The sequence below is a fragment of the Notechis scutatus genome, chromosome Z, assembly GCF_049901735.1.
Source record: "Notechis scutatus isolate UNSWTSFEM ecotype Mainland chromosome Z, rNotScu1.2, whole genome shotgun sequence".
In the NCBI taxonomy this organism is placed as follows: domain Eukaryota; kingdom Metazoa; phylum Chordata; class Lepidosauria; order Squamata; family Elapidae; genus Notechis; species Notechis scutatus.
The window spans coordinates 130,401,637-130,545,815 of NC_142025.1; the positions used below are offsets into that span (position 1 = coordinate 130,401,637).

At 36.1% G+C, this 144,179-nt stretch overlaps 3 protein-coding genes and 2 pseudogenes across 3 annotated transcripts in view; 4 read left to right on the forward strand and 1 right to left on the reverse strand.

Moving 5' to 3' along the window:
- Positions 1 to 13,197: 13,197 nt before the first annotated feature.
- LOC148129279 (vomeronasal type-2 receptor 26-like) lies at positions 13,198 to 64,013 on the reverse strand. Its single transcript, XM_087947265.1, has 8 exons — positions 63,122 to 64,013; positions 62,655 to 62,752; positions 48,025 to 48,266; positions 46,839 to 47,016; positions 31,084 to 31,944; positions 21,183 to 21,410; positions 19,689 to 19,815; positions 13,198 to 14,099 (listed from the first exon to the last, which is right to left on the reverse strand). The coding sequence occupies exons 1-8, from the start codon at positions 64,011 to 64,013 to the stop codon at positions 13,198 to 13,200; spliced, it is 3,528 nt and encodes a 1,175-aa protein (XP_087803391.1).
- A 2,762-nt stretch (positions 64,014 to 66,775) lies between these two features.
- LOC148129280 (vomeronasal type-2 receptor 26-like) lies at positions 66,776 to 68,088 on the forward strand (annotated as a pseudogene).
- A 20,960-nt stretch (positions 68,089 to 89,048) lies between these two features.
- Positions 89,049 to 108,619, forward strand: LOC113427125 (vomeronasal type-2 receptor 26-like). Its single transcript, XM_087947156.1, has 4 exons — positions 89,049 to 89,234; positions 93,117 to 93,977; positions 106,427 to 106,553; positions 107,718 to 108,619. The coding sequence occupies exons 1-4, from the start codon at positions 89,064 to 89,066 to the stop codon at positions 108,617 to 108,619; spliced, it is 2,061 nt and encodes a 686-aa protein (XP_087803282.1). The 5' UTR covers positions 89,049 to 89,063.
- Positions 108,620 to 120,286: 11,667 nt separating this feature from the next.
- LOC113427127 (vomeronasal type-2 receptor 26-like) lies at positions 120,287 to 130,923 on the forward strand (annotated as a pseudogene).
- A 4,439-nt stretch (positions 130,924 to 135,362) lies between these two features.
- Positions 135,363 to 144,179, forward strand: part of LOC113427126 (vomeronasal type-2 receptor 26-like) — a 30,131-nt gene continuing 21,314 nt past the window's right edge. The window contains exons 1-2 of the mRNA XM_026689588.1: positions 135,363 to 135,533; positions 140,275 to 141,135. Of these exons, the coding sequence (XP_026545373.1) occupies positions 135,363 to 135,533; positions 140,275 to 141,135 (1,032 nt within the window). The remainder of the gene's footprint in view (positions 135,534 to 140,274; positions 141,136 to 144,179) is intronic.

Genomic DNA, 144,179 nt, shown 5'->3' on the forward strand with positions numbered 1-144,179 from the left:
AATAGCATGGTTCTTGATAAATAGTATGGAATATGTAGTTTATAAGTATGGCAGTTTGACTGTCTCCCACCCCCTAATTTTCATGCGGTGAAAATAAAAGTATTTTGAGTACTTTTTTTCCAAGTTCTTTTATTCCTCGTTCATTTGGACAGTAGGATATATTCCATAACTTAGTGTAGACACATTCACAACTATTAGGACACATTCACAACTATTAGAGGAAAATTGTCGGAAAACTGAAGTGGATATAAATAAAGAGATAACCATTTCATATATTCTGAGATAAATGCAGAGCCTACCTTTTTAAACATAGTGGGCCAGGTAATAATCTCTGCAGAAATCGACAATAGCTTGTTTGGGGGGGGGAAATGGATCTACTTTCCCAACTTTGACTCGATGGAAGGATTGGTTGGGGAAAGTGACCCAGTTGATTACATCAAAGCCAGTTGCTATTTTCCCATTTTGATCAAAGAAAATATTTTCTCCAGCACTGTTGTTAAATGAAACAGTTCTCAGGTGCTTATGAAGCTAAAGAAGATTAAATAAAAATGGTAAAAATATACAAAGTTAATCAAATACAGATTAATGCAAAGGTAGGTTGATGCCAGTTTGCACTGGTTCAGGAGAGCCGGTAGTTAAGGTTTTGTACAGTTCGGCAAACTGGTAAATTACACCACTGGCTGGTCCCACCCCCACTCATTTTTCGGGCTGTTTTCTGGGCTGCTTTCCAGGCCATTTTTCAGGTCATTTTCAGGACAGGTTTTTTGGCTGTTTTTCAGGTGTTTTGGGGTGTTTTTTTGGTCTGTTTTTCAGCTATTTCAGCCCAAAAATGGCCTGAAAATGCCCCCCAAAACAGGCAAAAGTAGGCCAAAAATGGGCAGAGCCAACCAGTGGAGGGATTAGCCCCAGCCGGCTGAATTCTACCTCTGCCTTTTGAGGTGGGTGGCCGAGAGGTGGGGCTGGGTGTGATGAGTAATGTCACCCACCCAGTCACATGACCAATTGGCCATGCCTATCCAGCCAGAGAACTGGTTGTTAAGTTATTTCAATCTCACCACTGGATTAATGATAGCTAAATGTTTCTTCAGAATTGCAAGAGATATTAATAATAATAAAAGGAAGGGAAAAGAGAGGAGCGGGACATTAACACTGGGAAAAGGGGAATCTTTCCAGTGTGTTTTAAATCAGGCTATATATTTAAGGATCAAGACAAAGTGGTTCATAACCACTTTAGCAAACAGTTAATTTTGAGTTGCCAAATGTTATTCATTATTCATTTTGAGTTTCCAAATAGAATCAAGACAATTCTCACTTTTATTGCATTCCATTTGTAATTTCTTCTCAAAGTCATCTTTCTCTTCCTTCCCACTGACTGCCTTTTCCTTTCTCCTCCTTTGTAGTCCATTCATAACAGTGGAATTATATTGTTCCTACTTAATATGGAATGGAAATTAATTCCCCTCTTACCTGCCATACATTCTTATTCAAAATTCTCACATTGGAATTTTTTCTGGTTAATATCCATTTGTGCTGGGAGGAAAGCATGGCTTGCAAAGCATGTGCCAGAGCATGGACAGCATTGTAGACACTGTAACTCTGACCAGTCATCCTGGTGTCAAATACTGATTGAAGAAGGGTCTCCAGTTGCTCTTCACCTGTGCATTCATTCATAGCATCCTCCTCTAACACGGCATTGGAGAAAGAACATTGAAATGTACTTTCCCAAAATATCCTTATCAAACTGTCTTCCTCGGTAAGAGTAACTTTTCTCATCTGAAGAAATCTCTTGAATTCTAAGAGATCTTTTGAAGAAACTTGAAAAGACAGAGAACCATGGATGAAATCCATACTCTGAAATCTTTGAAAATGGAGTGATGAGAACTCCATTTGGGCTAGCATTATTCAGATTTTGTCTTTTCTCTTCACTACATTGTATTCAAATTCTGAAATATAGGGCAACATTCTCAATACAGCTGTTTCCTGGTTTTCACAATAGATGATCACAACATTGGCCCTGTTCCTCATGATAACATTGTAAACTTTTATATAGTGTGTAAGTGTATCTACAACTTCATTGGAAACAGATCCTTTGGGTAACTCTTCCACGAAGTCAAAGCAAATACCTTCCTGAGAAAATAGAGCAAGTCTATTCTGTCAAAACCTATCTTGTTTATCAGTACTTTGGACAATCAGCCCAATCCATATCCACTGGAAATAGAGCAGCAGTTGGATTGTCCCCTTAATTTGAAGATCTTCATTTGGAAATGTCTCATGCAAGAAAGCATGACATCTATGACAACCCGCAACTCGGCTTTAACCCTCAACCACAACCCTACCTCAACCGATCCACCATCACCCAAGACTAGGCATGCACGCCCCTAACTACCTCAATTCCAACTACTACTGGCCTTAAATGCAAACTACTCAATGCAAGAAGCCTCGTGAATAAAATACCTGAATTTTTCCTCCTACTAAATATGGCTAAATTTGACATTATATTTGTCTGTGAAACATGGCTCAATGCATCTCTCCCTGACTCCATTACCACAGTAAGGGACTACCATGTTTACCGATCAGATCGTGAAATTCGTAGAGGAGGTGGTGTTGCTATCTTCTATAAAATGTCCTTACATCTAAAAAATATCCAAGTTACCCAGGAGCTTGCTCTTCCTGAGACCATCATCTGTGAACTATCCTTAAATATCACAATTCGACTCTTACTATGTTACAGAGCACCTGATTATGACATCGAACATGTAAACAAGCTAAATACATTACTAACATGGGCTGCATCCTGCCCATACCCTTTTATTTTCTTGGTGATTTCAATCTACCTCATATTGACTGGACCCTAAATGAATGTACAACTGAAATCATACACACAACCTTCTACAATGCTATTACAAATCTGGGACTGGAACAACTAGTAACCAACAACACTAGACTAAACAACTGCCTCAATCTCATCTTCTGCAATAGTTTGAATTTAATTTACGGAATACAAACTAAAGAACCCTTTTCCAGCAGTGACCACAATATGATTTACTTTTGTCTCAACATACGCCCACACAAAAATCACCACAATGATGTAATCCCCAATTGTAACTTCAAAAAAGGCAACTATGATCTTATAGACAACGATCTCTCATCCCTTGATTGGCAATCTCTATTCACTGGATGCAATACTGTTGAAGACTATTACAACATATTTTTACTTGAAGTCAAAAGAGTCATCAAACTATATGTACCAACAACAACTCCCAAAACAAAACAAAAAAAGCAGATTACCCATAACAATAAGGAAACTTCAATCCAAAAAGAGATCACTCTGGCGGAAAAACAAATCTGGTCACGTTGCCAATTTCAAAAGCCGATACAAAAATTTATGCCACCAGATAAAGACCGAATGCACCAATTATCACATTAAACAAGAAGAAAACCTTCTAAGCACCAATTCCACCCGTGCTTTTTACAATTTTATAAACAACAAACTAAAAGACTCAAGGTCCATCCCACCCTTGATAGGACCTGATGGTAAAGACTGCAACGACGACACCATTAAAGCCAACCTCTTTAACATATTCTTCGGCTCAGTATTTGTAAACAGCAATGGATCATGCCCAGTATTTCCTAGCCGTACCACAGATAACAACAATGATCTAATACATATCGATTTTACAGAAGACAATGTTGAAAAAGCACTACGCAATCTAAAACCATCTCTATCTATTGGACCGGATGGAATATGTGCCTACTTCTTAAAAAAGCTATCCACTGCCATAGCCAAACCTCTAAGCATAATCTTTGAAAAATCTTTCAGGACCAGCTCCTTGCCTAACCTATGGTCACAAGCCACAGTCATCCCCATCTTCAAAAAGGGAGACCCAAGCCTAGTTGAAAATTACAGACCAATCTCCTTATGCTGCGTCACCTGTAAAGTCATGGAATCAATTATTAACCAATCCATCATCCTCCACTTAGAGACAAACAACCTACTCTCCAATAAACAATTTGGTTTCAGAAAAAAACTATCCTGTAATCTGCAACTCTTACACTGCAAAAACATATGGACGACACAACTCGACCAGGGCAAAGCAATAGACGCAATCTACATAGACTTCTGTAAAGCCTTCGATTCAGTGGTACACGACAAACTACTCCTAAAAGTAAAATCCTATGGTATCTCTGGACAACTGAATAACTGGATAGAAGCATTCCTGGCAAACAGACAACAAATGGTCAAAATTGGGAGCGTCCTATCAAATTCTGTACCTGTCAATAGTGGTGTCCCCAAGGCAGTGTTCTAGGACCAACTCTCTTCATACTCTACATAAATGACCTCTGTGATCATATTAAGAGCAATTGTGTTCTTTTCGCTGATGATGTAAAGCTGTTCAATACCACAGACAATACTGCTACCCTACAAAAGATCTTGACTATGTATCAGAATGGTCAAACAAATGGCAACTTCAAATCTCAACAAATAAATGCTCTGTCTTACATATTGGCAAAAAAATCAGAAAATAAAATACAAGCTGAATAGTCAAGATCTTGTTGATGACCCAAGCTCTGTAAAGGACCTTGGAATACTCACCTCTAATGATCTAAGTGCTAGAGCCCACTGCAACTACATAGCCAAAAAGGTATTAAGAGTTGTTAACCTAATCCTACGTAGCTTTTCTCTGGTAATATCACACTACTAACCAGAGCATACAAAACATTTGCTAGACCAATACTCGAATACAGTTCATCAGTCTGGAACCCACATTACATATCTGATATTAGCACAATTGAGAAAGTCCAGAAATATTTCACAAGAAGAGTTCTCCACTCCTCTACTCGTTGTAGAATACCTTATGCCACCAGACTTGAAATTCTAGAACTAGAAAACCTGCAACTACTGCCGTCTTCGGTCTGATTTAAGCATGGTATATAAAATCATACATTTCAATGTCCTACCTGTCAATGAATACTTCAGCTTCAACCATAACAACACAAGAGCACACAATAGATACAAACTCAATGTTAACCGCACCAAACTTGATTGCAGGAAATATGACTTCAGCAATAGAGTGGTCAATGTCTGGAATACTCTACCCGACTCTGTAGTTTCTTCCCAAACCCCAAAAACTTTAACCTTAGACTGTCTACTATTGACCTCACCCCTTTCCTAAGAGGTCTGTAGGGGCGTGCATAAAGCGCACCAACGTGCCTACCGTCCCTGTCCTATTGTTTCTCTTATTCTTCTTTTATTTTTCTTATATGTACCCATTTCATGTATTCACAACTATGTATACACTTATACTTATTATCTTGTAAACAATTTGCAAATCAAATAAATAAATAAATAAAATAAATAAATATCTCTGGAGCAGAGCCATACGTGAGCTGAAAAAATTATATGTAAAATCCAATAGATATGATCAACAAATATCAGCAATTATTCAAAACACACTTAGCAGATGGATGTGGTATGGCAATCAATGAGAGAGAACTTATTAAGAGAAAAAAATAAAATAAAAGGCTGCTTTCTAAGAATAAAAAATAATTAGTTCAGAATCAGAATAAAAGAGTGACAGAAAAATAGAGTTGGAAGGGACCTTTGAGGTGTTCTAGTCCAAGCCCTTGATCAGGCAAGAGACCCTATCTGACAAGTGACTGCCAAGTCTCTTCTTAAAAATCTCAAAAAATGAAGAATCAACAAGTTCTGAAGGCAAGCCATTCTACTGATTAATTGCTCTCACTTTCAAGAAATTTCTCCTTAATTCTAGATTGTTTCTCTCCTTGCTTAATTTCTATCCATTGTTTCTTGTCCTGCCTTTTAGTGCCTTGTTAAAGAGGTTGATCCCCTTTTCTTTGTGACAACCCCTCAAATATTGAAACACTGCCATCATGTCACCCCTGGTCTTTCTTTTCACTAGAATAGAAATACCTAATTACTGCAACCATTCTTCATATATTATGTGAAGGGTCTTCAGGCCCTTTTCCATTTTTGTTGATGAAAATCAATTCCTATGATGTAATCATTGTACAAAAGTAAAAATTCTGATTTCTCCTTCTGCTCTGAAGAGGATATTAAAAATATTCTTTTCTTAAATTTCTATAGATAGAGTTCCATGTGATCTCTAAGAATCAACACCATCCCGATGATACAAAATAATCATAAAGCACACAGATACAAAAAAAAAACAACACCACCAAAACTTTTTAAACCTTTTGAAAATTGAGTAGCACATGTGTGGTACAGTGAATAATACCTATATCTATACCAACACCGATGAAATGTTGCAACAAATGCTTCTCAGTCATACATTTTCACCAGGAGTTTATTCTATGCAGTTCCAAAGTATAAATCAATTTACTAGAATTGGTCAGATTTTTTTTTAAAAAATGTTTCCCATAAGAATGTAAGATCTAATTAGAATTATTGCTTTGATAATTTTTATTTAATTTATTTGATTTGTGAATTGCTTGCAAGATAATAGGTATAAGTATAAACATGAGTAAGAATACAGGAAATAGGTGCAAATAAATGGGGACAATAGGACAGGGATGATAGGCATGATTGTGCACTTATGCATGCCATAGTTGATAGTCTGTTTCTTTTAAATTTGAAAATTTCTCAGAGAATTTTACATTGTTATTTGTTCACACTTCATGTAACACTTTTCTATATACAGGTCACAGATCTTTTTCTGTGCATCTTTCTTTTAGAAGTACATCTTACCTGTGGAATCTTGTATATACTCAGCATATTTGACATAGACTGACAAATGAAAGCATTAGGTCCAGCAAGAACAGCTAACACATTGTCCTTGAGATCACACTTGTAGTTTGGGATAAATTTTCCCTTTGAAGAGAGAAGTTCCATAGAAGCCAGATAGATCCATCTTGCCAAAAAATAGCTATTACAGTCATGTATGCCCAATGTGATGTTATGTAATATCCTGAGATTTTCATTGATTTCTTTGATGGCAAATTCCAAGGCCAGGATATGCTGAAAATTCTGAGGATGAATTCTGAAATGAGATTTGTTAATAAATTTTACTTTTGTTACAATACTTCTGATTCCAAATATGAGCTTTGTTATGTTCTGATTTATATTTTTAATCATATTCAGAAGAGCTGATTTTATTGCTGCACAGGAGGGAAAAATCTATAGAGTTTTAATGAAACTAAAGCATTCTCTGAATATCAGTCTATGTAAATCACTAATTTGAGAGCCTCATAGTTTCAGATTCACCATGCTCAAATTGAATTCCCTATCCTTGTTCACAATTTTAACATAACAATATTGGAGATGAAAAAATATGAATCAGATATACCTGCATTTCACATGGAGAGCTAAATTTTGATGCAAAAATACAGGAAAATAAAGTTTTTTAAACCTATAGATGGAATACTTTCCTTGGAAGAGAATACTGGATAGAAAAGTCAATTCCTTTCATAGTTATAATTTGCCATCACCTATATGGGGATATAGCGCAATGCAAAAAGTGATTTAAGTTTAGTAGAATAACTTATAATTTTTATCATCCACTCTTATCTTTTCCATTGTATCACAACCTAATCATTTTTATTCTATTAATACTAGGAATCCAATATTTAAACAATTACAATTCCAGGAAAAAATGGCAAGGAAATTCATAATTACCCTATGTAATATTTTTCTTCCTGTACTTTTAAAGTTATTATCTCTTACTGAAATGGTTTCAATCACATTAACAGAGGGATACAATCAAGATCAAGTGAGGTACTAATACCATTCTATAAAGCCTTTGTAAGGCCACACCTAGAATATTGCACCCAGCTTTGGTCACCACATTATAAAAAGATGTTGAGACCCTAGAAAAAATGCATAGAGAAGCAACCAGGATGATTAGGGGATTGGAGGCCAAAACATATGATGAATAGTTGCAGGAATTGGGCATGGCTAATCTAGTGAAGAGAAGGACCAGGGGAGACATGATAGCAATGTTCCAATATTTGAGGGGTGCCACAGAGAGGAAGGGGTCAAACTGTTTTCCAAAGCACCTGAAAGCCAGACAAAGAATAATGGATGGAAACTGGTCAAGGAGAGATTCAACCTGAAAATAAGGAGACATTTTCTGATAGTGAGAGCAATCAACCAATAGAACAGCTTGCCTTCGGAAGTTGTGGGGACTTCATCAATGGAAGCTTTCAAGAAAAGACTGGATTGACATATGTCAGAAATAGTGTAGGATCTCCTGCTTGGATGGGTGGGGGTTAGACCAGATGACCTACAAGGTCCCTTCCAACTCTGTAAACCCATTTGAGCCAACTCTGCTCTTTACTTTTATATATCAGATAACTGTGAAGGGAGATCCAGTTATCACTTATCTACATAATAAAAATAATTACATTAAATCATCAACTATTCCTTTAGAAGGCTTCTTTGTGAATGTTATCTTGCTGAAAAATAAATAAATCTGAGAAGTTATGCCACCAATAACTAAATTTTCTGAATGGTATTTCTTGTGAGTAAGGAGTGGGTCCCCTACAGTATATTTACCAATGAAAATATACCAGGTGATATGAGGCAATAACTTTAATAGGGTTTCAAGGAATAAAATTATTGTTCCGAACAAGCCTTTCTTTGGCTGCAACATACTCTGTAAAGAATAAAAGCAACAAGGATTTTATCTCTCCAGTCTCATCCTGCATAAAGAAAAGATAATATACAGTAGAATTTTAATTCATTGTTATGTTCTGTTTCTGGAATCTCATTAGGGATTTGGACTTAACAATTGAGAATTTGATAATGATAAGGCAAATCACTAAACTTGGTGCACCTTCAGCAGCATGTGCCTGTGGAATATGCCACATATTTAATTGATTTTTAAATGTAAAAATGGCTGCCTATTTTGCAGTGCCATGACAATTGAAGTCTGTAATTAAACTCAGAATTCTTTTTTTTAAACAAGTTTTATTCATTTTTCCACCTTTTAACATCTCATTTTAGAGAACAGCATGATTACAGGTTTCACATATACATACAAATATGACCATAGTTACATATTCAATTTTTGTATTCAATTTCTTATCTTAATGATGCTTTTATACATTTTCTATTTTATTCTATTATTCCCAATGCATATCTCATTTTAATTCACATATATTAGCTTCATAATTGTTATACTTTAATACTTTTAACTGTCACATATTTATAGTCCTCTTGAATTCTGATTAATAACACTCCTTCTATAAATTGGTTTCCCTCCTAAAATATCAGTTTAAGTGCTCCACCTCCAAGTTACATATTCATTATCTCCCTTTTTAAATCCCATTAAGTGTTTAACATTTTATTACCTAAATCATTAAAAAATAATATTCAAAATACATACAAAATATACTTATCCAAGTTAATTAGGTGCTTTCTCCTCCAGCTTCTACCTCTCCCTGTTCAAAGCTCCATGCTATCAAAAGCAATTCACAGCTTATTTGTTCCCCTTTCTGTTTGCTGCTGTAAATCCTTTCTTAAAGATTCTTTGAAATGTTAATCCTGAAGGTAGCTTCCATTTAATTATATCGTCCTGTTCCTCCTGCTGTTCACTTCTTTTTCTCTCTCCTGCCCAATCTTATTCCAGTCTCATCTTCCCTTTCAGGGTGGCCATTTTTGACCACCGCTTCAGGCATCTTCGGGAGGGAGTAATTGCCAAGCCGGGGAGGAGATTTGTGACTCCCCTCTACCCAGCTGACAGTCTCCCCTTCCTCCACCACCCCATGAGGTGGCTTCTGCCCCAGATCCAAAGGATTGGGGCTATCCAATGCCGAAGCACGAACCAAAGCCACACACGATCATGGTCAGTGGTCTGTCTTCAGGGAAGCTCAAAACAGGAAGTCTTAAACCCATAATTCTTGAGATTGGGGGGGAAACTTAGAAAAGTAAAAAGGTCAGCTCTTTCTCTATTTGCAAAGATGACATCTCAAAAAGGAGAATGAAGAAATACCAGAACAGTTCAAGTTTTCCAGTTGAAAGAATATCTAATTACAAATGGAAACGTACACAATGAAATATGAATCACACACTTCTTTCTTTCTTTTTAAACTATCCCATACCAGATGTGTTACTCAGTATGTAATTTGTAAGCAAAAGGTATATTGGTGATTGCATATGGATCTAAGTGCCAGGAAGGAATATTCTGAAAGAAATGGTGTTTGCAAGACACTATATGTGTAATTTCATCCTTATCTTAGGAGCCATTGAGAAAAAGTAGAGAGACTGTTTGGTGGTGGGGTTAAGACCTCAAGGTAGAATCCAGGAAATTGTGACTTCTAATTGCGCCTTGATCATAAAGCTAACTGGGTGACCTTGGGGCGGTCACTCTCTCAGCTCTAGGAAGCAGCCTATGGCAAACCACTTAAAAAATCTTGCCAAAAAAACTGCAGGAACTTTATACTTACTGAGATAAATATAATCTGAGGCAAGAACATTAATAAAGCTGTGAGGAACAGAATCATGTTGGAGAACAAACATTCTATTGGGTTAAGTGTACCATGTAAAAGAATCAGACTGAAAAAAACTTCAGAGTCTCCACTTGCATTGCAAGACAGAAAAAAGAGATAGTATTAATATCCTACAGTTTTATTTCATTGTTTTGTTCTGTTCCATATGTCTCCAGGGGGATTTGAAAGATGCTTATGGAGATTTCATAATGGCATGAAGATAATCATTATGTGCTTGGAAAAAGTGTTGCTATTATTTAGTTGAAGAATATTTGGAACATTTTCCAAAAACCAGCTGTGACTATTTTTGTAAAACTATGGAATTTTTTTAAAAAAATGATTATGTGCCATGATTATCATGTTTGACTCCTAATGACCACATCAATAGATCTTGTCCATGACAATCTATCTCAGATCTGTTTTTTACCAGTCTCCCAATGGAGCACTCATCACCACTGTATGTGTGTCCATCCATCTTAATGCTGATTGTCCTCTTATGTTTTCTTCAACCTTTTCCAGCATTAAACACTTGTCCAGAAAATTGTGTCTTTGCATAATTAATCCAAAGTATGATAGTTTGACTGTGGTCATTTGTGATTCGAGTGAGAATCACAGCATTATTGGGTCCCCCATCTTTTACTGAAAAGGAAAATTGGACCGAGTGAAAAAAATATCAAATATTCTGTAATTGTGTCCATTCTTGATTTTCTGCATCACTGGACCATCCATGAGCTAAAGATTAAATTTGCCATTATATGGTGCTAACCACATGTTATCTGCCAAGAAGCCTTGGCTAAACAGAGAGATGTGAGTTACTGAAAACAATGCCATTCTTATTGCCACAAAATATTCTGAGTAGTGACACATGGATTTTGTTCTGAAAACCAAGTGTTTCAACAAATAAGACATTTTATTGAGTGCATCTGGCACATAGGAGCCGAATAACAGAATTTGAAAATATTGTAAAGCAGAACTGTAGACATTATTTAGGCTTTATTTATGAATTGTACTCTAAAACAGAAGTGTATGTTTCATCCAATCTTACCAAAAGGGTAGGATAGCACTGATAATTGATCTGCAACAATTGGAGTATCAGTGAATGACTTAGCTGTGGAAAACTGTGGAAAAACTCAATGGTTTTGGAAGTCAAGAGGGAGGAAATGCTAGTTTTGATTTTATTTCCCATCCCGTTACTTTCTTCTTAAATAACATATGAACCAATGGAATTTACTGAAATGGTATATATTGTATACTCTCCATGATGAAGATTGATTATGATATACAGCATTATAAATTTGAGGATGAAATTTTGAGAATACGTTTCCATGCTACCAAAAGTAACCAGATAATTCTGTTATTTATTTATTATATTGATTCATATAGTAGCCCATCTCACAGTTTTGGTAAGCACAGGATTAAAATGCAGCAAATTAAAAATAAATAATAACAAACAACAATAACAGAATAAAGGTGTTAAAATAGAGTCACAAAGTGTAGATTTTGTAAGTGTAGTTTGGCAACCATAGAGTAATAATAAATAGTTTCTAATATTTAAACTATTATTTTATTTGTGTGTATGTGTGTGTGTGTGTGTGTGTGTGTGTGTGTATACAGGCAGAGAAAGACATACCTTTTATGGATACACACAAGTTGTATTTTTTTGTTTTCTGATATTGAATATATTGTAATCAATGTCAATTTAAACACAGCCCCTAAACCTACAACCATATAAATACCCTCTTCTTATTCCTCTTAGGCAGGGATGGTATTCTACTGGTTCAGACCAGTTCAGGTAAACCGGTAGTTTGGGTGACCAATTGGCCCCGCCCACCCACCATTGCTCTTTCCTATGCTTTATTTCCTTCTTTTGGAGCACAGCTGATTCATGCAGTAGAGCGGTTTTGCCATGCCTCAGCTGTTTTACTTACCAGGGCTGCAGTAGAAGGGAAGTATTATAGCTGAAAATGGGCTTTTTAAAATGGTGTGCATACACACAAAGTGTGTGTTTGTTGCTCAAACACACAAAGCACACTTGCACATGCAAAGCACGTAATCACTGAACCAATTGTTACACCGATTGAATTGCACCATTCCTCTTAGGTCTCTTTTAGTTCTTTACTTATTACCAAAAGTCTTTCTATGATCTATGTGAGTCATTTTTTACCTTTTCTCAAAGGTGCTTTTCAAAAGGCTTTCTTTTTCCCCCCCTTGAAAATGTTTCACTTGTCATCCAAGAAGCTTATTCAGTTCTCTCTGAATGGTGGAGAATGAAAAGATTTATTCAGATCTTTTGAAAAGCACATCTGGGACCTGGAGAAGTTGAGAATCTCCATAGACATTATCACCTTTTCCCTATTTTCTTCTGTTTAGAAATAGAACAAGTGGAACAAAAAGTCAAAAAGCAAGCTCAAATTTTATTTCTTCAATTTCTACTTCACTGTTTCCCTTTTCTTTTTCCTTCCCATTGTCTTGGCATACCTCATTTTCCAACAGTCTCTGTGACAGCCTTCAATAACTCTTATGTCACTCCCAATACACTTCTCTATTTGTTGAAAAAGCAGTCTAATCTGATATATGGGAACCATACCATAAGAACTCATTCCAAATGTCACATTTCAGACTTGTACACTTTTGGTATAAAGACAAAAAAGATCCTAATTTTTAATTAGTTCTGCAAGATTCACAGCACAAATTAGGTTTCTGTCACAATTTGGAAAAAGTATAGTACAGTTAGTTTTGCTTCTTTATCAGCTGCTCCTTTCTGTTCAAATCAGGCCTCAGAATAATAATGTAGCATTTAGGGGCAAAGATACAACCCAGTAAACCAGCTGCAGAAGCCAAAATGGAAAATATCTCTACTGCCACCATATATTTCCCCTTAGTGCTCAGATAGCTGGGAACAAAGGATATCCAGACACTACAAAAAACCAACATGCTGAAGGTGATAAATTTGGCTTCATTGAAACTATCAGGCAGCTTCCTAGCCAGGAAAGCCACCATGAAACTGATAACAGTCAAAAACCCCATAAAACCAAGGACCGTATAAAACATGATGGATGAACCTTCGTTACATTCCAGAACAATTTCTTCAGATATAGAGTATGTGTCTGAATCTGGGAATGGAGGAGAAATTGCTAGCCACACACTACAAATGGTGACTTGTACCAGGGAGCAAGACAAGACAATAGTGTAAGCTAGCCTTTTCCCCACCCATTTCCTCATTTTGGAGCCTGGCTTGGTAGCCATGAAAGCAAGAACAACAATGGTTGTTTTCCCCAATATACAAGAAATGGCTACAGAAAAGATAACACTAAAAACAGTTTGCCTCAAGAGACATTTCATCTGGTCTGGTTGCCCAATGAAGAGCAATGTGCAAAGGAAGGAGAGGATGAGAGCAATGAGGAGAATGTAGGTTAGGTTCCTGTTGTTGGCTTTGACAATGGGAGTGTCCTGATGTTTAATGAAGATACCCAGTACCATGGCTGAGAAGAAAGAAAAGAAGAAAGCAACAGTGGTCAAGATGATTCCCAAGATTTCTTCATATGACAAAAATGTGATATGTTTTGGAATGCAAGTATTTTGAGCTTTATTTGGGTATTGATCCTCTAAACACCAAAAACAGTCATCTGCATCTGAAAAAGAAATCATTTCAGTCATATTTAAAAAGTTTATAAATGTCAGACCCAGCCCAAGAATAACACAGAACTGCCAACTTCAGTTCTTTATTTGCTCATACCATATAGGCTTGCCAGACTAAACCAATGGATAGGTCCTGGAGATTCTAGGGAATGGCTATCCTAAATCTCTTCCTATTTCTTTGATCCAGCTCCAGAATGTGTTTTATATTGTCTCATTCCCCCCTCCCTGGTAAGGTGCTCCCTCCTTCTTTGGAAACTGCTACTTCATTACAGTCCATCACACCACCTCTCTCTCTGTAGGCACAATCCACCATAATAAATGATGAAACAAGCTTTCAAAATAAAGTCTGAATTCTTTTCATTTATATTTTGATGTGTTATGAATCATAAAGTCTATATGTTTACATACCTTTGTAGCAGTGGTAGGATTCAAATTTATTTTTACTATTGCTTCTGTGGGTTTGGCTTGGTGGGTGTGGCATGGCTTGGTGGGTGTGGCTTGGTGGGCATGGCAGGGGAAGGATACTGCAAAATCTTCATTCCTTCCACACTCCTGGGGGAAGTTACTGCAAAATCCCACTCCCTCCCCATCTCACTAACCTTCTTTCCAGCTCGATTCTCCTGTGCAGGACAACCAAAAAGACCCAGCCAATCATCTAGTTTTTTTTTGTTCTAGTTGTTTCCAGTTCTATGGGGCAGTGCTCATCTCCGCTACTAAGCCGAAGAGCCAGTGCTGTCCGAAGACGTCTCCATGGTCATGTGGCAGGCATGACCAAATGCCAAAGGCACACGGAACACTGTTACCTTCCCACCAAAGGTGGTCCCTATTTTTCTATTTTCATTTTTTTTATGTACTTTTGAATTGGTAGGTTGGCAGAAGCTGGGACAAGTAATGGGAGCTCACTCTGTTACATGGTGCTAGGGATTCAAACCGCCAAACTTCCAACCTTTCTAATCAAAAAGCTCAGAGTCTTAGCCACTGAGCCACCATGTCCCTTTTTTTCAAATAGTAGTCCCTGTCTATCTCAAATTATGACCAACTTGTTAAGTTTATAATTTGATTTCTGGAAAACTTACTAGGATTTTCCCTTTATGATATTTCTTACCTGCCTTGTTTGAGATCTTCCTTCTTGACACCGAAGGCAATCATAGCAGCAAAATGGTTTTCCTTCTATTTTGATCCTACTGTAACCTGAAACACAATGATAATTGCATGCAGAAATGGGTTGCACCTGTTGAAAATTAAGAATGGAATATTCAGAAACTATTCATTATTATTATTATTATTATTATTATTATTATTATTATTATTATTATTATTATTATTATTATTATTATTAAGAAATTCCTGCATTTCAGATACATGGATTCCATAATTTTTCTTATACATTTCAGATTTTTTCAATTTGAGTATGACATGAATATATTATCCACTTGGCAAATCCAAAGTTGTACAAATAAATTTTCTGTTCCGTGCCTTCTGAAATCAACATTCATCTTAATCTAAGAATGACATTCTATTTGAACCATTAATATTTGTAAAGACTGTTATGACTTTCACTAATATTTTGCATTAATTATGCATAATATTATGTTTTTCACAAGAGCAGCATGGTGGCTTAGTGGTGAAGACACTCGCTCCTACTCATAAGATTGTGAGACCAATCCTAGGTAGCAGCAGATATTTGTCACTTGGACACAAAAAAACATCTGAATGGTTTTAGAAAGCTCATCTGTCAGTAAATATCCAACTTCATCCAGTTGCCCTGACTGAACCCTGAATTTAGGGATTACAGCATCATAATAGGGAGTAATAGTACAATTTTCACTACGCTCCTTATTCTACAAATACAAGCAAACAGCCTGAAAACTTACCATGTGATGTGGACATGGGAACTTGTATTTATTTAATATTTATTAAGGATTTACATCCATAGACCAAAATAAAATTAAAAGCATGATATCTCAAAATGAAATTGCCTATTCAGTGGTAGAAACTGCAAATATCTGTATCACATTCAGTTTTGATGGTTTCTGTCTAGATTAGGACAGCACAAAATTTGGGTTCCTTCTAAGAGACTCTGCCTTCTCATTTAAGAGGCATTGCATCATTCCTGTTGTGACCAGTCTGAATTTAATGAATTGTTTGTTATTGAATGAAGATTAGAAGAGAGATTAACTTTATCCTATTATGGAGATATATATAGGGCATTTCAAAATATCTGTGCATTGTCTTAATTTTAGTATCAAAACATACCATACGTATGTATCAAAACATACCATAAATAACATTCCCTCTTAAATAGGGAATTTTATTGGATTTCTTGATCAACAGCATGGTTCTTGATCAATAGCATGGAACATATAATTTCTAAGTATGCCAATTTGGCTGTCTCCCCGCCCAATTTTCATGCAATAAAAATTAAAAGCATTTTGAGTACTTTTTTCAAGTTTTTTTACTCTTTGTTCATTTGGACAGTAGGATATATTCCATAACTTATGGATAGGACACATTCATAATGATTAGAACAAAATTATCTGAAAACTGAAGTGTGATATGAATAAGGAGATAACATTTCACCTATTCTGAGCCTACCTGCTTAAATATAGTGGGCCAGATAATAATCTCAGTAGAAATGGACAATAGCTTGTTTGGGGAGAAAATGGATCTACTTTCCCAACTTTGACTCGATGGAAGGATTGGTTGGGAAAGTAACCCAGTTGATCACATCAAAGCCAGTTGCTATTTTCCCATGTTGATCAAAGAAGATATTTTCTCCAGCACTGTTGTTAAATGAAACAGTCCTCAGGTACTTATGAAGCTAAAGAAAATTAAATTAGAAGTGGTAAGAATATATACAAATAATTTAATACAGGTTAATAATAGCTAAATGTTCCTTCAGAATTCCAAGGAATATTAATATTAACAAGCTAATGGAAGGAAGGAAGGAAGGAAGGAAGGAAGGAAGGAAGGAAGGAAGGAAGGAAGGAAGGAAGGAAGGAAGGAAGGAAGGAAGGAAGGAAGGGGGGAGGGAGGGATCGTGTTGAAGATAATAGTCCAGTTGCCTTTTTGAAAAAGCACTTTTGAGATATCAGGTAGAACATTTTTGATAGAGTAGAATAGAATAAGAATAGAATAGAATAGAATAGAATAGAATGAATAGAATAGAATAGAATAGAATAGAATAGAATAGAATAGAATAGAATAGAATAGAATAGAATAGAATACTTTATTTGGCCAAGTGTGATTGAACACACAAGGAATTTGTCTTGGTATAAATACTCTCAGTATACATAAAGAAAAGGTACATTTGTTAAGAATCAAGAATCATAACATACAACACTTAATGATAGTCATAGGGTACAATCAACAGTCAAATCATACTAGAAACAGTCAATATAAATCATAAGGATACAAGCAACAAAGTTACCGTCCTACAATCACAAGTGGGAGGGGATGGGTGATAAGGTGTGATGAATAATAGTAATAGTAGTGTACACTTTGTAAATAGTTGAACAGTGTTGAGGAATTATTTGTTTAGCAGAGTGATGGCTTTTGGGAAAAAAATGTTCTTGTGTCTAGTTGTTCGGTGTGCAGTGCTCTATAGCATCGTTTTGAGGGAAGGAGTTGAAACAGTATTTTCACAGCCCTCTTTTTGACACATGCAGTATACAGTTGAAGGCAGGTGGATAGTAATAGCTTTTTTCTGCAGTCCTAATTATCCTCAAAGCTGTATCTGTCTTGTTGGGTTGCAGAACCAAACCAGACAGTTATAGAGGTGCAGATGATAGACTCAATAATTCCTCTGTAGAACTGTATTAGCAGCTCCTTGGGCAGTTTGAGCTTTCTAAGTTGTAAAGAAAGAACATTCTTTGTTGTGCTTTTTGATGATGTTTTTGATGTTAGGTGTAGTAGAACCTAGAAATTTGAAGGTGTCTCTACTGTTGATACTGTGTTGTCTATTATTGTAAGAGATGGTAGTATGGGAGGGTTTCTTCTAAAGTCTACCACCATTTCTACGGTTTTCAGTGTTTTCAGTTCCAAATTGTTCTGTTACATCACGAGGCAAATTGTACAACCTCCTGTCTGTATGCAGATTCATCATTGTCTCGAATGAGACCCATCACTGTTGTGTCATCAACAAACTTCAGTATTTTAACAGATGGATCATTTGAGATGCAGTCATTGATATATAGGGAGAAGAGAAGTGGAGATAGCACACAGCCTTGGGGGCCCCTGTGCTAATTGTACAGGTATCAGATGTGATTCCGCCTAGCTTCATCTACTGCTTCCTGTCTGTTAGGAAGCTAATGATTGTCATGCGTTGAGCGACCGGTCTGTTGTTTTGATCTTCTGGTTGATTGCTGAATTCCTCTCAGAACGGGACCCTCGCAAGGGTGAGATACAGAGAAGCCCTCACAAGGGCGAAGTTTGGTAAAAGCAGGACCCTATCCAGGGTGAGTTTAAAAGTGATTGCAAAAGCTAAAAGAAAAAAGAACACAAAAAGTTTATAAATGTCAGACCCAGCCCAAGGCAGATAACACAGAACTGCCAACTTCAGTTCTTTATTTGCTCATACCATATAGGCTTGCCAGACTAAACCAATGGATAGGTCCTGGAGATTCTAGGGAATGGCTATCCTAAATCTCTTCCTATTTCTTTGATCCAGCTCCAGAATGTGTTTTATATTGTCTCATTCCCCCTCCCTGGTAAGGTGCTCCCTCCTTCTTTGGAAACTGCTATCATTACAGTCCATCACACCACCCTCTCTCTCTGTAGGCACAATCCACCATAATAAATGATGAAACAAGCTTTCAAAATAAAGTCTGAATTCTTTTCATTTATATTTTGATGTGTTATGAATCATAAAGTCTATATGTTTACATACCTTTGTAGCAGTGGTAGGATTCAAATTTATTTTTACTATTGCTTCTGTGGGTTTGGCTTGGTGGGTGTGGCATGGCTTGGTGGGTGTGGCTTGGTGGGCATGGCAGGGGAAGGATACTGCAAAATCTTCATTCCTTCCACACTCCTGGGGAAGTTACTGCAAAATCCCACTCCTCCCCATCTCACTAACCTTCTTTCCAGCTCGATTCTCCTGTGCAGGACAACCAAAAAGACCCAGCCAATCATCTAGTTTTTTTTTGTTCTAGTTGTTTCCAGTTCTATGGGGCAGTGCTCATCTCCGCTACTAAGCCGAAGAGCCAGTGCTGTCCGAAGACGCTCCATGGTCATGTGGCAGGCATGACCAAATGCCAAAGGCACACGGAACACTGTTACCTTCTCACCAAAGGTGGTCCCTATTTTTCTATTTTCATTTTTTTTATGTACTTTTGAATTGGTAGGTTGGCAGAAGCTGGGACAAGTAATGGGAGCTCACTCTGTTACATGGTGCTAGGGATTCAAACCGCCAAACTTCCAACCTTTCTAATCAAAAAGCTCAGAGTCTTAGCCACTGAGCCACCATGTCCCTTTTTTTCAAATAGTAGTCCCTGTCTATCTCAAATTATGACCAACTTGTTAAGTTTATAATTTGATTTCTGGAAAACTTACTAGGATTTTCCCTTTATGATATTTCTTACCTGCCTTGTTTGAGATCTTCCCTTCTTGACACCGAAGGCAATCATAGCAGCAAAATGGTTTTCCTTCTATTTTGATCCTACTGTAACCTGAAACACAATGATAATTGCATGCAGAAATGGGTTGCACCTGTTGAAAATTAAGAATGGAATATTCAGAAACTATTCATTATTATTATTATTATTATTATTATTATTATTATTATTATTATTATTATTATTATTATTATTATTATTAAGAAATTCCTGCATTTCAGATACATGGATTCCATAATTTTTCTTATACATTTCAGATTTTTTTCAATTTGAGTATGACATGAATATATTATCCACTTGGCAAATCCAAAGTTGTACAAATAAATTTTCTGTTCCGTGCCTTCTGAAATCAACATTCATCTTAATCTAAGAATGACATTCTATTTGAACCATTAATATTTGTAAAGACTGTTATGACTTTCACTAATATTTTGCATTAATTATGCATAATATTATGTTTTTCACAAGAGCAGCATGGTGGCTTAGTGGTGAAGACACTCGCCTCCTACTCATAAGATTGTGAGACCAATCCTAGGTAGCAGCAGATATTTGTCACTTCGGACACACAAAAAAACATCTGAATGGTTTTAGAAAGCTCATCTGTCAGTAAATATCCAACTTCATCCAGTTGCCCTGACTGAACCCTGAATTTAGGGATTACAGCATCATAATAGGGAGTAATAGTACAATTTTCACTACGTTCCTTATTCTACAAATACAAGCAAACAGCCTGAAAACTTACCATGTGATGTGGACATGGGAACTTGTATTTATTTAATATTTATTAAGGATTTACATCCATAGACCAAAATAAAATTAAAAGCATGATATCTCAAAATGAAATTGCCTATTCGTGGTAGAAACTGCAAATATCTGTATCACATTCAGTTTTGATGGTTTCTGTCTAGATTAGGACAGCACAAAATTTGGGTTCCTTCTAAGAGACTCTGCCTTCTCATTTAAGAGGCATTGCATCATTCCCTGTTGTGACCAGTCTGAATTTAATGAATTGTTTGTTATTGAATGAAGATTAGAAGAGAGATTAACTTTATCCTATTATGGAGATATATATAGGGCATTTCAAAATATCTGTGCATTGTCTTAATTTTAGTATCAAAACATACCATACGTATGTATCAAAACATACCATAAATAACATTCCCTCTTAAATAGGGAATTTTATTGGATTTCTTGATCAACAGCATGGTTCTTGATCAATAGCATGGAACATATAATTTCTAAGTATGCCAATTTGGCTGTCTCCCGCCCAATTTTCATGCAATAAAAATTAAAGCATTTTGAGTACTTTTTTCAAGTTTTTTTACTCTTTGTTCATTTGGACAGTAGGATATATTCCATAACTTATGGATAGGACACATTCATAATGATTAGAACAAAATTATCTGAAAACTGAAGTGTGATATGAATAAGGAGATAACATTTCACCTATTCTGAGCCTACCTGCTTAAATATAGTGGGCCAGATAATAATCTCAGTAGAAATGGACAATAGCTTGTTTGGGGGAGAAAATGGATCTACTTTCCCAACTTTGACTCGATGGAAGGATTGGTTGGGGAAAGTAACCCAGTTGATCACATCAAAGCCAGTTGCTATTTTCCCATGTTGATCAAAGAAGATATTTTCTCCAGCACTGTTGTTAAATGAAACAGTCCTCAGGTACTTATGAAGCTAAAGAAAATTAAATTAGAAGTGGTAAGAATATATACAAATAATTTAATACAGGTTAATAATAGCTAAATGTTCCTTCAGAATTCCAAGGAATATTAATATTAACAAGCTAATGGAAGGAAGGAAGGAAGGAAGGAAGGAAGGAAGGAAGGAAGGAAGGAAGGAAGGAAGGAAGGAAGGAAGGAAGGAAGGAAGGAAGGGGGAGGGAGGGATCGTGTTGAAGATAATAGTCCAGTTGCCTTTTGAAAAAGCACTTTTGAGATATCAGGTAGAACATTTTGATAGAGTAGAATAGAATAGAATAGAATAGAATAGAATAGAATAGAATAGAATAGAATAGAATAGAATAGAATAGAATAGAATAGAATAGAATAGAATAGAATAGAATAGAATAGAATACTTTATTGGCCAAGTGTGATTGAACACACAAGGAATTTGTCTTGGTATAAATACTCTCAGTATACATAAAGAAAAGGTACATTTGTTAAGAATCAAGAATCATAACATACAACACTTAATGATAGTCATAGGGTACAATCAACAGTCAAATCATACTAGGAAACAGTCAATATAAATCATAAGGATACAAGCAACAAAGTTACCGTCCTACAATCACAAGTGGGAGGGGATGGGTGATAAGGTGTGATGAGAATAATAGTAATAGTAGTGTACACTTTGTAAATAGTTGAACAGTGTTGAGGGAATTATTTGTTTAGCAGAGTGATGGCTTTTGGGGAAAAAATGTTCTTGTGTCTAGTTGTTCCGGTGTGCAGTGCTCTATAGCATCGTTTTGAGGGAAGGAGTTGAAACAGTATTTTCACAGCCCTCTTTTTGACACATGCAGTATACAGTTGAAGGCAGGTGGATAGTAATAGTTTTTTCTGCAGTCCTAATTATCCTCTGAAAGCTGTATCTGTCTTGTTGGGTTGCAGAACCAAACCAGACAGTTATAGAGGTGCAGATGATAGACTCAATAATTCCTCTGTAGAACTGTATTAGCAGCTCCTTGGGCAGTTTGAGCTTTCTAAGTTGGCGCAGAAAGAACATTCTTTGTTGTGCTTTTTTGATGATGTTTTTGATGTTAGGTGTAGTAGAACCTAGAAATTTGAAGGTCTCTACTGTTGATACTGTGTTGTCTATTATTGTAAGAGATGGTAGTATGGGAGGGTTTCTTCTAAAGTCTACCACCATTTCTACGGTTTTCAGTGTTTTCAGTTCCAAATTGTTCCGGTTACATCACGAGGCAAATTGTACAACCTCCTGTCTGTATGCAGATTCATCATTGTCTCGAATGAGACCCATCACTGTTGTGTCATCAGCAAACTTCAGTATTTTAACAGATGGATCATTTGAGATGCAGTCATTGATATATAGGGAGAAGAGAAGTGGAGATAGCACACAGCCTTGGGGGGCCCCTGTGCTAATTGTACAGGTATCAGATGTGATTCCGCCTAGCTTCATCTACTGCTTCCTGTCTGTTAGGAAGCTAATGATTGTCGCGTTGAGCGACCGGTCTGTTGTTTTGATCTTCTGGTTGATTGCTGAATTCCTCTCAGAACGGGACCCTCGCAAGGGTGAGATACAGAGAAGCCCTCACAAGGGCGAAGTTTGGCAAAAGCAGGACCCTATCCAGGGTGAGTTTAAAAGTGATTGCAAAAGCTAAAAGAAAAAGAACACAAGACGAAGATTTCTTTAGGTGAGACAGCGCATTGCTTGGGCAGATGGAATTGTCCCATTTGAGCCTGAGACAGATGGGATTGTTCAGGCTGCCAGCTTGCTCTATGCTGTGCTCTTTTATTGTGCTGAATCAAAGAGGGGGGTGAGGGGGGTTTACAGAAAGACAAAGAAGTTACAAACTTTATCTTTGAAAACAGGCAAGTAACGAACTTCTGACCGAATACACATCTTTTATCTGACACAGACCTCTGTGTTAATCTTATCAACTTAGCTTCTTCCTGTCAGTTATTTTCCTGTCAGTTTAGTGAACTTTGCTCTGAGAGGTATACGTGCTGAGCAAGATTTCTCTTATGGAAAAATACTGAGACAGAATAGCCACAATTCCTCCTTTTCTTTATTTTTTGTGCTCATGATTCTAGGTAAAGTCCTTTCTCCTCCCGAGTAGTCCCACAAGGTGGCAACAAACCCTTCGGTTTGTTGATGCCTTGCAGAACCAACTCATACGAGGAAAAGTCCTCATCCCCCAAATCATGGCTTGGCAGAGTTAACAAAACTTCTTTGGGAGAAAAGGATTTATTAGTGTCTATTTCTTCTTCTGACTCTTGGTCAGAGTACCATTCCAGCAAAGGTTTTTTGACAAGATCTTTTGATTCAATGATAGATGTGAGAAAGCTAACTGTTTTTTGAGTATTGTTAACTTCATTGTCAAGTGTATTCAAACGATCCCTCAGAAATGTAAGTAAACGTCCTATTACACATGGACCAATAGTACATGCAAGAAGCAATAGCACAAGAGGACCTATTAAGGCTGACAATAGTGTTGTTAACCAAGGAGAAAAATTAAACATGCCTTGATACCATGACTGACTTTGTTGTCTTTCATTCTCTCTATCCTTCAAACGTTTACGCAATTCAGCCATAGAATCTTTAACAATTCCTGAATGATCTGCATAAAAACAACATTCTTCTTTTATTGCTACACATAATCCCCCTTTGTTTAAAAATAACAAATCTAAACCTCTTCTGTTCTGAAGAGTCACTTCAGCTAGAGATGAGAGAGAATTTTGAAGAGCAGTAATTGAAGTCTCTATGCGTTTGAGATCTTCATCTATTTGTAAACTTAGAGTTGCTAACTGTTGATGACCAACAGCTAGAGCTGCTACACCTGTGGCTGCACCTGCTGCCCCAAGACCTAATAATACAGATAGTGTTACAGCTGTAATGATTTCTCTTTTCTGATGAAGGGGAAATTGTGGAGGTTCAAGTTCATTGATAAGTTCTGAACCTGGATAAAATGTGATCTTTGGAATTAATTTTACCTGAATACAAAAAGATCCCTGAGCAATAAGAACATCACCATGAACACATGCAGTTGTTCCTGTGGAGCAAGCCCATATAGAATTATTACCTGGGATGAAGAATTGTCCTTTGAGGCGAGCAGTGATATTGCCATTGGAGGTAGTGTATAGAGGACCATAGCCTCCAATGTTAAGGTTTGATCTTTCTTTTGGTAGATATACATTACAGTGATACCCTGATGAAACATTCTGACAATATTGAGAATAATTAGCAGGTATGTGTCCTAGGCAACATCCCCTACCTATTATGTCAGTGATAGTAATGGAGGAAGTGTTCCATCTGCATTGTGTGTCACTGGTGGAGTTTTTTATAGGTTCATTGGAAGCTACTGCATCATAGAATGGTGGCAAATCAGATAAGCAAAGCCAACATTGATCAGTTTTGGATGAATCATTAAGTGTAGTTGCTAGCAATGTGTAAGAAGAATTGACCAACTGTACTAATGGATTCACCTGAATATTGTGTTTTTGTAGAAAGGTTGATTTCAAATTAGGATTGGGACCAACATCATAATGAGACATTGATATAGAAAGACGAATTGTAAAAATATTCCCTTCATTTCCTTGACCATCCCACTGACGTCCTCCCCAAGTGAACCCAACCATCCATTGTTTTCTTGCAAGTGTCTTTCCTTGTGCAGTAAAAGTGATTCTGAGTGGATTTATTCTCTGTCCACAACAAGGCCATTGAGAGCAGGGAAGATGTGCTTGAGCACGGGTAATATGAATATAGTCATTTTTGGTAGGTGCTTCCCACCAGATATGACCTGTGGATACACAACTCCATTTTTACAATATCTGTCAACTACCCCACCGCAGGCAGAACGAGAAGTACCAGTACTATGAGCAGGACAAAAATATAATCTAAAGTTGTCAGCAGGTGCTGGAGAACAGGAGCCTTGCTTGTCCCATGTATCAGCTTGTAGTTTTTGTCTGCAAATTTTTCTACTCCTGTCCCCATTTCAGCAAAATCCATGAAAAGCTGAGGAAACCATGGCCATCGAGTATAATTAGTGGTGGTGTTTAAAATTTTTCCTTGAAAATCAAGGATAGTCCAGGTGTAAGTTTGAGGTTGATGTTCATTTGTAGAAGATGATTGTATACTTCGAGGAATGCGATGATAGCCAAATCTTGGAACAGCATGAGATGCAGACTGCTTAGAGATGGAGTGGTCAGCGATAAAGGCAGAATACCTAAGATGGCGAGCTCGAATGAGAGCTGTAGTCTTGCGATGAGTGTCATCATGGATGAGGTGACGTCTTCGCACGACAGGTGGTTTGTAGCGATCAGGAACCCAGGAAGATGAATGATGCAATATGCATTTGGTGACATCACAGGGTGGAAAGCAGCAACGAAGATGCCAGCGTAGTTTATCTCCAGGAAAAGTTGTCTCAGAATTAGCTTGAGATGGCAACGTAAGTAAAACAGAAGATAGTGGAGTAGATGCCACTGAAGAAGTGGAAAGCAATAGAACAGTGTGATTGAAATAAGTGTGATTGTGAAAAAATCCTAAGCAAGAATAAGAACCTATAGTAAGTTGAGTAACATGTATAGTTAAAAATATTAAACAAGGAGAATAGTAATAGTAAATAGTTATGTCAGAAGTAGGAGAAAGAAAACTACCGTTGTGTTGGAAAACATAATTACATGCAGAAAGAAGATTATCTTTAAAAATAAAGGTAACAGTGTCAGTAAGGAAAGCAAAAATAGCATCAGGAGATGCCTTAAATTGAGAAAAGACAGGAAGTATTGATATCAGAAGAAAGATTAGAGTTAGAGTCAGGTTTGCCATGGTAAGGTCTGACACAGCGAGCAGGAACCCAAAGCACTCGATCAGGAAGTTGAACAGCAGCGTAACCTTTTCCCCAGGTAATGAGCTGTGCAGGACCTTTCCACGCAGGATCTGGAAGCTGTCTGAAATAAACAAGAGGACGGGAAGAGGGAACTACTGGCTTAGTGAAGTGGCGAGAAGCCGCTGTGGAGGGAGGAGAGCCAGTAAGATTGAGAAAGTTAAGAGTGTACAGACAAACATTTAAGATATTTTGCAATGTCGGGAAGTTTGGGGGGCTTGAGCCTTTTTTCCCCAAGTGCCGATCAAGGGCTTGTTTCAAAGTTAAGTGTGTTCTCTCCACAATCGCTTGACCTTGGCTGTTGAAGGGTAAGCCAAACTTATGTGTGATGGCCCACTTATGACAAAACTCAGCAAAGGGAGAACTGACATAAGCAGGACCATTATCTGTTTTGAGAATTTTTGGACATCCCAACGTTACGAATGACCGAATACAGTGATTAATAACATTTTTTGTAGCCTCTCCTCTTTGCAATGTTGCTATAATAAACCCTGAATAAGTATCTACTGATACATGAATGTATTTCCAGGGAGCAAAGGGAGGATAATGAGTTACATCCATTTGCCATGTATCACAGGCTTGAGTACCCCTAGGATTAACACCTTCAGGGATACCTTTGGCCTGCAAGCTACATGTTGGACATTGTTGAATTATTGCTGTGGCTTCTTGATATGTAATTCCAAATTGTCTCACTAGGGCTTTCCTGTTTTGATGAAAATAATCATGACTCTCCCCAGGTGAAGGCTGTTGGAGAAGGGGAGAGGAGGCCATAATTTTACAAGCCTCATCTGCCATATGATTGCCTTCTGCTAAGAATCCAGGCAATTGCTGATGACTTCTGATATGGGCTACAAATAAAAGTTTTTCTCGTTTTTTTCAACAGTGTCTGAAGCTGTAAAAAAAGTTTCATTAGAGAGGGAGGTGTAACAGGAGAAATATATGCATCAAAAATATGAGCAACCATCTGAGTAACATACATGCTATCAGATATTACATTTAAAGATTGTTGTGAAAAAAGAGACAACGCCAATAAGAAAGCAGCTAATTCAGCTTGTTGTGCTGATGATTGTGAAGTAGTTAAGCGTTTATGCCATTGAGCATTTTCATACCATGTACATGCTCCAATATTTTTTGAACCATCAGTAAAGACAGTTAAGCCTTCCTTCAATGGCTGTTGGACAAAAGGTGATTGTAAAACAAAAGGAACTGTCCTCAACACCTGCAATCGTGAATCAGAAGGAAGGTGGCACGACACTTGGCCACACCAATCTTCCAACGCATCCTGCAGTGTTGTGGAAGTCTGAAAAAGAGGTTCCCATTGAGTGATCTTAAAAGGAATATACAATATAAAAATATCCATTCCCATTAGAGCTTTGGTTCTCTTACGCCCTTTTTCTATAAGAGAAGCCATTTGTGCTGCTCTAGTAAAAATAGATGTTTTGGGAGTGGTAGGTGTAACCATTCCAAGATATGAAGATTTTTTGTATTTGATATTTGAACAATTATTGCAGTCAGTAGTTGATGAGTGGAAAGAATAGCAAGAGAAGGTGGTTAAAGACAGGAAAGGTCGGGCCCAGTTTTATGGTACCCAGATATTGATGAAGTTGAACCAAAGTGGGTTGAGAAGACAGAAACAGAGAGTTTTACTCAGAAAAGCGATGGGCTAGTATTGCCCCTCCCTTTCTCTGATATTTTTTGGTGGAATCAATCTATGTTCTCTGAAAAGAGCAGCCCACTAGGGGTCGCCCTCTCATTTCTTTTTTCTTTGCTACTTTCTTGTTTACTTTCAAACAAACATCCAGAATTCCCTCATTGCATTCACAGACATACACATCCTTCTCAATTTGTCAAAGCCTCTTTCCTTCCTCCAAACAACACATCCACAAACCATCTCTCTCCTTCCTATTTCCATTTCCTTCCTTCATCTTTATCATCAAATCTACATGCAATAAACAATCTTAGCTTCCCACTCTTGTCTTCTCAAGTACATCAGAAATTGTGGAAAAGCAGAACAATAGAATAGCAAGACATTATTTACATAGTATTGACACATGGTAGAGTTTTAGCAAAAGATTCCATTAATCAATAATGAGTTTTGTGTTAAGTTGAGACATAAGATCACGGCCCCACAGGTTGAACAGACACAACAGAGAAGTTATAAAAGACAGTTAAATGATTTGTTCTAAGATGGAACACACTGAGAATAAGAATGAAAAATCTGTGGGGTCCTCGAAGAATTTTGTTAAAAGACAAAGAAGGTTGAGAAGGACCTTTCTCATGATGGGATAACCCCCTGCCCCCATCTGAATCTCATCCTGTGGAGTACGGGATTGCTCCCTGACAAAGAAGATGGTCCAGGGTAACAGCTTGAGGAAAGCCAGCTGTTGCAAAAGATTGAACTCCTAAGCAATAGTCATTGTGCCAAGCAGCAAGTTGAGAAGATGTCAGAGAAAAGAATCCTTTAATCAGTGCCTTCTGAAAGGTATTACAAACAGGCAAGGAGGCAGAAGAATCAGTGGAGTTGATAGGGTTAACATCAGGAATGTGAGGTGGGTTGTAGGGAGGAGGGGGAGGAGGGGAAGAAGTGTCAGGATATGGAGATAAGGAAGAATTTGTATCAAAATGAGCTGCAAGAGGCTTGGAAGTTTTTAAATTAGAAGAAGGGGAATCAGAGGAAACAGGAGAAAAAGAATTTTCAGGAAGACTAGAAGATGGATAAACAATTGTTATAGCAGCCATTATTGCTCTCCAAGAGATAAGTATATCCATGGGAGCTCTGGGAATTTCATGTAAATATTTTCCTAATTTTTCCCATTGAGAATGGCTAAGAGTTCCAGCAGATGGATAGGCTGGACAATGTGCCTCAATATAAATTATAAATTTATTTAAAGATTTCTTCGAAATTGGATACACAGTTGTACCATTAATTTTCTGAAAGTAATTAGCCTTCTTCACTAGACTATAAAGTTCGTCCCTGTGCCCTGACGAAACTTGAGAAAGTGAGGAGCCCATTACTTACGATTATGCCAGGTGCGTAGCAATGGGAGTGAAGGAGATGCACCTCTAGCCAGAAGTCACACCTTGGAACCAGAAAGTCGAAGAGATCCCGGACAAATCAAGGGATCCCAGACGAGCCCCCAGCTGTCATGTTGAGCGACCGGTCTGTTGTTTCGATCTTCTGGTTGATTGCTGAATTCCTCTCAGAACGGGACCCTCGCAAGGGTGAGATACAGAGAAGCCCTCGCAAGGGCGAAGTTTGGCAAAAGCAGGACCCTATCCAGGGTGAGTTTAAAAGTGATTGCAAAAGCTAAAAGAAAAAAGAACACAAGACGAAGATTTCTTTAGGTGAGACAGCGCATTGCTTGGGCAGATGGAATTGTCCCATTTGAGCCTGAGACAGATGGGATTGTTCAGGCTGCCAGCTTGCTCTACGCTGTGCTCTTTTATTGTGCTGAATCAAAGAGGGGGGTGAGGGGGGTTTACAGAAAGACAAAGAAGTTACAAACTTTATCTTTGAAAACAGGCAAGTAACGAACTTCTGACCGAATACACATCTTTTATCTGACACAGACCTCTGTGTTAATCTTATCAACTTAGCTTCTTCCTGTCAGTTATTTTCCTGTCAGTTTAGTGAACTTTGCTCTGAGAGGTATACGTGCTGAGCAAGATTTCTCTTATGGAAAAATACTGAGACAGAATAGCCACAAATGATCCACTTACAAGTGTGTTCAGGTACCGCTAGTTGGTTTACTTAGAAGAGTGTCTGGAAAGATAGTATTGAATGCTGAACTGAAGTTTACAAAGAGGACCCTTGTGTAGGTATTTGGAGATTCAAGGTGTTGTAAGATGTAATGCAGAGCCATGTTAACAGCATTTTGTGTCGATCTATTTTATTTATTTTATTTATTTATTTATTTATTTGATTTGCAAATTGTTTACAAGATAATAAGTATAAGTGTATACATAGTTGTGAATACATGAAATGGGTACATATAAGAATAATAAAAGAATAAGAGAAACAATAGGACAGGGACGGTAGGCACGATGGTGCGCTTATGCACGCCCCCTACAGACCTCTTAGGAAAGGGGTGAGGTCAATAGTAGACAGTCTAAGGTTAAAGTTTTTGGGGTTTGGGGAAGAGACTACAGAGTCGGGTAGAGTATTCCAGACATTGACCACTCTATTACTCAAGTCGTATTTCCTGCAATCAAGTTTGGTGCCGTTTACTTTGAGTTTGTATCTATTGTGTGCTCTTGTGTTGTTATGGTTGAAGCTGAAGTATTCATTGACAGGTAGGACATTGCAATGTATGATATATTTGCTCGGTATGCGAACTGTATGGTATGCAAACTGCATGGGATCTAACAGCGGATCCATGATGGTTTCAGGTGGGACAGTACAAGCCTTTCAAAGATTTTCATAACTATTGATGTTAGAGCAACTGGTCTGTAATCATTCAGTTCCTTGATGGAGGACTTCCTTAATCCTTATTGCAATTTTCTGATCATATTGAAAATAATGGTCAAGATTTTATTGAAGGGTTCCATCTGATGTCTCAAAGATGCTTTGTTTAAAAAAAAAACAAGTGCACTGTGTTTTTTTTTTCTTTGAGGAAGATGTCTTGCTGGTCATCCAAGAAACTTCTTTAGTTCTGAAATGAAACACCTTTTGAAAAAGAATCTTTGAGACAACTATGACCTGAATGACTGAGAATCTTCATATATATTCTATCTGATGATTCTGGTGATTCCTGCTTAATATGGAAAGAGAATTAATTCCCCTCTTACCTGCCACACATTTTTATTCAAAATTCTCACTTTGGAATTTTTTCTGGTTGACATCTGTTTGTGCTGGGGTGAAAGCATGGCTTGCAAAGCATGTGCCACAGCGTGGACAGCATTGTAGACACTATAACTCTGACCAGTCATCCTGGTGTCAAATACTGATTGAGGAAGGGTCTCCAGTTGCTCTTCACCTGTGCATTCATTCATAGCATCCTCCTCTAACATGGCATTGGAGAAAGAACATTGAAATGCACTTTCCCAAAATATCTTTATCAAACTGTCCTCCTCGGCAAGAGTAACCTTTCTTATCTGAAGAAATCTCTTGAATTCTAAGAGATCCTTTGAGGAAACTTCAAAAGACAGAGAACCATGAATGAAATCCATACTCTGATATCTTTGAAAGGGGGCAGATGAGAACTCCATTTGGGCAGGCATTATCCAAATTTTGTCTTTTCTCTTCACTACATTGTATTCAAATTCTGAAATATAGGGCAACATTCTCAATACAGTTATTTCCTGGTTTTCACAATAGATGATCACAACGTTGGCCCTGCTCCTCATGGTAACTGTGTAAACTTTTATATAGTGTGTAAGTGTACCTACAATTTCATTGGAAACAGATCCTCTGGGTAACTCTTCTACAAAATCAAAGCAAATACCTTCCTGAGAAAATAGAGCAAGCCTGTTTTGTTGAAATCTATCTCGCTTCTCAGTACTTTGGACAATCAGCCCAATCCATATCCACTGGAAATAGAGCAACAGTTGGATCATCCCCTTAATTTGAAGATCTTCGTTTGGAAATGTCTGATGCAAGAAAACAGCTTGTGTGCTGAAATCTATTGCTGGAGCAGAGCCATACGTGACCTGAAAAAATTACATGTGAAACCCAATAGTTATGATAATGAAATATCAGAAGTATTCAAAACACACTTAGCAGATAGATGTGGTATAGCAATTGGTGAGAGAGGTGTTACTAAGTGAAAAAAAAAGATAAGTGTAAAACAAAAGACTCTTGCTAAGGATTAGGACTTGTTTAGAATCAATTGCTATGAAGTAATAACTGTCCAAAAAAACAAATTGAGGGTTCTGATATCTCTGTGCTCTAAAAAGAATATTAATGAATAAGAGAGAATCAACACAACTTTATATATATATATATATATATATATATATATATATATATATATATATATATATATATATATATATATATATATATATATATATATATATATATATATATATATACATACACACACACACACACACACACACACACACAAATATATATATAGCATTCGGCTTTGTTCGGGTATTTTCCCACGTCATTGTAGTTGTTCTTTTAAAGTTGTAGCAACGTTTCAGCAGAATCTCATCTGCCATCATCAGGCTTCTGTATAGTGTTCGTCTGTGAGTCAGACTTTTACAGTGGTTTCAGATTTAAATTTGGGGCAGCCTATTGCTGTGCCAGAATGGTTTTTTCTTCATCCTGATTGGTTGGGAGTCTTGGTCTGTGTTTATTGGTCTCGGAGTTTGCTGTGTTCTGCTTGATTGGTGTCTCTAATATCTTCTGTCTGTTTTTTGGCTCTTTTTGTATCTTGATTGGCTGGCAGCATTGTGTTACTTTATTGGAGGTCTTTAGTGCAGCTTGGCTTCGGGTAAATGGACGGCTATCATTAGTTAGGAAGCTGGGTTTCATCTGGGTGCCTGGTTGGGGTGTGTTTGAGCTGGAGGTATCAGGGGGGATCTGTTTGTGCCCAGGTGTTTGCCTGGCTTGTGGTGTGGAGATTTTTTTGTTTGTGAGTGCAGGCTTCCAAATGATTGACAGCCTGGTGGAATCATCTCTTCTATTCATGCTTTCTTTCTATTTTTTTCTATTCATGTCTTTTTTCAATCTCTATGGCTTTTCTGATGATTCTGTGGCTAGGGTTTTCTATAGTGGCTAGAGTTTTGGTGCCATTGAAGTTGATGCTATGACCTGTGGCTTCCATGTGTTGGTCATAGCATCAACTCAATGGCACCAAAACCCTAGCCACTATAGAAAACCCCAGCCACAGAATCATCAGAGAAGCCATAGAGATTGAAAAAGACCAGAAAGCATGAATAGAAGAGATGATTCCACCAGGCTGTCAATCATTTGGAAGCCTGCACTCACAAACAAAAATCTCCACACCACAAGCCAGGCAAACACCTGGGCACAAACAGATCCCCCTGATACCTCCAGCTCAAACACACCCCAACCAGGCACCCAGATGAAACCCAGCTTCCTAACTAATGATAGCCGTCCATTTACCCGAAGCCAAGCTGCACTAAAGGCCTCCAATAAAGTAACACAATGCTGCCAGCCAATCAAGATACAAAAAGAGCCAAAAAACAGACAGAAGATATTAGAGACACCAATCAAGCAGAACACAGCAAACTCCGAGACCAATAAACACAGACCAAGACTCCCAACCAATCAGGATGAAGAAAAACCATTCTGGCACAGCAATAGGCTGCCCCAAATTTAAATCTGAAACCACTGTAAAAGTCTGACTCACAGACGAACACTATACAGAAGCCTGATGATGGCAGATGAGATTCTGCTGAAACGTTGCTACAACTTTAAAAAAACAACTACAATGATGTGGGAAAATACCCGAACAAAGCCGAATGCCATATATATATATTATTTGGGGTTATCACAAAACATAATACAAGTAAAATTTCTTTCTTTCTTTCTTTCTTTTTTTGAGAATAGCATGGTCCTGAGTTATCACTTCTCCATACAGACACAAATTCGATTTCATATTCATCTTTGTGTTCTATTCCATATCTTATTACTATTTTAAAATTTCTCAATAATTATTCCCTTCTCTTTGTCAACCTTACTTTTAATTATCTCATTCTTTCTAAATTCAATTATATATATATCTTTTTTCTAAGTTTCAATACCTTTCTAGTCATCATATTTATACTTTTGTCTGTCCTGTTTCAATTTCATATTTTCTTTTCTCATTGAACAAATTTTTTCCCTGTAGTTCCTAATTGGGGTATGACACCTTTGTATCTTTTAATTTTTATCCATTCAACTCTTATTTAAACTTCAATTTATGCCTTTACAATTATAACATTCAATATAAAACGTAACTTCCAGTCGAATTCTGCTTGATACATTCTTAAAATACGCATTAAGTTCTTAAAGGGAATATATATATATATATATATATATATATATATATATATATATATATATATATATATATATATATATATATATATATATATATATACAATAAATATAGGATATCATGCTTCTAGGAACAATTATAATATTTCCATAATTTTTTCATGTTTCTTTCAGATTCATCTTCATTTAAATTTTTATAACACATTTATAATAATTAAAATTTTCCCCTCCTTTCCTAATTTCATTCTCTCATTCTCTTTATTTCATTTATTTATTAAACATTCATTACATTACAATGAGTATTTTATCTATCATTTTAATCACACTTGTTTCATATTTTTCAAAGTTCATTTCTATTTCTAATATAACAATACTATCTTATGTACCCTTGCAGAATCCCTCTTTCAATTAAGTTTTCACCCATTATCCCTATATCTTCTAAATAGGCTTATTACCCTTAATCCTTGTATGTTTTCCATTTCTCTATGTCCTGTTTCTGTCCTTTATAATTTCTTTTCCTTTCCCTCTTCTCCCTCTTCTTCTCCCTTCCCTTTTGACCCTTTCTCTCTCTAATTCTGATTCTCTCTTCTGTAATCCTCTCTTCTGTTTCTTCTTAATGTTGTAATTACTTTGCAAACTATTCTTTTTTTGAGGTTTTTTTTTTCAGATCTTAATTTTTTCACTCTCTTTCCCCGCTTTTCCTTTCTTTTCCCCACATAGAAATACTTGGTCATTAAAGATGGCTTCTTCTAACAAAGTAACAGATCTAACTGTCTGAAGGGACACAATCTAATCTATAAACTCTGGGAAAATTGAGAACAGGTCCTAGCAGAGGAGACAGTTCCTTTTCTACTCGAAGGAGATCAGAACAATTGATTTAAAGAACATTAAAATATAAGTAAAAGAGGAAGTCTTTAAACGAGTGGGAACATTGCTTACTGGCAGCTGTTACTCAGCAAATCTTCATTTGCCATTTCTGGTGTGCTCGAAGTGGAAGCTTCCAAAGTGAAAAGCGGAAACAAAAACTCTTGTCTTTGGAATTTTCTTTTTTTCTTTTCCTCTACCCTTTCCTGTGTGTACATACTTACTAAAATAGCCTCTCTTCTTTCTTACTTGTTGATGGTATGCTATGTTGAAATATGCTTGCTTTTTTTTCCCTCTGATTTCCTCTTGATAAATATGTACATTTAGTAATGAAATATTAGAGTGTTAAAATATTGGATTAATTAATTTAGTTAAGTTATTATTAATAGAGATTGTTATAATTTGAATGGGAATATAGGGGAGACAGTAAGAATATTAAGCATTAGTTATTTAACAAGCTTAGAGCTCTCTAGACTAATATTATATTTCATTGTGTGGGTTTATCTGTGAATGTAATATATTTTGTAGTTAAGGTTAATTTATATTGAAGTCAAACTAGAGAAAATATATACACTTTACTAATTAGTTAAGAATATAGCTACTTAATAGATTGATAGATCTTGGTCAATTTTAGTTACAGAACTAAGAATACTGAATGCCAATTTGGAATAATATATTTAGTATTGTACAACAACAAAAACAAATTTTAAAGGAAATGACTACTACAACTACCACTGCTTTGAAATCTGGTAGGAAGGTTAATCCCACAATAATGACCACTTTGGCAACAACTTCACCCATGGCACAAAAACAATAGAGGAAACACTACCAACAGAGAAGTCAACTAGCATCTCGAATGCGAATATCCAAGCAATGTTCCTAACTTTACAGGACTCATTGACAAGATTGCAAGAAACAATGATTAAAAACCACAGTGAAACAAGGGCAGATATCAATGAATTGAAGGAAGAAATGGGAAACTAAAGACAGAAATGAAAGCGGACATTTCCAAAGTAGAGGATAAAGTGGGGGTGTTGCAGCAGGCCTTGGAGAAAAATGAAGTTATAATAAAAGAAGTAGAGAAAAGAACCGAACGAACAGAAAGGGAATTAGAAAGGGTGGATGAAGATCTCAAAAGCATCAGCAAAGAAATGGAGGACTCCCTTGTCCTCCTAGAAATGGACAAGGCAGCAACTTACCTAAGATTCCAAAATGTGGCAGAATCAAAAGAAGAAGACCTGGAATACTTGATGGCAGAAATACTGGCCGGTTTATTGAAGATGGATAAAGATGAAATTCAAAAAGAGTTTGATGAAGTCTACCGGGTCAATACAAACTATGCAAGACGCCACAAATGTTCCAGGGAAGTACATATACGATTCACTAGAAGATGTGTTCGAGACATGATATATAGAACCTCAAGAGATAAAACAATAACCTACAAAGAGAAAGAAATTGTGATTCTTAAACAGATACCGAGGAGAATAAGGGAACAAAGGCGTGACTATAAATTTCTGGCAGCATATTTAAATAAAAAAAGAATCACATTTAAATGGCTTATTCCAGAAGGAATGTTAGTGTCGTGGAAAGAGAGGAAAATCAAAATAGATACTATGGAAAAAGCCCAGGATTTTTACGAACGGATGGTGGGCCCACAGGAGCAAAGTAGTAGGGAGAAATTGGACACAAAGTTTCAAGAAGAATACAGTGGACATAAAAATAGAACTGGAACGGTAGGAAACCAAGAAAATACCTATCCACAACAAAAGACAGAAGGAACTACATCAATACAAGCGCAAGAAGAGAGAGGAATTGTTACACGACAAAGAGCAAAACAAAACTAAATAGATGGGAGAAGAAAAAAAATTACTATCAATAAACATAAATGGTTTAAATTCAACAATTAAGAGAAAAAGGATATTATCTAAATTAATTAAACATAATGCAGATATAACGTGCCTGCAAGAAACTCATATAAAGAAGAAGGATGAAAAATATTTAGAATGCCCAAATTAGGAAAGTTATTTACCACACCAGCAGATGAGGAGAAAAAGAAGGGAATCGCAGTATATGTGAAAGAAGATTTGAAATCTGAGCTAATATGGTCGGACTTAGAAGGAAGGACTCTGGGTTTGCAGATCTGGATTAATGATATTCCAATTCTTTTAGTAGTAATATATGCCCCAAACGGAGACCAAAAAGAGTTTTTTAAACACCTATATGGAAAATTGGTTGATTGCAAAAAAGAAATATTTGTATGGTAGGGGACTTCAACTCCATTGCTGATTTCCAAAATGATCACAGTAATGCCGGGAAGAATAAAAAGGGAAGAGAGAGCTCCCCAAGATTTGTAGGGAAATGATGAAAGAGCTAAACCTGACAGATATATGGAGAAGATTACATCCTGAAAAAAGACAATTTACATTTTATTCAAATCCCCACCAAACATGGACACGGATTGATATGGCATAGATGAGTGGGGAGATAGCAAACGAGACAAAAGAAGTGGAAATTTTGCCTAATGAATGGGCAGACCATAATCCAATACAGGTAATATGGAAGGGCAGGGCAAAACCAAAGAAAAGATGGACCCTAAACACTCAATTAATAAGAGAGAAAGAATACATTAATAAATTAAAGGAGGAATTGAATTTTTTTATTAAAGAAAATGATAATGGAGAAACCACGAAACAAAATTTCTGGGATACGATGAAGGCGGTTATAAGAGGCACAACAATCTCTTATAATGCCAAGAGAAACAAGGAAAAATATTCCCAACAAAACAAATTACAACAAAGAATTAAGGAGCTAGAAACCCTTCTACAAAATAACCCAAAAGAATCCAAACTTCAAAATCAGATAAGTATAGTCAAACACAAACTGAATTTAATTGATCAAGAGAAAATGACTATGAATTTGAACTTAACCAGACAAATCTATTTTGAACATGCCAACAAGCCAGGAAGATGGCTATCTTATAAATTGAAAAAAAAAGAAAGAGAAGAGATTGATATACCAGTTAATAGATAGCAAAGGAGATACATACCAGGAAATAGAACAGAAAAAAGAAATCATTCATAAATACTTTGAAGATTTATACAAAAGAGATGATGTCAGTGAAGATAGAATAAAGAATTATCTAGATGAAGTAAAGGATAAGGCAATTGGGGAAGAAATGGCTGAACTATTAAATAAAGACATTACTGAATCGGAATTGAAATCAGCAATAGAGAGCCAGAAAAATAATAAAACCCGGGCCCAGACGGGATCCAAGGGGAGCTGTACAAGGCAATAGCAGATCAAATCGGACCACTTATGGTGGAAGTTTTTAATGACGTTTTACTAGCAGCCAGGATGCCGGACTCATGGAGGGGGGCACTGATTTCGCTGATCCCGAAGGAGGATACAGATCCCAGATATATAAACAATTACAGGCCGATTTCACTCCTAAATACTGATTATAAAATATTCACTTCTATTATAGCAAACAGATTAAAAAGATTGCTAAACTTGTATATACATGAAGATCAAAACAGATTCCTTCCAACTAGGCAAATAAAGAATAATCTAAGAATAGTATTAGACGTACTAGAATTTTATGAAGCCCACCCAGAGAGACAAGTAGCACTCATGTTCCTAGATGCAGAAAAAGCTTTCGATAATTTGAATTGGCAATTTTTAATTCAAAAAATTTATAATTTGAATCTGGGTACCAAATTTGAAAATATTATAACAACTATATATGATACACAACAAGCTAATATAATAGTGAATGGGGAATGCACCTGCCCAATAAAGATAGAAAAAGGAGTGAGACAGGGTTGCCCACTCTCTCCCCTGCTCTTCATATTAGCATTAGAGACATTATTAACACGAATTAGGCGGAATTCAGATATAAAGGGATTAACAGTTAAGAAAGAGGAATATAAATTGCAAGCGTTTGCGGACGACATGATTTTCTTCCTTGAAGAACCAAAAGACAGGGGACCAAAATTGATGAGTGAATTAGAGAAATTTGGAGCAGTAGCGGGACTTAAAATAAACAAAAAAAAAAACCAAATTAATGACCAAAAACCTAACAGAAAAACAGAAAATAGAACTAGAAGAAATAATGCATATACAAGTGACAAAGAAAGTGAAATACTTAGGAATTTGGCTAACCCCACACTGTAAGACACTTAAAGAAAACAATTATGATAAACTGATACACCAGGTAAAGAAAGATTTAGAATCGTGGGGGAACTTCAAATTTCACTACTAGGCCGAATTGCTACTATTAAAATGAACATTCTCCCTAAATTCTTGTACCTATTCCAAACGATCCCAATTAAATTACATAAAAGTTTTTTGAAGAACTCAATAGAACAACCCTGAAATTTATTTGGCAAGGGAATAAACCCAGAATAAATGTAAAAGCAATGCAGGATATGAAGAGCAGGGGAGGGTTAGCATTTCCAAACTGGGAGTTATACCATATGGCCACCTCATTAGTTTGGTTGAAGGATTGGGTGAATTTAACCAATAAAAGAATACTATTTCTAGAAGGCCATGATTTACAAAGGGGGTGGCACGCCTTTCTATGGGACGTAGGGAAAACCAGTCAAAAATATTTCCATAGACATTTAATTAGAGACGCACTATTAACAATTTGGAGGAAAATAAGGAAAAAACATTATACAAAAGTACCAGTATGGATTTCAACAATGGAGGCAATGATTCACCCAAACAATTTGGAGCTTACCAAAATGATTAAATACAAAGACTTATTAGACCCACAAGGAAATTTGAAACCGAGGCTGGATCTTCAAGAGCAAGGACATAAAATTGATCAATGGGTTTACCTTCAGATTCAAAGCAGATATAAACAAGACAAAAAAGAATTCGAATTAATAACAAACTGCAACAGTTAGATAAAATTTTATTAGGATCAAATAAAAAAAACATAACAAAATTTTATAACTACTTATTAGAAACAGAACTAGAAGAAGAAATCGTAAAAGGAAATATGATTGCTTGGAGTAAGAACGTGGGCGCAGCATCACATTAGCGGAATGGGAGAAAGTTTGGGGCAGAAACAATAAGATTACCAAATCGGCAGCATACAAGGAAAATCTTTATAAAATGTTTTATAGATGGCATCTCCCCCTTCGAGGTTAGCGAAGATGCACCCAACATGAGTCCGCATTGCTGGAAGTGTAGGAAAAAGAAGGAACCTTTTTCCATATGTGGTGGTCTTGTGCAGAAACCCAAAAGTATTGGAAGAAAATCAAAACTTGGTTGGAAGAAATCACCAAAGAGCAGATCGAATACAAACCAGAGTCCTTCCTACTAGGGATTTTTGATAAGCAAATTTCCAAAAAAACCAAATACATAACAATACACATTTTAACAGCGGCCAGATTAGCCTTTCGCTCAACACTGGAAACAACATCAAATTCCATCAGAAGAAATGATTATTGAAAAATCTCAAAATGCGCAGAAATGGATAAATTGACTTTGGCGCTAAAAACAAAGACACTTCACTATACTATGATAGCTGGAATTGTTGGTATAATTGGATTGACCAAAGATAAATAATATATTATAAGGCATAAAAGAAAAGTATCAATACATAATAACGAGGTAACGATATAAGTTAAAAACAGGTGTGGTTATATGACACAAGTTAAGGTGATGAAAACAAAAGAAGATCTTGCAAACTGTTAAAATAAGAATACTTTTAATCCTGTAACCTCTTTCTTTCTTTCTTTTCTCAAAATTCTTTCCCTCTCTTCCTCTTCTTTCTTCTTTCTTTTTCTTTCTTTCTTTCTTTGCTTATTTGTGTATGTATTGTGACTGGTTTTAATTGTAAAAATTAATAAACTATATTTAAAAAAAAAAGATGGCTTCTTCTTTGTCCCGCCCTTCATGTTCTACAGGCATTTCTTGTTGTTTCTCATAGTTCAGGATCTCCATTTCTAAAAATTGAAATACGAAGCCAAAAGAACCTCTTCCTTCTTGTGCATCTTCTTTCTGTTTTTTTAAGTTCCATTCTCAATTCTTCCAAGAGTGATACCATTTTAAAAACTTTCAAACAACCACCCAATTAATTTTAATCCTTTAAATCCAATAGCCAAAAGTCCAAAAATCACCAAGTAATCCAAATAATCCAAAGCTGTTTCTTCTTGCTTCTTTTTTCCACTTTCTCTTCCTGGGGTTCTCTTATCTTGTTACAAAGTTTCAGTTAAAATGTATCTTTTAGGTATCTTGTTAAAGTTTCACTGTTAATTCCTTTCACTTCCAGGTGGTCTCCTCCATTTTTCCAGATCCCACCCTTTTGTTTTTTTCCTTTTTTTGAAAGTTTTTGAGAATCCAGAAATCTTTATTATCCCTTTGACATTTTATTTTCAGCTTAAATACCTGTTAATGTCAAAGTGGATTTTTGCCAATTTCTTGCTTAAATCTCTTAATTGTCAATATAGGGAAGAAAAGAAAAAAACCAAATCCTTTCCCTTCCCTCTCTCATTCACCGTTTCAAAGTCTTCTTTGGGTACAATGTTGTTCTTCATAATTCAAATTCCGGGGTATCTTGTATTGTTGTTTTTCCAGTTCGACCCGGTCAGCCAAAACTTTCTCTTCTTATCTTCCTCCTGCACATTCTTTTCCTGTTGAGTTCTTCTTTGAGGTGGCCATTTCTTACCACCAACCACCTTTGGGAAAGGGAGTAAGGCCAGCTGGGGAGGAGAGATGCGACTCTCCTCAACCCTGCTGGCAGTCTCCCCCCTCTTCACCACCTCTACGGGGTGGCTTAGCCCAAAAACCAGCCGGCTCAGGGTGCTCCAGCAGTGAGCACAGATCGAAACATCGCATGGTCACAGATTTTGGTCTGTCACTGAAGGAGCTCAAACCAGAATTCCAGAATCAACACCAACTTGATGGTTCAAAAATCAATAATCATGTTGGCTTCTGGTGGCATCCTCCTTGCTGATGGACCAGAGACCATGATTGGGCATGGCTTCGGTCCATGCTCAACCATTGGAAGGCCCCAATCATTTGCTTTTGGGGCCAGAACCACCCTGTCTGTGTGGTGAAGAAGGGGAATATCGCAAGCTGGGTCAAGGGGAGCCGCATCTCCCTGGGCTAGGCATTTTACTCCCCTCCAAAGACGGCTGTAGCGGTGGTCAGATATGGTCACCCTGAAGAGGAAGAGCTAACCAGGACAAAGATTGTGCAGGAGCAGTGAAGAAGAAAACAGCATGAAAATCGGGCTAATCAGGTGCAATATTTAAATACAAAAGTACTCCAGAATTAAAATTTTAAGAAATTTTTAAGAGAGATAATAAAACCAGTGACCAGAGAAAGTAAGAAAGAAATTTTGACAGCTGAAAATGGCTTTGAACTTTGAAAGGAGGAAACCAGAAGAAGATATCTGTTTAAATTGGATAAATATGATTTTGGCACTAAATAGGCATAATTAAAGCTGAAGTTGAACATGTCAAAAAAACCTGCACTAATTGATCTTTGGACTTATTGGGTTTTTGAATTTTAAAAGCCCTAAATAGAGAAGAAAAAATTGTGTGTGTGTGTGTGTGTGTGTGTGTGTGTGTAATTTGGATATAACAGAGAGTGCCACCTAGTGGTAAAAGAAAAATGTTGTGACTCTTAAAAAAACAAAACAAAAATGCTTGGCTCTTTTAAAAGTTGAATCTGATACAAAGCAAGTGAAACTTTGTTACAATAAAATAGAGATCCTGGAAAGTGGAAAGTGGAAATACTCAACATTAAAAAAAGAAGAAGAATCAGGAAGAAACTATTCTGGGATTGTTTGATGATTTTGGCAAAACATTGGGGAATGTTTTGAAAGCCAAACAAAGTAATAGGAAACAGCAGAAAAGGGAATTACAGAAGGAAGCTTTAAAGAGGGAGGGGGGTAAAAACTGGAGTAAGAAAAGGAGGGGAAAATGAAGGAAAAAAAGAAGCAATAAGAAAGAGAACCAGGAAATAAAGAAATATGGAAATCAAACAAAAATGAAAAGAAATTGTCTATTTAAAAGACAAGAGATAATGGTTAGATAAGATTTAAGAAAGGGGATTCTGCAAGGTGACGTATTGTAGTATAAATGTATTTGAAGTAATAAATTACTTAGAAAATAGGAAAATATAGATTTTTAAAATGAAAAGATTGGAACTGATACCTTCTTGTTATTAGAATACTTGTTCTTTGTTAAACTATATAAATGGAATAAATGTGAAAAAGAGAAACTATGATAAATTTATTAACTATATTTAATGAATTCAAGAATATAGTTGAAATTAATCATGAGGATATCTGTAATGAGATTAATATCAGTTTTTATGATTAATTGAATAGACTAATTTCCTTTTTGAAATTATAAATGATTTGATGTAATAGAAGGGGAAAGTGCCATGCGGAATCTGACTTAAAAGGTTTATGTGTTATGTAGTTGCTAGGAGATTATTATTATTTTGAAAACAATTTTATTGATTTTTTTAAAAACAAACAAAACAAACAAAACATAGAAACATCAGCTCTCTTCCATACATATATACAAACAGTGTGTTGGTTGGTTCATCAGTTTTGTGCATTCATTTTGTAGTCTCAATTGCGGTTACATTACATAATAACTCATATTATCAATCCAAACTTATATATCCTAGTATCGCTATTAGAAAATCATTTGACTATAATTTTATTCATTCATACTTTATGAGATAACTATAATTTAGGTAGTTTATTCTATAACAAATCATATAATCATACCAAATCTATCCTAGAAACACTTTATAGATATGATGTCAAATAAGAAAAGGAAAAAAAAGCAAAGATATTCCTTGTTATCTAACATTCTAAATATTATATTATTATATTTTATCATTCAGCCATTGATAGAAAAGGTCCCAAATTTTATAGAATTGTTTATCCTCTTGCTCTCTAATTTCAAATGTCAATCTACTCATCTCAGCACATTCCAATATTTTCTTAATAATTTCTTCCTGCAATGGTATTTTCTCATTTTTCCAATTTTTAGCAAATACAATCCTAGCCGCTGTTAATACATTTACAATCAGATATTTCAAGTCTTTACTGTATGTATCTGGTAAGATTCCCAATAAAAAAAATCCGGTTTCAAATCTATGTGTTTCTTTGTCATTTTTTCCAACCACATGCGGATTTTAGTCCAATATTTTCTAGCATCCTCACAAGTCCACCACATATGGTAGTATGAGCCAGGTATCTGATGACATTTCCAGCATTTTTCAGATTTATTCTTGAACATTTTTGCTATCCTTGTCGGGGGAAAGTGCCACCTATAAAACATCTTATACAGATTTTCTTTATAAGCTGTTGACATTGTCATTTTATAATTTTGCAACCATAGTTTTTGCCATTTCTCTAAATCAATCCCATATCCAAAATTCTTCCCCCAAACAATCATAGTTTCTTTAACTTGTCTATTGATTCCAGAAGGACTAATGTTTACGTGGCAAGAACAGAGACATAGAATTGATTCAATTGAGAAAGCAGAACTTTTCTACGCAGAATTTTTCGGAAGGAAAGAGGAAAAGGCAGAGAAAGAGGTCTCATTAATTGAGTTCCAAGAGAAACAAATGGGGACTGAAAAAGAAGAAGGCGCAGTAGGTGGACAGGTGGATATCAAAGAACAACGTGAACCAAGATCTACGAGAGCTGTCAAACCTAACTACAAAATATAATCATGGAAGAGAAAAAACTGATTACAATGAATATAAATGGACTTAATTCAGCTGTTAAAAGAAGGAAAATTTTCCATAAATTAGGGAAATTAAAGTTTGACATAATTTGTTTACAAGAAGTACATATTAAAAAACAACATGAACAATTGTTAGTACAGCCAAAATTAGGGAAAATATTTACTTCTTTGACTCAATGAGGAGTGGTTTTATATATTAAAGAGGCTATCCCAGCAAAATTGATTTATACTGATGAAGATGGAAGAGTATTAATGGTGGAAATAATGGACAATAATATAAAAATACTCTTGATTGCAATTTATGCTCCGAATGATAAACAAGAAGAATTCTATAAAAAAACTACACATGAAAATATATGTGCCAATATAATTATGATGGGAGACTTTAATGGAATTGTGGACAATAAACTGGACTATATAGCAACAACAACAAAGCAAAATAGAAAGATTCTCCCTAAATCCTTTTTTAAAATGACAGACGAATTAACCTTAAAAGATATATGGAGAGAAAGAAATGCTAAAACTAAACAATACACTTTCTATTCAAATAGACATTTATCATGGTCCAGATTGGATATGATTTGGATCTCAACAGAATTAATATCTAATATTCAAGAAACAAATATTGAAACAAGTACTTGGGCAGACCATAACCCAATGACAATTAAATGGAAGGGACAAAAAAAAAGATCGAGATGGACGCTAAACAATACTATCTTAAAGGAAAAAGATTTTATACAATGGATTGAGAAAGGAGATTATTGTTATTAATCTTTAAGGTGATAATTAAAAAAAAAACGTTAAATGATTATTGGGAATTAAAGAGGAGTTAACCAAATGATATACAAGGTATTGGGGTGGTACACTCTAATTGATAATTGTGGGGAAAACTTTTTTTGAAATGTTTGAATTGAGATGGAGTTTTTGAAATGTTGAAATAAGAATATGCGATGAAATTGCAAACCTGACAGATAAAAGTATAAAGCACAATGAATACGAAGATATGAGAACTATTTAAAGTTAAAAGAAATAGGCTAAGAAATAAATAGAAAATACATAAAATAAGTTTTAGAAAAGTACTTGACAAAATTAATAGAAAATATGTAAAATAATGATAAGATATGAAACTAAATGTGAAAGATGAATATGTAATCAAGGTCATGTTTGTATCAAAGTGTGAAAACCTGGAATCATGTTGTTCACTAAAAAAAGATGTTTTTGAGATGTAAAAAAATAAAAAACTTTTTACAAAAACATCAATAATCATAAAGCAAACAATATTTGTTGGAAAAAAAACTTTCAGAAATTAAATAATACATGTATAGTACTGTGAATATTACCTCTAACAGCACCAACTTATGAAGCATTGCAAAAAAACGTTTCTCAGTGCTATATTTTGTATGCAGTTCCAAAGATTAAAATAATTTACTAGGAGTTTATAGTAATAAGTTTTAAAAAGCAGGGATTTCTCACTCACTATAGATATTTGCACTAAGTAAACATCTATTTCACAAGTAGTGAATTAACTCCTATCAATTTTTGTTAATGTCAAAATTTGTTAATTTTTTTAAACATAAGAATATATTTATCCCACTACTCTCACAACATCGACAAATGCTGATATGTTCTGGAACTTGTAATTTAAAATCTAAATCCTATGTAATCCTAAATCTAAAAACCTAAAATTACTGTTCCTAATAAAAGAAACTAAACTAATTTATGGATATTATTACATAAAAATAAACTATTTTACAGCCATATAAAAGTAGCTGTTACAGAATGATAAGGAGCTCACTAAAAAGGCTATCCCTTCCAACTCTGTTATCCCAATCATAATTATTGCTTTGATAATTGATAGCCAAGGTTTGTTTATTCAAATTTGAAAATTTCTCAGATAATTTTACATTGTTGTTTGTTCGCATTTCATTTAACAATTTCTATATACAAATCATAGGTGTTTTTCTGTACATCTTTCTTTTAGAAGTACATCTTACCTGTGGAATCTTGTATATACTTAGAATATTTGACATGGATTGACAAATGAATGCATTAGGTCCAGCAAGAACAGCTAACACATTGTCCTTGAGATCACACTTGTAGTTTGGGATAATTTTTCCCTTTGAAGAGAGAAGTTCTATGGAAGCCAGATAGACCCATCTTGCCAAAAAATAGCTATTACAGTCATGTATGCCCAGTGTGATATTAGGTAATATCTGGAGATTTTCATTTATTTCTTTGATACCAAATTCCAAGGCCAGAATATGCTGAAAATTCTGAAGATGGATTCTGAAATAGGATTTGTTAACAAATATTATTTCTGTTACAATACAATACTTATAATTCCAAATAGGAACTTTGCTATTCTCTGATTTATTTTTTTAATCACATTCAAAAGGTATGATTCTATTGCCGTAAATCAGGGAAAACTCTATATAGAGTTTTTAATAAAGCTAAAGCCTTCTCTGAATATAATCTAAGAACAACATTAATTTGAGAGCCTCATCTTTTAAGATTCTCAATGCTGAAATTGAATTTTCTATCCTTGCACATATTTTGTTTTCTATCCTTGTATATATTTTTAACATTCCAATGCTATAGATGAAAAAAATATATGAATCAGATGTACCTGAATTTCCAATTCTGTAGATGAAAAAAAATATGAATCAGGTATACCTGCATTTTCTCTATCACATTGTGAGCTAAATTTTGATGCAAAAATGCAGGAAAGGAAACCTTTCTAAACCTTTAGATGGAAAACATTCTTTAGAAGAGAATACTAGATTGAAGAGTCCATTCCTTTAATATGTTATAATCCGCCATCACTTGTGTGTGGATATAGTGCAATGCAAAAATGTGACCTAAGTTTAATAGAATTACTTATAGTTATCTTATCCACCCTTAACTTTTCCACTATCTTACAATCTTTTCTTTTCATTATTTTTCATCTATTAACACTATTACTAATACTATTAGTTATCTAAAGTTTAAATAATTACAATTCCAGGAAAAGGAATGGCATGTAAATTCAGAATTCCTTTCCTGCACTTTTAAAGCTTATTACGTTTTACAGGAATAGTTTCTACCACCCATTGAAACCAACTCCACTCTTTACTTTTATATATCAAATAACTGGGAAGAAATGATCCAGCTATCATTTAGTTACACAATAAAAATAATTACGTTAAATCATCAACAATTTCTTTAGATGGCTTCTTTATGAATGTTATCTTGCTGAAAAATATATAAATCTGAGAAGTTATGCCACCAATAACCAGATCTTCTGAATGGTATTTCTTGTGACTAATAAGGAGTGGGTCCCCCACAGTACATTTATCAAGAAAAATATAGCATGAGATATGAGGCAATAACATTAGTAGGGTTGCAAGGAATAAAATCATTCTGCAGAATGAACCTTCCTTTGGCTGCAATATACAATGTAAAGAATAAAACTGAGAATGTCTTATCTCTCTATTCTCACCCGGCACAGAAATAAGATAATATATAGTGTAATTTTCATTCATTGCCATGATCTATTTCTTGAATTCCCTTTGGGACTTGGAATTAATAATGGAGAAGTTGATAATGATAGGGCAAATCATCCCATACTTGGGGAACCTTCAGCATGATGTGCCTGAGGAATATGCTATATTTTATATTGATCTTTTAAAATAAAAATGTCTGCCAATTAATTGTAACTAACTAAAGGCAAAGTGTTTGAGATTGGGGGAAAATATTAGAAAAGCTCAGCTCTTTTTCTTATGCAACAGTGAAATCTCAAAAGGAGAAAATGTTCCATTTTTTTTCCAGTTGAAAGAATGTTTAATTACAAATGGAAATGTCCACTATGACTTTTGAATCACGTATTTCTTTTCTTTTTTAGCTATTCCAAACCAAATATGTTACTCAATAAATAATATGCAAGAGTTTGTTGGGGCATGGAAACATAAAATGGCAATTCTAGAGAGTATACTTATTTCTCCGAAAGACATAGATGTAACAATCTAGCAAGTTTCACTTTATTATGGCATTCTCAGTCGAGTCGACCCATCCTTGTTTTGAAGATCTTCCAGAAAGAAAACAGGGTTGGAGCCAGACTTAAAGGAAGGATGTTCTGTAGGGTGAGGGTCACAGTGGGGGCCATACCATCCAATGTAATTCCATAGACCCACAACATACCTTTCCACTGAACCTAGTTGGGAATGGTGGATATAACTGGGGAGAGGCAGTGCCTTAAATAATATGATCCTATAGTATGTAGGATTTTAAAGATAATCATTTGAATTGGGCTTAAAAGAAAACTGATATCCTGTCCTTAATTACATAGAATATGATGGTATATATTGTTTGTAATAAATATTTATATATTTAATTTTATTTATTTGTGAGCAGTACGGTAGCCTAGTGGTAAAAACTCATCTTTTGCTTAGAAGGTTGAGAGTTCAATCCTAGGAAGAGTCAAATATTTCTCCTAGAGTGGAAAGAAAAAATATATGTTGCAAACTTTGCATGGAAATCAACAATCCTGACAAATTCCAATTAAAAATAATATTGTCAGATAGATATGTTGAATAAATAATGATGGCTCTCTAGGCCCTAACAAGATGAAATGTTTTAATTGCTATGGGAATTAAAAACATAAAATTAAAAATCACAACAGAGGCTGTGGGTGCTATGTACATATGAAGCTATTTAACAATTAGTCCCAGTCAATTAATGTGTGAAAAACTATATGAGAATTGATCCTCCACCTTAAATTATTCCAGTCCATTCCATGTTTATTGATTGATTGATATCCCATCTTTATGATTTTTATAAATAACATGAGGCAATGAACGCATTTAATATGCATTCTTCTTCCTATTTTCCCCATAGCCACCACTTTGTATGGTGGGTTAGGTTGATAGACAGTGAATGGTACAAGGTCACCCAGTTGGCCTTTGTACTTAAGATGACACTGAAATGTATGGTCTCATAGCCCTGGTGCCTAAAACTATAAACCAAACTGTTCTATTTCATTCCATTCTCAAAATGAAATGACTTTCATGTTCTCCCATCTAACCTGAAACATTTTGGATCTTTTTTCTCTTTGGGTGTTCTAAAATGAAATCATATAATCACTAGAACTATACCCAAATTAATTTGGGTATATTAGCTACCAGTAACTTTATTTTGAGCAGAATTATTTTAAGTCAATTAATATTTCTTAAAAAGTTTAATCCATAAATAACTCTTCAGTGACATGCTTCCTACAGAAAAGTTTATATACATTGTAAGAAGTCAAAAAACCCTACATAGATCCTTCAGTACGATAGTTTGATTGAACAGTCTGATAAATTATCAGAATGTACTCTACCAAACAATGAAAAGGCAGAGTTAATCTAAACTGAACTGGACAAAATGGAATGGACACAGTATTTTTCAATTGATTGAAGGTAATATGCAAATGTATTATAAAGTCTTGGTGAATATGAATTCAGAGTGCATTTCTGTAGGAAGTGGCACATTGAACCCAAGTGTCATTAGAAGGAAAGAAAAAGCATTCTTCTAAGTTTATTGTGCATTTCTAGTCTATAAACATGAAATTTCCTGCAGCCCATTTTGTTTGTCATTGGTTCTTTGTTTTTGTTTTTAAATACAATAACCACTTAAAACATTTTTTCATGGGTAGTCAAATTCTGTTCAGTACATTAGCACCTGTTCCTTTCAATAGCCATTTCCCTATTTCTGGCCTTTTTCTTCATGGTAGATTCCCCATTCAAAGTTTTTCTGGCACCATGCCAAAATTTCAACAAATATTTCTCTTGAGAGAATAGGGACAGACCTGTCAGATTAATGTTGCTAATTTCAGGAACCAGAGAAGACCGCAATGAAATGTATGTATTATATTTGATTGTAAAATTTGAGCCTTTCTTCCAGAAGAGAATGAAGCTCTATTGCAGTGAATAGACAGCAATATAAACTCCATAAAAGATACAATCCAGTTGGCTTCCAGTTTGAGTTCCATCGGTGACAGACCAAAATCCTCAATTGTGTGCAGTTACGATCTGTGCTCGCCGCTGGAGCGCCCTGAGCCGGCTGGTTTTGGGGCTAAGCCACCCCGTAGAGGTGGTGAAGAGGGGGGAGACTGCCAGCAGGGTCAAGGAGAGTCGCATCTCTCCTCCCCAGCTAGCCATTACTCACTTTCCTGAAGGCAGTTGCAGCGGTGCTCAGAAATGGCCACCTCAAAGAAGAACTGAACTGGAAAAGAATGTGCAGGAGGAAGATAAGAAGAGAAAGTTTTGGCTGATCGGGTCGAACTGGAAAAGCAACAATATAAGGTACCCTGGAATTTGAATTGTAAAGAATAACATTGCTCCCAAAGAAGACTTTGAAGTGGTGAATGAGAGAGGGAAGGGAAAGGATTTGGGTTTTTTTTTTCCTTCCCTATATTGACAACTAAGAGATTTAAGCAAGAAACCAGCAAAAATCCACTTTGACATTAACAGGTATCTAAGCTGAAAATAAAATGTCAAAGGGATAATAAAGATTTCTGGATTCTCAAAAACTTTTAAAAGAAGGAAAAAAACAAAAGGGTGGGATCTGGAAAAATGGAGGAGACCACCTGGAAGTGAAAGGAATTAACAGTGAAACTTTAACAAGATTCCTAAAAGATACATTTTAACTGAAACTTTGTAACAAGATAAAAGAACCCCAGAAAGAAAAAGTGTAAAAAAGAAGCAAGAAGAAACAGCTTTGTATTATTTGGATTACTTGGTGATTTTTGGACTTTTGGATCTAAATGACTAAAATTAATCGGGTGGTTGTTTAAAAGCTTTTAAAATGGTATCACTCTTGGAAGAATTGAGAATGGAACTTAAAAAACAGAAAGAAGATGCACAAGAAGGAAGAGGTTCTTTTGGCTTCGTATTTCAATTTTTAGAAATGGAGATCCTGAACTATGAGAAACAACAAGAAATGCCTGTAGAATATGAAGAAGAAGCCATCTTCAATGACCAAGTATTTCTATGTGGGGAAAAGAAAGGAAAGGGGGGAAAGAGAGTGAAAAATTTAAGATTTGAAAAACAACCCAAAAAAAGAATAGTTTGCAAAGTAATTACAACCTTAGGAAGAAACAGAAGAGAGGATTACAGAAGAGAGAATTAGAATTAGATAGAGAAGGGTTCAAAAAGGGAAGGGAGAAGAAGAGGGGGAAGAGGGAAAGGAAAAGAAATTATAAAGGACAGAAACAGGACATAGAGAAATGGAAAACGTACAAGGATTAAGGGTAATAAGCCTATTTAGAAGACATAGGGATAATGGGTGAAAACTTAATTGAAAGGGCGATTCTGCAAGGGTACATAAGATAGTATTGTTATATTAGAAATAGAAATGAACTTTGAAAATATGAAACAAGTGTGATTAAAATGATAGATAAAATACTCATTGTAATGTAATGAATATTTAATAAATAAATGAAATAAAGAGAATGAGAGAATGAAATTAGAAAAAGAGGGAAACATTTTAATCATTATTAATGTGTTATAAAAGTTTAAGTGAAGAGGAATATGAAAGAAATATGAAATATCATGGAAATATAAGTGTTCCTAGAAGTATGATATCCTATTGAAAAGAAATGTTAAAGATGTTAAAGATTATAACTAACATTAATGATAGAGCTGAATTGGAAAAGAATAAGTATTTTATTTATTATTGTTGGAAGAATTTTTTTTAATTGTCTTTGACTTTTGTTGCAATTCTTTGTTCATTCTGAGCCTTTGCTTTCCTGACTTTGTCTTTGAAGATTCTGGCTATCTGCTGCTATTCTGCCCTAGTTGTTTTTCTCTCTTTCCATTTTTTGTACTTGTCCTTTCTTGGATTTCTTGTTTTTCTTTCTCAGTGGTAAGTTTGCCCCCTCCTCTTTGTAGAACCCACTCAAATAATGGAATACTGCTATCATGTCCCCTCTAGTCCTTCTTTTCTCTAGCCAAATCCAAATCTTGCAACAATCCATATGTTCTTTTATGTTTTTCATATATTTATTGATGATTTGCAGGTGAAAAGGGAATATTTAGTTCCATTTAATCAGGAATAGGAATTGGAATGCCAAATAAGTATGTAAAGATGCAATAAAGGTTAGTGTAATTTGCCTCTACAAGATATCCTTATTAAATATTATAAAACATTTATATCCTTTTAATTTAGTGAATTGGCATGATAGTATAAATTCGGGGTGGCAAATCTATGGCATGCATGCTGGAAGTGGTATGCAGAGCCACTTCTGCCAGCACATTAGAGGTCACCCAGAAGAGTCCCACTGCACATGTGCGCACCCCCTACTAGTCAGCTGACGGTTGGGTACTGACTGCTCATGCGTGAGGGGAGATGTGCATGTGGGAGACGCAAGCGCATGTGCAGAGGCATGAGGCATGTGGGAGGGTTGCGTGCTCATACGCAGAGATGTGCAGTGCTGGGGATCGTGCGCATATGTGCAGTGGCATGCAGTGCACCTGCAGTGAGTCATGCATGCATGTGCAAGGGGTGAGGGAGTCACACACATATTGCATCATGGGTGCAGGCATGCAAGCACATGGAAGTGCACACATGCATGCACTTTTGTCACACAACATGGAAAAGATTCACCATCATGGGTATATATTATCTAATTTATTAAATTATATTGATATAAAATATTTTATATGATATATGTTTTGATTGAGAGCTGCCTATGGTCAGCTATAAGATGGGCAGCTGTACACCTGTTTTAAATGAGCAAATAAAATAAAGAAATAAAATAAATAAAGGAAGCCAGGAAATAAACATGATTTTTATTGAAACGTTCCAATAATACCTTTCTTTGAAGTCTGGCAATTGATAATGTGGGAATGTAATTCAGTATAAAAAATAACAACACACTCTAACAGGTTTAATAGTTCAATAGAGCTTAGCATTTCTTGATTATAACATTCAAGAAAATTCTCACATACAAATCATGGATTCATGTGTTTTACAGTGTATTTTCATACATACACTTGTTGCTTTTAAATTCACTTTTTATTCATTAGATATTGCTATTTTCAGCAAGATTCAGTAAATCTCAAAATTGCTAGAAGAATTAAATAGATAATATAATATGTTAAAGTAACTGAGAAAGTTTGATATTCTATTTTCCAAGTTATTGGAAGGGAAATTTAACAACATCCATTTTGAAGAAAACCTCTTAATCTGTTCAAATTCAGAAGTTGAGATCCCATTCAGGTGTTATCCTGAGTTAGATCTGTAATTTATATGGATCTTGCCTCTCGCTGCCTGATGTTTCAATGTCTTTAATCACAGTTATTACTACTATGAGATAAGGCTAATATTTTTGCTACAAAATTCATGAAGTTATGTACTATTGCAATTTTAATTAGAAGACAATGGCTTTAAATAACTTTTAATTGCATATGTGTATATTGCTCCCATCACATAATTAATCCTTGCATATAAATCCTTTTCCCCTCACTTCACAATTCTCTTTAAAACTTAGAAAATATTGTCAACAGTTTTTATAAGATTTATTTTTCTATTTTTTTCCTGTGTGGAAATAGACTTTGATGCAACATGAGAAAAAAGTTTCAAATCTTATATATTATGTTTTATCCCTCTTCTTCCTCTTCTTTCTTTTCATTGTTGTCTCCTTCTCACTAGCTTATCACTTTATGTTTTCCTGTAAAAATCTTTTTCTCTATAATAACCTTCAATAGCTTTTATAGTAGCTTCATTGCACTTACCTATTTCTCACAAAAGTCATTTGTAATATACTATACTTATAAGGTAACTATGTTTCACAACTTTATTTATGATTGAAACACAACAAAATGAATGCACTGTCCTAACCACAGAAATATATCTAAGGTCACAGCTTAGAGAAGTTATACCATAATGAGGGGAGGGGGTCAATTTTGTTTCTTTATCAGTTATTCCTTTCTGTTTAAATCAGGCCTCAGAACAATAATGTAGTATTTGGGGGGAAAGGTACAACCCAGTAATCCAGCTGCAGAAACCAAAATGGAGAAGATCTCCACAGCCACCATGTACTTTCCCTTGGTGCTTAGAAAGGTGGGAACAAATAATATCCAGACACTGCAAAAGACTAACATGCTAAAGGTGATAAACTTAGTCTCATTAAAGCTTCCTAGCAAGGAAGGATGCTGTAAAGCTAATAGCAGTCAGAAAACCCATGAAACCAAGGACTAGGTAAAACATTGTGGTTGAACCATCACTGCATTCCAGGACAATTTCTTCAGGCATGGAGTGCATATCAGAATCTGGGAATGGGGGAGATATAGCCCTCAAGACTATACAAATGGTGATCTGCACCAGGGAGCAAGATAGGACAATAGAGATAGCAAGGTTTTTGTCCACCCATCTCCTCATTTTGGAGCCTGGCTTGGTGGCCATGAAGGCAAGAACAACAATGGTTGTTTTCCCTAATATACAAGAAATGGCTATGGAGAAGATGATGGAACTGGGAATGGCTAGTCTAGTGAAGAGAAGTACCAGGGGAGACATGATAGTAGTTTTCCAATATTTGAGGGGCTGCCACAAAGATGAAGGGGTCAAGCTATTTTCTAAAGCACCTGTAGGCCAGGCAAGGAACAATGGATGGAAACTGAACAAGGAGAAATGTAACCGGAAATAAGGAGAAACTTTCTGACAGTGAGAACAATCAACCAATGGAACAGCTTGCCCTCAGAAGTTGTGGGAGCGCCATCACTGGAGGCTTTCAGAAAGAGATTGGACTGCCATTTGTCAGAAATGGTGTAGGGTCTCCTGTTTGGGCTGGGGGTTGGACTAGATGACCTACAAGGTTCCTTCCAACTCTGATTATCTGTTATCTGTTATTTCCCAAAGCTCCAGAAATAATGGATGGAAACTAATCAAAGAGAGAAGCAACCTGGAATTAAGGAGAAACTTCCTAACCATGAGGACAACCAGTGAAACAGCTTGCCTTCAGAAGTTGTGGATGCCTCATCACTGGAGGTTTTTAGGAAGAGACTGGAGAGACATTTGTTTTGAATAATATAGGGTCTTCCACTTGAGCAGGGGGTTGGACTTCAAGACCTCCAAGATTCATTCTAGCTCTATTCTGATTGACTGATCAATAGTCAGGAGTCCAGGAAAAATCTCCATTTAGAGACTCTCACACCCTCAAACAGATGGTCATCTAACCCAGGTTACGATTGCAGTAGAAAAACTAAACAGCAAGTCAGCCCTCCTAATATTTACCCTCATAACTTTTCATATCATCCAGTTTCTCATAGTTATAGTCCTTGGATCACAATCAAATGACCACCACATTTGTGTTTGACATAAACATCACCTGGATAGGTTTGATCCAGTTGAGAGCAAGGGATGGATACGACATCATCTATCTCTAGTCTATAACATAGTCCTTTCAACAGTTCTAAGAAAGCTCCACACCCATTTGCACTAGTCAGTTGACCCTGACAACACAGGTAAACCTCCAGGTGGCCTCAACAACTGTCTAAAAGAATGCAAATGACCAGCTGTCCGCAAGGAGTATAAATTCTTCCATTCCCCATCATCCAGTTAGAGCTGAAGAAGCTTCTTGGATGAGAAGCAAAACTTATTCAAAGAAAAGCAAAACTTATTCAAAGAAAAACCAAAAAGTCCAGTTGTCTCTTGAAAAAAGCACCTTTGTGACAACCATGACCTGGATGCCTGAGAATCTCCATAGACATTTTATCCAGCCCTTCCCTCTTGGCCCTAAGAACAACACAATGAAAACCATTTCTGAAAATGTCAATAAAAATGTATGGACTTCTTGTAAGCACCACAATCAAGATTGAGTCAATCAACTATAACAATAGTATTGTCCATACATTTTGTAAAACAGATTAATTTTACTGTATTTCCAGGACTTTTTCCTGGAGAAGAGTAATGAACTCTTGATCATCTAAGACTCTAAAAAGAAAAAAAAACAGCTATGTTCAATCAAAAAGTTTCATTATCTGTCAGAAATAGTTTTGATTGAATATGCCTGTTTTCTCATTTTGGAAGCCTACTACAAGTGCAAAATTCTATGAGTTCTATGTCATTCCATTTATACAAATGCAAAGCTGGAAAGATTGTTCTTTTTCTTTTTAATATTATTTATTTGAGTATTTATTTCCCTTGGTATTTATTTCCCTTGGTTTTCTCTATTTTTGATTGTGATCTTTTTTACCAATTGCTGCCAATTGCTGCTACACAGAAAGCTGTGTTTTCCTGAACTCTAGGGAGTTACAAACAGCACAGTGAATAGAAATTCAAACCAGACTGATGTTACTATGTTACTAAACATATTCAACTGATGTCTTTGTTACTAAACATATTCAAATATGAGGCATGAAGAGCAAAGCTGTGTGCGTCTATGTTTCCTATTTTCCCTTCTTTCAGATCATCCAAGAGAAAAAGCCAGAATGTTAAATTACTCTATATTCAGAAGCCATATCAATTCTCATTTGGGCAAAGCACATCTGAGATTTGCTCTGTTGCTCTTCAGACTGTGGCTGTTAATATGGTTTCCTCGAGTTATGTGCCATGATGCTAAATGCACCATCAATAACCCTAGTATTAAATATAAATCTTATCATTCAGGTGATCTCATCATTGGTGGCATTATTTCATTGATTTACATGATATCTAACCTGATCACCTTCAAAATAAATTCATCTGAAGAGTTACTTGATGATCCTTTGTATGTAAATATTTTTCTTAATTATACCAGCTCTGAAATGTGGCTGATTAAAAGGTCAATTTATTTTGAGAAGGCATAAATGATTGTAAGTCATCTTTCACTTCCTTTCAGGATGTTGCCCATGTTAGTAGTGAATTTAACTTGTTTACATGTTCGATGTCATAATCAGGGGCTCTGTAACATAATAAGAATTGAAATTTGATATTTAAGGACAGTTCACAGACAATGTCTCATGAAAGCAAGCTCCTAGGTAACAGATACTTTTTAGATGTAGGGACTTTTTATAGAAGATATCAACACCACCTCCTGTATGGATTTCATGATCTGATCGGTAGACATGATAATCTCTTACTGTGGTAATGGAGTCAGGGAGAGATGCATTGAGCCATGTTTCACAGACAAATATGATGTCCAATTTAGCCGTATTTAGTGCGAGGAGGAATTCAGGTATTTTATTTACAAGGTTTCTTGCATTGAGTAGCCAGTTTAAGGCCAGTTGTAGTTGGAATGGAGATAGTTAGGGGTGTGCGTGCCTAGTTTTCAATGATGGTGGATTGGATGAGGTAGGGTTGGATGTGGAGTTGTGGGTTGTGTGCCTTGCTTTGGATGCAATCAGCATGGTAGTCAATGTACAGGTCCTTCTCTCCATTTTCTAGATGTTTTTTGAGTTTTTTTGTGCGGAGTTCACAGAAGCAGATTCTTTGCAGAATGGATAAGTCTGGTCTTGAGTGAAGTTTTTTATGGGTGGGATTGGTTATGAATGAATATACATTTGCTGGACTCATTTTTGCAAGCAACTCTACAAAATCTTGGGGCCACAGAGCTGTCATTGTATTTGAACTCAGGGCCATTTCTGGTTATTTCAATGATATCTTCATGTTTGTTGTATTTGAGTTGCTTATGATATTGCAAACTTTGGTGATGTCATCTGATTGGATGGTGTCTTCAAGACCAAATAAGGTGGCATTTGGATGTTTCTGATTATATTCCATGATGTTTCTGATGCGTAAGGGGATATCATTTGTGAAATTATTTGATGGGATAGTAATTATTTCTGGCTGTGGCTTCATGGTTATTTTTGGTTGTCATTGTGATTGTAGTTGAGGTAGTAGTTGTGGTAGTGGTTGTTGAGTTGGGATTTGATTTTGAGCTGATAGGTATTTACTTATCTGTGCTGTATTTTTTTGAACAGAAATTAGGCTTGCTTGTATAGTTGTTTCAAAACGTGTTGCTAAGTGTTCTATTGAGTGAATGACTGATTCTATGCTTTCAACTCTGTCAGGCAGGGTACTTAGTTTGTTTAGCTTAGGCAAACATGATGGACATAGACAAGGGAATGTATCTGATTTTTTTAGGAGATCAGCGAAGCTTTTGTTTAAGTTTAGACAGGCAAGGTGGGCTCTATTGTCTCATAGGTGGCATTTGATGTTATTTTCGCTTTCATTTATGGTTTCAAGACATCTTAAACATGTGCACGAGTCTAGGAGGTTCTTGGTAGAGATATTATTCTTTTGTTGTTGTTTGGTAGTGGAAGGTTTGGAGTTTTCGGCTGGCATGGTCAATGACAATAATATACCAAACAATTACAATAGCTAATTAATGTGATACTTAATGAATGTTGGTAATTAATAAATGTTAATTGATAAGTTAGAGAACAAATCAAAAATAAGGTTACTTATTACTAAAAATCAATCAATCAATCAACTAGATAATCAATGATAATTAAATCTCTATCAATTCAATTAATCAGTAAATTGGTGGTTATTTAACAATTAATTATTATACTATTAGATAATAAAGCATTTTAGACAAAGCATTATCTATCAATATTTGGTCTTGTGATAATGAAATACTGGAGGTTGTGAAGTATTGGAAGTTTTTAGTGAAAAGTTCCTTTGTTTTTCCTTAAAGCCAAGTTGTGAAAAGTTCCTTTGTTTTTCCTTAAAGCCAAGTTGTTTGGTTTTTGTTTTGTTTTGTTTTTAAAGAGGAAGCGTTGCTGCTTGTTAGATTCAAATGGAGACGATTTGAATGAACTCTCCAATCATCTACTTGAGAGTTTGGAATGGATGAGATTTGGGTGGGGGTTTAGTGGAGGTTGTCCAATCAGCTGAGTAGGGATTTAAATGCAGGCTGAGTAATCAGCTGGGTGATTTATTGCTTTGATGGCTGCTGTTATCTGATCCATTGGGTGAGACATGCTGTAAAAGCTGAAAGAGGTTGTTACAGGATGATTAAAAACACACTGAATTATTGAAACAGAGTAAAACACGCTGAATTGCTGACACCGTTCAGGGAATCCTGTTTGGGGAACCACAGCTTGTTCCATTCTCAGCTGACTTGGTTCAAGACTCCACCCAAAGAATCTTAGGACTGGAAGTCTCCTTAAAGCCATGCGGTTTCTTTTGTTTTAATGGCTACTGTCAGCTGTTCATCCGATATTGAGGGGGTGAACGATAAGATATCAACTCACTTGTGTAGCTTCAGTGAAGTTTTTATTTATCTCTCACACCACAACAACAGGTAACAGTGATCAAATTATGTTTAAAGTCAGCTCTGGGTTTCATTGCAACCCAGAGCTGTATTTATACATGTTATACTTTGGATAACAACATAATTACTATAACCACCTTCTGACTGCCTTCGCTGCCTAACATCCAGCATCCTTAAATTAAAGAAACATGGTAACTGCACCTTTCCCCTGCTCAATGAGTCCATGTACCCCCATTTGCCTTGTACTATTATTACAACACCACCCCCTTGACAATCAACCATGAATCATTATTATTGCACCACTCCTTGTCAGGAAGTTGATGTCAGTCACTTGAAGAATATTCATCCTAACGTCAATGTGGTAACACAATCAATGTAAGGCAAGTAAAAGACTATGGTTGTATCACATCCTGGCTGTCTCAGCTCCAGTCCATTCTTTATTGGAGTCATGACAGGGCGGCCCCCTCTACCAAGATTCTGCCTAAAATACAAGAACACATTAGACAAAGGGATAATGGTGTATAGAGGTTATACAACGGCCCCTGGCTTATCGGGATGGTGGTTGTAGACTTTTTTCCTCAGTCTATCTGCACACATATCTGATTCATTCACCCAGGATGCCTCTGATTTGGGATACCCTTTCCATCATACTAGGTATTGAATAGTATGTCTTCGTATTCTATAATCTAGTATTCTATCTATTTCAAATTGTTCTGGTTCTCCACGTACTGGTTTCATAGGGATCTTGTCATTTCTAGTGACACTTGTTTTAAGTAAATTTGTATGACAAACGGGATGAATCCGCCCTAGCCATGATGGTAATTTGAGTTTAACTGTCACGGGGTTGATTACTCTTACTATATCAAAAGGGCCTAAATATTTCGGGCCCAGTTTCCAGCTGTTCAGTTTTAATTTAATATATTTGGGAGAAAGATACACTTTATCTCACACCTGTAAGGGTTTAATATCCTGTCTTTTTTTTTTGAATTTTATATTCTCTGGAAGCTTTTTTTAACACTTTTTGTACATTATTCCACCATCCTTGTATTTTTTTCTGCCCATTCTTTAACACCAGGTGGGTCTTCTTCTTGACAGATGAATTCCAAACTTGGGCTGAATTCCATGCCATGTACTGGATAAAATGTACTGTACCCAGTACTGCTATGCAGTGTGTTATTGTAAGCAATTTCAGTGAACGATAATAAATCTACCCATTCTCTTTGTTGATGTGAGATATATGATCTTAAATATCGTTCGTCCATGGCATTCGCTCTTTCTGTGGCTCCATTTGTACTCAGGTGGTATGCCGAGCTGAGTCCCTGAGAAGACCCCATCAAAACTAGGAATGCCCTCCAAAAACGCGCTGTGAACTGCACCCCCCTGTCAGATATTATTCTTCTGGGCACCCGTGTAATCTATACACTTGTGTCACAAATATGTCTGCCAATCATCCTGCTGATGGTAGGCCTTTACAGGGGACAAAGTGCGCTTGTTTTGAAAATAAGTCAATATTACAGTGTATCCCTTGCTGCTTGGCAATTCAACAATAAAATCCATGTCTATATCCTGCCATGGACGTGTTGGCTCTGATACTGTTTGCAATAGTCCCATTGGTTTGCCTACTCTAGGCTTAGATGTTGCGCATACATGGCATGTCTTTACATAGTGTTCAACATCAACCCTCATTTTGGGCCACCAAAACTGACGGCGGGTTAGATGTAATGTCTTTAAAAATCTGAAATGTCCTGCTTGTTGTACATCATGACAATTTGTAAGTATTTTGTCCCTACATTTGGTTGGCACATATACTTTATTTCCTCTCCAAATTATGCCATCTTTAAATGAATACAAATGGGAATTTTTTTTCAGCCAATCATCCTCTGCAGTAGCATTTCGTATTGTGTCATAGCTTGTTTCCTTTAAATGAGTCACTTGACCAACATTTTTGGATGAGTTATCAACAATTAGGAGTTGAATAATAATATCTCTTGTTGATTGATATTGGGGCAACCAGGACAAGGCACCCACCATGAAATTCTGTCCTTTTGGTACATACTTTAATTTGAAATTAAATCGATTAAAGTACAGGGCCCACCTGACCTTCTTAGGAGACAATCATCTTGGTTTTTGTAATGCTTCAAAATTTCGGTGATCTGTCCACACTTCAAAAACTTCCTGTGCCCCTTCCAGGAAATGCCTCCAAGTACTTAGTGCCCATTTTACAGTGAAGGCCTCCTTCTCCCATATCGCCAGCCTCTCTCTGTAGTAGTAAACTTCCGTGATGTATATGCACATGGCTGTAGTGCTCCAGTTTTGTTCTCTTGTAACAGGACAGCCCCTATGGCCACATCACTCACATCATCCTGCATGATGTACCTCTTCGTTGGATTAGGATGCCATAAAATGGGTGCTTGAGAGAATAACGATTTCAATGTTTCAAAAGCTTGTTGACATTGTTCTGACATTTAACTGGTTGGCTTGGCCTTGGTTTTTCTATTTGTTTCTTTGTTTTTAGCAATTTGGTTAATGGTAGTGCAATGTGGGCAAATTTAGGTATAAATTGTCAATAAAAGTTTGCAAAGCCCAAAAAACTTTGTACCTGTTTTCTTGTTTGGGGGATTTTCCATTCCATTACAGCTTTTACTTTCATTGGATCCATCTCCAATCCTGCATTAGAGATTCGGTATCCCAGGTAGTCTAGTTTCATACAATGGAACTCATACTGAAATACTTTTATATATAATTTGACATTTAATAATTTAGTTAATACACTCCTCACCAATTGGATATGTTCTTCCATAGTTTTTGTATAAATAAGTATATCAACCAAATATACTCGCACTCCATGGTATAAATGTTCTTGTAGTACACCATTAACAAGTTGCATGAATACCGTGGGAGGCCCTTGTAGTCCAAAAGGCATTACTCAAAATTGATAGCTTCCGAGGGGACAATTGAATGTTGTCTTCCATTCATCTTCAGGTCTTACTCTCACCCAATAATATGCCTCGCACAAGTCTAATTTAGTAAAGAAACATCCAGTTGATAAGGTAGCCAACAACTCACTGATTAATGGTAATGGGTACAGGTTATTGATGCAGACCGCATTAAGTCCTCTAAACTCAACACACAAAAATAGGCCACCATCTTTTTTTTCTCGGAATAGTACAGGGGCAGCAATGTGTGATCGTCCGGCTTTAATGAATCCCCAAGCAAAATTCTTGTCTAGAAACTTCTGCATTTCTCTCATTTCTTTCGGTGTCATTGCATACATCTGGGGTTTGGGCAATTTTGCCCCTGGAATCAGTTCGATAGCATAGTCTGTTGGGCAGTGCAGTGGTAGAATCTCACACTTTGTCTCACTAAATACTTCCGCCAAATCCTGATATACTGATGGAAAAGAGGAACTACTATGTTCATCTAGCAAACTAATGGGCTCCACCCTTAAACTCTGTTGTTGTACTTCTGGTTCTTGCTGTGGTGGTTCTGGTCCTATAGTAAGCCTCAACCATCTAAAACTGCCTTCCCACCAAATGGTGGGTTTCCAACGATCCAACCATACTAAACCTAAAATAATTGCCTCTTGCATTTCCAATACCACAATGAATCTTAATCGTTCCCAATGGGTTTCAATTTCTAATCGAATAGGAACAGTCATCATCATAGCCGGTACTCCCCCAAACAATGACCCATCAACCTGCTCGAACTTTATGGGAGTAGGAAGAGGTTCTAATGGCACATGCAGTTCATCCACCACACATTGACTAATCAGACATCTGGTACATCCGGTATCTATCAATGCTCCATATCGGCCTCTAAGCCCTACTTTATCTAATACTATGGGTATTATAAATGGCCTAACAGGAGAGCTTACCATGGTGTCTTCTTGGCTGTCATCACCACTGTCATACAGTCCTGACACAACTCTCGGCTGCCGCTGTTCACTATATTGCTTCATCTCTCGTGTGACTGGAGCTATTGATAGTTCTTGTTGTGTGACACCCTGTGATTTTTCATGACTACTAACTCCCCTGCCACTATATCCAATTTGTGAAACATTTCAGGAAGGACCCTCGCTGTTTGCTTCATACGTCCTGTATCTATCGTAGGACATTCAAATGCCCTATGTCCCAATATATTACAACAAAAACACCTAAGATTTAAACAACCCCTGATATTGTTGGCCACAATTCCTTGCACACCCCTTCCTATTCCCACATTAGTCCCAACCGGACCAGTTCTTCGTGGACCTTCAGATTTCTCTCTAAATTCCTTCAACCCAACGTCTAGTTCAACAACAGTTTTATACCAGTCTGTTATTTGTTGGGGCACACCCCTGTAGAGACAAGCCTGTCATAATCCTCTATCTAAACCGGCCCTGAATTCCCTAATCAATAGACGTTCTGGCCAAGTTCTCAGTTTCTGAATCAATCATCTGAACTCCCTGACATATTCAATAGCTGGACTTCCATTCTGTTTTAATGTCATTATTGCTTCCTCAGTCTGGTGTACTCTAGACTTATCCTCAAATTGATTATGAAGTGAATCCAAGAATAACCCTACATTAATCAATTCTGTAGAATGGGCACTAATGCAACTCTGCCATGCAGTCTGCTGCGTCTCCAGTTAACACTCCAGTAATTGCTACTATCACTGACCATTGGGAGGGGTAATATGTTGCATATAATTCCAAATGATTTACTACTTGGCTGAGAAATAAAGCTATATGATTGGGATTTCCATCAAAAGAAGTTTGCAGTGGGTGTGGACCCCATACCATGCGCTGTTCCCAACAGCCAGTCCTTCTGGGGAATCCCCAAGACTCTTCCTGCAGTTCACATCGAGGTAAAGACTCCGAACATTCGGTCAGGTACAGCTAGTTGGTTTAGTTTAGTAAGAAGAATATCTGGAATGATGATATTGAATGTTGAGCTGAAATCTACAAAGAGAACCCTTCATAGGTCTTTGGAGATTCAAGATTTGCAGGACAGTGGTCACCAACTGGTAGGCTGCAGCCCACTGCTGGGCCACAAGAAAATTTTGTTGGGATGCAGATAAGCTTCTCACTCCCAGAGCACTCCCTCCAAAGCAATTAATCCAGGCTGCACAGAAACACAAGGCTGTGCCACCCACATGGCCCACCAGAACCCTCCCCGCCCACTCACTCCTTAACCGGCAAACTTGCTTGCTAAATTGCTATTTTTCCAACCATCAGCTGTGAGATTTAGATTAGCTAGGAAGCAGAAAATGGTTGGATTTCTTGCTTTCTAGCTAGTCTTTAGATCTTCATCTCTGCTTTTAAGCACAGCCAAACCTCCCTTAGGACTGAAGGTTCTATTATTAAGTGCAGACTCATGGCAAGCAAATTTTATGTGACAGACTGAGCTAGCTGATGGCAGATAGATAGATCACTGAATGATTATGTGAGCAACTCAATCTGCCTGCCTGCTTTGATTGATTTTGGGTAAAAATTGCTCATTTTTATATAAAAAATTCAATATTTACATACATGGTAATTTTATGAGTTTGCTTGCAAGCAAACTTTATGTGACAGACTGAGCTATCTGATGGCAGATAGGTAGATATCTGAATTAATCTGTGATACTGTGTGCAACTCAATCTGCCTGCCTCCATGTCTGATTTTGGGTAAAAGTTGCTCTTTTTTTATAAAAAATTCAATATTTATATAAATATTTATAATATTTACATACAAACCATTCCCAGCCAATCACATGACCACCAAGCCACACCCACAAATTAGGCCACTCCCATATAACTGGTTAGTGGTCCCTGGGATTTAAAATCATGAGTTTGGTGGTATCTGAGGTCCAAAAGTTTGGTGACCCCTGTTGTAGGATGTAGTGCAGAGTCATAATAACAGCATCATCTGTCAATCTATTTTCTCAGTAGGCAAATTGCAAGGAGTCTAACAGCAGGTCCGTGATGGTTTTCAGGTGGGTGAGCACTAGCCTTTCAAAGGGCTTCATAATTACAGATTTTAGAGCAATTGGTCTGTAGTCAATCAGTTCCCTGATGGAAGGTTTCTTCGGCATTGGGATAATAGTAGAGCATTTGAAGAAAGAAGGAACATAGCACATCTCTAGTGATTTATTAAAGATGCGGGTGAAGATGGGGACAGTTGGTTTGCACAAGCTTTTAAGCAAGAAGGAGTTATCTTGTCTGGGCTTGTGCTTTTCCTGGCTTTTGTCTGTGAAATAGACTTTGCACCTCATTCTCTGTAATTACCAAGGTGGTGGGCCCAATGGGATGGGGTAGGTTGTAGGAGGCTTGGCTGTTGTTGGTGTGTCTGAGATGGGGATTGTGGAGATGGGTTGCAGTAGTTTTCTCTAAAACCTAAGCATTCAGGCTGATGCAGAGCACATCAACTGGTTTGCCTGAATATTGTTCCCAGGGGGGTGGAGTGTATTGACTTTTTTATATGGAGTCTTATCGTTGGAAGACATCCAACATCAACATGAGTTAGGCAGCAATATGAATCTTTGATAAATAATTTACTATGTAAAATCAGAGTGATAACTATGCTTCTCTTCTTACCCAATTTAGTTATCAAACTTTCCTGGTCTACATTCTTTCATATAGGTTCAATACCAAATTCCTAGTCTGGAAATTCTAGGCACTGAAATAGGCTTCATCTGAAAGTTGGGAAAGACTGTGCAAACTCTGAATTCTAATGTGTTTGACATTTCCTCTTCTAGATTCAGATGACTGTTTCTCATGTCCTGAAGAAAACTATCCTAACAAGGCCCAGATGCTTTGCATTAAAAAAAATATAACTTTCTTGTCTTATAAAGAACCCTTGGGAATCACCTTGACAAGTGTAGCTTTCTTCTTTTCTTTGATCTCAACCATAATACTGGGGATCTTCATTAAACAGCGGGACACTCCTATTGTCAAAGCTAACAACAGGAACCTGACCTATAGTCTTCTAGTTGTTCTCCTCCTCTCCTTCCTTTGTACTTTGCTTTTTGTTGGACAACCTGACCAAGTAACATGTCTCATAAGACAAATTGCTTTTGGCATCATCTTCTCTATAGCAATTTCTTGTGTATTGGGGAAGACAACCATAGTGGTCCTTGCTTTCATGGCCACAAAACCAGGCTCCAGAATCAGAAAATGGGTGGGAAAAAGGCTGGCCAACACTATTGTCCTGTCTTGCTCTTTGGTGCAAGTAACTATTTGTAGTTTGTGGCTGGCAATATCTCCCCCATTCCCAGATTCAGACATGCACACCATGCCTGAAGAAATTGTCCTGGAATGTAATGAAGGCTCGGCTATCATGTTTTACATTGTCTTTAGCTTTATGGGGTTCTTGGCAACCATCAGCTTCACAGTGGCCTTCCTAGCCAGAAATTACCTGATAGCTTTAATGAAGCCAAATTTATCACTTTCAGCGTGTTTCTCTTTTGTAGTGTTTGGTTGTTGTTTGTTCCCACCTATCTGAGCACCAAGGGAAAGTACATGGTGGCTGTGGAGATCTTCTCCATTTTGGCTTCTGCAGCTGGATTACTTGGCTTCATCTTTTTCCCCAAATGCTATATTATTGTTATGAGGCCTGATTTGAACAGAAAGGAAAAGCTAATAAAGAAAGAAAACTGAATTCCTGTTTTATTTATTTCTTTAGTAAACTTCTCTCTCTAGTTCAAATATTATTCTGCTTTCAGTTTGGTAAAATTAGTTCAGAATCAATCCTTCTTCTCAAAATAACCATGAATAACATAAGCACTCCATAAAGAAAGACAACTCATTCTTTATTTCAGAGGTAGAATAGTTTGTTTTGAAAAGGCAGAAAGGGTTACATATATTATCCTTGAGTTACTTGTAATATTATGCCAAATATTCAGTGTCCAAAATGTTATGTAGAAAAGATTGATTTTCAGAAAAATCTGATTTCTAGTCAGAACAACAACACACATGTTAATATTTTGGTGGAATTCTGAAAGGTGGAATTGGAATAATTAGACTGTCTTAGCACCACAACAAATAGAAAAGATAGAAATTTGCACCAGTCCACATAAAAAGCCCTAGAGCATGGCTAAGAATATTGGGAAAAGATAAGGAAGAATGAGTGATATTATGAAATAATAAATTGAATCCAACCATGGATTTTTATAGGAACAATATAAATACAACAACATAAAACTGAAACTTTTAGAGCATCTGCTAGTTGGTCTGTGTTATGATATGTACAGAATAACCCTTGAGTAACAAGGATATTCACATGAAAACGTTTATGAGAGTAGTTATGAATAATTATTCAGCCACACACAGCCATACGCTGAATTGAGTTAAAGTTTACTTTAAGAAATAGCACAGTCCAATAAACGATCCAGGTCATATACCTTTTATAGTCCAAAGAATATCCAATTACAAAATCTTCTTACCGCTTGCCTTTGTCATTTCCAGTAAACAAAAATATCAAAGTATAAGCACAGCATAAATATAACAGAGAATCTTAGATAGCAACAGAATGTCAGATAGACAGAATGTCAGAGAGAGCAAGCCATGATCTCTATGGCAATTCACAACACAACCAACCAATTAGAATATAGTACAAATCAACACAGTGACTTTGTCTTAATGCTACAAACTTACATTGTTAGTTTATACATTGCCAACCCAAATAATTGGTGGACAGATTCCTAACATTCTCCTCTTTGGGTTTATCAATATATAATACATTACATCTTTAAACCATAATTCTCACAACACTCTTTATGCTTAATTGCACCTTGAGCTTTCTTGAAATGATCTGCAATATTATGTTCAGTCATGCAGTATTCTAACTGAATTAATTTATTTTGAACACACTGTCTAACGTTCAAATATCTCAAATCACTATGTTTAGACCTTGTTTTAACAGCTAAATTAGTAGCCATATTAACTGCAGATTGCTTGTCTTCATAAACAATAAACGGATTATGTACAGTAATTCCAATATCCTTCAACAATTGTTTATAATATATCAATTCTGTACACATCAATGATAAACATGAGAATTCTGTTCCCATAGTGGATAAACTAATATGTTGTTGCCTAATAGACTTCCATCCTATTAAAGCATTACCCAACATTATCACTACACCTGATGTTGACTTACAAGTCATTATATCAGTAGCAAAACTTGCATCAGCATATGCAGTTAGCACTAATTCATTACTTGGTTCTAAATATAATGAATAATTGATTGTGTGTTTTAAAAATCCAATTATTCACTTAGCTGCTTGCCAATGTCTTTCATTTGGTTCAGCATTATACCTGGCCAATTGGTTTACACTGTAAGATATATCTGGTCTAGACCAATTACTCCAGGGGTGGGCAAACTACGGCCCGCGGGCCACATCCGGCCCGTTGGTCTGTCTAATCTGGCCCGCCCCTGAAAAAAAATCGCTGGGCGTGGCGTATTGCCCTGTGCCACATGGCCCCCAAAGCAGCAAAACAGCATGGAGCGCTCTCGGGGTAGGAAAGAAAAGAAGAACTTTGCAAAGGCCTCGGCTGGGAGTTTGAAATCACCTTCGAGTGCAACCTCTCCGAAGGTGAGTCCCCGCCGATCCCCTTTTTTTCCGGGCTTCAGGCTTAAACTTTGCAAAGGCAAAGTTTGCAGGTGGGAGCATCATCCTGCCGAGGAGCGGGAAGGGTTCCGCCCGGCGGGCGGGCGGGCTGCTTGGAGGAGGCAACCTGGCAGCACTCTGGGCTTCCCCTCCGCCATGCGGCTCCGGGCCAGGCGCGAGCGCCCACGAGGAAAAAGGAAGCCACAAGTTGCTGGGAAGTTGCTCGGGTTTCCGGGGCTTCCAGGCTTAAAATTTGCAAAGGCAAAGTTTGCAGGTGGGAGCATCTTCCTGTCGAGGAGCGGGAAGGGTTCCGCCTGGCAGGGGGGCGGGTTGCTTGGAGGAGGCGACCCGGCGGTGCTCCGGGCTTCCCCTCCGCCGTGCGGCTCAGGGCCAGGCATGAGCGCCCACGAGTAAAAAGGAAGCCGCAAGTTGCTGGGAAGTTGCTCCAGTGCTGGGAGCAGGCTTCTAAAGTGCCGCCCGAGCAGGACCGCCGAGCCGGGAAATGGGGCACCAAGGCAGGGCAAAGCTCCACCAGCAGTGGCCTAGCTTTAGATGGGCTTGGATGCCCCTGAGCACAGTTTGCTGTTTGTTCTCTCCTGGGACTCGCAATTGGAAAGCATGGAAAGTAGTTGCAGGAGCAGCCACGGTGTTACTTTGCTTCCGGAAGCTGCTCTTTTGGAAGAGTGCTTCGGTGATCGGACCTTGCCAGCTCGGGAGCAATTCCAGTTTTCGCTAACCTCGGTAGCGAAATAAAATCACCGAGTCAGTTCAAGCCTTGCAAACTGAGACTTAACTGGCGGGCAAAGAGCTCCTTTCCTTGCCTTCTCTCTTCCCCGTCGAACGGAGGAAATGGTGTTGGAGAATTGCTTGCTGTAATTCGAAATTGAAACTTCAATTACCCTCCCCATCCAACTAATTTTCAGTAAGTGCCACTGACTTCAGCATTTGGTTGTAAGAGCTTGATTTGATCGAAGCTAAGTATTAGGGTTTTTTGTTTTCAAGTTCAAAGAGATGGTGGTTTGGAAGACCAAAATTTTGAACGTTTTATTTAAAAGTCTTTTTTCTCCAATGTAGATTTGGAATGGAAAATCATTTATGTGGGCTCAGCAGAAAGTGAGGAATTCGATCAAGTTTTAGATTCAGTATTAGTAGACCACGAAGCGCCTCTTTCCGGCGCGCCTCGCCTCGCTTCACGCCTGCCTCTCCTCCTTCTCCTTGCTGGCTCGTTCTCTCTCGTTCCCCAAGCGGCGCCCCTTGCACAAAGGTGACCTGGGAACCTGGGATTGGATCTGTAGTATAGTGGGGGTTAATATTCTTTAGGAGGGGTTTCACCCACTAAGCCCCCCCAAAAATGTCGGCTCACATTAAAAAAAGGAAAGTTGATTCTGAATGCTGTGTTTTCAACAAGACATGGACTGCTAAATATTTATTTACAGAAGTCAAAGGCAAAGCCGTTTGCTTAGTTTGTGGTACAGTTGTCGCTGTGTTGAAAGATTATAATCTGAATCGCCACTATGTGACCAAACATGAGGATAAATATAGGAACTTGTCTGACCAAGAGCGAGCAAAGGAGTCGGAGATTTTGCTATCCAAGCTGCAAACTCAACGAACACTTTTTACAAAACTTAGCACATCCAGAGATACAGATACCAAAGCAAGTTATGTCATATCTCATAAAATAGCTAAACAAAGTAAACCGTTTTCTGACGGAGAGTTTATTAAAGAGTGTTTGGTGGACTCTGCTGAGCTAATATGTCCAGAGAAAAAGGGTGCATTTGAGAACATCCCTCTGTCCCGGCGTACTGTGACGAGAAGGGTTGGGGACATTGCAGGAAATTTGGAGTTTCAGCTGAAGAACAGAGCGGTTACATTTTCCTTTTTTACCCTGGCTCTGGATGAAAGCTGCGATGTACGAGACACTGCCCAGCTACTCATCTTCTTACGTGGGATCACTGCAGACTTCAAAATAACAGAGGAACTAGCAGCCATGCAGTCAATAAAAGAGACAACAACAGGGAGTGATTTCCTAACGGAAGTAAATGCATGTTTAGACAAGTTGGGACTGAAATGGGACAAACTTGTAGGTGTGACAACAGATAGTTGTCCAAATCTGATGGGGAGAAATGTTGGACTTTTGAAGAGAATGCAGGATAAAGTTACCGAAATTAACCCTGAGCAGAAATTGTCATTTTTGCATTGTATTATACATCAGGAAGTGTTGTGTAGGTCAGTATTAAAAATGAACCATGTTGTTGATGTTGTAACTAAAACCGTTAACTTCATCAGAGCAAGAGCACTGAATCACAGACAGTTTGTTGCACTATTGGAGGAAAATGAGTCTGAACATCGTGACATCAGCTACCACGCAAATGTCAGGTGGCTGAGCCTGGGAAAAGTCCTGAAAGTTTTCTGGGACCTAAGAGAGGAGATCTGGCAGTTCTGTGAGAACAAGGGAAATGACATCCCTCAGCTTTCAGATGCAGACTGGCTGGCTTAGTTTTGCTGTAGATGTGACTTCTTGGATGAATGACCTGAATGTCAAACAGCAATGCAAGGGCCTTTTTGTGCATGAAATGTACAGCGCAGTGAAGGCTTTCATGAGAAAGTTGCAGCTTCTCTCAAGCCAAATGGGGAATAATATTCTTACTCACATGCCAACACTGAAGGAAGCCAAACCATCAGCTGATCACCTCCACAGGTACTCATCCATGTTAGAAGCACTGCATGCTGAGTTTTCAAGGCGATTTCAAGACTTCAAAACACTTGAGAGTGAAATGGACATGGTTTCTTCTCCCTTCATCTGCAATGTGGATAATGCACGCAGTGATGTTCAGATGGAACTCATTGACTTGCAGTCTGACACACTTCTGGCAGTGCACTTTAGGTCTGTCCCACTGCTTGAGTTTTACTCATCACTCAAAGAGGAGAACTTTCCACACATGAGGAGACATGCTCTGAAAATTCTAGTCCTCTTTGGATCTACCTACATATGTGAACAGACATTCTCAGTGATGAAGTTCAACAAATCCAGACACAGATCCTCTATCACTGATGACCACATCTCAGCTGTCCTTCGCATAGTCACCTCAGATATTCCGCCAGATTTCAGTGCACTTGTTCAAGCCCAAGACAGACTGGATTTGTCCCACTGAACAGGTAAATGATTCTTATATATAATTTGCTGCATTTTATAATGGGCCCTTTATAATGGCCTTTTATAAAATTGGTTCGGCCCTCGAACGCAGATCTGATTTTCCATGTGGCCCCCGACAGAAATTAATTGCCCACCCCTGATTTATAGAGTGAAATTGTTGAAATTCTAAATGCATTCCACTTTCATTTATTTACAGAATCAACCTCTTTTATTGTGCAATGATAATTGCTCCATGGTTTACAGCAAGATCAAAATAGAAGGGAAGCCATTTTGCTGTTACAAATGCCTTCATTGCCCTGAAGGGAAAATTTCCAACCAGATAGGTAACAGATACCATGCAAGATGTTTTGTAATGGAATGTGGCAATGCCCTTAGGAAAGAAGGGGAAGAGATGCTTCCCCAATACCTAAGGGGTCAGAAAAAGAATACTTAAAAGGATCTGCATTAATGGATGAATCAGTTAAAAGTGGCAGAAAATGGTTTTGTATATTTGAACTTTCAACATTCTTTTAATATAGCATTGTAACAATGTAGAATTAGCCTACCTTGTTGTTGTTTTTTCTGTCTGGTTTAGGGAAGGTTGATAATATTTGGTATTGGTATCCATCCATTCATCCATCCATCCACCCACTCACCCATCCATCCATCCATCCATCCATCCATCCATCCATCCATCCATCCATCTATCTATCTATCGATCGATCGCATCTCTCTCCATTTCTCTCCCCACTCTCTCTTTCTCTCTCTTTCCCACTCTCTCTGTCTCTCAAGGCTATGTATAACTCGGAGAATTCCATGATATTGATTTTTAAATTATTGAGTTCTATAATAAATACACAAATAGGCAGCTAGTATTATAGAGAATGAATAAGGTTTTAACAACAGAGGAAGAAACATCAATAAAATGCATCTCAGATATACCAAGTACTCTTATTACATATGCAAATGGGACAGCTCTGAAAGAGAATCACTGAAAGAGAATCATTACTCTGTCTTTGCCTTCACTTCACATAAAACTCAGATTGATGAAAAAAAATTATGAAACTGATAAACAAGAGAGGTAAAGTTTTTTATTATTTGATGCACAAGTTTCCAAAAATAATTGATGCTAAGATTAAGGAAGGTATTTTTGTTGGTCCACATATTGAATATGTCATCAATCACAAGCAGTTTGAAGATATATGAATGGGGCCATAAGAACCCCCAGGAACACTTTCAAGGATCTCATTGACAATTTTCTTGGTAACTATAAAGCACTATATTCATCTGGTTGACAAATGTTTTACAGCATACAAAACCACAAAGTGCAACATGTCACTGAAGATTCACATTCTGCATTCACACTCCATCTTCTGCATATATATTATTCTGCATTCACACTCCAACTTCTTTCCCAAAAATGTAGGTATAGTCAGTGACAAACATGTTGAAAGCTTTCACCAGGACATTGTCACAATGGAAGAACAATTATCAGGGCTACTGAACTCCATCAATACTGATTGACAATTTTTGCACATTGCAGTGAGATGCATCAGACACTGAGTACAAATGAAAATCAGCAGCAAACCAGTTGACTCTGTTGAACTCACGCTGCATGTTGCAAACTTTATGACATTAAATGCATTGTAGTCATTAAAAGTTAATTTCACATTTCTCAAGATTCCAACATTACCAAATTCCATCAAATTTAGCAAAAGCAAAACTTTTTTTGGGGGGGAAATGTTATTTGATATTATTATAAATATTGCTGCCATGTTGTAATATTACAATGTATTTTCCATAAAGCAATAGGGTAAGTGGGAGGCACAATCCAATTGCAAATGTATAAATAAAATGAAATCATATCTGAGGGAGTAATCTATTTTCAAAAGATCTCTTCTCAGACAAATTGGATTTTCTTGCTAATAACTTTCTAGATAAGTTGAATTTCAAATTCCCAGGCTTTGTGATGAATACCTGGAAATTTCAGGCACTGAAATATTATATTTCTGAAAGTTGGGGATGGATGATTTAACCTTGAATATTTGACATCTCTATTTCTCTTCCAGATTTAGATTACTGTATCCAATGTCCTGAAGAAAACTACTCTAACAAGAATCAGGATCTGTGCATTTAAAAACACACAGTCTTCTTGTCTTACAAAGAACCCTTAGGAATCACCTTGACCAGTGTTGCTGTCTTTTTTTCTTTCATCTCAGCTGTCGTTCTGGTAGTCTTCATTAAAACACAGGACACTCCCATTGTCAAAGCGAACAACCGGACCTTCACCTATACTCTTCTTGTTTCTCTCTTCTTCTCCTTCTTTTGCACTTTGTTTTTTGTTGGACAACCTGACCAAATAAAATGTCTCATGAGACAAACATCTTTTGGCATCATCTTCTCTATCACCCTTTGGGGAAAATGATCATAGTGGTCCTTGCTTTCATGGACACCAAACTAGGCTCCAAAATGAGGAAATGGGTGGGGAAAAGACTGGCCAGCACCATTGTTCTGTCTTGCTCGCTAATACAGATCACCATTTGTAGTGTGGCTGGCAATTTCTCCTTTGTTCCCAGACTCAGACATGAATTCCATGGCTGAAGAAATTATCTTAGAATATAATGAAAGCTCAGCCTACATGTTTTACATTGTCCTTGGTTATATGCAGGGGTGGGTTTCTACTGGTTCTGTCCACCTCTGTAGAATCAGTAGCTCTGAAGAGCAGCAGACATATAACCAGTTCTATGTTTGCTGATGTTTTTGCGCACCTGCCCACCCAGGCTCTTACCTGATCTTTATTTCCTGATTTTTCAACTTCAGCTGCTGAATGAGGCACAGCTGCAGTTAAAAAAACAGGAAAAGGGGGCTGTTTCAAAGGCTGCTCCTTGGCACGCAGTGTGCTAATGACGATTTACCGGTGTGCGGCTCACAGCGGGCAGGAAAGCTCGTAAATCCCGAACTGGTAGTTAACCCTGTTGTATCCCACCCCTGGTTATATGGGTTTCTTGGCTTCTATCAGCTTCATAGTGGCCTTTCTAGCCAGGAAGTTATCTGATAGCTTTAATGAAGCCAAATTTATCACTTTTAGTATGTTTTTTTTAATACTGTCTGGATGTTTTTGTTCCCATCCATCTGAGCCCCAAGGGGAAATACATGGTGGCTATGGAGATCTTCTCCATTTTGACCTCTGCAGCTGGATTACTTTGCTGCATCTTCTTTCCCAAATGCTACATAACTGTTATGAGACCTGATCTGAACAGAAAGGAGCAGCTAATAAAGAAACACATGTGATATCTTTTTGTTTATATTTATTTAGTACAGTTATTAGTCCAGTTACATCTGGAGCTTCTTTCAATTTTTAAATTTATTCAGAAACAGTACTCCCCCAAAAAAAATAATAATAATCAAGAACAATGTAAGCACTTCATATATATTTATATTTATATTGAATTGAACAGTGTCTTCCAACTGATCCAGAAGAAACACACTGGAATATAGTTTAGAATATTGGTGGAAGGAGAGAAGTGAGGGGGAAGATTATATTAAAAAATTAAACAACAGAAACGCATCACTATTTGTCTAAAATCTAAACAAATATTCTTGGTAGTTTTATGCTATGCAACAACGTAAAAGTGTAACATTTTAGAGTAAACCTGTTGGTAGGACCCACACCATTAATCCATTACTACAAGAGAGAAGGAAAAGAAAAAGTTTCTTTCAATTACGCACTATTTTTCTTTTCTGCAATCTCTTTCAAGCAGCTTCCCATATATATTTTTTCCTACATCCTACTTGTTCTCTTTTAATATATGCCAATTCTTCTTCTTAGCCCAAATGTAAGAATTTCCTACTTCCTCTTAGCTTTGCTTCTTAGTGGCATTCCATCCATGATTTCTCCCTATTTTAAATTTTGTTGTTAACAAAGATTATTTGTTATAACAAAGATTATAACTAATTCTTGGTTTGGAAATTCAACTGTTGTGAAATTCAACTGGGTGCCCGGTTGGGGTGTGTTTGAGCTGGAGGTATCGGGGGGGTCTGTTTGTGCCCAGGTGTTTGCCTGGCTTGTGGTGTGGAGATTTTTTTGTTTGCACTCTCAGATTTTTTTGTTTGCACACACACACATACACACACCCCGATACCTCCAGCTCAAACACACCCCAACCAGGCACCCAGATGAAACCTAGCTTCCTAATAAATGATAGCCGTCTGTTTACTCGAAGCCAAGCCACACTAAAAGCCTCCAATACAAGAAACACAATGTTGCCTGCCAATCAAGACAAAAAAAGCTACAAAACAGACAGAAGATATTAGAAACACCAATCAAGCAGAACACAGCAAACTCCAAGACCAATAAACACAGACCAAGACTCCCAACCAATCAGGATGAAGAAAAAACCATTCTGGCCCAGCAGTAGGCTAGCATCACTACCCACTTCAAACCCTCCCCCAGCAACTAAGACTAACCTGAGCACAACCAAGCCCCCACCTGAACAGAACACTCCTCCAGCCAATCAGAACACGGCCAATCCCCCAACCAATGAGAACACAGCCAAACCCCCAACCAATGAGAACACAGCCAAGCCCCCACCCAATCAAGTCACACCCCCACTAGCAGTTAAAAGGAAGAAGCAGCTGCAAGCTCACATCACTCTGAGAAGCACAGAGCCGAAGACACAAGCCTGAAGATGATGAATGAGACTTCATCAAAACGTTGCCTAGATACTTCCAATCTTACGCAGGAGAAAACCCGAACAACCAAAGATCCACATACAAATACCCGTGAGAACCTCAGAAAACATATATATATATATATATTTGAAAGATAATGAAGCCTTTTCATTAATTCCACCCCCCCACATTTTGGAAGCCTACTTTAAATGCAAACCTGGCTTCCATGTCATGCCATCTATACCATCTATACTAGTACGAGGAAGGAAAACTTGTTCTTTTTCTCGTATTTATGTTATTTATTTGTTTGCTTGTTTATTTATTTTCATTGGTCTTCTTTGCTTTTGAGAACTGTCTTTTCTGAGGGGGCTGTCAATATATTTTGACTGCTACACAAAATGTCACAAAAGCATTTACACCAAGATGAGATCATGATCTTTTTGCTACAATTTTTGCTGCAAAAAAACAGTTGATCCAGGGATGGTGTACCCTGTAATAGACCAAGTTTAATTCTACTTTTCTGGACTCTAGGGATTTCCAAAGAACAGAGCAAAACAGGAATCTAATCAAGAGTGATTATGCTGGACTTTGTTTTTCTTGTATATTTCTACATTTAGCACACCCAAGAGAAAGAGCCAAAATGTTAGGTTGTTCTATATTTAAAAACCATATCAATGATCATTTGGGCAAAGCACATCTGTGATTTGCTATGTTACTCTTCAGGCTGTGCATGATAATATGGCTTTTTCAGGTGATGTGCTATCATTGGGCATGCACCATTGGCAACCCTAGTATTAAATACAAGTCTTACCATTCAGGTGATTTCATCATTGGTGGCATTATTTCTCTGATCTACATGATGTCTGATCAAGTCACCTTTAAAAAACTTCCATCTGAAGAACTTCTTGATGATCCCATGTATGTATCTGTCATTATTAACTCCCTAATCTGGCTGGCTGAAGATAATATATTTTAGGGAAAGAATAAATGATTGAAATGTAACTTTTATCTCCTTTCAGTTATTCTGTTCTATTTCTGGTATCATAATTATTGGATTAACACCAAGACAATGATTTTGTTCCACTTTATTTCATCTTCATTAAAGCTATATAAGGTCTTGCTTAACAGATACCTGAGTGATTCCCAAACCTCTGCTTTATAGTTTACCGATGCTTCTGTCCCAAACTTCCATGACACACTACTTCCAACATAATACTGTATGTCTATAACTGATCAGATCACATCCTGCACAGAAAATTTGTGTGACATAGTCCTAAAGTTAATCAATTTATTTTGGAGACTCAACACAAATTCAATGCAGAAGAATTTCTGCTATTTACATTATGGTCTATGTTTTTTTAATAAATTTTTATTGGTTTTTAAGACAAACATAGACAGACAAAACATAAAAACATCAAGCCATATTCCATATATATACATACAGTGTGTCGGTTGGTTTACAAATTGTTTTGTGCTTCCATTTTGTAGTCTTCAATTACAATTACATTGTATATATTCTCATATTTTCAATCAAATATTAAGTACATTAATATTGTTAATCAATCATTTGACTATACTTTTATTCATTCATGTTTTACGAAATAATCCATATTTTACTTAATTTGTTTTATGATAGTTCATTTTATCATCTCAAATCTATCGTACAATCATTTTGTAGATATAATAAGAAAAGAATACATCTTTATGTATTTATTATTTTCTAAGAATCTACATATTTCATTACCATGTTTTATTGTCTAACCATTGATAGAATAGTTCCCAAATTTTATAAAATTGTTTATCATCTTGTTCTCTGATTTCAAATGTCAATCTACTCATTTTAGCACATTCCAATATTTTCTTAATGATTTCCTCCTGTAATGGTATTTTCTCATTTTTCCAGTTTTTAGCAAACACAATCCTAGCCGCTGTTAATACATTTACAATCAGGTATTTCAATTCTTTACTATATATTTCATATATAGTAAACTCCCAATAAAAATATCTCTGATTTCAAGTCTATATGCTTTTTTGTCATTTTTTCCAACCACGTGTGGATTTTAGTCCAATATTTTTTGGCATCCGCACAAGTCCACCACATATGGTAATATGAGCCTGGTATCTGATGACATTTCCAACATTTTTTGGATTTGTTCTTGAAAATTCTTGCTATTCTTCTTGGGGGGAAATTCCACATGTAAAACATCTTATACAAATTTTCTTTATATGCTGTTGACATTGTCATCTTATAATTTTGAGACCACAATTTTTGCCATTTCTCTAGATCAATCCCATGTCCAAAATTCTTCCCACAAGCAATCATAGTTTCTTTAACTTGTTCTTCTTCTAGTTTAATTTCTAATAAGTATCCATATATCTTTTTAATCACCTTTTCATCAGTACCTGTCAAAATCTTATCTAAATCAGTCAGTTTATCGTAGAAACCTTCTGTTTTAGAATCTTTGTCATACCTTGAATGTATTTGCGCATATGAAAACCAATTCATCTTTATACCTTGTTCCTCTAATTTTTGCATAGATTTAAGTTCACCCTTTTCATTCAATATTTCACCATATCTAACTGTTTGTTCCTTTTTATATATTATAGGATAGGAAAATGCTTCAATGGTCGATAACCAAACTGGAATTTTCAAATAACATTGTCTTTTGATCTTCTCCCAATTTAACCACAAAGATATATAATGTCTTGTAAAATAGCCCTGCGTTTTAGTTCCCTTATACCATAGAAAGGCATGCCAGCCCAACAACAAATCATGACCTTCTAATGTCAACAATCTAGTGTTTCTTAGTGTTATCCATTCCTTGGCCCACATCAGCTTTGCAGCTTGATAGTACAACTCCCAATCAGGCAAGCCAAAACCTCCTCTAATTCTGGCATCTTGTAAAAGTTTTAACTTTATTCTCGCTTTCTTACCTTGCCATATATATTTCAACACAATTTTATTTAAATCTTCAAAATAATCTTTTCCAAGCCTAACTGGAATTGTTTGGAACAAATATAAAATTCTGGGTAGTATATTCATCTTGATTGTTGATATTCTCCCTATTAATGACAGTTGTAAATTCTCCCATTTCGCCAAATCTAGCGCTATCTGCTGCTTAATTTTGATATAATTATTCTATTTTAATGTATTACATCTTGCTGTCAAATGTATCCCCAAGTACTTGATCTTATTCGTGACCTGAATTTTCAGTACATCCACCAGTTCTTCCTTTTGTCCTGATAGCATGTTCTTTGTCAAGATCTTTGTTTTATCTTTATTTATTTTCAAACCAGCCACCTTTCCATATACCTCTATCTTTTCTATCAGTTTTGATGCTGTTTCTAGTGGATCTTCTAAAATGAAAACCAGATCATCTGCGAATGATTGCAACTTGAATTCTTCCTTTTTAATTTTCATCCCTTTTATATCCTTCTCTAATATTTCTGTTTAACACTTCCAAGGTTAACACAAACAACAAAGGTGATAGTGTGCACCCTTGTCTTGTTCCTTTTCTTATATCAATAGAGTCTGTCAGTTCTCCTTCTATCATTACCTTTGCTGTTTGGTTATGATATATAGCTTCTATTGCTTGAATAAATTTTTTACCAAAGCCCATCTGTTCGAGCTGTAATAACATGAATTGCCAATTCACATTATCAAATGCCTTCTGTGCATCTAAAAATATCAAAGCCATTTGCTTTTCAGGGTGTGCCTCGTAGTATTCCAAAGTGTCCAAGATTACTCTCATATTGTCTTTAATTTGTCTCTTTGGCAGAAATCCATTTTGATCAGGGTGGATAAAATTGTTTAAGTATTTTGTAAGTCTTTCTGAAGCAAAATTTTGAAGCAAAAATTTTATAATCTGCATTTAGTAAGGAAATAGGTCTACAGTTCTTGATTTGTAATGGATTGGCCTCCTCTTTTGGGACTAGTGTAATATAAGCTTCTGACAATGATTTGGGTATCTTCTTCTCAACATAACTTCATTCATAACTTCTAGCAATGGAAGGTTCAACGATTCTTGTAGTGTTTTATAAAATTCTGCCGGAAGTCCATCTGGGCCTGGTGCCTTTCCATTGTTTTGCTTCTTAAGTGCTTCAGTTAACTCCATCATCGTTATATTGCTTTCTAACATTGTTTCAATCTCTGTAGGTATCTGGGGTAGATTAGCATTCTGTAAGTACTGTTTAACTCTTTCCTCATCAATATTCTCTTGTGTGTATAGTTTCCCATTATAGTCTCATATAATTTCCTTCTTGTCTTTACTACCATACTTGGTAGTAAACTTGGCCTTGGTCATCTATTAATTGCAATATTTCCTTGATTCTTTCTCCTTTCTCAATTTGTATGCTAACCATCTACCTGGTTTATTTGCATCTTCAAAATAGTTCTGTTTCGCACTTCTGATTTTCTGTGCTAGTTCTTCTTTTTCCATTAGTCCCATTTTATGTTTAATTATATCCATCTTTAACTTAATGTCCTTTTTCTGTGGCATTTTCTGTAGCTCTTTTTCAAGTCCTTTATACTCATCATCTAAAGCCTTAGAGGCTAGTCTTTTCATGGTATTTCTTTTCCTTGTATAGTCTATTAACAAGCTTCTGGCATATGCAGCCCATACATTCTGCATTGATGTATCTTCTTTTTTGTTTTCTCTAAAGAAAAAAAGCCAATTCTTTCTCCATCCATTGTGTGAAGTCTTTTTCCTTTAATATAGTATTATTTAACATCCATCTAGATCTTCTTCTTTGTCCTTTCCATTTAATTGTCATTTGGATTGTGATCTGCCCAAGTACTTGTTTCAATATTTATTTCTTGCATTTTGGCTAACAATTCTATTGATATCCATATCATGTCTTTTCTGGACCATGATAAATGTCTGTTTGAATAGAAGGTGTATTGTTTAGTCTTAGCATTTCTTTCTCTCCATGTATCTTTTAAATTTATTTCATCTATCATTTAAAAAAAGGATTTAGGGAGAGTCTTTCTGTTTTGCTTTGTTGTTTTCTGTACTGTATAGTCCAATTTATTATCTACAATTCCATTAAAGTCTCCCATCATAACAATATTAGCATAGTCCAGTTCAATTATTTTCATATGTAATTTTCTATAAAATTCTTCTTGATTGTCATTCGGGGCATAGATTGCAATTCGGAGTGTTTTCATATTATTGTCCATTATTTCCACCATTAGTAATCTTCAATTGTCATCGGTATAGATCAATTTTGCTGGGATAATATCTTTAATGTATAAAACCATTCCTCTTTTCTTGCATTGTGTCAAAGAAGTAAATATTTTCCCTAATTTTGGCTGTATCAGCAATTGTTCATGTTGCTTTTTAATATGTACTTCTTGTAGGCAGATTATATCAAATTTTAATTTCTCTAATTTATGGAAAGTTTTCCTTCTTTTAACAGCTGAGTTAAGTCCATTTATGTAAATTGTAATCAGTTTTTTCTCTTCCATGGTTATATTTTGTAGTTAGGTTTAGCAGCTCTCGTAGTTCTTGGTTCACACTGTTCTTTGACTTCCACCATTCTGCCTACTGCACCTTCTTCCTTTTCAGTCACTATTTTGCAGTCCTCTTGGAATTCAATTAGTGACATTTCTTTTTCTGCCTCCTCCTCTTTCCCTCCAAAATATTCTTTATAAAATAATACAGCTTTCTCAATTGAGTCAATTCTATGTCTCTGTTCTTGCCATGTGAACATTAAATCTTCTGGAATCAGCCATCTATAGTTCACCTCTTTTTTAAGTAGAATTTTAGTCAGAAATCGGTATTCTCTTCTTATCTCTCTCACTTTTCTGGGTATTTGTTTTAAAACCAGAATCTCCTTGCCCTTATTTCAACGTTTTCTCTCTTGCCACTTGCAATATTTGTGTTTTAATGGGTTTCTTTGTAAATCTAATGTGAACTTCACTTGGTAAGCTATTTCTCATTGCATATTTTGTGAAGACTCGATAAACCTCATCTATTCCATCCATCATCTTCACTTTAGTTATTTCCAGAGGTTTAGCCAAAATTTCTATCATTATCTCAGCTAGGTTTTGTCCCTTTTCTTCCTCTATGTTTTGGAATCTGAGATAAAATTCTGATCTGTCCATCTCCCATCTCAACACCCCACTTTTATCTTGTTCAACTACAGTTAATCTGCTATCAATATCTCCAATCTTCTTATCTCTTTGTTTATCTTCTTCAATTTTTTGGAATCTCTCATCATACTTCATCATCATTTGTTGAATGTTCTCCACCTTTTCATCAGTTTTTCCTGTTTTTGTTCAATGTTCTCTGTTCTCTTTTCAATATTCTCTGTTCTTATTTGTATATTTTGAATTCCTTGCATAATCATCTGCAGCGTGACTTTTTCCTGTTCTTTTTCTTGCTGTACATTGTCTGTATTGAGCGTTGTCCTCCAGATGGTGAAGAGGAAGAAGTAGAAGTTGAGAAACAAGGGGCTGTTGTTTTCCTACTCATTTCAGACAATTCAAAATCTTCAGGTTCTTCTAGACTTTAATCTACTTGTGAAATAACCAATTGTAATTCCAAGTAAAAATAGTGGGAAAAAAGAAGCCAAATAATAATAATAATAATAATAATAATAAAAATCAGGTTCTTGCATACCTTAATCCAGCGATTGGTTAGATAGCAGTAAAAACTCAAAAATGGAAGAAAAACACACAAAGAAAGAAAAAATGTTAAATCCTGGAACAGGCGGAAAAATAAAAAATAAAAAACTAAAGAAGAGAAAAGAAAAGTTCTTCAGGTTCTTCAACACCTTAATCCAATTAAAAAGTCTCAGGTATAAAAGCATGCATAACAAAAAAAGAAAGCCACAAAAAAAAAAAAAAACAATATGGAAGGTAAATAGAAAAAAAAATACAAGGGAGGGAGAGAGAAAAAAGAAAAGAGACTACTCCCTTAAAAAAAGAAAAGAAAAAGGAAGGAAATCATTAGACTTCAAAAACAAAAAGAAAGACAAAAACAAGTTCCAAAAGGCCAGAGATCCAAATAGCTATTACAAAAAGTAAGCTACTAAGGAGGGGGTTTGTTAAAGTAAGAAATAGCCCAGCTTCAAAAAAGTAAAAAGAGCACACTGCACCTTGTTTGGTTATCCAAGGGTTTTGTTAAAATGTATAACTCTCTTCTCCAGAGTCTTATTTATTTATTTATTTATTTATTTATTTATTTATTTATTTATCTATCTATCTATCTATCTATCTATCTATCTATCTATCTATCTATCTATCTATCTATCTATCTATCTATCTATCTATCTATTTATTTGATTTGCCAATTGTTTACAAGATAATAAGTATAAGTGTATACATAGTTGTGAATACATGAAATGGGTACATATAAGAAAAATAAGAAGAATAAGAGAAACAATAGGACAGGGACGGTAGGCACGTTGGTGCGCTTTATGCACGCCCCTACAGACCTCTTAGGAAAGGGGTGAGGTCAATAGTAGACAGTCTAAGGTTAAAGTTTTTGGGGTTTGGGGAAGAAACTAGAGTCGGGTAGAGTATTCCAGACATTGACCACTCTATTGCTGAAGTCGTATTTCCTGCAATCAAGTTTGGTGCGGTTAACTTTGAGTTTGTATCTATTGTGTGCTCTTGTGTTGTTATGGTTGAAGCTGAAGTATTCATTGACAGGTAGGACATTGCAATGTATGATTTTATATACCATGCTTAAATCAGACCGAAGACGGCGTAATTCAAGGTTTTCTAGTTCTAGAATTTCAAGTCTGGTGGCATAAGGTATTCTACAACGCAGTAGAGGAGTGGAGAACTCTTCTTGTGAAATATTTCTGGACTTTCTCAATTGTGCTAATATCAGATACGTAATGTGGGTTCCAGACTGATGAACTGTATTCGAGTATTGGTCTAGCAAATGTTTTGTATGCTCTGGTTAGTAGTGTGATATTACCAGAGAAAAAGCTACGTAGGATTAGGTTAACAACTCTTAATGCCTTTTTGGCTATGTAGTTGCAGTGGGCTCTAGCACTTAGATCATTAGAGGTGAGTATTCCAAGGTCCTTTACAGAGCTTGGGTCATCAACAAGATCTTGACTATTCAGCTTGTATTTTATTTTCTGATTTTTTTGCCAATATGTAAGACAGAGCATTTATTTGTTGAGATTTGAAGTTGCCATTTGTTTGACCATTCTGATACATAGTCAAGATCTTTTTGTAGGGTAGCAGTATTGTCTGTGGTATTGAACAGCTTTACATCATCAGCGAAAAAGAACACAATTGCTCTTAATATGATCACAGAGGTCATTTATGTAGAGTATGAAGAGAGTTGGTCCTAGAACACTGCCTTGGGGGACACCACTATTGACAGGTACAGAATTTGATAGGACGCTCCCAATTTTGACCATTTGTTGTCTGTTTGCCAGGAATGCTTCTATCCAGTTATTCAGTTGTCCAGAGATACCATAGGATTTTATTTTTAGGAGTAGTTTGTCATGTACCACTGAATCAAAGGCTTTACAGAAGTCTATGTAGATTGCGTCTATTGCTTTGCCCTGGTCGAGTTGTGTCGTCCATATGTTTTTGCAGTGTAAGAGTTGTAGATTACAGGATAGTTTTTTTCTGAAACCAAATTGTTTATTGGAGAGTAGGTTGTTTGTCTCTAAGTGGAGGATGATGGATTGGTTAATAATTGATTCCATGACTTTACAGGTGACGCAGCATAAGGAGATTGGCCTGTAATTTTCAACTAGGCTTGGGTCTCCCTTTTTGAAGATGGGGATGACTGTGGCTTGTGACCATAGGTTAGGCAAGGAGCTGGTCCTGAAAGATTTTTCAAAGATTATGCTTAGAGGTTTGGCTATGGCAGTGGATAGCTTTTTAAGAAGTAGGCACATATTCCATCCGGTCCAGTAGATAGAGGTGGTTTTAGATTGTGTAGTGCTTTTTCAACATTGTCTTCTGTAAAATCGATATGTATTAGATCATTGTTGTTATCTGTGGTACGGCTAGGAAATACTGGGCATGATCCATTGCTGTGTTTACAAATACTGAGCCGAAGAATGTGTTAAAGATGTTGGCTTTAATGGTGTCGTCGTTGCAGTCTTTACCATCAGGTCCTATCAAGGGTGGGATAGACCTTGAGTCTTTTAGTTTGTTGTTTACAAAATTGTAAAAAGCACGGGTGGAATTGGTGCTTAGAAGGTTTTCCTCTTGTTTAATGTGATAATTGATGCATTCGGTCTTTATCTGGTGGCATAAATTTTTGTATCGGCTTTTGAAATTGGCAACGTGACCAGATTTGTTTTTCCGCCAGAGTGATCTCTTTTTGGATTGAAGTTTCCTTATTGTTATGGGTAATCTGCTTTTTTGTTTTGTTTTGGGAGTTGTTGTTGGTACATATAGTTTGATGACTCTTTTGACTTCAAGTAAAAATATGTTGTAATGGTCTTCAACAGTGTTGCATCCAGTGAATAGAGATTGCCAATCAAGGGATGAGAGATCGTTGTCTATAAGATCATAGTTGCCTTTTTTGAATTTACAATTGGGGATTACATCATTGTGGTGATTTTTGTGTGGGCGTATGTTGAGACAAAAGTCAATCATATTGTGGTCACTGCTGGAAAAGGGTTCTTTAGTTTGTATTCCGTAAATTAAATTCAAACTATTGCAGAAGATGAGATCAAGGCAGTTGTTTAGTCTAGTGTTGTTGGTTACTAGTTGTTCCAGTCCCAGATTTGTAATAGCATTGTAGAAGTGTGTATGATTTCAGTTGTACAATCATTTAGGGTCCAGTCAATATGAGGTAGATTGAAATCGCCAAGAAAGCTAAAAGGGTATGGGCAGGATGCAGCCCATGTTAGTAATGTATTTAGCTTGTTTACATGTTCGATGTCATAATCAGGTGCTCTGTAACATAGTAAGAATCGAATTGTGATATTTAAGGATAGTTCACAGATGATGGTCTCAGGAAGAGCAAGCTCCTGGGTAACTTGGATATTTTTTAGATGTAAGGACTTTTTATAGAAGATAGCAACACCACCTCCTGTACGAATTTCACGATCTGATCGGTAAACATGATAGTCTCTTACTGTGGTAATGGAGTCTTATTACCTTTTTTTTCTATAAACTTCAACACCAGACTCCAACTATTGATAGAAACCCAGAAGAGCACCTGCAACAATATTCTCCCATCCTCTTCCCTCTATCTTATCAAACAGGCAATGTCCTTGAAAAGAAGTCTCAGTTCTTTCTCAGCTTTGTCTGGTCAAGAAAAAAAAGAGATAGAATATTTCCAAGCCTCTAGTTGGCAGTGTTACAAAGTTTCTTCTGCTTTCACTTTCACCCTCCTTTTCCAAACAAGATATAATAAAAATTAATTAAAAATGGAAGAAGATATTTAAAAAGATGACTAGAAGGGAGTCTCTAGCCTAAAATATTATAAAGTCAAAAAAGAAAGAAAGAATAGGTGGAAGAAGAGAAAAAAAATAGTCCCGTTTCAAAATCTAAAATCATGTGTAAAAAATCCAGCAATGAGAAAAAAAATAAAAAAAAATATTACTTTGACTTCCTGTTTAAAATTGCTGCTTAATCACTTCTGTCAAAACTTTAACAGATTATTTCTTTTCCTTAGGGTGTCCTTTCAAATCTTAAAATAAAGAAAAAATTTTCACCAACCAGCACACTTTCTCTTTCCGTTCTCTTTCATTTTGGAGCTGTCCCAACTTCAGCAGCTTTAATGGCTGCCTCTTTGCCGCTGACAAAAGAGCTTCTCCTGTATCTACCAGGGACTTTGCGGTGTCCCTGGGATCTACAGGGTGCACTCTTTACATTCACCATCTCTTCGGGATGGTTTAGATCCGTTTGGACCGTCCAGGAGCAAAGATATCAGCAGCGATCTCAGATCTCCAAGATTGCATGCCGTATCGTCGCGATGCCCATTATGTGTCTATGTTTATAGTTTTGGATCTATGTCACTATTTTTTTATTGATTTATTGCCTGGAATTCATCAGTGAAAAATAGGAAGAGATCTAATAGTTGCCCAGCCAATAGTTGTCCATTACTTTTACAATATTTAGAAAGGATTTTGTGTCTTCCACTGAATTTTCCCTTGACAAGTGTTGGGGTCTAGTCCATCTGAAACTTAACCCTTCTCTAGTCAAAAACTCTGGACAATGACTGGACAATGTTTCCTTTATAGGTTTTAGAAATTACCACTCCTAATAAGGCTCAACATAAAACATCTGTTCTTTCAAAATGAGATAGAAATATCCCAATACTATCAAACATTGCAAAAGATAATTTAGTGTAGTCAAAGATATGGATACCAAAGAGGTTATGTGCCAAATAGCTGGATCTATATTGAATTTATGGCATAGAGAGGACAAGTTTTTTTTCTACAGATTGTCTATCCTTGGGGGGGTTTCAGAGTTTATTTTTGCTTATTGCTGTTGACAAAGATTAATAAATTGAAATGTAATAAATTGTCTCTTTGGAAATGCAGTCATTGTAACAGATGCATTACTCTCCCTTGAAGTTTATTACAACAGAACTACTTGCATATTTTGTCCTTGGTCTTTGCTGTAAAGGAAATCAATGAAAATTCTCAGATCTTGCCAAACATCACTCTGGGTTTTGGGATATTTAATAGTTATTTCATGGCAACGTGGACCTACCTTGCTTCTATGGAGCTTCTTTCTTCACATGACAGATTTGTTCCTAATTATAAATGCAGCACCAACCAAAACTCAATTTGTGTTATTGCTGGACCCAATTCTCATATCTCTCAGGTTATGGCCAACATTCTGAGCATTTACAAGATTCCACAGGTAAAACCTGCTTAAAGTAAAAGCAAAAATCCTATTGAAATGTGAGTTCCTCTTTACAGAAACTTTCTGGATTGGTTGTAAATTAATGTTAATCGAACATTAGTAACATCTGGCTTGAAAATTATGCTGAGTTTGAGGATCTTGTTTCCATTTTTTTTTAAAAAAGATAACAAGATGAATCTTTGCTTCAAAGAGACATTTTTTTCACTTTGAAATATCTCTGTTGATTTCCGTGAAACTAGTTAGGTAATAACAAAAACTAATCTGAGAAGAAATTGAAACATATTATATGTCTTGGAGATAAAAGTCATTCACTTATAATAAAGAAAGAATGTATGACTGAATGGTGATTTATACATTTATTTTGTAATGTGTATTTTATTCATACAAATATTTCAAAATATCATTTTGGTTTACCTGCAGATAACTCTTCTGTTGAAACTAGTAAGTTTTTTTCCTGATCCTTTGTTTTCCCTATCCCTCAGTGAAATCTGAAACAGTTCATTTGATAAGATTTGGAAATTGCCCCTAGATGGCAATTATAATTATACAGAAGATATAGAAGTAATATAATATAGTTATAATAATGGACAGGAGTACTACTTCCTTTTTAAAACAAGTTTTATTAATTTTTAAAACACACAAATTATCATTATTCATTACATGTTTAAACCTTTTTCCCTTATAAATTTAACAAGTCAGATAAATTATGATTCTGTTTTAAACCATTTCCATATAATATACCAAAACCTCTTATTCAATTTCTCTTTACTTCTCTTTACTCTTATTCAATATCATTATTATTATTTCATCTGTTTCTTTCTGACTTAGTTACCATTATTCTCATTCTATATTTCTACAAGTTTTTACCAATTCTCCCCCCAAAAAAGACATATACACACAACACACAAAACATAAAAAAATATCTTTTTGGAAAGTAACTTGGACCCAGGTGTCTCTCTCTTCATGGACTTCAATTATATTCATGCTCATCTTACATATCATTACTTATTTTATTTACCATTCTAAGCCTTCTATATTAACTTCTCCACATATTTCACACTTCTTAATTCTACCTTAATTAATCATCTTAGTTTGAATCATTATATTTGTATCTTTTGTCCATTTTTTATCATCCCTTTGTCTCATCCCTTATAAAAAAAAAAGAAAATCAGTTTCTCCTGAAATCATTAATCAGAGTATGATGCCTTTCTATCTCCCCCTAAGTTAATCAAATTAATCTTTAAAATAATATCTAATACCCAATCAGATTTTGCTTGGTACATTCTATCTAACTAATACATCCAACACAATTAAATGCATAATTAGAGAATAAATCCAAATATTAAAAGAAATACTATAATAAAAATTTTATAATAACATCAATACCATAATTTTATTAAACTCTTTAATTAAAACAATATTCTAAACCTCTCCTATTATTAAGTTTTAATACCAATCATTTTTAAACATTTTAACATTTTAATCTCTTATCAACTCTTAAACCATTGCAATACTACCATCTCATCTTATGTACCTTGCAAAATCTTTTTTTTTTAAAAAAATTATACTTTATCCATTATCCATAAAAAATTCCTTTTTTTCCATTCAATTTCAAAACGTTGTAGCTTTTCTCCACCTTTTCCCTTTCTTTCTTTTCCCAACAAACCTTTCTACCCCCCCTTCTTCTAGCCTCTGCCTTACCGGCTTCCCTTCTCTGTCGTATTTCTTTTCCCCTTTGTTTACACTCATCATATTGGTTTTGCACTTTATTTTTCCCTTTCTTAAATGTTGTTTTAGATCTTAAGTCCTTAAATCCTTTAGTTTTCTTCTTTTCTCTTCTTTTCTTTTCTTTCTCTCTTCCTTTTTTCTGGATCAAATTCTGAGATTCATTAAAGATGGCTCCTTCCTTTCTTTCTTGTTCCTCTGCTGTCTTCATCTGTTGTAATTTTTGTTGATAATTAGTAAGCGCCATTTCTAAGAAAAGAAAAGCTTCTTCCACACCATTTCTCAGTTCCTCAACAGAAAGAGCCATTATAAATCTTTTCTTTTCTTTTCTCCTTCTTTCTTCTTACAACAACCAGAATATTCAAAAGAAAATAAAAAAGATAAAACAGTCCCAAAGTTATCAATCAGTCCAAACCAAGGCAGAGTTCTCACTTTCTCTTTCTGGGGTGATATCAATCAAAGAGAAAGAAAGTCCAAATCTGTTTAAAAGTCTTGTTACAATATATTCTAGTCTTCAAATCCTTAAGGCATCTGCTCCAACAAATCTTAGCATACAAATATTTTCTTTTTAATCCTCTCTCTTCCCACTCATCGCTTAAATCCAATTTCCACCTAAAAAAATAGGTTTCTTAATATCCAGTTATTTATTCCGTAGGAAAAGAGGGAAAGCTATCCTTTCAGCACCTTCCAGCAGCCGCTTTTTCCTCTTCTGGCAGGTATTATTCAGAAAGTCATACTATTCAGGAATTTTATTAAATATGTCTTAGAGTCCTAGGAGCCAAGAAAAACTTTCTCCTCTCAATCACTTTCTCCACTTCCTCCTGCGCATTCTTACCCGGCTGCCAGCTTCTTTGTGGCGGCCATTACGGACCGCCGCTGCACCGTCCTGGGAAAAGGGGGTTCTGCCGGCCAGGGAGGGGGTCTGCAGCACCCCCAAACCCTTCTCCGGATCCCCCTACCTTCAGCTGCCCCTGCAGGGCAGCCTAGCTCGCACCCGGCTGGGTCGGAGCCCCAAAAACGGCTAGCGCGGCAGGGATCGCGCAGCTTCGCAAATCCCTGCCGCTCGCGAAGCCGACAAACCGGAAGTCCAGGAGTACTACTTCCGTGTCAAATATCTTTGGTTGATAAGAAGTAATAATATAATATAGATAGCTGTAGTTTAGATAATCACCGTTACAATAGTTTCACCCAGGAAAAAAATATGATTGCTTCAAGCAATGTGTTCATTCTACAACATATGCACCAACATTTTTTGTTCTTCAACCTGAACTTTTAGAAAAAAGTGTCTTATAAATATGATAGTGTTTCTTAGCAATCTTACAAAAATCATGTTAGAAAAGTCTGCTGTGATGTGGTAAGTTTTGTGAAATCATAAAGGAATAACAAAATAGTGCAATGAGGCATTATTTTTAAATTTTTAACTAATGGAAATTTGGTGTAAAAAAAACCTTAAGAAGTTACATAGATCATCAAATTCTGCCAAAGGAATTGTTTGTTAGCCATTTGTCTCCATTATTTTGTCTGGATGGAGCAGCAGTGTGGTGATTCCAAAGACACAAGAAGTGTGGTAGAAAAGAAATAAAAATGTTAGATCAATCCTGTACATCTACTCTAACCATTTTTTAGACCTCTCTGATGCTCCCTGGAGAGAGCCTATCTAGCAATAGCAATAGCACTTATATACCACTTCAGAGAGCTTTTCAGCCCTCTCTAAGTGGTTTACAGAGTCAGCATATTGCCCCCAACAATTTGGGACCTCATTTTACCCACCTCGGAAAGATGAAAGGCTGAGTTCACTTTGAGCTTGAGGAGATTTGAACTGCCAACTTGCAGGCAGCTGGCAGCCAGTAGAAGTAGTCTGCAGTTCTGCACTCTAGCTACTGCTCCACCATGGTTCTACATAATACTTCACTGTTTTCCCAAATCTAATGAATTCTGCCCACATTGAAGATGATCAAATTGCATCATAACATTTTTAGAACCAATGGATTTCCAAAAATGGTGACCATCTTGGGCCATTAATTTCAAAGAAATTAGAGTAACATCCTCAATGAGTACTATATAAGGCTTAAAATCAAAGTAACTGTATGATTTAGTCAGATTTAACTATATCAAATTCATATGCCTAATTTTGCATTTTCTTTTTCTCCTAAGTTCACATATGGCTCTGCTCCAGTGATGGATAATGTGATTCATACAGCTTTTGTCTATCAGATGTTTCCAAATGAACAACTTCAAATTACAGGGATTCTCCAGTTGCTGCTTCATTTTAAGTGGACCTGGATTGGGATAATTTTTCAAGAAAATGAAATTGGTGAACAATTTCTGAGGGAAGTACTTATCATGTTTTTCCAAAATGGAATCTGCTTTGATTATATTAAGGTGTTTCCAACAGTAGCTTTTTCAAATGAGATGGGAGAACAAATCAATAATTTTGTTAAAGTATGCAAAGTCATTATGAGAAGTACATCCAGTGTTGTGATTGTATATTGTGAGAATCAGGTCATGGCTCTTTTCAGAATGATCTCTGTTTCAGAATATTGGGAAGTCACAGTTGAGAGGAAAGACAAAGTTTGGATTTTCCCAGCCCAGATGGAGTATACTTCAATTCCATTTCAAAGAGACTGGAATATGGATTTTATCCATGGTGCTCTTTCTTTTGTGGTTTCATCAAAAGAAGCATTAGGGTTTAATAGATTTCTTCAGATGAGAAACAGTGTTTCCAAAAATGAAGACAGTTTTTCAAAAGTTTTTTGGGAGCAAGCCTTTGAATGCTCTTTCTCAAAATCCATTTTAAACCCAAAGTCGGAGAAATGGTGCACTGGGGAAGAGAAATTAGAGGCTCTTCCACACTCTGTTTTTGAATTGAGTATGACTGGACAAAGTTACAGTGTCTACAATGCAGTCTCTGCTGTAGCACATGGTCTACAAGCTTTCCTTACATCCCATTCCAAATATCACATATCAGCAGCAGATAGTGAGAAACAGAAGCTTTTCAATCATCATGTATGGAAGGTATGCTCTTTCTTTCTTTCTTTCTTTCTTTCTTTCTTTCTTTCTTTCTTTCTTTCTTTCTTTCTTTCTTTCTTTCTTTCTTTCTTTCTCTCTCTCTCTCTCTCTTTCTTTCTTTCTTTCTTTCTTTCTTTCTTCTCTCTCTCCCTCCCTCCCTCCCTCCCTCTTTTAATATTATCACAAATGACTTCAGGCAAAGAACATATCCAATGTATTTTCTTCCTCTTAAGCACCTGAAGGGAAGATAAAAAGAAATGAATAGCAATCAAAAAGACCTAGACTTTAGGAGAAATTTCCTGACAGTGAAAACAATTAATCAATGGGATAACTTGCCTTCAGAAATTGTGGGTGCTCAAACACTTGATGTTTTTAAGAAGAGATTGGACAGCAATTTGTTTGGAATGGTGTAAGGTTTCATGCTTGAACAGGGAGTTGGACTAGAAGACTTCCAAGGTAATTCCCAACTCTGTTATTCTGTATCCTGTATTCCTATTTTCCCCATAACAACATTGTGAGGTGAGGTGATTGGTCCAATGTCTCCAAGTTGGCTTTCATGCCCAAGGCAGGACTAGAACTCATGGTCTCCTGCTTCCTATTCTGCTGCCTTAACCTCTAGACCAAACTGGCCTACTAATGTAGGAGATGATTTTGCTTCCATATCTACCATTGTTCACAAATTTTGTAGAAACCAGTTTTAGCATAATGCTAGAGGAAGGACAGGTGGATCAGAATGCGCAGAAAATTTTATCCCAGCTTTTTTTAATTGCAAGAGGCTAGGTTTCTATGAATATTTAATGTTGAGAATTGGAAAAAAGGCCATTAGATATAGTAGAGTCAAAAACTTATTTTTGCTCTCACTTGTGATGACCTGAGACATGGCACAAAGGTAACACAGTCAGATAATCAGTAGAAGTCCCTTTATTAGCTCCAACTTTGTCCCCAATGTCCTGGTTACCTTCTGGCTGGAAAAAAAAAACTGTCCCAGGAACAGCCTTTGGCTGCAGAGAATCAAGTCCAAAATGTGGTCAACAAAAACTGTAACTATAAGTCAATCAAGGCAAAATGAGGTAATTAGTCTGATAGGGAAAGAGCAAGAATTCCAGACGTGAAGGCATGGCAATAACTCCACTTGGTTGGGAAGATGCCAGGAGCACAAATAAGCAAAGTCAACACAAGATAAATTCACATTTGCTCCCAGCAGCTGCCAAACTCTGCATGCATTTCTTTTAAACTCACTTCTCAGCTGTGGCTAATGATGGGAATCAGGGCCTCTTCCTTCCCTGTAAGCCATGCAACCCATGTTGCTCTCTTCTCCATTCCCCCCTTCATGCCCTAGGATGAAGAAGAGGTGGGCCTGGGTCTTGTTCTGGACTCCCTCTTCCATGTTCTGCCCAGCCAGTTTCCTCCACAACCAACGGAGCCACACTCCCACTCCCTGTCAGCTGTTCATCTTCCTCCTTGGAATTCAGATTCCGACAAGGACATGACATCTCTCTTTAGTATATTGGGAGAGATCTTAATAAGAAGGGAGCATTTAGTGACTCTCTAAAATATAAATGATAAATTCTACTGGTTCTGGTTTGCAGCAATAAAGTTAGTCAGTTAAGCAAACTATTGTGTGTCCCCCATATCTGAATGCACCAAATATCACATTAAACAAGAGGAAAACCTTCTGCGCACCAATTCCACCCGCACTTTTTACAATTTTGTAAACACCAAACTAAAAGACTCAAGGTCCATCCCACCCCTAATAGGACCTAGTGGTAAAGACTGCAACGACGACACCATTAAAGCCAACATCTTTAACACATACTTTGGCTCAGTATTTGTAAACAGCAATGGATCATGCCCAATATTTCCTAGCCAAACCACAGACAACTACAATGATCTAATACATATTGATTTTACAGAAGACAATGTTGAAAAAGAACTACGCAATCTAAAACCATCTCTATCTATTGGACCGGATGGAATATGTGCCTACTTCTTTTTTTTAAAAAAAAAAGTTTTATTGATTTTAACAACGAACAAAAGCACATAAAACATAAAACATAAAAGCATCATCCTCCTTCATAAATTTACAGTGTATCGTTTGGTTTACCACTTTTTTTGTTCATCCATTTCATAGTCTCCATTGTAGTTATATTAAATAATAGCTCATATTATCAATCAACAATTATATAGCCTGATATCATTATTAAACAATCATTTGACTATAATTTTATTAATTCATACTTTAACGAGATAACTATAATTTACTTAATTTAATTTATAACAAATCATAAAGTCATACCAAGTCTATCTTAATAAAATTTTATAAAAATAGTATCAAAGAAAGAAAAAAAAGAAAAGAAAAGAAGTATATATTCATTATTTCCTAAGTTTCTAAATATTCTATTATCATATGTTATTATCTAGCCATTGATAGAAAAGGTCCCAAACTTCATAAAATTGTTTATCTTCTTGTTCTCTAATTTCAAATGTCAATCTACTCATTTCAGCACATTCCAATATTTTCTTAATAATTTCTTCCTCTGATGGTATTTTCTCACTCTTCCAATTTTTAGCAAATACAATCCTAGCCGCTGTTAATACATTTACAATCAAATACTTCAAATTTTTATTATATATATCAGGTAAGACTCCTAATAAAAAAATCTCCAGTTTCAACTCTATATGTTTCTTTGTCATTTTTTCCAACCATATGCGAATTCTAGTCCAATATTTTCTAGCGTCCTCACAAGTCCACCACATATGGTAATATGAGCCAGGTATCTGATGACATTTCCAGCACTTTTCAGATTTATTCTTGAACATTCTTGCTATTCTTGTCGGGGGGAAATGCCACCTGTAAAACATCTTATACAAATTTTCTTTATATGCTGTTGACATTGTCATTTTATAATTTTGAGACCACAATTTTTGCCATTTCTCTAAATCAATCCCATATCCAAAATTCTTCCCCCAAGCAATCATCGTTTCTTTAACTTGTTCTTCCTCTAATTTAATTTCCAGCAAATAACTATATAATTTTTTGATCACTTTTTCATCAGTACCTGACAAAATCCTATCTAGGTCAGTCAATTTATCATAAAATCCCTCTGTTTTAGAATCTTTAAGATACCTTGAGTGTATTTGCGCATATGAAAACCAATTCATCTTTATACCTTGTTCTTCTAGATTTTGCATCGTTTTAAGTTCACCCTTTTCATCCAATATTTCCCCATATCTAACTGTTTGTTCCTTCTTATATGTTATAGGATAAGAAAAAGCTTCAATAGTTGATAACCAAACTGGGATTTTCAAATAACATTGTCTCTTAATTTTCTCCCAGTTCAACCATAAAGACTCCCGTATATGATGTCTTCTAAAATAGCCCTGTGTTTTAGTTCCCTTATACCACAGAAAAGCATGCCAGCCCAGTAATAAATCATGTCCTTCTAATGTCAACAATCTAGTCTTTCTTAATGTTATCCATTCTTTGGCCCACATTAAATTTGCAGCTTGGTAGTACAACTCCCAATTAGGAAGGCCAAATCCTCCTCTAGTTCTAGCATCTTGTAAAAGTTTTAATTTTATTCTCGCTTTCTTACCTTGCCATATATACTTCAACACAATTTTATTTAATTCTTCAAAATAATCTTTGCCAAGCCGAATTGGTATTGTTTGGAACAAATATAAAATTTTGGGTAAAATATTCATCTTGATTGTTGAAATTCTACCTATCAATGACAGTTGTAGGTTTTCCCATTTCTTCAGATCAGATGCTATCTGCTGTTTAAGTTTAATATAGTTATTCTCTTTCAATGTAGTACATCTTGGTGTCAAATGTATCCCCAAATATTTAACCTTATTCGTAACTTGAATTTTCAATAGATCTGCCAGTTCTTCTCTTTGTCTTAATAACATGTTCTTTGTCAGAATCTTTGTTTTATCTTTATTTATTTTCAAACCAGCTATCTCACCGTACGTCTCTATCTTTTCCAATAGTTTTAAAGCTGTCTCTAGTCTAGAGGGTCTTCCAAAATGAAAACCAGGTCATCCGCAAAGGCTTGCAATTTAAATTCCTCCTTTTTGACTTTCATTCCTTTTATATTTTGGTTTTCTCTAATATTTCTATTCAACACTTCCAAAGTCAGTACAAATAGCAAAGGTGATAATGGGCATCCTTGTCTTGTGCCTTTTCTTATATTAATAGAGTCTGTAAATTCTCCCTCTATCATTACTTTTGCCATTTGCTTATAGTATATGGCTTCTATTGCTTGAATAAATTTTCTGGCAAAGCCCATCTGTTCCAGTAATAGTAACATAAATCTCCAGTTCACATTATCAAATGCCTTTTGGGCATCGAGAAATATCAAAGCCATTTGTTTTTCAGGATGCGCCTCATAATATTCCAAAGTGTCCAGAATTACCCTCATGTTGTCTTTAATTTGTCTCTTTGGTAAGAATCCATTCTGATCAGGGTGAATAAAGTTATTTAAGTATTTTTTAAGCCTTTCTGCCAAAATTGAAGCGAAAATTTTATAGTCTGCATTCAGTAAAGAAATAGGTCTATAGTTCTTAATTTGTAATGGATTGGCCCCTTCTTTTGGAATAAGTGTAATATAAGCTTCTGACCATGTTTTAGGTATTTTCTTATTTAACATAACTTCGTTCATGACTTCTAGCAGTGGAATGCTCAACGATTCTTGTAGTGTTTTATAAAATTCTGCCGGAAGCCCATCTGGACCTTGTGCTTTTCCATTATTCTGTCTGTTGAATGCTTCAGTTAGTTCCATCATTGTTATAGTACTTTCTAACATTTTTTCAGTCTCTTCAGGTATCTTAGGTAGGTTATCATTTTGTAAATACTGTTTAATTTTTTCCTCATCAAGATCCTCTTGTTTATATATACTTTTTTATTATTATTATTTGGGACTTAAGGACACTCTAGAATGAGAAGAAATCTGTAAGATTTTTGACAAAACTTGACAAAATTGACTTAGCAGCGATTTTCTAAAGAGAAATGTCAAAGTGAGGCTTGGCTTTTTACTTTTACTTTTTTTTTTCTTCTTTACTGAACTTCTATTGCGATCTAGTAATTGTAACTAGACTGGTTTTTCTCTTATATTTACCCATTCTTTTTTCTCCTTTTTTTTTTTCTCCTTTTTGACTGTTTATATTTTTTAGAACAGAGGCTCCTTTAGTAATATATATATAATATATATATATATATATATATAGTAATATATATATATATATATATATATATATATATATATATATATATAAAATATATATATATATATATAATATATATATATAATAGGCTGCCCCAAATTTAAATCTGAAACCACTGTAAAAGTCTGACCCACAGACGGACACAATACAGAAGCCTGATGATGGCAGATGAGATTCTGCTGAAACGTTGCTACAACTTTAAAAGAACTACAATGACGTGGGAAAATACCCGAACCAAGCCGAACACCATATATATATATATATATATATATATATATATATATATATATATATATATATATATATATATATATATATATATACATACATACATACATACATACATATATACATATATACACACACACACACACACACACACACACACATACATGTATATATTTTTTCTATTAGGCCTTTTATGGGAAAGAAGGGGGAGTGGATTAAAGAAACTTTGTAACACTGCCAACTAGAGGCTTGAAAATACTCAAGGACACTGGAATTTGATAAGATAGAGGGAAGAATACTGGAGAATGTTTTTACAGGTGTTCTTTGGGACTTCTACTATCAATTGAATATCTGAAGCTTGGCTTTGAAATTTGTGGAGAAGCCATAATAAGAGCCTTGGGTAATTAAATAAAACGCAGTGTGCTTCTCTTTTTTTTTCTCTTAGCTTTCTTATCCCTCCTCTGCAATCCCACAGTATCTTGTAATATTTGTATATTTATTTTTTATTTTATTTTATTTCTATTTTTTTTTAAAGGGAAAGCCTTAGAATATCTTTTTCTTATTGGGACTTTTGCCTTTTCCATTTCCATTTTTGATTCACTTTTATGGCTATTTTTTATTTTTTGAGACCTTTCAATTGGATTAAGGTGTGAAGAACCTGAAGAATCCTTTTCTTTTTTTCTTTTCTTATTATTTTTTAATATTATTGGGTTTTATTCTTTTTCTCTTTATTTTTAATTTTTATTTTTGAATCATAACTGACTATTCCACAATAGGATTAAGGTCTAGAAGAACCTGAAGAACCTCCTCCTTTTAATTTTTTTTTTCTTTTTAATTTTGGGCTTTTAATTTTTTACTGGCTTTTTCTTATGTTTTCCTTTTTCCTAACTGGATTATAATTGGCCACTCTACTAACTGGATTAAAAGAGCTTGAAGACCCTGAGCTACCTAAATGAGTAAGAAAATTTTACCTTCTGGCATTTCAACTTCTGCTCCTGCCTCCCCATCAGCTGGAGGATGACTTTTAACAATGGTGAAGCAAGATAAAGCACAAGTGGATTTAACGATGGTTATGCAAGGAATTCAAGAACTTAAAACGAGTATTGAACAAAGAACGGAGAGTATTGAACAAAGAATTGGGAAGACTGATGAAAAATATTCAACAAATGATGGTGAAATATGATGAGAGACTCCAAAAAATTGAAGAGAAAGAGACGAGACAATTGGAAATATCGATAGCAGATTAACAATGGTTGAACAAGACAAAAGTGGGATGTTGAAGTGGGAGATGGACAGGTCAGAATTTTATCTCAGATTCCAAAATATAGAGGAAGAAAAAGGACAAAATTTGGTTGCAGTAATGATAGAAATCTTGGCTGGAGCTCTGGGAATAACAGAGGAAAAGATGATGGATGGAGTAGATGAGATATACCTAGTCTTCACAAGATATGTGATGAGGAACAATCTACCAAGAGAGGTCCATGTCAGATTTACCAAAAAAACTATTAAAACACAAATATTACAAGTGGCAAGAGAGAAGGCGTTGAAATATAAAGACAAAGAGATTGTGGTCTTAAAACAAGTACCCAGAAAAGTGAGAGAGATGAGAAGAGAATATCGATTCCTGACTAAAATGCTATTGAAAAAAGAGGTGAATTACAGATGGCTGATTCCAGAAGGATTAATGTTTACATGGCAAGAACAGAGACACAGAATTGACTCAATTGAGAAAGCAGAAACATTCTACAATGAATTTTTTGAAAGAAGAGAAATAGAGACAGAAAAAGAGATCATCCCAACCGAACCTCAAGAGGATCAAATGGGAATGGGAAAAGAAGAAGGTGCAGTAGGTGGACAAGTGGAGACCAAAGAACAAAGTGAAGTAAGATCTATGAGAGCTGTTAGACCTAAATACAAAATATAATCATGGAGGAAAAAAAAATTGATTTCTATGAATATAAATGGACTGAATTCAGCTACCAAAAGAAGAATTTTTTTTCATAAATTAGAGAAGTCAAAATTTGACATAATTTGCTTACAAGAAGTACACATTAAAAAACATCAACAATTATTGATACGACCAAAATTAGGGAAAATTTTTACTTCTCTGACTCATTGTAAGAAAAGAGGAGTGGTCTTGTACATTAAAGAAACTATTCCAGCAAAACTGATTTATACTGATGAAGACGGAAGAGTATTAATGGTTGAAATAGTGGATAACAATACAAAAACACTCCTGGTTGCAATTTATGCCCCGAACGATAAACAAGAAGAATTTTATAAAAAATTACATATGAAAACAATGGGACTGGACTATATTAACATAGTTATGATGGGAGATTTTAATGGAATTGTAGATGGTCAAACAAATGGCAACTTCAAATCTCAACAAATAAATGCTCTGTCTTACATATTGGCAAAAAAAATCAGAAAATAAAATACAAGCTGAATAGTCAAGATCTTGTTGATGACCCAAGCTCTGTAAAGGACCTTGGAATACTCACCTCTAATGATCTAAGTGCTAGAGCCCACTGCAACTACATAGCCAAAAAGGCATTAAGAGTTGTTAACCTAATCCTACGTAGCTTTTTCTCTGGTAATATCACACTACTAACCAGAGCATACAAAACATTTGCTAGACCAATACTCGAATACAGTTCATCAGTCTGGAACCCACATTACATATCTGATATTAGCACAATTGAGAAAGTCCAGAAATATTTCACAAGAAGAGTTCTCCACTCCTCTACTCGTTGTAGAATACCTTATGCCACCAGACTTGAAATTCTAGAACTAGAAAACCTTGAATTACGCCGTCTTCGGTCTGATTTAAGCATGGTATATAAAATCATACATTGCAATGTCCTACCTGTCAATGAATACTTCAGCTTCAACCATAACAACACAAGAGCACACAATAGATACAAACTCAAAGTTAACCGCACCAATCTTGATTGCAGGAAATACGACTTCAGCAATAGAGTGGTCAATGTCTGGAATACTCTACCCGACTCTGTAGTTTCTTCCCCAAACCCAAAAAACTTTAACCTTAGACTGTCTACTATTGACCTCACCCCTTTCCTAAGAGGTCTGTAGGGGGCGTGCATAAGCGCACCAATGTGCCTACCGTCCCTGTCCTATTGTTTCTCTTATTCTTCTTTTATTTTTCTTATATGTACCCATTTCATGTATTCACAACTATGTATACACTTATACTTATTATCTTGTAAACAATTGGCAAATCAAATAAATAAAATAAAATAAATAATAAACTGGACTATACAGCAACAGCATCAAGACAAAATAGAAAGACTCTCCCTAAATCCTTTTTCAAGATGATAGATTAATTAAATTTAAAAGATATATGGAGAGAAAGAAATGCTAAAACTCAACAATATACTTTTTATTCAAATAGACATTTATCATGGTCCAGAATAGATATGATTTGGATCTCAACAGAATTAATATCTAATACTCAAGAAATAAATATTGAAACAAGTACATGGGCAGACCATAATCCAATGACAATTAAATGGAAAGGACAAAAAAGAAGATCTAGATGGACATTAAATAATACTATTTTAAAGGAAAAAGACTTCACACAATGGATGGAAAAAGAATTGGCCCTCTTCTTTAGTGAAAATAAAAAAGAAGATACTTCAACACAGAATGTTTGGGATACAATGAAGGCATATGCGAGAGGATTAATAATAGACTATACAAAGAAAAAGAGCATTAGGAAGAGGCAAACCATCAAAGCTCTAGAAGATGACTACAAAAAACTGGAAAAAGAATTACAGAAAATGCCACAGAAAAAAGATATTAAACTCAAAATGGACATAACTAAACATAAAATGGGTCAGGTAGAGAAAGAAGAACTGGCACAAAAAATTAGAAGTGCTAAACAGAACTATTTTGAAGATGTAAATAGGCCAGGTTAGCATATAAACTGAGAAAAGAGAAAGAATCAAGGAAAATACTACAGTTAATAGATGATCAAGGCCAAATGTGCTATGGTAATAAGGAGAAAAAGGCAATTATCCGAGACTTTTATGGAGAACTGAATATGTGCCTACTTCTTAAAAAAGCTATCCACTGCCATAGCCGAACCTTTAAGCATAATCTTTGAAAAATCTTTCAGGACCAGCTCCTTGCCTAACCTAGGGTCACAAGCCACAGTCATCCCCATCTTCAAAAAGGGAGACCCCAGTCTAATTGAAAATTTCAGACCAATCTCTTCATGCTGCATCACCTGTAAAGTCATGGAATCAATTATTAACCAATCCATTATTCTCCACTTAGAGACAAACAACCTACTCTGTAATAAACAATTTGGTTTCAGAAAAAAACTATCCTGTAATCTGCAACTCTTACACTGCAAAAACATATGGACTACACAACTTGATCAGGGCAAAGCAATAGACGCAATCTACATAGACTTCTGTAAAGCCTTTGATTTAGTGGTACACGACAAACTACTCCTAAAACTAAAATCTTATGGTATCTCTGGACAACTGCATAACTGGATAGAAGCATTCCTGTCAAACAGACAACAAATGGTAAAAATTGGGAGTGTCCTATCAAATTCTGTACCTGTCAATAGTGGTGTCCCCCAAGGCAGTGTTCTAGGACCAACTCCCTTCATACTCTACATAAATGACCTTTGTGATCATATTAAGAGCAATTGCATTCTTTTCGCTGATGATGTAAAGCTGTTCAATACCACAGACAATACTGCTACCCTTCAAAAAGATCTTGACTATGTATCAGAATGGTCAAACAAATGGCAACTTCAAATCTCAACAAATAAATGGTCTGTCTTACATATTGGCAAAAAAAATCAGAAAATAAAATACAAGCTGAATAGTCAAGATCTTGTTGATGATCCAAGCTCTGTAAAGGACCTTGGAATACTCATCTCTAATGATCTAAGTGCTAGAGCCCACTGTAACTATATAGCCCAAAAGGCATTAAGAGTTGTTAACCTAATCCTACATAGCTTTTTCTCTAGTAATATCACACTACTAACTAGAGCATACAAAACATTTGCTGGACCAATAGTCGAATACAGCTCATCGGTCTGGAACCCACATTACGTATCTGATATTAGCACAGTTGAGAAAGTCCAGAAATATTTCACAAGAAGAGTTCTCCATTCCTCTACTTGTTGTAGAATACCTTATGCCACCAAACTTGAAATTCTAGAACTAGAAAACCTTGAATTACGCTGTCTTCGGTCTGATCTAAGTATGGTATATAAAATCATACATTGCAATGTCCTACCTGTCAATGAATACTTCAGCTTCAACCATAACAACACAAGAGCACACAATAGATACAAACTCAAGGTTAACTGCACCAAACTTGATTGCAGGAAATACGACTTCAGCAACAGAGTGGTCAATGTCTGGAATACTGTACCTGACTCTGTAGTTTCTTCCCCAAACCCCAAAAACTTTAACCTTAGACTGTCTACTATTGACCTCACCCCTTTCCTAAGAGGTCTGTAGGGGGTGTGCATAAGCGCACCAACGTGCCTACTGTCCCTGTCCTATTGTTTCTTTTATTTTTCTTATATGTACCCATTTCATGTATTCATAACTATGTATATACTTATACCTATTATCTTGTAAGCAATTGACAAATAAAATAAATAAATAAATAAATAAATAAATAAATAAATAAATAAATAAATAAATAAATAAATAAATAAAATATCATAACATAAGACCCTAAAAGCAAACATATTCCATGGAGCTTTCCTTGTAATGGTACTACTGTCACTTCTAAACAATTTAAGGATGATGGAAGAAGAATTCTTTCCCTTACACAAATTTGGAAAAATTACATGCATTTCTATATCAACACTAATAATAATTTTGAAACAGGATTTGTGCCTGTATTATTATCATTATTTCCTCCTTCTGCATGTGCCCCTCCTCCTCTAATATTTTAAAATAGCTTTTAAAAAATATACATAACTATGAGAAAGAGAAGAAAGACAAAATGTTGGTGTTTCATGCACTGACAATGAAAGTTACAAAATGGAGAGGAGAAGCATAATGTTGAGGAAGAAGTTAGAAGTGGATGGTATTTTTGCCAAATGGTACCAAATGGGTGATAAGCTGCTGATTATGGTGACAAATACTTCAGTGTGATAAACACAAAAAGAGCACTGTTAGCCTCCTAGCTTTGTCTCTCATGGTGATTCTTCTGACCACTTGCCAATGGAAGTGAGGAATAAATGTAATTATTAGGATAGTTTGGGAATGCAAGAATACCTTTGGAAAATAATATTGCTGTACATTTTTGCCATTCTTGAATACTTTTATTAATTCCTGTCATGTTTTTCCCTTCAGCTTCATCACTACCTGAAAAAAGTTTCATTTAACAACAGTTTTGAAGAAAAAATTTTCTTTGACCATAATGGGAAGGTTGCAACTGGTTTTGATATTATCAACTGGGTCACCTTCCAAAATCTATCCTTTCTTAGGGTCAAAGTTGGAAAAGTAGATCCGTCAGTTCAATTTGAAAGCCTTCTCTCTCTATCAGCAAATAATATTGTCTGGCCCAATATTTTTAACCAGGTAACATTTATTCATTTTTTTAAGGATGGTTCACTTCACATACTTCAGCTGATATTTAAATGGCTCACTTGAACAGATGCACAAATTAAGGAATCAAGTACATGAAAGGCAAAATTCTTCATACACAGGATTTCAAAGAGGATTTTGCCTAAGAAAAATTAATCTGATATGCTCCTCCTTGAGAGTTAAGTAACACAAATCTTTTATATTTATCAAATAAACAAGAGATTTTTCTATTTACATACCTGATTATTCTAGAAGGATGTTTTAAGGAGTAAACTAAGCCTAGTAAACTAACATAAAATTATTGATAATTCTAATAAAAAAAGGAAAGGAAATATTCCTCTAAAATGGCAATGTCTTAGATTGCTAATGTTCAAATTCTAAATATATTGCTTTTTCCTTTACTAACAGACACAACCTCTTTCTCTGTGCAATGATCATTGCTCCTTGGGGTACAGCAAGATCAAAATAGAAGGGAAGCCATTTTGCTGTTATAAATGCCTTCTTTGCCCAGAAGGTAAAATTGCCAACCAGACAGGTAAGAGAATCCATGAAAGAAAAGTTCATAGCTTATAGCTCTGAAAGTGAATAGGTTCAAAATACAATCATCCCTACAGATCCTAAAAATAGAATTTTTTTAACAGAACATTCCTGAGATTGTCCCAGGTAAAAATGGCTCCAACTCACAAATATGAAATCAAACAAGGATAAATTGGGTAAACTGAAATACTGTATAGTGAACATAATAGGTAATCCATAGAGATCCATGCATATACCAGGCACTGCAGAGATCAATACAGTGGCCAATAGATTTGAAGAGATCAGTCTACACTGCAGTATGATAGAGAAAGAGGGAGAGACTTAAGAGAGTGTTCAAATTAAAGCACAATATTTATAAATTCCAATACTTGCAAAACAATACTCAGGATCATTTCACCTAAGGTAGAATCCTGTATACCAAATGTTCAGGCTAGCTTTATTTATTTATTTATTTTATTTATTTATTTGATTTGTCAATTGTTTACAAGATAATAAGTATAAATGTATACATAGTTGTGAATACATGAAATGGGTACATATAAGAAAAATAAAAGAATAAGAGAAACAATAGGACAGGGACGGTAGGCACGTTGGTGCGCTTTGATTATGCATTCTTATAATTGTGAAAGGCAAAGAACACTAAAAGAAGTCACTATGTTCTTCATTGATTGCATTCCATTTCTGTGACAATCCCTGCCCTATGGAACATTCTCCCCCATGAGACTATTATTGTTGGTGTTGTTTTATTAGTGATATTGTTTTAATTTTTGACTGGTAGATATCTGGAGTTTGGTCTAAGATGAGCAGCTACATACATGTTTTAAACCAATTAGTAAAATATGCATTATGTGAAGATCAAGGGGAAGATAATCAGCAAAAAGGCAGATGGATTCAGAGGAAGGATGCTTGAGAAACAAACAATTACAAAAATTGTGCATGCAGTGTAATATCAAGGTTTGTTTCCTCTAAAGCAATAGTATGAGATTCAATCAAATATCAAATGTGCATATCAAATCAAATCATATCATTTCACATCATGTCACAGTATTTTCTAAGGAGTTGATATCAGTCAATTCAATTAATATAATGAAGGTGAGTCCTGTAATACAATACTTCTGAATTTTGAGGAAGCCTGAGCTGACACATTTTTTTCCTCTTTTAGATTTAGATGACTGTTTCTCATGTCTGGAAGAAAACTACCCTAACAAGGACCAAAATCTGTGTATTAAAAAACACACAGTCTTCTTGTCTTACAAAGAACCCTTGGGAATCAACTTGACCAGTGTTGCTTTCCTCTTTTCTTTCATCTCAGTTGTGGTGCTGGGGATCTTCGTTAAACACCAGGACACACCCATTGTCAAAGCTAACAACAGAAACCTCACCTATATTCTTCTTATTGCTCTTCTGTTTTCTTTCCTTTGTGTTTTGCTCTTCATTGGGCAACCAGAGCAAGTAAAATGTTTTATGCGACAAACTGCTTTTGGAATCAGCTTTTCTGTTGCCCTTTCTTGTATATTGGGGAAAACCACAATAGTTGTTCTTGCTTTCATGGCCACCAAGCCAGGTTCCAAAATGAGGAAATGGGTGGGGAAAAGCCTGGATAATATTATTGTCCTATCTTGCTCCCTAGTGCAAATCACCATTTGTAGTATATGGTTAACAACTTCTCCTCCATTCCCAGATTCAGACATGCACTCAATATCTGATAAAATTGTCCTAGAATGTAATGAAGGTTCAGCCTACATGTTTTATATTGTCCTTGGCTATATGGGTTTTTTGAGTGCTATCAGCTTCATGGTGGCCTTCCTTGCCAGGAAGTTACCTGATAGCTTTAATGAAGCCAAATTTATCACCTTCAGCATGTATGTCTTTTGTAGTGTCTGGGTGTCATTTGTTCCTACCTATTTGAGCACCAAGGGGAAATACATGGTGGCTGTGGAGATCTTCTCCATTTTGGCCTCTGCAGCTGGATTACTGGGCTTCATCTTTCCCCCCAAATGTTACATTATTGTGCTGAGGCCTGATTTGAATAGAAAGGAACAACTTGTAAAGAAACAAAAGTAAACTTAAATTCCAGGTTTCTTTTATTATTATTTATTTATGTATTCAGCATTTTACTTCTTAGTCTGTAGTTCAAGCTTTATTCAGATGAACTGGTTTAAATTTGGTTAAGTTTGTTCAGATACAATTTTTTAACTTAAAATAATCCATGTATGCACTGCAGTGTTGGGATGCAGCCAGTTCACACTAGTTCTAGTGAACTGGTAGCTTCAATGGTCAGTTTGCCCTGCCTACCTGCTCCTGCTGTTTCCTGTCCTATTTTCCTGTTTTTTAGCTCAGCTGATTCATATGGCAGAGCTGTTTTACTCACCAGCACTGACATAGAAGGTCATTTCAAGCTTAAAATGAGTGGTTTTTGAATGCTGCGTGCATGCTCTCATAGAACTGGTAGTAAAAAAATTTGAATCCCACCAATGATGCACTGCATAAGAAACACAACTACTTCATTATCTTAGCAGTAGATACATTTTCTTAAAAAATATAGGACTTGCCATATATTAATCTTTCATCTATTTATATTTGATGCCAACTATTCTATGCAGTTAAATGTTACATTAAGTAGAAAAAGATCAGTCTGAGGAAAAATCTCATTTCCACACAAACTATTGAGTTTTCAAATTAGAATTCCAGAGGGGGAAAAAGATTGAAAATTCCCTGCCCCTTCTTCCCAGCTTTTCTCTGAATTCACAAAATGCTTTTTCCAGCGATTATTATTTTTTATCTTTGTCAACAATACAAAACCATGTATATATGGTTCATATATATTCAATGAGTCCATCATTATATCAGATATTTTAACACCAGAAAACAATAAAATCTTTACTGCAGTTATTATAATAAATATAGAAATAGAATAACATAAAGATGGATATTTTAATGAAATGTTTAAAACAAACAAACACAAATTGGAATAATTAGGTTATCTAAGTACCACAAAGAGAACAAAAGAGAAGAGTATTTTCCCACTGATCTATATGAATTTCAAATTTCATTGTATTTGTAGAATGCAATGACAATAAAGGTATTCTATTCTATGTAGTACACTAGAAGATGGCTGAAGAAAAAGAACAAAGGAATAGCTTATAAAACTGGAAAACAATAGAAATTCACTACAAATGTTTATAAGAGCTATATAAATATAATAGCATAAAAAAGGAATAAATTAATCTTGTTAGAGGAACTGTACATTTTTTCCCAATAATAAACAATAAGGTTGCATTCTCTCTTTGTACATCAGGACTGGTATTCCAGGGATTCAGACCAGTTCAGGAGAACCTCTAGGGAAAATTTTAAGCGGTTCATAGAACCAGTAGGGAAAATTCTGACTGGCCCTGCCCACCAGCCTCCACTCTTGATAGAACAATGGGAAAACATACATTTGAAAGAATTGAAATTCACACTATGGTATTGTGGGAAGAAATATCCATCTGGTTCAGTTCCAAGCTGGAAGAAAGACACTGGAAACAAAATGGAGGCTGATTGGAAAGATGATTTAATGATGAAGCAGAACCAGTAAGCGCATGGTTCTGGTGCAGCTGACCACATGGAGTTGAGAGTGGGGGGTGGGGTTATACTTTCTCTTGGGCTTTGCACTTGAGCTTCCTGTTCCTGTGCAAAAACATGTATTCTATTGGCTGTTGTCAGACTCCCATGGGGCCATGTAGGGGTTATGTAGGGGTCATGGCTGGCTCTATAGGCAAGGTACAAATCCTAGGAGTTGTCTGAGGTTTGGTTAAAATTTGGATGGCTCTGATATGATGCAATGACTGAAATACCCTTAGGAATTTGTGCAATGTAGTGAGCTCTGTGTCTTCTGCTAAATGGTAGTGGGTTATTACCAGGGGTGGGATTCTACCAGTTTGCACCTATTCGCTTGAACTGGTTGTTAACATTCTAAGTAGTTCAGGGAACTGGTTGTTAGAAGAAATTACTGGAGCTTCCGGTTTGTTGGCTTCGCGAGCGGCAGGGATTTGCGAAGCTGCGCGATCCCTGCCACGCTAGCCGCTTTTGGGGCTCCGACGCAGACGGGTACAGAGCTAGGCTGCCCTGCAGGGGCAGCTGAAGGTAGGGGATCCGGAGAGGGGTTTGGGGTGTTGCAGACCCCCTCCCGGCCGGTAGAACCCCTTTTCCCAGGACAGTGCAGCGGCGGTCCGTAATGGCCGCCACAAAGAAGCTGGCAGCCGGGTAAGAATGCGCAGGAGGAAGTGGAGAAAGTGCTTGAGAGGAGAAAGTTTTTCTTGGCTCCTAGGACTCTAAGACATATTTAATAAAATTCCTGAAAAGTATGACTTTCTGAATAATACCTGCCAGAAGAGGAAAAAAGCGGCAGTTTGATGGTGCTGAAAGGATAGCTTTCCCTCTTTTCCTACGGAATAAATAACTGGATATTAAGAAACCTATTTTTTTAGGTGAAAATTGGTTTTAAGCGATGAGTGGGAAGAGAGAGGATTAAAAAGAAAATATTTGTATGCTAAGACTTTGTTGGAGGAGATGCCTTAAGGATTTGAAGACTAGAATATATTGCAATAAGATTTTAAACAGATTTGGACTTTCTTTCTCTTTGATTGATATTACCCCAGAAGGAGAAAGTGAGAACTCTGCCTTGGTTTGGACTGACTGATAACTTTGGGACTGCTTTATTTTTTTTATTTTCTTCTGAATATTCTGTTGTTGTAAGAAGAAAGAAGGGGAAAAGAAAAGAAAAGATTTATAATGGCTTTTTCTGTTGAGGAACTAAGAAAAGAATATGAACAAGCAAAAAAAAATGGTAAAGATGGTGTGGAAGAAGCTTTCCTTTTTTTAGAAATGGCGCTTACTAACTATCAACAAACATTACAACAGATGAAGACAGCAGAGGAACAAGAAAGAAAGGAAGGAGCCATTTTTAATGAATCTCAGAATTTGATCAAGAAAGAAGGAAGAGAGAAAAGAAGAGAACTAAACAACTTAAGATCTAAAAAACATTTAAGAAAGGGAAAAATAAGGTGCAAAATCAATATGATGATAGTAAACAAAGGGAAAAGGAATACGACAGAAGGGAAGCCAGTAAGGCAGAGGCTAGAAGAAGGGGGTAGAAAGGTTTGTTGGGAGAAGAAAGAAAGGGAAAAGGTGGAGAAAAGCTACAACGTTTTGAAATTAAATGAAAAAAGGAATTTTTAATGGATAATGGATAAAGTATAATTTTTTTAAAAAAGATTTTGCAAGGTACATAAGATGAGATGGTAGTATTGTAATGGTTTAAGAGTTGATAAGAGATTAAAATGTTAAAATGTTTAATAATGATTGGCTTTAAAATTTAATAATAGGGGAGGTTTAGAATACTGTTTTAATTAAAGAGTTTAATAAGATTATGGTATTGATGTTATTATAAAATTTTTATTATAGTATTTGTTTTTAATATTTGGATTTATTGTCTAATTATGTATTTAATTATTTTGGATGTACTAGTTAGATAGAATGTACCAAGCAAAATCGGATTGGGTATTGGATGTTATCTTAAAGGTTAATTTGATTAACTTAGTGGGGAGATAGAAAGGCATCATACTCTGATTAATGATTTCAGGAGAAACTTATTTTCTTCTTTTTATAAGGAATGAGACAAAGGGATGATAAAAAATGGACAAAAGATACAAATATAATGATTCAAACTAAGATGATTAATTAAGATAGAATTAAGAAGAGTGAAATATGTGGAGAAGTTAATATAGAAGGCTTAGAATGGTAAATAAAATAAGTAATGATATGTAAGATGAGCATGAATATAATTGAAGTCCATGAAGAGAGAGATACCTGGGTCCAAGTTACTTTCCAAAAGATTTTTTTAATGTTTTGTGTGTTGTGTGTATATGTTTTTTTGGGGGGAGAATTAGTAAAAACTTGCAGAAATATAGAATGAGAATAATGGTAACTAAGTCAGAAAGAAATAGATGAAATAATAATAATGATATTGAATAAGAGTAAAGAGAAGTAAAGAGAAATTGAATAAGAGGTTTTTGTATGTTATATGGAAATGGTTTAAAACAGAATCATAATTTATCTGACTTGTTAAATTTACAATGAAAAAAGGTTTAAACATGTAATGAATAATGATAATTTGTGTGTTTTAAAAATTAATAAAACTTGTTTAAAAAAAAAAAAAGAAAGAAATTACTGGCCTAATCCTGTAAGAAAGGCAGGAAGGAAACATTCTGGTGTTGCTTACAAAAACTGCCTCTCCATTAACCCTTATTACATGCTTGGCAGGACTAGACTTCCTGTCTCAGGAACATCTCTGGAGTTTTTTTTTTCTTCCTTTGCTGGTACTTTGCTTGTGTGGAGTGACCATTCAAAGTTACAATGGCACTGAAAAAAGTTACTTATAACCATTTTCCACACTTACAACTGTTGCAGCATCCCCACAGTCATGAGAAGCCAGGCAAGGAGATGTGTGCCTTGATGTGAGTGATATTGAGTTGGCCGCGCTCAGCCAATAACATGACCACCAAGCCACGTCCACCTAGTCACATGACCACCAAGCCATGCCTACCAACTAAGCCATGCCCATAGAACCGGTTGTTAAAAATTTTTAATCCCACCTGTGATGACCCAGAGTATATCAGAAATATAACAAAACCTAAAATGTAACTAAAAGTCCTTTAATGCCTTCAACTTCGCTTCACTGTTTAATTGTTCACAGTGGAGGAGTAAACTATTTTCAAAATAACATTTTAAAGGAAAGCTCAAATTCCAAGAACCGATAACAAAGCAAAAACAGTACTGAATAAAGTTCCACGACAGACCAGGGTAGATAATTGCCCACTTCAGGAAGATAATGGGAACACTCTGTTGGAAGAACGCTAACCAAGATAAACTTTCTTTAGGTATAAAACACTAAATTGTCTCCAGCATCTGTTAGCACTCAGGTCCAACTTTTTATGCAGATCTCACACCTGCAATCCATGAAGAGGATCATGGCCCTCTCCTCCTGAGTAGACCACATTTTACCCTAATCCTCTTCTCCCTGTGTCCCCTAGGATGGATAGTTGATGGGCCTGGGTCCTCCTCTGACTGCTCAGCCAGTCTCTGCCCTTCCCCAGCCTCCTCCACCACCTCTGGAGCCATGCTTCCACTCCCTGTTGGCTGTTCCTCCTCTTCCTCAGAGTCAGTCTCCACCAGTGGCATGACCTCCACCGCTGGTTATTACGTCCTGATGGATCATGTCCTGTTCTTCTTAATCCCATCATCCTGGAGCTGAAGGTATTTTGTTTTGCAGATATGCTTCCCAGTCTTTCTTAATGGGCACAAAACATCTGCTGTTTGGGGAGGGGCTATTAAGAGTGAGTCTGCTTCCTGCCTCTAAAAAAACATGCTTCTCCATTTATCATTTAGGGAAATATTCTGCCATTTTAAATATTACTCAAAATATTTCATTCTTCTAGGAGGGGGAGTTGCTTCCCACAGTATTTAAAAGAGAATCTTTATAAAATGATGTACTAGTGATATATAACACCAGAAAAATTATTTAGAATGTATAAAGATGCTTTCCATTTATGTTGAAAATGTGGACAATGTGAGTGGTCATGCTAATATGCTTGGTGTCAGGGTTCCAGAAGAAAGTATTTTGTTTTGTCTACAAAATCCCATACATTACAGTAAGAAAGAAATTATGATGTAACTTTAGAGAGTAAAATATAAACATCTATGCCGCTGCTACCGCTTCGCTCCGGAGAGAGAGGGAGGAAAGCCCGAGGAGCAACGGCCGGGAGGATCGCTGAGATAGAGCGCTCTAACTGTGGCTTTTCCCTCGACTTCAATAGTTTTCCCCTCGACTGCTGAGTGGGAATCTGATTGGACTTATTGTAAGTAAGTAGGGAAGTATTGTGTTAACTGAACTCCTGAGAAGATTGGAAGCAATTTTATTCCCTGTGATAGAAGCAGAAGTATATTGAGGCCAGGAGTGATAGAAGCAGAGGTATATCGAAGCCAAGAGTGAATGCTCAATACAAATCTGAGTCTACACAGTAAAAATATAAACAGTTAGAATTACCAGTGCAAGACGTGCCTCTTTCTCTTAAAAGCAACAAACTCTGAAAGTGTATTCAGTTAACTAGGAGGGGCCCAGAAATCTCATTCATCAAGGGAAAACAAAAACAAATAGTTTCCTGTGAGCTGTTCAATTTGTCTCTGCTGAATCCAAGTCTGCTTACAAAAAAGGAGAGGAGATTAGTTGGTTTCCTCTGTTCTTAGAAGTGAAGCCCTTTCCTTCACTCGGATAAAAACCCTTTGAACATTGCGTTACAACTTCCTGTTTACAGAGTAATAGCGATCTGCTATTCAAAGAGCAATAAATTCCTACATCCAGTCAACTACAGCTCCTAGAAAAACAATTAGCCCGTTCCTTGCAGACTCTTAATACTACCTCATTACTTTAATCAAACACTGATTAATTCACTACCTCAAAACTTTCAACTTTTCTACCTCAGCACCTATACCAACAATTAGATAATCAATTTCTATAAAATATTTTATTAATGGTTTAATTGATTTATTGTTTTAATTGATTAGATAATCAATTTCTATAAAATATATTATTAATGATTTAATTGATTTATTGTTTTAATTGATTAGTGTGATTAGAGTGTTTAGTGCAAATAGTGTGATTACTGACTAGTTTAAAAGATCAAAATTCATATAATTTATTTGAATAGTTAAATCAAGGATTTAGTGAATTTAAATGAACTGTGATTAATGATTAGTGTAATTAATTGATTAGTGATTAGAGTAATCAATTGATCAGGCTGACTGTTGCTCAGGAATATTATCTGACTTGATCAGGCTGATTGTTGCTCAGGAATATTATCTGACTTGAGAGATTACTGCAATTGATTGTTTGATGTAATATTGTCTACATAGATTACCCAAAATTGTTCCTTTAATTAATTCAATCAACGTACTATTTTAACAAACCTACCATGCCAAAAAGAAAATCCTACGTCAAACCACAACCTAAAGAGAAGATAATCCCCACCAATGAACCACAAGACTCCTGCACATGCCTTAAATGCTACAAAAATCTAAAGGTTAATGAAAACTCCATCAAATGTTCTCTGTGTAAAAAATACGCTCATCATGACTGCTTGGGATTACCTGAGCAAATGATTCAATACCTAGAATCATCCAATGAGTTTCCATATTTCTGCAAATCATGCAGACCCAAACTGGATCTGTCTGAAAGAGTTGATACCATCGAAACCATTGAAACATCCCCTACCATCGAAACCATTGAAACATCCCTTAACACCATAGTAGCATCCCTGGACGCCGTAAAAGAAAGAATATCCAACCTTGAAAAAAAAGACACAACGCAAAAACCTGAACATTCAATAGCTACAAACCACATCTCTCCCCAACAACCACAATCCGATCCAAAACCCAATCCACAAATAAACACAACCCAGACAAATATTGATATCCCAATCCTCATCAGAGAAGCCGTTGAGCGTGAACGGAAACGTCCAAACGCCATCTTATTTGGTCTAGAGGACATCAATGTCAATGATGACATCACAACTGTCCGAAACATCATCAGAGATTATCAAGCATCAACCATCTCCGCTGATGAAATACTTGACATTTCCCGCATCGACCGAGAGCTCAAAAATAGAGACGGCTCTGTGGCCCCACGCTTGTGCAGGGTCATTTGCAAAAATGAATCAAGCAAACGTAAATTCATTTATACCATAAACTCACTCGCCAAAACCAACACCAACCATAAGAACCTTTGTTGCCCCCCTGACCTAACCATACAGCAACATGCCCGCTGCCGTGCACTCCGCATTGAACTCAAAAACCATCTAGACAATGGAGAGAAGGACCTGTACATTGACTACCATGCTGACTGTATCAAAAGTAAGCCACGCAACCCAATACTCAGCTTCTACCCTCAACCACAACCCTACCTCAACCAATCCACCATCACCCAAGACTAGGCACGCACGCCCCCAACTACCTCAATTCCAACTACTGCCGGCCTTAAATGCAAACTACTCAATGCAAGAAGCCTCGTGAATAAAATACCTGAATTTCTCATCCTCCTAAATATGGCTAACTTCGACATTATATTTGTCTGTGAAACATGGCTCAATGCATCTCTCCCGACTCCATTACCACAGTAAGAGACTATCATGTTTACCGATCAGATCGTGAAAATCGTCGAGGAGGTGGTGTTGCTATATTCTATAAAAATCCTTACATCTAAAAATATCCAAGTTACCCAGGAGCTTGCTCTTCCTGAGACCATCATCTGTGAACTATCCTTAAATATCACAATTCGATTCTTACTATGTTACAGAGCACCTGATTATGACATCGAACATGTAAACAAGCTAAATACATTACTAACATGGGCTGCATCCTGCCCATACCCTTTCATCTTTCTTGGTGATTTCAATCTACCTCATATTGATTGGACCCTAAATGATTGTACAACTGAAATCATACACACAACCTTCTACAATGCTATTACAAATCTGGGACTGGAACAACTAGTAACCAACAACACTAGACTAAACAACTGCCTCGATCTCATCTTCTGCAATAGTTTGAATTTAATTTACGGAATACAAACTAAAGAACCCTTTTCAGTAGTGACCACAATATGATTGACTTTTGTCTCAACATACGTCCACACAAAAATCACCACAATGATGTAATCCCCAATTGTAACTTCAAAAAGGCAACTATGATCTTATAGACAACGATCTCTCATCCCTGGATTGGCAATCTCTATTCACTGGATGCAATACTGTTGAAGACCATTACAACATATTTTTACTTGAAGTCAAAAGAGTCATCAAACTATATGTACCAACAACAACTCCCAAAACAAAACAAAAAAGCAGATTACCCATATCAATAAGGAAACTTCAATCCAAAAGAGATCACTCTGGAGGAAAAACAAAACTGGTCACATTGCCAATTTCAAAAACCGATACAAAAATTTATGCCACCAGATAAAGACCGAATGCATCAATTATCACATTAAACAAGAGGAAAACCTTCTAAGCACCAATTCCACCCGTGCTTTTTACAATTTTGTAAACAACAAACTAAAAGACTCAAGGTCCATCCCTCCCTTGTTAGGACCTGATGGTAAAGACTGCAACGACGACACCATTAAAGCCAACATCTTTAACACATTCTCCGGCTCAGTATTTGTAAACAGCAATGGATCATGCCCAGTATTTCCTAGCCGTATCACAGATAACAATAATGATCTAATACATATCGATTTCACAGAAGACAATGTTGAAAAATCACTACGCAATCTAAAACCATCTCTATCTATTGGACCGGATGGAATATGTGCCTACTTCTTAAGAAAGCTATCCACTGCAATAGCCAAACCTCTAAGCATAATCTTTGAAAAATCTTTCAGGACCAGCTCCTTGCCTAACCTATGGTCACAAGCCACAGTCATCCCCATCTTCAAAAGGAGACCCAAGCCTAGTTGAAAATTACAGGCCAATCTCCTTATGCTGCGTCACCTGTAAAGTCATGGAATCAATTATTAACCAATCCATCATCCTCCACTTAGAGACAAATAACCTACTCTCCAATAAACAATTTGGTTTCAGAAAAAAACTATCCTGTAATCTACAACTCTTACACTGCAAAAACATATGGACAACACAACTCGACCAGGGCAAAGCAATAGACGCAATCTACATAGACTTCTGTAAAGCCTTTGATTCAGTGGTACACGATAAACTACTCCTAAAAATAAAATCCTATGGTATCTCTGGACAACTGAATAACTGGATAGAAGCATTCCTGTCAAACAGACAACAAATGGTCAAAATCGGGAGCGTCCTATCAAATCCAGTACCTGTCAATAGTGGTGTCCCCCCAAGGCAGTGTTCTAGGACCAACTCTCTTCATACTCTACATAAACGACCTCTGTGATCATATTAAGAGCAATTGCGTTCTCTTCGCTGATGATGTAAAGCTGTTCAATACCACAGACAATACTGCTACCCTACAAAAAGATCTTGACTATGTATCAGAATGGTCAAACAAATGGCAACTTCAAATCTCAACAAATAAATGCTCTGTCTTACATATTGGCAAAAAAAATCAGAAAATAAAATACAAGCTGAATAATCAAGAACTTGTTGATGACCCAAGCTCTGTAAAGGACCTTGGAATACTCACCTCTAATGATCTAAGTGCTAGAGCCCACTGCAACTACATAGCCAAAAAGGCATTAAGAGTTGTTAACCTAATCCTACGTAGCTTTTTCTCTGGTAATATCACACTACTAACCAGAGCATACAAAACATTTGCTAGACCAATACTCGAATACAGTTCATCAGTCTGGAATCCACATTACGTATCTGATATTAGCACAATTGAGAAAGTCCAGAAATATTTCACAAGAAGAGTTCTCCACTCCTCTACTCGTTGTAGAATACCTTATGCCACCAGACTTGAAATTCTAGAACTAGAAAACCTTGAATTACGCCATCTTCGGTCTGACTTAAGCATGGTATATAAAATCATACATTGCAATGTCCTACCTGTCAGTGAATACTTCAGCTTCAACCATAACAACACAAGAGCACACAATAGATACAAACTCAAAGTAAACCGCACCAAACTTGATTGCAGGAAATACGACTTCAGCAATAGAGTGGTCAATGTCTGGAATACTCTACCTGACTCTGTAGTTTCTTCCCCAAACCCCAAAAACTTTAACCTTAGACTGTCTACTATTGACCTCACCCCTTTCCTAAGAGGTCTGTAGGGGGCGTGCATAAGCGCACCAACGTGCCTACCGTCCCTGTCCTATTGTTTCTCTTATTCTTTTATTTTTCATATATGTACCCATTTCATGTATTCACAACTATGTATACTCTTATACTTATTATCTTGTAAACAATTGGCAAATCAAATAAATAAAATAAATAAATAAATATTAACTGCTGTTAGAAAGAAGGGAAGTCGTATTTTTATGACTATCTCCATTTATTCTTCTTTCTGCTCTATTTATTTTGCTTTACTTATTTTTCACTTTTTTCCTTATTTTTCATTTCTTCAATTCAAAATTGATTCAAAATTGTTTTTATTCTGTTGAAAACTTTTTAAAAAATTATATATAGTATAAATATAAATATTTAAAGGATTGTTAACCGGAGAAAAGTAACATTCTTTTGATGATGTAAAACCATGAACAATTTCTGATAGACAATCAAGCTTTTTAATTCAATGTGGTTATTTTCTCATTTTAGAAGCTGACTTCCACTGCAAAACTATTTTCTATTTCATGCCATTTACTGTATATGAATATAAACTCAGGGAAAGTTGTTTGTTTTTCTTCTTTTTCTTATTTATTTATTTTTCCTTGGTTTTCTTTGCCTTTGAGAGCAATCTGCTGCTGTCAATCTGTTTTGAATGAAAGCTACAAACCATTCACACCAATGTGGGATCAATTAATTTTTGCTGCAATTTTGGAAAGCATTGATCAAGAGATGTGCCCCATAATTTACCATCTTTAATTCTACTCCAATTGACTCCAGGGAGTTCCAAAGAGCAGAGCAAAACAGGAACATACCCAACCCAGACTGACTGATGTTATTAATATTCCTTGTTACTAAGCATATTCAAATATGAAACTTGAAGACCAAGCTGCATGCGTCTGACTGTTTTTCTTATACTTTTCTGCATTCAGGTCAACAAAGAGAAAAAGCCAAAATGTTAGATTGTCCTACGTACATATTAAGGATCATTTTGGCAAATCACTGATATGATTTGTTATGTTACTCTTCAGGTTGTGGGTGATAATATTACTCCTTCGGATCATATGCCATGATACTAAATGCACCATCAACAAACCTAGTATTAAATACAAATCTTATCATTCAGGTGATCTCATCATTGGTGGCATTGTTTCTCTGATCTACATGATGTCTAATCTGATTACCTTCAAAAGAATTCCATCTGAAGAACTTCTTGATGATCCCATGTATGTAGTTATCCTTCTCAATTATACAGCCTGCCAAATCTAGCTGAATAATCAGTCAAGGTATTTTGGGAAGTGCATAAATGATTGAAATATAACTTTGATTTCCTTTCAATTAGCCTTCTCTGCTCAGAGATTCTAAACTATTTATCACATGTTAGCTTTGAGATCGGTCTGGTCAATGTATTTTGGGGAGCACATAAATGACTGAAATATAACTTTCATCTCTTATCAGTTAATCATACTGTGGTCAGAGTTTCTACTCTATCACTTATATATTTCATAATAAATGGTTAGAAGAAAATTTGTGCTTCATTTCAGCCTCATAAAATTTCCAGATATATACTTTCCTTGCTCTCACTTAATTGATACCTGATTTTTCCCCAACTCTGCTTCCTGGATCCCCTATGCTCAGACCTACACTTCTATGGCACAGAAAAAAATTGAGCAGAGTATAAACACAAGCCATCACTTTTTCTGTAGTCAAAGTCCGTTGACAGCAAAGAGAAAATAACTTAGGAGCTGAAAATTCTTTATTTCTATATTTTAGATATTGCCATACTAATGTACTTCAATGTACAACATTGGACCTTTCACAATGAGGTTACATACAATGAGGTTGCTACAAAGAAGTTATTTGCCAAATATCTGTATTTCACTCATGAAACCTGTGAGGACAATTATTTTCTAGATGCTGTTTTTCTTTGAGGCCATAGACTTGTTAACAAAGAGTATTAAACTGAAATGCAATAAATGCTCTGTGTGGAAATGCAAATGTTGTGACAGAGACATTATTCTGTCTTGAAGTTTGTTTCTACAGAACTACTTGCATATCTTAACCTTGATCTTTGCTGTAAAGGAAATCAATGAAAATCCCCAGATCTTGCCAAACATCACTTTGGGCTTTGGAATATCTAACAGCTATTTCATGGCAGCCTGGACCTACCTTGCTTCTATCTAGCTGCTTTCTTCACATGATAGTTGTGTTCCCAACTACAAATGTAGTATCCACAAAAACTCAATTTGTGTTATTGCAGGACCCAATTCTCATATCTCTCGAGTTATGGCAGATATTCTTAGCATTTACAAGATTCCACTGGTAAGACTTAAAAAAACAACCCATATTTGTGCTATATCTGATATCTGTATTCCTGTTTAATGAAATTTTCTCTGTTGGTTATTCCATCACTGGAGATTTTCAAGGAAAGTTGAAAATTATATGTTGGATTTTGACCTTTGGCAGGGTGTTTGAGTAGAAGGTCACCATGATTCTTTTAAGCCTATAATCCTTGGTTCTAAAAAGAAAGTTTATCTAATCTAGTTGGCACTGGTTATTCATAATGGTGAAGAAAAATTTATCAAATATCTTTTCTTCAACCTGTACTTTTAGAAAATGATGGTGTTTCTTATGAAATTGTTGTAGAGAGGTTAACTCTTCTATAACAAATTTTGTGAAATAATGAGAGACTAACAGGATCTTTTAGGCTAATATTAAAGTACTGTTATAGTAAAGGTAGTAAAGATAAAGCTTTTTGCTTCTTATGTAGACTATATCTAAGAACTAACATCAATTCTACATTTATGAAAGTATTTTACATTTTAATATGTGTAGTTTAAATGTTTTAATTTTTTTTTAACTTGTTTTATAATGTGTAAGCCACCCAGAGTCACCTTGCAGGGGAGATGGGCAGCATAAAAATGCAATAATTTTTTTCTTTGAAGATGTTTCACTCCTCATCCAAGAAGCTTCTTCAGTCCTGACAGGGTGGTGGGACTGCATTCTTGGATGAGAAGCCAAATGTCTTTAAAAAACAACAACAAGCAAATTCAGTTGCCTCCTGAAAAAGCATCTTTGGGATATTGCTCTCCTAAAACGTAGGCAGGTCTATTGTCTTTTCTGAAACATTCCCCATACCTCTTGTTTTTGTGGACTGAGATATTTTGTTTTCCTTGTTTTTCCTCCTTAGTTTACCTATGGCTCAGCTCCAGTAATGGATAGTATGATTTATGCAGTGTTCTTCCATCACATCTTTCCAAATGAACATCTTCAAATTATGGGGATCCTCCAGTTGCTGCTGCATTTTAGATGGACCTGGATCGGGGTGATTTGTCATGAAAATGAGATCGGTGAACGATTTCTGAGGAAAGTACTTATCATATTTTCTCAAAATGGGATTTGCTTTGATTACATTGAAGAGCTTCCAACAAAAGCATTTTCAAATGAGTTGGGAGAACAAGTGGATAATATTCTTAAAATATACAGAATCATTATGACAGCTACCTCCAGTGTTGTGATTGTGTATTCTGAAAACCATGTAATGCCAATTTCCAGAATGATCTCCTCTGTTTCAGAAATTGTGGACACAGCAGTGGAGAGAAAGGACAAAGTCTGGATTTTCCCAGCCCAGATGGAATATACTTCAGTTCCATTTCAAAGAGACAGAAGCATGGACTTCATCCATGGGGCTCTTTCTTTCACAGTTTCATCAAAGGAATTATTAGGATTCAATGCATTTCTTCAGACAAGAAACAATGTTCCAGAAGAGAATGACAGTCTTTCAAGGATCTTTTGGGAACAAGCCTTTGGATGTTCTTTCTCAAAGTCCACTTTAAACCGAGTGTCAGAGAAAAGTTGCACTGGGGAAGAGAAGCTGGAGACTCTTCCGGACTCTGTTTTTGAATTGAGCATGACTGGGCAAAGCTTTAGGATCTACAATGCAATCTATGCCATGGCACATGCTCTCCAAGCCATGCGTACATCCCACTCTAAACAAAGAGCAATGGCTGGTAATGGGAAGAACTTTCTAAATCATCAAATATGGCAGGTAATATCCTATATTTATTAATGTAGCATAGTATATTGCTTCCATATCTACAACAGTCCACACATTATGTAGGAAGAAATTTAATAAGGTGGGTTGTTAACTTAGATCACAAGGGTCAAACTTACTGCATCATGTTGCCATCACATGACATATAGCAACATTTTCCCCTTCATTGAGGTGGGATGTGCGTGGCTTGTACATGATGTATCTGGCCCATGGGACGCCAGTTTGACACCCCTCAATCTTAGATGGATCCAAATGTCCACATCTCTGCAACCCATATGAAATGGTTCATTTTTCACAGATTGTTTCTTTATGAGACAAATTTCCAGTTTTTTAATTATTTTTATATTCATATTTTAAATGGACGTTGTAAATAAATAAATTATAAATAAATGGTACCACTTCTGTCTGTAAGCATACAACTGCTTTTGTATCTGGAGATCAAAATGGGTCTTCCGGTGTGTCTCCTCTTCCATGCCATTGTTTAATTACATTATAATTTGTTTTTTTTTTTAAAGAACTCCTGAATTTTAGGAATACTGAGAGAAGCTCTCCCTCCCCTGGAAAAATTAAGGAGAAATGATGAACTCACTTTCTATCTCAACATATAAAGTAAATAATTTTGAAATGATATTTGTGCTTTCAAGTTAGATGCGTAACTATGAGTGGGAAGTAAAGGACAAAATGTTGGTGGTTTCAGGCTCTGAGAATGAAAATTTCTGGTAATGGAGTCATGTGCTTCTAGGTGGTAAAATATGAAATGAGGGTTGTTAGGCTACCTTAGCAGATCCCTCTTTCTTTTCATGAAACTTCTGGCAGTTGCCAATGACAGTGATCAATTCACACTGTTACAAGTAGTCCTTGACTAACAACCATTTAGTCACAACAGCAGTGAAAAAAGTGACTAATTACCATTTTACTTAAGATTGCAGCGCTGCAGCATCCCCATGGTCACATGATCAAAAATCAGACACTTGGAAACTGGTATGTGTTTATGACAGTTACCAGGGCTGTGCTGCTACTTGTTCACACCAGTTCAGGCAAACTAAAAGTTAATTTTAATCTGGCTCAGCAAACCGGTAGTTCTGGCAACCAGCTGGCTCCACACACCCTGCCCTGCCCCTCCCAGGAGTCCCCACAGGGCCCATTTTGGATCACAGATAAGTGCAGGGACTGTGTGAAGGCTTGGGGAGGGCAAAAATGGACCTCCCAGAAGGTCCAGGAAATAAGCCTGTTTCCGGCCTCTAGAGAGCCTTCGGAACCTGGGAAAGGTGAATACCCCCCGTGGCTTGTTTTCACTCCCAGGGTGGTGCAGGAGGCTAAGCCACACCCACCATGGCCACACCCTCTCAGCAACCGGGCAGAGAACAAATTGCTAAATTATTTTAAGCCCACCCCTGACAGTTACAGTGTTCTAGGATAATGTAATCAACTTTTGCAACTTTCTGACAAGCAAAGTCAACAGGGAAGCCAAATTCACTTAACAACCATGTTACTAACTTAACACCTGCAGTGATTCACTTAACAACTCCTGCAAGAAAGGTGATAAAATGGGGAAAAACTCACTTAATAACTATCTTGCTTAGCAATGAATATTTTGGACACAATTGTGATCATATGTTGACGGAAACCTGTATTTAGGAGTGCAATAATATCTTACAAAATAACATCACTATATATGTTTGCTATTCATGCATATTAATTACTGCCATGTTCCTCCCCTGAGCTTCATCATTACCTGAGGAAAGTCTCATTTAACAACAGTGCTGGAGAAAATATTTTCTTTGACCAGAATGGGAAGGTTGCAACTGGCTTTGATATTATTAACTGGATCATCTTCCCAAATCAATCCTTTCGTAGAGTCAAGGTTGGAAAAGTAAATCCATCAGCTCAAATAGAAAGCCCTCTCTCTCTATCAACAGATAAAATTGTCTGGCCCAGTCTTTTTAACCAGGTACCTTTTATTCATTTTTAAAGGAGTGATTCACTGCTCAGGCTAAAGCTGCAGTCTGAATAGTTTTCAAAGAATTACACAAATTAATGAATAAGAAATAAAAAGCAATATGTTTGATGCACAGGACCTTTGCATAAGAAAAAGGAACTGAATTTATTTCTACCTCTGAGTTAAATAACTCTAATCTTCGAGATCTATATGATGAATAAGAGACTTTTCTATTTGCATGACTTATAATGCAGGACGCGTATATAAATAGGACGTGGGGCTTAGTGACTAAAACGCTGAGCTTGTTGATCAGAAAGGTTGGCAGGTTGGCAGTTCAAATCCCTAGTGCCACATACCAGACTGAATTCCCATTACTTATCTCAGCTTCTGCCAACCTAGCAGTTCGAAAGCATTTTTAAAATGCAAGTAGAAAAGTAGGGACCACTTTGGTGGGAAGGTAGCAGTGATCCATGCCCCTTCAGCATTTAGTCATGCTGGCCACATGACCATGGAGGCATCTTCGGCTTTGTAACAGAGATGGGCACTGCCCCCTGGAGTCGGAAACAACTAGCACATATGTGCAAGGGGAACCTTTACCTTTTAAATGTTGAGAAATAAACCAAAAAACATGCTAGTATAGAATGTTTTACAACTGAGCAAAAAAGGAAAGATTCCTCAAAGATAATAATTTCTTAGATTGTTAACATCTAAATTCTAAATGTATTGCAGTTTCATTTATTAACAGACTCAACCTCCTTCCTTGTGCAATAATCATTGCTCCTTGGGTTATATCAAGATCACAATAGAGGGGAAGCCATTTTGCTGTTACAAATGCCTTCGTTGCCCAGAAGGGAAAATCACCAACCAGACAGGTAACAAATACCATGCAAGGAGTGTTGATATTTATTAATTCTGAAGGACAATAGGTTCAAAACACTATCTAGGCTTGCTGATGTTGAGGCACTGATCCATACCGTCCAGGAGAAGTGGGATGATTATGATGTAACCAATCGTAACATGTCCCAAAGTTGCTTTTTCCCCCAAAAAGGCAACTGGATTTTCTTTGTTTTTCCTTGAAGATGTTTCACTTCTCATCCAAGAAGCTTATTCCGTTCTGACTGAATGGGGGTGAATAGAAGGATTCATATTCCTTACAGTCATCTAATTATTAGCATTCTTTCTGAGAATCATTAAGGTCGCTTGGAGGTTTAACTGTGCTCTCAGGGTAACTGAATAGTGCAAATGGGTGTGGAAGTTTCTTGGAACTGCTGAAAGGACTATGTTGTAAACAGGAGATAGATGGTGATATATCTCTCCCCTTCTGTAGAGAGAGGGCTGTTCAATCTTAATGTAGATGACCTCTTTAACCCTTCTTTCAAAACAGTGATCATATTCTCTGCCCAAAATATGTATTCAAAATAGTGACTTTTGTCTTTCAAATGCATCTTGTCCTGATGGGTTTATTCTTCTATGTTGACCATGGATTTCTGAAGTGATGATTTTGTTTCTCCAGTGTATAGATCTACATGTTTCATTGAATATCTTTGAACACAACAATAAAATTCGACTTCCGGTTTGCTAGCATGCGGCGGCGGCAGGATTTGCGACCGCGCGATCCCTGCTGCGTTCGCTGCCAAGGTTCCCCGATCCATTTGGATCTGGGGATATAGCTCCCCATAGAGGCAGCTGAAGACAGGGGATCCGGCAAGGGGTTTGGGGTGCCGCAAGCCCCTCCCCAGCGGCTAAACTCCCTTTTCCCGAGGCGGAGAGGCGGCGGTCAGTAATGGCCGCCACGAAGAAAAGCTGCAGCCGGGTAAGCAAGTGCAGGAGGAGAAAGCTGGAGAAAGTGAAAGGTGCTTTTAACCGGGACAAGACGGGAGAAAGTGATTTGGAACCTTGAAAGCTGTTAAGGATATATTGTTCCTTGTGAGAGCTACAAGCTGCGAATACCCTAAAGGGAAAGTTTTTTTCTCTTTGTTCTACTCTCCTTCCTAAAGTGACAGCGGGAAAAAAAATCTTTTTGGCTGTGAGTGGGAAGGGAGAGTGAAAAAAAATCAGAGCAAAATTTGAAAATAAGGAGAAGATTGCCTAGAATTGCAAAGAGTTTTAAAACTTCCAAAAAATATATTTGAAAAGGATTTGTGATTACTTTAACCTCAGAAAGAAAAAGTGAAGAAGAAGGTATTTAAAAGAAACAGTCTGTTTGGATTGTTTGGTGATTTTGGAACCTTTGGAAATTATTTCTGATTAAATCATCTGGGTGGTTGTTTGGAAAAACTTTTTCTCTACACAATGGCATTACTTGTGGATGGATTGGAACTTATATATCAAAAATATGAAAGAGAAAAACAAGGAGGGGAAGATGGACTTGGCACTATTTTTCAATACTTAGAAATGGCGGTTTATATTTATGCGAAGCAGAATGAGGATGATGGGGACAAAGAAGAAGAAGAAGCCATCTTTGATGAAAAAAGGACTTTGATTGGAGATGGGAAAAAGCAAGAGAAAAGGGAAAAGAGGTCTTTAAGATCTGAAAAAACAGCCCAAAAAGAGAAGAATAAGGTGAAAAAGGGACATTATGTTAAGAAACAACAGAAAGGGGGAAAGCAGAATAAAAGGGAGGTGGAGAGACATGGGGTTAAAGAGGACAAGGAGAAGAAAAAGCAAGGGAGAAAGGAAGGGATGAGAAGCTTTAATGGTGGGGAGCAGGATATTAAGAAGCAAAAGTTTTTCAGAGATAATGGATAGATCTTATTGTTAATGGGATTCTAGAAAGGTACATAAGATTGCATTTTTATATCTGTATTTAGAAGTAATTATAGAAAATTAGAAATAATATGTAGCTTAAAATGTGATAAAATATCTAACATAAATAAGTGAAATTTTTGTTAAGAAAAAGAGAGTACTGTAATGAAATATGATTCAAGATTGTGATGTGGGGGGTAATAATCGTGGAAAGCATAAGTGTTCCCACAAAGGCATAATATTCAATTGAAATGGATAAAATGTTTAAGATATAAATGATTGTTAAAATTAATGATTAGAACATGGTATACTAGCAAAAAAAAATGTGAAATGAGATTTGAAGTAGAAGAAGGAGGAACATTTCAATGAAATATTGAGCTATAATATGTGATGTGGGGGGGGATAATTATGGAAAATAGGGCTCTCATAAAAGTATGTGATTTAATTGAAAAGTAATGTGTTAAACGTCTAAGATATGAATGAATATCAATATTAATGAATAGATTTGTATTATTTTTGATAATATAGTATAATTTTAGAATGTACCAGACAGAATCCCAATGTATGTTATGTATTTCATATTAGGTACTATAAATATAAGGGAAAAAGATAAAGGCATCATCTCCATATAGTGTACAGGAGAAGTATTTCTTCTTTTTTGTAAAGAAGAAAAATAAATGATTGGCTGGAATAGAACAGACAAAGAATAATAAATATTAGGATATGAATTGAGAGGAGGAAAAAAAATTGAGAAAATTTAAAGGAGAGGAGAAGTTATATAGAAAATTGAAAATGTTAATAAGATATGAAATGGTATGTAAAATGAATATGAAACTGAACTTGTGTCTGTACCAAGAGTTTTAACCCGGGACTAAGCAACTTTCAGAAAAGAGATTTTTTATGCTTTTATGTTTTGTGTTTATGTGTATTTATGTATTGTTTGTCTTGAAAAAATAAAACTTGTTTTTTTTTTAAAAAAAAGAACACAACAATAAAATTCCTTCTCTAGTCCAAGAAGGGTATCAGCTTGGCAATACCCAGCAGGCAGATAACTTATCTACTTATGAAAAAGAGTAAGAAGAAGAAAGAAAACAAAAGTAGACAATTTAAAAGTGAAAAAATCGGTGTTTTTAGGATAGTCATTGGACAAATTCTCCCCTCCTACCACCTTTCAGCTTGCACTCATCTGAGACTTAAAAACCTCTGGATCTCTCATCCCAATGAGTCAACAAGCTGTCTAAAAGTTTTTTGGGTGATTCTGAGAAGCTTTCTTCCAAATCAAGAGCTTTGGCTTCTCAAAAACCAGTTTGGCAGCAAAAAAACAACAACAGCTGTTTACCAGTAGAGAAAAAACAACAACTTGCTATTCAAGATGCCATTTTCTAGAGGGTTCCAAGAAGGGCCTTTATTGTGATGACTCCTTCTCTGTGGAACCTCATCCCTGTAGAAATACAACTGGCTAACACTGCAATACTCTTTTAAAAGGCCATGAAGATATGGTTTTCTCAACAGGCATAGGGATTCAAGGGAGTTGTGGAGTTCATCAAGTGGTTTATCTAAATATTAGGAAAATGTAAAATATAAAGTTTGTATATGGAATCTTATTTTTATAAGTAACTCAGCAATGTTGTGAAGTGGACAGACATATATTTTTTCTAGTAAATAAACAAATGACTAAGTAAAGTAAAGTAATAGTAATTTTAAGAGTCTATTCCCAAGCAAGTTGGTTTTAGAGCTTTCCTGGCCTGCAGCCTTTAATATAATATAGATTTTAAATTTCCAAATACTCAGACTTGAAATTGAAGTCATGGAAATATGTTATTTTTGAACATTGGGAAAGGCTGAACTAACCTGAATATTTAACTGCTTAACAACTTTCCTTCCTCTTCCAGATTTAGATGACTGTTTGTCTTGTCCTGAAGAACACTATCCTAATAAGGACCAAGTGCTTTGCATTAAAAAACATGCAACCTTCTTATCTTACAAAGAACCCTTGGGAATCACCTTAACCAGTATTGCTTTCCTCTTTTCTTTCATCTCAGTTGTGGTGCTGGGGATCTTCATTAAATACCAGGATACTCCCATAGTCAAAGCCAACAACAGGAGTCTCAGTTATATTCTTCTCCTTGCTCTCCTGCTTTCCTTCCTTCGCACTTTGCTTTTCATTGGACAACCTGACCAAATAAAATGTCTCATGCGACAAACTACTTTTACCACCATCTTTTCTGTAGCCCTTTCTTGTGTATTGGGTAAAACAACTATAGTGTTCCTTGCCTTCATGGTCACTAAGCCAGGCTCCAAAATTAGGAAATGGGTTGGGAAAAGGCTGACCAACACCATTGTCCTGTCTTGCTCCCTGGTGCAAGCCACCATTTGTAGTGCATGGCTGGTGATTTCTCCCCCATTTCCAGAATCAGACATGCAATCCATGGTTGAAAAAAATGTCCTGAAATGTAATGAAGGTTCATCCATCATGTTTTACATTGTCCTTGGCTTTATGGGCTTCTTGGCTGCTGTCAGTTTCACAGTGGCCTTCCTAGTCAGGAAGTTACCAGATAGCTTTAATGAAGCCAAATTTATCACCTTCAGTATATTTGTCTTTTGTAGTGTCTGGATGTTGTTTATTCCTACCTATCTGAGCACCAAGGGAAAATATATGGTGGCTGTGGAGATCTTCTCCATTTTGGCTTCTGCAGCTGGATTACTGGGCTGCATCTTTTCCCCCAAATGTTACATTATTGTGCTGAGGCCTGATCTGAACCAAAAGAAACAGTTGATAAAGAAACAAAACTGAATTATCTATCTATCTATCTATCTATCTATCTATCTATCTATCTATCTATCTATCTATCATCTATCTATCATCTATCTATCATTTCTATCTATCTATCATCTATCTATCATCTATCCATTGGTGGGATTCAAATTTTTACTACCAGTTTTGTGAGCATGGCTTGATGGGCTTGGCATAGCTTAGTGGGTGTGGCTTGGTGCGTGTGGCAGGGGAAGGATACTGTAAAATCTCCATTCCCTTCCCACTCCTGGAGGAAGGTTATTGCAAAATCCCATTCCCTCCCCACACCACTAGCCTGATTTCCAGCTCTGTTCTCCTGTCCAGGGCATGAAAAGAAGGCCCAGCTAATCAGCTGGGACTTGGGAGGCAGAGAATAGATGAGGGTGGGGCCAGTCATAGATGGTATTTGCCAGTTCTCTGAACTACTCAAAATTTCTGTTACCGGTTCTCCAGAACTGGTCAGAACCTGCTAATACCACCTCTGTATCTATCTATCCATCTATCCATCTATCTATCTATTTAAAATTTATCTATTATCTATCATTTATCTATCTGTCTATCTATCTATCATCTATCATATATATTGAGAACAATCAACCAATGGAACAGCTTACCTTTGGAAGTTGTGGGAGCAGAATCACTTGAGACTTTCAAGAAAAGATTGGACTCCCATCTTTCAGAAATCGTGTAGGGTTTCCTGCTTGGGCAGGGAGTTGGACTAGATGACCTACAAGGTACCTTCCAACTCTGATTATCTGTATCTGTATCTATCATCTATCTCTATCTATCATCTATCATCTATCTGTCTATCATCTATCTATCATCTCTCTAATCAAGCTTCTTTCTCAGAAAGCTCAAACTGCCCAAGGAGCTGCTGATACAGTTCTACAGAGGAATAATTGAGCCTGTCATCTGTACCTCTATAACTGTCTGGTTTGGTTCTGCATCCCAACAGGACAGACACAGACTTCAGAGAGTAATTAGGACTGCAGAAAAAACAATTACTACCAACTTGCCTTCCATTGAGGACCTGTATATTGCACGAGTCAAAAACAGGGCTGTGAAAATATTTACAGACACCTCATATCCCGGACATAAACTGTTTCAACTCCTTCCCTCAAAACGATGCTATAGAGCACTGCACACCAGAACAACTAGACACAAGGACAGTTTTTTCCTGAATGCCATCACTCTGTTAAACAAATAATTCCCTCAACAATGTCCAACTATTTACAAAGTCTGCATTACTATTACTATCACCTCCCACTTGTGACTGTATGACTGTAACTTTGTTGCTTGTATCCTTATGATTTATATTGATTATTTCCTAGTATGATTTGATTGCTTATTGTACACTATGACTATCATTAAATATTGTACCTTATGAATCTTGACTAATGTATCTTTTATGTACACTGAAAGCATTTGCACCAAGACAAATTCCTTGTGTGTCCAATCACACTTGGCCAATAAAGTATTCTATTCTATCTATTCTATTGCTTCTTTGTGCAGCTCAGTTTCTGGCAAGCCATGGCCTGATGCCAGTTCATGGACCAGGGGTTAGGGTCCCTGCAGTAGACAATATAATAATAGGTCCTGCCAACCCAGATTAAAAACAAAAAGAACACAAAACCCCAAACAACTTTGGTCCCCAAAGTATAAGAGATAAGGACAAGAAAAAAGTCTGTTTCAATTCTGCACCTTTCTTCTTGTATCTTTTCTCCAACTTGCTCTTTTTTGTTGTATGCCAACTAACTTTAACCCTGCTTGCATTTCCAACACTTCTACCTACAATTCCTGTTCTGATCCCAAAATTAAAAACTTCCAGTTTCCAAACAATCAAGCCCTTCTAACTTTTCTCCCCATTACAGTGACATTCCATCCATAATTCTCTCTTGATCCTAAGAATAAGAGAGTGGCAAACCATTTTTTGAAAGTATCAAGAAAAATCCATGGCCCTGTTCTTGTAAAGACCACAAGTCAACATAACAATGCTGACAATAATTTTATTATATCCCAAGCACTATTGGCCAGAGAAGAGTAATGAACTCTAGGTGAACTAAAACCATGGATGTTTGCTGACAAATAATGACTTTATTTATTTAATAATGCTCTTTTCTCATTAGGGAAGTCTTATCAAAGTGCCTGACTTCTGTGTCATACCATCTTTTCAAACCATTACAGTGCTGGCAAACTTATTCTTTTTCCTTATGTTGTTTATTTACATTCCTTAAATTACTATCCCTTTGACTGCAACCCATTTCTTCTCTTGTTGCTACATAGAAATGACAAATTGTTTTCTCCTAGATGAGATCAATTATCTTCTGCTGCAATATCAAAAGAACAAGAGATAGTGTGCCCCATAATTGACATTGTTTAATTCTACTCCTCTGGTCTCCAGAGAGTTTCAAAGAACAGAGCAAAACAGACACTCAACCAAGAGTGATGTTATTAATATTTCTTGTTCCTAAACACATTCAAATATGGAGCAAGGCTGTGTGATTCTGATTGTTTTTCCTATACATTTTTGCATTTGAATGATCCCTGAAAAGAAATGTTAGATTGTCCTATATTCAGAAGCCATATCAATTATCATTTCAGCAACACACATTTGTGATTTGCTATGTTACTCTTCAGGCTATGGGTGATAAAACTGCTTTCTCAGGTTATATGCCATGATACCAAATGCACTATCAGCAACCCTAGTATTAAATACAAGTCTTACCATTCAGGTGATCTCATCATTGGTGGCATTATTTCTCTGATTTATATGATGTCTAACCTAATCACCTTCAAAACAATCCCATCTGAGGAACCTCTTGATGATCCCTTGTATGTAGTTCCTATTTTAAACTATATCAGCTTCCAAATCTGGTTGGATATTTTGGAGATGGAATAAATTATTGAAATATAAATTTTATTTCCTTTCAGTTAATCTTCCTACACTCTGTTTTTTATATTGTTCCTAATGATTGGGTTAACAGTAAAATAGTGCTTTTTTCTCACTTTGCTTCAACTTCATAAAAATTTTTACCACTGCACTTGGTCTTGCTTAATATATCTGAGTTTTCCCCAATGTTCTGCTTTCTAGTTTTCCAATGCTTCTGTCCCAAACACCAGTTCCACTATAGTATTGTGTATGTAACTGCTCAGATCACATTCTGCATGAAAAATAATTTTCTATGAGGTAAAAGCAAAGTTTATTTTGAGACTAAATAGACTAAGTAGAAGCTTTTATACTATGTCTATTATGTGGATATGGTTCTACTCTGTTGTTCCATGTCAATTTTTTTGATCAATTAAGTCTGGCAGAAATTTATCAGTGAAGAATTGGAATAGATTTAACAGTTGCCTGACCAATTTGCTTTCTTCTGAGAGCAGAGTCGAGTCTGTTTTATGGCAACATTAATCAAAGCACCCTTTTATTCCATACACATTTCCAGTCTACATCACATTCTCACAGATATATGAAATAAGGTCCTGATAGAGGATTTTGGAGGGAGGAGAGGGAAGATATAGCACTAGAGCACTAGAGAATAATCTAGAATAATTTTAAGGGCAGATCAGGAAAAAAACATGGAATTGTTTCAGAGATGGGAGACAAGCAGGGTTACATTACACACTTGTAAGGATCTCTTGAATCAATATTTTATAAGAAATACTAGGTAACTCAAAGAGAAGTTAATCATTTCTTGAATGAACTTATCTTGAGAAAGGAGTTCAATCACACTGGTATAGAGAGGGAGGAGAATGGGAAGAAATCATGAAAAGGAAGGTGAAAGGCAGAATTGTTTTAAATGTGAACAAATAGAAAGCATTAACATGGGAGCACAGCATTTTGGCCTTTAACAAATATGTAGAAAGAATGTTGCATCTTCCATTGAATTTCCTAAGCAGTTTAGCAGTCGAACCCATCTGTGTGATTTTTTTCTCTAAGTCAACTTCTTTGACATCACAAAGAGGATTTCTTAAGAAATGTTGCTTTCTAGGTTTTAAGATATCACCATTTCTGATGTTCCCCAATATACAACATTTCATCTTTCAAAATGAGATAGTAACATCCCAATGCTATAAAAACATTTTAAAAGATAATTTAGACTACTGAAAGATATGGATACCAAAGAGGATATCTGCCAAATAGCTGGTTCTATACTGATTTTTATGGAATAGAGAGGACAAGTATTTTCTACAGACACTCTGACCTTGGGAGCTCAGAGTCTATTTCTGAAAGGTTAACAAAGATTATAAAATTGAAATGCAACAAATTTTTTGTGTGGAAATGCCATTGTGGTGACCTAGGCACTACCCTCCCTTAAAGTTTGTTTTTACAGACATACCAGCATATCTTGTCCTTGATCTTTGCTGTAAAGGAAATCAATGAAAATTCTCACATCTTACCAAACATCACTTTGGGCTTTGGTATATCTAATAGCTATTTCATGGCAACATGGACCTACCTTGCTTCTATGGAGCTTCTTTCTTCACATGACAGATTTGTTCCTAACTATAAATGCAGCAACAATCAAAACTCAATTTGTGTTATTGCTGGACCCAATTCTCATAACTCTCAGGTTATGGCCGACATTTTGAGCATTTACAAGATTCCTCAGGTAAGACCTGCTCAAGTAAAAATAATAATAATAATAGAATTATTGATATGTGAGTTTTTCTTAAATGATATTTTCTGGATTTGTGGTAAACTAATATCAAACAAAATTTAACTGACATCTGAATAGACAACACTTTCATATTTTCCAGTCCTGATTTACTGAAAATTGTGCTGAGTTGGAGAACATTGTCTCCAATTTTTTTAAAAAAAATGTAAATAAGATTTACATTTCTCTCTTGCTCTTAAGAGAGATCATTCTTTTAATTTCAAATATTTTTGCTGATATCCATAGCAGTAAAATAACAAGAAAATGATAAGAAAATGAAAGCATATTATCTAGTATAACTGGAAAATCAAAGTGATGCATTCATAATAAAGAAAAAACAAACAAACATATGACTGAACAGTGATTTATTCCTAAAGCAATTCAAAATAGCATTTTTATTTGCAGACAAGTATTGAAGCATTTGTTCTATTGAGGCTAGGATATTTTTTCCTGGTTCATTGTTCTCCCTTTTTTTTCAATGGAATATGAAACAAGAGTTCATCTGAAAAGATGATCTCTTCTGTTGATAAAAAGTAATAATCCAAACATAGTTGTACCTCAGATAATCTCAATTAATAGTTTCTTCCATGAAAAAATATGATCAGTTCAAGCAATGCATTCATTCCATAGTACATACAGTCTATATGTCTATATCCAAGTATACAGCTGCATTGATATAGGAAGGGAGGGAGGGTGGCTCAGCCTTGTTAGTTATCTGAGAAGTCTAGATATGGTTACATTAAACAGAACCTTGGATAACTGAAAGTATTTTCCCCCTCCTCATTTTTTAGTCTCTGGAAAAGTAGGAAGGTTCCTGTCTGGGAGTCAGAACACTAATGGAGGTCCAAATAGTCAAGAGATTGATAAGAAAACACCTTTATGCTTTGAGTGAGTTCAAATATCCAGAACAAGATGGTTTTCACCCCAGATTATTGAAGGAGCTGGCAGGCATGATCTTGGAATCACTGAATGAAAGCTTTCAAAACTCCTGGAGCATGGGTGAACTGCCAGAAGACTGGAAAAGGATGGTGTAGTTCCAATACTACAAAAAGGCAAAAAAAGTGGATCCAGGAAAATACAGGTCAATTAGCTTGACATCAGTATATGGGAAAATCCTAGAAAAGATAATCAAGCAGCAAGTTTGTGAGCATCTAGAAATGAACAAGGTGACTACTGGAAGCCAACATGGGTTTATTAAAAGCCAACCATGCCAGACAAATATTATTGCCTTTTTTGATAAAGTGGATAAATTAGTGGATCAAGAAAATGCTATTAAAAACATTTGGATTGCAATGAGGCATTTGATAAAGTAGACCACAGCTTATTTCTTTTTTTTTTTATAAAGTTTTATTTGGGTTTTCACACACACAATACAAGTAAAACATCTTTTTTGAAAATAGCATGGTCCCGGGTTACACTTCTTTATAAAGACACAAACTCAATTTCATGCTTTTTGTGTTCTATGCCATATCTTATTACTATTTTGCATTTTCTATATAGTTTTTTCCCTCTTTTAATTTTCTCAACTTTATTTTGATTATCTCATCTCAATTCAAATCATATTTATACTTTTGTCTGTCCTGTTTCAATTTCATATTATCTTTTCTCATTAAACAAATTTTCTCCTGTAGTTACTAATTGGAGTGTGACACCTTTATATCTTTTAATTTTATCCATTCAACTCTTATTTAAACTTCAATGTATACCTTAAGGTTATAACATTCAATATAATACATAATACATAACTTCCAATCGAATTCTGCTTGGTACATTCTTAAAATACACACTATATTCTTTAAAAAAAAAGGATTATAAATATATGTAATTAAAACCCTCATTCCATTCCAATTCAGTTCTATCATTAATATTCATCAAAGTCTTAACATCTTTAACATTTCTTTTCAATTAAATATCATACTTCCTTGGGGACACGTATAATCTTTCCATAATTAATTTTTCCCCTATTTCTCTTCACTTATGTTTTATAAATAATTAAATATTCATTTTATTACATTTATTTATTAACAAACATTCCAGTAAATTACGATAACTATTTTATCCATCATTTTAATCATACATTGTTTCATATTTTCTGAAATTATTTCTATTTCTAATATAACAATACTGTCTTATGTACCTTTGCAGAATCCCTTTTTCCATTAGATTTTCACCCTTTATCTCTAAATAGGCCCTGTTTCTCTATATCTTGTTTCTGTCCTTTATAACTTCTTTTCCTTTCTTTCTTCCCTCTCTTCTTCTCCCTCCCCTTTTTACCCCCTTGTGTCTCTACTTCTAATTCTCTCTTCTGCATTTCCCTTTTCTGTTGCTTTCTAATTTTATACTTATTTTTCAAACTATTCTTTATTGGGGTTGTTTTTCCAAATCTTAAACTTTTCATTCTCTTCCCCCCCTTTCCTTTCTTTCCCCACATAAAATTACTTGTTCATTAAAGATGGCTTCTTCTTTGTCCCAATCTTCTTGTTCTGCAGGTGTTTCTTGTTGTTTCTCATAGTTCCAAATCTCCATTTCTAAGAATTGAAATACGAAGTCAAAAAAACCTCTCCCTTCTTGTGCGTCTTCTTTGTACTTTTTAAGTTCCATTTTCAGTTCTTCTAAAAGTGGTGCCATGTTTGACACTTTTAAACAACCACCCGATTGATTTTAGTCATTCAAATGCAGTAACCAAAAATCCAGAAGTCACCAAGTAATCCAAATACTCCCAAGCTGTTTCTTCTTACTTCTTTTTTCACTTTCTCTTCCTGGGGTTTTACTATTTTGTTGCCATGTTTCAGTTAAAATGTATCTTTTAGAAGTCTTGTTGAGATTTTACTGTAAGTTCTTTTTAATTCCAGGCAGTCTCCCTTCCAGATCCTGCCTTTTTATTCTTTTTCTCTCCTTTCCTGCTTTCAAAAGCTTTTGAGTATCCAGAATTTTTTATTATCCCTTTGACATTTTATTTTCAGCTTAAATGCCTATTGATGTCAAAGTGATTTTTTTTCTCAATTTCTTGCTTAAGTCTCTTAGCTGTCAGTATAGGGGAAGGAAGAGGAGAGAGAAAAAACCAAATCCTTTCCCCTTTCTCTCTCCTTCACTGCTTGAAAATCTTCTTTGGGAACAGTGTTATTTTTTTATAGTTTAAATTCCAGGGTACCTTATTTGTTGCTTTTGCTGTTTGACCCGGTCAACCAAAACTTTCTCTTCTTATCTTCCTCCTGCACATTCTTTTCCAGTCGAGCTTTTCTTTGGGGTGGCCATTTCTGACCACCGCTATAACCACCTTCGGGAAAGGGAGTAATAGCCAGCTGAGGAGGAGAGATGGGGCTCTCCTCAACCCTGCAGGCAGTCTTCCCCCCCTCTTCACCACTTCTACAGGGTGGCTTAGCCCTGAAACCAGCCAGCTCTGGGTGCTCCAGCGGTGAGCACGGATCTAAACCATGCAGAATCGCGGTTTCGGTCTGTTGCCGAAGAAGCTCAAACCAGCTTATTTCTTGATAAGATAGAACAATGTGGAATAGACAGTACCATCACCAAATGTATTCACAATTAGCTGACCAACCACACTTACCATATAGTCCTCAACAGAGCTACATCTACCAGGAGGAAAGCATACAGTAGAGTACCTCAATTGGACCCAAAGCTCTTAAACTTTTTCATAAATTATCTAGATAAGGGCATAGAAGGGGAACTCATAAAATTTGCAGATGACACTAAGCTGGGGGGGATTTTGGAAGATAGAAGGCTCTTGACTGATATGAGCAATGGGCCTTTTTCAACAAGATGCAGTTCAGTGGTGAGAAAAATAAGATTCTGCATTTAGGAAGGAAAAATCAGATGCATAGGTATAGAATAGGAAGTACCTGATTCAACAGTAGTAACTTGAGAGGGATCTAGATGCCTGATGGATCACTGCTTAAATATGAATCAGCAGGTGTTGCAGCTGCCAAAAAAGGTCAATATGTTCTAGGCTGTATCAACAGAGGGATAACATCAAAATCTCAGGTACTGCTTTTTCCTGCAATGGTGAAACCACATTCGTAATACTGCATCCAGTTCTGGTCACCATGATACAAAAAAGATGCTGAGGCCCTAGAAAGAGTGCAAAGAAGAGCAACAAAGATGATAATGGGTTTGGAAACTAAATCATGTGATGAATGGCTACTGGAACTAGGTATTCTTCAGATTGAATCTTATACTAACTATGAAAAATTCCACTTCATTCTGGATAAATACACAGCAAGGTTGCATCCATCAGATCCAACTATGGGGGGACACTTCACAGAGAACTAGATACTAAATGGCTTAATTAGGCTTTTGCTCCTATATCCAAAATAGATAAAAATCAATTGTTCAAACATTCCAAGTACTCCCTTGGTGGTAGAAATGAAGTAAAAACATTATATCAATTCTGAACATCTACTGTATCAATAGTTTAGACTTGTCTGATGTCCCATAGAGGCTTTCTACAGTACATAATATTTTACTATTTCCCAAACATTATGTATTATAGCAAAATTGAATATGATCAAATTGCATCATAATATTTGGTGACAGTTTAGTTCCATTAACTTCATAGAAATTAAAGGAAGATATGAAAAGTCTTGAAAATCAAAGCAACAAAATAAAGCTGTCAAATTTAACCATTTATCACTTATATCAAACACATATACATACATTTTGTATTTTCTTTTTTCTTAAGCTCACATACGGCTCTGCTCCAGCGATAGATAACATGATTCATACAGAATTCTTCTACCAAATGTATCCAAATGAACAACTTCATGTTATGGGGATTCTCCAGCTGCTGCTTCATTTTAAATGGACCTGGATTGGGATAATTTTTCAAGAAAATGAGATTGGTGAACGATTTCTGAGGGAAGAACTTTTTGTTTTATCTCAAAATGGAATCTGCTTTGATTACATTTCAGAGCTTCCAACAGTAGCTTTTTCAGATGAGATAGGAGAACAAATCAATACTTTCATTAAATTATGCAAAGTCATTATGAAAAGTACCTCCAGTGTTGCGATTGTATACTCTGAAAACCAGGCCATGTCAGGTTTCAGAACAATCTCCTATGTTTCAGATTATTTAGACAGAACAGTTGAAAGAAAAGACAAAGTTTGGATTTTCCCGGCCCAGATGGAATACACTTCAGTTCCTTTTCAAAGAGATTGGAGTATGGATTTTATCCATGGTGCTCTTTCTTTTGCAGTATCATCAAAAGAATTATTAGGATTCAATAGATTTCTCCAGATGAGAATCAGTGTTCCAGAAAATGAAGACAGTTTTTCAAGGGTCTTTTGGGAACAAGCTTTTGAATGTTCTTTCTCAAAATCCACTTTAAACCCAGAGGCAGAGAAAAGGTGCACTGGGAGAGAAAAGCTGGAAACTCTTCCAAACTCTGTTTTTGAATTGAGCATGACTGGGCAAAGCTACAGTATCTACAATGCAGTTTATGCTGTGGCACATGCTCTCCAGGCCAAGCTTACATTCCACTCCAAAAACAGAGCAATGGCTGGTAGTGAGAAACAGAGGCTTTTCAATTATCAAGTGTGGCAGGTAATCTTCTATTTTTATTAGTATACCAGGGCATATTGCTTCCATATCTACAATTATCCACAAGTTATATAGAAACCAATTTAAACATAATGCTGGAGAAATTACTTAGGTGGATGAGAATGTCTGCACATTTCTATTCCATCTTCCTTAATTGCAAAAAGATATGTTTATATGAATATTTAATGGAGAATATTGGAATAATTGGGCCATTATGGACAGCAGAGGTATCAAACTCATGGCTGGATGCATCATGCACTGGCCACCCCCACCCCCGGTTTAGCAAAGGGGGGAAAAGTTGTGACACATCATGTGATGACAGGTTGTCATTATGATGCTATATATCAGATGTATCGAACTTGTGATGACAGATTGTCATAATGCTCTCCCTCACTCCTTCTTCAGGTTCACTGTATTGGGTGAATTCTTCTCAACCAGAAAGGAGAGTTCAGTGTCTCTTAGGTTAGTGAGAGAGCATTTGATGCTGCAGGCTGGATGTACCATATCTTCATAGGAGAACTTTAAAATTATTCTTATGGTCCATTGGATTCTAGGATTGACATCTTACCAAATAAAGTATATTTGATATAGGCTAAATCTCCTAATGAAATAAAATACAAAAATAATTGTCCACATCATGATTACCAATGAAATAAAAACCGTGAAACTCTACATACAAATTGCTGATGATAGAGTATCCTCCTCCTACTGGTCACTTATCTTCCTCTCTGTACTGTAGCTGCATCCTTGACTTTACTGTTGGACTCTAACTGAGCTGCAGATGGGTGGAGATCCCCAGGCTGGGAAATTTGGACCTGTTCTCTCTAGCGTGGGATTTCAGGTAGCATAGGAGTTCACAGCCACCATAGTAGCCATATACCTAATTCAAAGTATTCATGGTCCAACTCACACACAGAGTTCACTCTTTGGATTCGTTGTTTGTCTGGAATGGTTTCCAAATGACAGGAAGGAAGAGAACATGCTGATAATGGTGGTGGTATGTACTTTTGGGCAGTGGTGGAATTCAAATAATTTAACAACCAGTTCTCTGCCCTAATAATTGATTCCAACCAGTTCTCCAAACTGCTCAGAATGTTAACAACTGGTTCTCCTGAATTGGTGTAAACTGGCTGAATCCCACCACTGCTTCTGGGTGATAGGCATGAAAAGAGACCTGTTAGCCTATCTTTAGCTGTTTTTTGTATCTCATAGAGAGTCTCCTGCTGCTTGCTAATAGAAGTGACAAATTAAGGTTATTATCATCATATATTGAAAGTGCAACAACATCTTCTGAAATAATACTGCTGTATATTTTGTCATCATTTTACACCTTTGTTAATTACTCTCATGTTCTTCTCTTGAGCTTCATCATTACCTGAGAAAAGTCTCATTTAACAACAGTGCTGGAGAAAATATTTTCTTTGACCAGAATGGGAAGATTGCATCTGGCTTTGATATAATCAACTGGATCACCTTCCCAAATCAATCCTTTCTTAGGATTAAAATTGGAAAAGTAAATCCATCGGCTCAACTTGAAAACCTTCTCTCTCTATCGGCAGATAATATTGTCTGGCCTAACATTTTTAACCAGGTAACTTTTTTTTTTAAGGGATGGTTCTGTGAACATGCTGCAGTTGATGTCCATATAATTTATTTGAACAATTGCGCAAATTAATGAATCAAGTACATGAAAAGCAATATTCTTTTTTTAAATACATTTTTATTGTTTACATATAAATATATTGAGTACAGTATAATTAGCCATGAAATAGAAGTAAAAACAAAATAACATATATGCAAATTTATATATTGTACGCACAAATCTGGAACGAAAAAAGGGTTCCACCAGAAGGCATGGTTATTTAAAAAATAATAGATTGTATAGAGATGGACAGGCTAATGATGAAAATAAAAGACAGCGAAGATTCAATTTATTATAGGGCCTGGGATGCCTAATGTTAGGGATAACATTGTTTACCCTAACTGGTTTGGGTAAAAATAATAAATATGGTATCATGGTTTGTTAGTTAAAGTGTGTGTAACTTTAACTGCAAGAATGTAATTAAGGGTGTGGTTGTAAAAGCACTATATTAGAAGTGAGGCAATTGCAGCTCTCTCTCTCTGGCTTACTGATCGCTAATTACTTGATGGATTGATGACTGCATTCTTGCTGAAACAGGGAGAGAACAAGGAGTGTTGATATTTCTCAACGGAGAGAAGATAAGATTGGACTGATTTATTGTAAGTGAACTGACATTGGCTATTCAACACGGACTTTGCAATTAGAGTATCCTCGACAAGACTTGACTGAAATTGATATATGACTAATGGACCGTTTATTTTGACTATGCTATAATTCTTAAATGGAATAAACAATATTTTTTGATAGCACAAGCGTATCTGTATTTTTACTGCGTGTTAACTAGAAAACTTATCTCACACATTTACCTGTCTTCCTATTTGACTTCGCTGCACGTTCTGTTTAGTTTGTTTTCCTTAACACCCGTTGGGGAATCCAGGCTTAACAATGGTTATGGGCCCAGAGAGACTGCAAAGTCAGTTTAACTAGGATAAAAACAGGTTTATGTAAAAAGTGAGATTTTGTGTTGTTACACGTTACAGTAAACAGACAGCTGTGTTTATCAATTATAGTTTTATATCCATATAGTGAAACATGGCACAAGTCAGTCTACAAAGTTTGTCCCTTATATCCAAGCTGGATGGAACAAACTATGTTTCATGGTCTATGAAATGTAGTCTACTTCTACGAAGAGGTCTGTGGAACATAATTGAAAACCCACCAAACGTAGAAGAATGGGATTCTGAAGATGAGGAAGATAGTCAAAAGATAGAAGACTTTAAACAGAAAAATGAACAAGCACTTTGCATCATAGGACTAACATTAACTGATCAGCAACTTGTTCATATACGTGAAGAGCAAACAGCTGTTGGGTGTTGGCAAAAACTGAGGAGGATTTATGTACGAGATAACATTGGTGCTCACATAAATCTAACACGGAAGCTTTTCCGGACGTATCTCCAAAAGA

Excerpts from the sequence above, each read along its gene's own strand:
- LOC148129279 (XM_087947265.1), bottom strand. The coding sequence starts at position 64,013 with ATGAAGCAATATAGTGAACAGCGGCAGCCGAGAGTTGTGTCAGGACTG. Across the intron at positions 48,267-62,654 it reads TCCCCCAAACAAGAAAACAG|CCAAAGGAAGGTTCATTCTG; the intron begins GTACAAAGTTTT and ends TGTATATTGCAG. Across the intron at positions 31,945-46,838 it reads GTATATACAAGATTCCACAG|GTCACGTATGGCTCTGCTCC; the intron begins GTAAGATGTACT and ends TAATTTTTTCAG.
- LOC113427125 (XM_087947156.1), top strand. The coding sequence starts at position 89,064 with ATGGCAACGTGGACCTACCTTGCTTCTATGGAGCTTCTTTCTTCACAT. Across the intron at positions 93,978-106,426 it reads TCAATCATCATGTATGGAAG|ACACAACCTCTTTCTCTGTG; the intron begins GTATGCTCTTTC and ends CTTTACTAACAG. Across the intron at positions 106,554-107,717 it reads TAAAATTGCCAACCAGACAG|ATTTAGATGACTGTTTCTCA; the intron begins GTAAGAGAATCC and ends TTCCTCTTTTAG.